Source organism: Sabethes cyaneus, chromosome 3 (genome assembly GCF_943734655.1).
Source record: "Sabethes cyaneus chromosome 3, idSabCyanKW18_F2, whole genome shotgun sequence".
In the NCBI taxonomy this organism is placed as follows: Eukaryota; Metazoa; Arthropoda; class Insecta; order Diptera; family Culicidae; genus Sabethes; species Sabethes cyaneus.
In genome coordinates this window covers 209,695,461-209,839,639 of record NC_071355.1, presented here as the reverse complement: position 1 = coordinate 209,839,639, position 144,179 = coordinate 209,695,461, and the positions used below count along the sequence as shown (strand labels likewise).

The following is a 144,179-nucleotide window of genomic DNA, read 5'->3' as shown; positions in this document are numbered from 1 at the left end:
CTATCTTTGCTTGTTTAGGAACTATAAAGCATTTACCACTGACGAACTGACATGAGACATAGAAGAAAATCCTTCAAAAACCATCGTCCTACATATTTTGCTTGCACACTAGCACCCTCTATTATACATGTTGCGATGTAGCTTGCATTTGCAGGGTTTTATACAGTAGGTTTTTTTACATTTGCAGGGTTTTATACTGTAGGTTTTTCACATTTGTATGGTTTTATACTGAAAACTCGAAGCAACACTCGAGCGCCGTGGTGTGACCATGTTGCGAAACATGCTTTTTTAAAAAATAAGTGGTTTTTGAATGGACGATGGAATTAACGCGAGTGTCTCGTCTGTTGGTCTGTGTTTTTACTATAAAAATACTCTAATTATGACCACGAATTACTCGCAAGAAGGCATCATTTTATTCTCCTCAGAGAATCAGAATAGTATTAAGCAGGCTGAAAAGCTTTATAAATCATGTTTAAAAGCACAAAAGTTAAGCAAAATTTATAGGCTGACAAAATCGGGATAAAAAGCTGATAAAATCTGGGGTAGACAAAATCGGTAGCTTACAAAATCGGAACATTACTGTATTTGTGGGAAAATATGAAATCGAAAAAAAAGGAACGGAAATGTAAAATAATAAAAATCACGGGAAGAGTATTAGAGAGATTGCAATGCATTAAATGTAATAAGATAGTAAACAGGTAATAGAAAATAAATGACAAACATTAAAATACATGAAATAGTGAAATACTTAATAAATAAGCAATAACATGCAAACAGAAACAGTAAATTGAAAACGGACATATGAAAGAAGACATGAAACGAAGAAATCAAGAGAGAAAAAATTGTTAAAAAAATAAAATAAATTGCAGAAGAACAAATCAGTCATAAAAATGTGAGTTGAGAAAGAAAAATGAAAATATAAAATGTTAGATTGTAATGAATGATAAAAGCTTATTTAATAGTTTTTTCCATTATATAATAGTGCTGCTTATTCCAGCTTAATCTAAAATTCAATTATTATTTTTAAAACCTATTGCACAACATCAACCATCCTGAACGACTTTTGCGATTTACAGTCACAATAATGTGCAAAGGATAATGAGTCGTTTCAAATCTTACCAGCGCTAATGTACCCGTTTTCGATTTACCTAATGTTTGTTCACATGCTTTGTTATCTTAAGTTGTACTTTTTAATCCAAACGACTGCCGCTCAACCGCTGTTGAGCCGAATGCTAATGAGGAAAGCATTAATTTCGGCGGATTTTTATTGCATCTTCATCACGCTAATAAAGCCCTGAAACGTTTTGGATTTTCAGCATCGGATTAAACATTTGAATGCACCTTCGTATTTACATACCGAGTCTACCGAGTGTACGATTTTTTTTATCGTTTTGTTTTCATTCTGCGGTTAAACCCATTTATTAAGTCGTAAACCAGCTGCTCTAGCAAAACGCTAACATGCTAATCAAACGTAATCGAAATCCTAAATCAGCCCATCAAGTCTGATCTTGCCGCCGACGTCGCAGCCGCACCCTCCGTCGTACCGCCGCGTAATAAGACGCGAGAGCCTGTCCAGTTTTAATCCAATTACATTTCAGAAACATTTGGGACTACCTGACGTGTGACTGTTATTACGACTTCATTCAGACTTCAGTTCAGTCGGTCCTAAAACGATGGAAGTTCCCGCGATTTACGGCCCAAGTGGAAACTCAGCTCCCAATTAGGCAAATTGGATCCGTTTTACGATTGGAAAACTTGCTCGTTAGGAAAAGGTGGCCGTTGATTAGCACTAGCCGTGCTTTTTATCTTGGGTAAATCAATAATTATAAATGAAAAGCATATAAGAAGGGAGACTTGTGAGAAATGTTAGGTTATTGAAAGCCACCCCTGGTTTGACATGCCACACAGGTTAGAAACTAAAATTATGACACTTTAGCATCCTCATAAGTGCAACACCTAAAAAATACTTGGAATAAAATGATCCTACAGTTGGATGCAACGAGCACAAAGCTAACCGTTGCGGTCCAGATCATTTAGCAGCTCGCGGGAAAAGTTACTTCGAAAAACATCACGATTCCAGCTGCCCGAGGTGCGTTCAACTTGCTGGCAGCAAAACAATACAAGAGAAAAGCACAACATTCAAACACATCGAGATCGTAAACCAACGCGCAGGATCCTCGCGCGGGCTGTGGCAACTTGCAAGGTGGCTAAGCCGGCGTGACGCAGGAAAAAGAAAAACGAAGGGCGGTCTGCGATTGATCTGCTTTCTCGTTCTGGCATGCGCGCGTGTTGCACCGTCTTTCACAGTCGCGGGGGGATAAATAATGAAAAGCTCCGGAATTCATCTTGATAATGAGAGTAATCAACGGGTTGGCCTGTAATTAGGACTGACCTTTCAAGCCGTGCCGATTTGCCGACCGGGATCATCGGTTGATGCAAGCAAGCTTGCAAATTCGGGGAAAACGAGGGCATCTTCGCGCCGCTGCGTTGTGATACCGGCGTAGTTGATCCTAGGACAGGAGTTAGACTATGTTCGTACATTTTGTACGTAGCATAAGAATAAAATTTGAGGACCCGTGAAAAATGAATAAATTTAGTATCATCTTGGTACTAATCTGGGACTGGAGCGTAATTTAGATTGGAAGTACTGAAAATATTTTGTTCGTTTAGAGAGCAGATCAAATAATGTTTTTTGAAGATATTACTTTATTCAAGTTGAAATCAATTCCTTAGTGTCAAAAAAAATCGACAAAAATTTGAAATACATGCAAACTGCTGCCAGCAGCATATAGAGCAAGTTGTTTCAACTGCGAAAAGAATTTACATGAGCCATATTAAATTTAATTATTTTAATGACATTATTAAATTTCAGCTTTTTTCCATAATTTTCATAAAATCAACCTTTGACGAAATTAGTCGCAAAGTTGTTTTTCAAAATTGGATAGCCTTTTAATAATTGACATGCTCTCTCCTTACGAAATATCCTGTAGACTGCATAAGCTAATTGTCTTGAGAATAATACTAGCCTGCAAATTAAAGTTTACACGTGAAAATATAAACATACCGGACAAAATGCTACCGAAAAAGGATACGATGACGAACTGTTGGCGGCCTGAAGCTTCGCTTCGACCGAAACATGCACTCAAAAAAAAAAAACAGGAAAAAAAATAAACGAACCCTGCGAGCCAACCGAACACGACCGACCGACTGCGCTCTGAACCGAAGCGTAACATTTATCAATTTGCATAAATTGCCAATTATTCAACGCTAATTACTCTTTCGTAAACACCATCAATGAATCTGACTGCCTTTTAAGCGATTTCTCGTAGTTTCTTTTTTCCTCCGGCTGACGGTCGTAGTTCGCTGCTGATGGCTTTTCCATTGCGTTGAAAGCGTAGCCAGGGAAAGAGTTGCCGCCCCATCGGAGGCTGCCCCTACCTGGAATCACCACCGGATTCTGGCCGGGCAGCTGGCTTGGGTTGGTCAGAAAAACCGAACCCCAAAAAGGCTGGCAGCTTCCGAGATGAAAATCAAGGAGAAAAAAAGGCACGATTGGAGAAAAATCAACGTTGGAGAAAATGGAATGGTCAGAACGATAGCCACATTTTCAAATTGAGTTTTGCTCCCGCGCGCGCCTTCGCCACGGTTCGGAAAGCATTCGGCGCTGTGCTGATCAAGGTTTTCCAAGGGGGTTGCCGAGAAATACGGGGAAAAATTAACAATAAAACTTAATTAGAAAATTACGAAAAAAAATCCCATTTAATGGTGGCATGTTTGAGGTTTCATCATACTACGAAGAAAACACACCAGCGAAGCAGAGAAAAAAAACTGTTTTTCTCTGTTTCTGAACCGAAAACGCAAATCGGCCGGTTCCTGCAAATGGCTACGGGACAATAAATAGTAGGTAAGCCTGAGCGACACAATTGCTCCCGCCGCCACCGGTTTGAGGGATCGTAATTTGCAGCTCAGGCGGGAATAATTATTCGGTGGAGAGGAAGAAAAAATACACATGAAAATTCTTATTTTCCTAAAATTGCTACCGGCTCTTCGGTGATAGTTAACAATTAATGCGGCAGAAAATTAGGATGCCATTAGGAATGGCTCTAATTTTGTGGGAGCTTTCAGAAACCGAATTAGACAAAACAAATAGCCTTATAATTAAAAAGATTGAAACGCTGATTGGATACGCTGTATTACTGTGTGCCAGGCAAATTTGTATGAAGTACAAAATAAAATTTTGAATCTAGGCACAATAAGTTACATCCACATGCAAAATACTAATATATCTTTTTGCGTGTGTTATCAACTAAATCGGCCAATAAAGGGGGAGGCCTAAATTTTTCATCGCACAAAGAAGTAAAATCAATGATGCGTCGGTTTCTTACTACGCGGGCTGATAATTGTGGTTCCTGGGTGTAGTTGCCTTCCCAGGTATCGGTAATTGTTGCTATATTTGAGGGGCGGACTTCTGGTTCTGAAGTCTTCTGGAAGCTAATCTTCCTGAACGTGTACGGTTTATGGGATCGTAAGAATTAAAGACGGTATGATTTGGTCATTATTACTACCTATAACTTATTTCACATTTGTCATACAGCACTGTCCGCCGTGCCGACTTCAACGAATCCAAAGGCGGTATAAATCGCGAGAACTGGTGATAGGTCTGTTTTTGAAAACATTTTGGCCGTGTGATATTCTAAAGAAGCTGAACCATTCGGAACAAAGAACATGTACAAGGAACTGGGAATTTCGCAGTCATCTAAGAATATTTTGAAAGATGATCTTCGATTGATTTCTTACAAAAACAACGCACTATGGGGGATTTCCACGGCCGACAAAAATATTTCCGATTTTTTGAAGGATACTTGATGTTTTCATAGTTGATATGATTGAAGTATGTTGTTGGAGTATATTTTCAAACATTTCACGAACATATTTTGAAAAGGGTTTAACTTTTTGCCTTTATCATATATGAAAAACCAATCTATGACTTTGTAAAATCACCAATTTAGGATCAATTCTTAACCGATTTTCGATCTGTTTTTTGCATTAAGTTTATAAATCCTGTCTTCAAATGTGCAAATGCTTTTTTTTATATTGGTCAAGATGGCGGTCATCAAATGTTGAAAGTCCTTATTCCTTATTCCTTAAAATTTCAAAATTGGCCTTTCAGTTCAATTTTTTTTACCCAGTGACCAAGCTTAAAAAATTTTGATTTTTAAGTTGAAACTCATCTCTTCGAAAAATCATAATAGGAAGCCAGAACAGAAGAAAACTTAAAAAACTGCCACACGCTAGAAAACCTGACTTTTTAGCAAAGCCCAAAGGGTCGAGTGTCAATCATTGCTTAACTTAGGTCGATGAGATCGACAAATGTCTGATTGTATGTATGAATTTATATATACACGTATGAGTTTCTATATATGTGTTTGAGTAATACATTTTCTACCAATGTTTTCTCGGAGATGGCGCAAACAAATTTCACACAATATGTTTCATTTGCAAGATACTAACCTCCCATATAAGCTTTGTAAAATTTACCACAATTGGTAACCGGCACCGGCAGATCTAGAACATATCTTCAAATAGGCCATAGATCTAAGAATTCAGCCCGATCAATATGGATTGCAACATTAAATAACGTTCCAATAACGTCGTAAGGAGGGAATCTCGATGGTGACTCCCTAACCCTATGAATTGTTTCATATTGAAATCTGCTTAACCCAGTTTCTAAATATGATTTCACTAAAGGCTTCTTCTGTAGACATAATTTCACGTTGATAAATTAGCTGAGCGCACGCGTTTGTGTGTGTGTGTGTGTGTGTGTGTGTGTGTGTGTGTGTGTGTGTGTGTGTGTGTGTGTGTGTGTGTGTGTGTGTGTGTGTGTGTGTGTGTGTTTGTGTGTGTGTTTGTGTGTTTGTGTGTGTTTGTGTGTTTGTGTGTGTTTGTGTGTGTTTGTGTGTGTTTGTGTGTGTGTCTGTGTGTGTGTCTGTGTGTGTGTGTATGTTGTTTTTTTTTACGTGAGAAAACGCTCAATGCCAGGCACACTAATAATATATTGCTGGGGAGCCCTGTAGCCGCAAGGTTACCGAGTCTGCCTTGATAAGCGAGTCGTCATGGGTTCGAATCTTAGTAGAATCAGGCCATTCGCTGTTAAAGTGACTTTAGCGTGGGTTTATTCCCAGGCCCCTCCTCATGCTTCCTTCTGCATTCTGCATTTACTAACAATGAAAGCCTCTTGCCAGGACAAGTTGTAAGAGGAGTACTTGCTTTAGGTGCGAATGAAGCCTCTTGTTCAAGGGCAAATTATAGCTTGTTCCGCTTCCTGGTTCTAGGAACGAGATTGGTGATGCATAAGCAGTAAGGAACACATACATACACAGATACACACCCTCACTCTGTGCTGAACTCTGCTTTACCGACCATGAAGCCTTTAACCGGGGCTGGTTATAAGAATGATACTTGCTCGAGGTGCGAATGAAGCCTCTTGTCCAAGGACAGATTATAACTAGTCTCCGCACTACCTGGCTCTAGAGCTAGATTGGTTGAAAAGTAGTAAGAAGCGTAGAGGGAAATAAGGTAAAAACACACCGACACTTTAAGCACGGATAATAAGCAGTTCGCTCACTCTATATCGCTATAGATGCAATAATGCAATAATAGATCAAAATGCTGGTCGTAGTGATAATATCCACACAAAGAAATAAAAAATTGCTAAATCACGTAGCACAGTGTGGGACTCTAACCCACTAAAAACCTCACGGATGTCTGACCTTAACTCCCCCGGAGCTGCCGTTAAGTATTACTTCGGGGGAGGCTGTGTCTGTACACCGCGATCCGGAGATGACCGTCATAACGTCCACTCCTTCACATTCACCCTCGCAGGGTTCTGCCATCCGTGATACTACTACATGCTCTTTCACCGTCCACTTTCCTTGCACCTGTCGAGACGTGTACCGGTCCAGAGATGGCGACCGTTATGACTTCCATCTCCTCACGATCACACTCGCAGGGTTTCTTGTTGGGCTCACCACTGCTCCGTCGAGTTCGCCACCACAATACCACTTCACCTATCAAGACGCGAACCAACCCAGGGATAGCGACCAACATAACATCTATCCTCTCACGGCCGCCCTCGTAGTGTTTCTGTCCAAGCTTGGTTTGCTCCGTCACGCTCGTCACTCCACCGATGCGTCTGTCGAGATTGTCTGCTAATCAGGATTGGTAGTCGTTTCTCCACTGTCGTTGCAGTTGCAACATAATCTGTGCTACAACGTCGGTGACGGCATTCCACACGCTCTCCTCCCGACACATTTCGTCTACTATGTTCTCCACCGTCAGGGGCGGCATTTCCCTTCGTATCGCGGCAAATCGAGGACGTTCAAAAACCACATGCTGTGGTGTTTCTACCGTCTCTCTGCATTCCGGGCAGAATGGTGTCGCAGCGTGCCCGAACCGGTGCAGGTATTGCCTGAAGCAACCGTGACCCGAGAGAAACTGCGTCAGGTGGAACCCGACTTCTCCATGTTTCCTGTTCAACCAGGTTGACAGAACCGGTATGAATCGGTGCGTCCATCTACCATTCTCGGCCCTATCCCACTCTTGCTGCCATTTGCTCAGCGACTCTTCTCTCGCTAGCTTCCGGGCTCCTCTGATGTTTCTTCGTCTATAGCAGTCGTTACAACTTTTACAGCCATGAGTCGGAAGGTACTATTCAGCTTCACGCGATTCCGCTTCGATCGTAGTGCTGCGATCCAGGCTGGACCTCCATACCGCAGTATCGATGATGGCACTCTAGCCAGCAGTCTCCGCTTACTACTACTCGGCCCGTAACAATTCGACATGATTCTGACTATCGCATTGATAGTTTTCGCCGCCTTCTCGCTAGCGTAGTCGACGTGGCAGTTGAAGTTCAACCGGTCATCTCTCATTACTCCCAGATGCTTGACCGCGCAGGTTGAAGTAATAATGTGCTCTCCGACTTTTACGACTGCATGTTGTACGGCTTTACAGTTGCTAACCAGCAGAACCTCCGTTTTATGGTGGGTGATTTATAGCTTTGCACCATGCATCCAGTTCTCGATAGTTCTAATCGCCTTTGTTACCAGCATTTCTACCTCCTCCAGTGACTCGCCTGTCACCGATAGCACGATGTCATCTGCAAAGCCGACGATCACCGCGCCTCTAGGCAGTTTCAGAGACAGTACACCGTTGTACATCCCGTTCCAGAGCGTTGGGCCAAGGGTTGAGCCTTGTGGGACTCCAGACTTAATGTTCATCGTCTTGCGCCCCTCGGCGGTCTCGTAAACAAGCGTCCGATTCCTGAAGTAACTCCTCAGTATACTGCATAGATATCCCGGGACATGCATTCTATGCAGTCGGCAGTGTCCTCCCAACTAGCGCTGTTAAAGGCGTTTTTACGTCGATCGTTACAACGGCGCAAAAACGATCTCCTCTTCGCCTCTGTTTGGACGACTTCTCGGCTCGCTCGATCACTGTCCGAATTGCATCCACCGTGGACTTCCCTTTCCGGAACTCAAACTGCATGTTTGACAGACCGTGTTCACCTTCTGTATACCTCGTAAGCCTATTCAGGATTATCCTCTCCAGGAGTTTTCCGCATGTATCAAGTAGGCATATCGGCCTGTATGATGCTGGATCCCCCGTAGGCTTCCCTGGTTTCGGCAACAGCACTAGCTTCTAGATCTTCCATCGGGCCGGGAAGCTACCATCTTCTAAGCATTTCTGCAGCACGGTCCTGAACAAATCCGGGAACGCTTGTATTGCTGCCTTAAGAGCCACGTTAGGAATCCCATCAGGGCCAGGGGCCTTTTTCATTTTTAGCTGTCTTGTCACTGCAACTATTTCCACGATGGTTACTAATTGCTGCATTCCACCAATAAGCCGTTCGCCGCTCTTTTCTCGGTTCCTGTTTTCTGGGCATGGTAGCATCACTTGTCCTGACCAATATATCTGTCATCTCGTTCTCATTCAAGATCGATTTTCCACCGTCCACCCGGAGTGCCTCGACGAAAAGATCCCTTTCAAAGGCCGTCGTCGTAGGTTCTAGCTGTCTGTCTAATCGCCGGATTTCGCCGGCCGATACTATGTTTAATTGCCTGGTGATCGGGATATGGGTATACCCTTCGCAGACCCTCCAATTTATGTTCGGCATCAGGGATGGACTGCCAAAAAGTGATATCAATGATGGATTTGCGACCGTCTCCAAGCTCCATGGTCCATTTTGGGGGTGCGTAACAGCTGCATACGTGGATCCCGTTGATTTTGACAATCACGAAACCTTCGTATGAACTGGAAACCACCTCCTCAATTGGGAACTTGCCCATTGCGTGTATTGCAGTCATTGCTGCTTTATCAGCTGCCCAGTTACCGTTACCGGGAGGAATTCGGTACGGCTCTGCAATTATCGCGACGTCGCACAATGACTCCGTTGTCGACTGCCACAACAGTTGTTGTGCTAGGTCGCAATGATTGAGATTAATCTGGGTCACCTCCATCACTGCTGACCCGCCTTCGCCTTTTTATACGCTGGGCTTTGGAAGCCTCCCGTGGTGTTGTCATTTCTCTCTGAATTCTTGCAGAGCATACAGCTCGGTGGCTTTGCGCAGTCGCTTGCAAAATGGCCATTCTCGTCGCGAGCGAAACCTCCAGGCTTTGGCGTGAGCATCTAAATCAGCGTCATGTGCCCTTCTTTCTGCTCTGCTGGAGGCACACTACTACTTCTATTCGTCAGTGTGCCCTTGTTCGGCACTGGTGATCGTTGTACTGTTTTTTGTTTTTGTTTTGGGGTTTTGGGGACCCATACTCTTGGGTTCCTCCTTCGTGCCGCTATCTCGTTCTTCATTGTCTTGGTTGGTTGTATTCATTATTTTTGTTGAGGCCCAACTCTAGGCCGCTATCTCCGCTCGTATTTGTGTAGTCACCTTTACGATCCCATGGTGATCTACACAAACAGGCCATGGCTTGGGACATGTATGTCTATGTGTGTGTGTGTGTGTGTGTGTGTGTGTGTGTGTGTGTGTGTGTGTGTGTGTGTGTGTGTGTGTGTGTGTGTGTGTGTGTGTGTGTGTGTGTGTGTGTGTGTGTGTGTGTGTGTGTGTGTGTGTGTGTGTGTGTGTGTGTGTGTGTGTGTGTGTGTGTGTGTGTGTGTGTGTGTGTGTGTGTGTGTGTGTGTGTGTGTGTGTGTGTGTGTGTGTGTGTGTGTGTGTGTGTGTGTGTGTGTGTGTGTGTGTGTGTGTGTGTGTGTGTGTGTGTGTGTGTGTGTGTGTGTGTGTGTGTGTGTGTGTGTGTGTGTGTGTGTGTGTGTGTGTGTGTGTGTGTGTGTGTGTGTGTGTGTGTGTGTGTGTGTGTGTGTGTGTGTGTGTGTGTGTGTGTGTGTGTGTGTGTGTGTGTGTGTGTGTGTGTGTGTGTGTGTGTGTGTGTGTGTGTGTGTGTGTGTGTGTGTGTGTGTGTGTGTGTGTGTGTGTGTGTGTGTGTGTGTGTGTGTGTGTGTGTGTGTGTGTGTGTGTGTGTGTGTGTGTGTGTGTGTGTGTGTGTGTGTGTGTGTGTGTGTGTGTGTGTGTGTGTGTGTGTGTGTGTGTGTGTGTGTGTGTGTGTGAGAGAGAGAGTTGTGTAAGATTTTCAAGCAACGTTTGGCAACGCACTAATTTTGTGATGACTCCACCACGGGAAGTGAATGGAAAATGATCGTACACAAAGTATTTCTGTGCCGCGCGAAACAAACGGCTCGTAATAAAACACCGATCCTGTACAAATTAGATTTTCAAATTTTATGTAGGATACGTGTGGATATTTTCGGCCTATTCAGCGGTAGCCTGATCAATATTCCGGAATACGTTGAAACTATATTTATTCGAGACAAGATTATCTCATATCAATTGGTTGTATTACATTTACTGAATAAAGGGTGTCCCACATCAAATTGCACCATGAAAGAACCACTGTAGAAGGGGGGCTCTAAAGCCACAAGGTTACCGAGTCTGCTTTAACAAGCGAATGGTCGTGGGTTCGAATCTTAGTAAAATCAGACCATTCGATGTCAAAGTAACTTCATGCTGAATTCAATATTATCCCGATATGGTCTATTGACAGTGCAAAAAATGAACCTTATAGTTAAACGTACTGGTTTAGCTGGTAGTATCTTCATCATTTAATATGCATTTCCAAAAAGTGTTACTCAGTCTTTTAGAGACATATATCATAATGTTCTCTATATCCCATCGCCCTGTTAGTAGCAAGGTACTATGCTAATCTAACAAGCCAGTCATCGTATGTACTAGTCTCGGCTGTGCGGTACTGCTAGAAATTAATAGGATCCTTACACTAGCCCTATAATTGTCCTGTACTCTAATAACCTGCTGCAGAACCTGTCAATAAACCCTTCTTTATTTATCTTAATGTCTTAAAAACGGTTATACACAAAGCTTTGCTCTACTTGCATCGCAAGAGACTAGTAAGAAAAGCAAACTAACATTAGGTAATTAGAAGTCATTACTTTGAGCGTCTTAGCAGAATATTGAATACGGGAATGTTGTGATAGATTTTTCTGTATAACAAAAATCTATCACAGTAGTCTCGTATTCGAGGTTCGAGATTCGGACTCGATTATCCGGGGATTCGATTATCCGGGTGAAAACAAAAAATTTAAAATAATTTATTTTACCCACAAAAGTCATAGTTTCAACGTTAGATAATTATTCTAGCATGACAAATACTGATTCACCTCCCTAAAGGTATAAAATTCCTTGTCTACATATTTTTATCAGCGAGTAATGCAGATAATAGTATCAATTTTTAATTTTAAAATTGTTGCGTGGTATGATTCATAATTCATTATCATCATCATTATCATCAACATCGTCATCATCATCAACATCATCATCATTATCAAATTAATCATCATCCTCAACAAAATCATCATCATCATCAAAACCATCATCATCATGATCTTCATCTTAATCATCATCAACATAATCATCATCTTCATCATCATCAGTGATAAAAATAAATAAAGGAATTTTCTCACTTTAGGGTAAATTTTTCAATAATAGAAAACATTTATGATATCTAAAAGAAAAAATATGGCGTACAAAAAAAAATTTGTACCAAAAATAAAATTCGTCAGTGAAAAAAATCGTAAAAAAGGAATTTTATAACTTTAGGGGAGATTAATCAATACTAGAAATAGATTTATGACACCTGACACTCAAAAAGTTGATTACCCGGATAATCGCGTCCGGGCTGTATAACAGAATTAAACGGAGAACTTTTTCTTCAACTCGTACTGTTAGGGGTTTTTAATTTTAGGTAAATGACAACATAATTGTTATTAAATCTATAAAAAATAAATTCTTGTAAGGTCTAATCCCTGAATTTTGTAGGCGTGTTTTGAATATACGATTGAATCTCACAATATTGGAAAAAGTTAGCTGTCACAGTAAAAAGTTTTTCAATTTAAAATGCATCTCGGTTAAACTGACAGCGCAACATTACGGTTTACGGGTCGAACTGTCAAACTGCGCATATCGTCCATAACTTTCGGGTTCGAGTTAGCCCAAACCAAGGTTAATTTATGAATTCGCTTTAAGTTTCATTGAATTCTGAATAGTTATTTCCAGTACCATAAACGAGTTGACGCGAAATCCGTTTATTATGACGTTAAAAATGTTTTCTTTTAACCCATCAGGCCCACACTTTTCATAGCAGGGATAGAAAGTTGAAACTCTCAGGAAAATTCTCTTTTAGGTCAACTAAGAAAAAGCCGCTGACATGTATTTTTAATTTGGACCCTGTGTCCCGCAACGCTACGTTACGAAAACGCCACGCTGGGTGTTAAGGGTATACCGTTTTTGCATACCTTCATTATTATGCATTCATACTTTTTTACCGTTAAATCAAACTTGGAATTTTTTTGGGATTTTGAGTATTAATAAAGATTAAATGAACGACATAGAGTACTACATGTTATGTTTTATGATAGACTAACTGACCCGACAAACTTCGTATTGCCACAAATTAACCTGTGTTGTACATAAATCGTGAATCTCGGATGACCTTTGTCACAATCTTGAGTTTTGCAAGTTTATGAGGAGTTCATGGGTGTTTTGATATACAAATTTTCCTCACAGTAAAGTAGGGAATTGTTTCCCGTCGCTCAGCCTGATAAAATAAAGTGGATAGCATTTAAATATTCGCCATCATAACGAACCATTTCGCCGAATACCATTTTGCCGAACACCAATTCTCGGTTGACCATAACGCGGAATATAGAGTTTCGCAGAATACCATTTCGCGAAATACCTTACGCGGGATGTACCATTTCACGGAAAATCTTTTCGTAGAAAGTACCATTTCGCAGAGGTGACCCAACTGAAGGAAAGTAATAGAGGGCAGTAGATCTAGGGAAATAAATAAACCTAGATAGAGATGATCTCTACGGGGGGCTGCCCCCCGCAGTGGCCGGCGCTTTCGACGGCAGGTCGCCGGCAACACTCACGGCCGTCTCGCCCTGACTCATTTAATGTTGTTGATAGTTTTTGGTGGTCTTGTTATTGATTAATGTTTTATGAGTCTAAAATTTCTCAAGTTTGATTAGTTTTTGAGCTACGCAAAAATTTCTGCTTTATTTGTGTGAGAGTCCTTATCCTCCTACCACAAGGTTGAGGGGTCTCAAACCATCATTATTAAAATTCCTGCATCCAAAACCCCCCACATGTCAAATTTGGTTCCATTTGCTTGATTAGTTCACGCGTTATGCAGAAATTTGTGTTTCATTTGTATGGGAGCCCGCCCTCTTAGTGGGGGGAGGGATCTCTAACCATCATGAGAACCTTCCCTGGCACTAAAAATCCCTACATGCAAATTTTCACTCCGATCGGGTAAGTAGTTTTCGATTTTATAAGGAACATAGCGCAGACAGAAATCCATTTTTATAGGCATAAATTTGTATGGAAGCCCCCCCCCCCTCTTGGTGGGGAGAGGGGTCTTTTGCCATCGAGAGAACCTTCCCTAGCCCCAAAAACCTCTACATGCAAATTTTCACGCCGATCGCTTCATTAATTTTCGATTTTATAAGGAACATAGGGACAGACAGACAGAAATCCTTTTTTATAGGTATAGATATCGAAACATTTGGGTTGGAGACCATCTTGCACTAGACGCATAGTTTGCAGTTTGAATGCTAAATGCATGTCATCGCAGATGATTAAATGTCTACCAACACGTTCCAATTTGTAACATTAAATTTGGGTCCATGAAACTGTCGTTGCCATCACTCAATTCCTCCAGATATTCCGGAGGCAAAGGTACTTTAACAATTTTATTACGCTCTTATCACAACGGCTTCTCCATCTGCCATCAGTGTTTGAAGCTGCGAATACTATGTTATGTAGACTTTTATAATGTGTCCGGGATATTTTAAATAAGCGAAAGATAAGATTTACATTCATTTGTTTACTAAAAAGCAACGACATCAAATGAAACACCGCAGCGAACGAACGAAAACAAACGTTCCCGTTGCAAATTTTGAATATCGTTTCTTCCTAGCGTTGCGTTTTCGCAACGCAAAGCTTAAAACCTATCTTAAAATTACAAAAATAATCAAAATTATGAACCAAACTTTTTTTAACAAGGAACCGATTCTTACTAACACTGATTAATAGGTTAGGCGTTAATAGAGGTAAAATCGAGTTTTATGAGCATTTTTCCTTAACTGTCTAAAAAATAGCAAAACCTGTTGTTTTGTCACAGCTGCAATTATGTAACATGTAACATCTGACCTTTGAGCAAAAACAGGTCGATTAGTTTTTTTTCCAATCTTTCTTTGTTTCTCAGGGTCCAAGTTAATATCTTAAACCGGGCCTTCTCTAGAATCGAATGAAAGTGCGTTGCGTTTTCGCAACGCTGGGAGGAAACGGATTAAACCGTGACTCATTTCACGAAACTTTTAAATAAAATTTGGCTCGAGCCAAAGATGCTGATATTTCCCGTCTGGACTAAACTACCCTGATCTGACGCAAGGTTATTTTTGACAGTTCGATGATTGTAACTTTGGATAATGAGATATATGCAGGTAAGAACAAAAGCTTCGTTTTGAGCAACTAATTTTACTTACCAATGCATGGATACTTAGCTTATAGTGAATTTATTTTTTCCTTTTTCGCTGTTTCTCGCAGACTTTTTTGTCAATTTCAGCCGTGAATCTTTTTATTCAAGCCGGGTTGAAATTGAATGAATGTTATGTATCAAATAGGAAAAAATGAAAACCAAAAATTCATTCAGTTTCAGCCTGGGTTGAATAAACAAATTCGCTATTACAGAAACACAGCTCAATCCCCATATTACTTACTCTCATTGACCAAAACAACTACCCATCTGTTAAAGTATGACATGGTTCGCAATCCAAATCGCATTTTAACAATTTAAGGGAAAACAACTACTGATATACCAAATTGTAACTAAAAGTAAAAATTTCGCGAAACGGCCACAACCTTAACAGTAATAAGCAAGACTTACGGAGAAGCTGTAGGTAGATAGGTAGGTAGGTAGATCGAGTAAAATATTCGATGCAAATGCACACCATAAAATGTGAATGCAAAAATGTGGCAAATTGGCTTCGTGTTACGCTTTAAAGCTGTTTAATGCAACAATTTCGTACATTAAAGCATCTAATTTGAGTGGCTCACAATGAACAGCGGCATGCTAACCACACACTTCTGTTAATTGTGGTCGTATTCTAATTTTTCTCTAATGGTCCTGCGATCTTTGACCGCTATTGTGCGCCGATCGGCTTTGCGGCACATCTAGCTAGCAGCGGCAGCAAATGAACGTAGCAGCCAGCATCCGGCTTCCAGCCAGGAGATGCGATGCGGTCCTGCGCAAGGTGTTAAGGAAAGAACACGACACCGGTCTGTAATCATCCGCTGCTAATAGGTTGTACTTTTCCGTTCGGTAAACCGTCAATTATGTTTTGATTCCAATTCCTCAAAGAAAAAACCTTTCTTGCTTTTCGACTGAACCGGTTCGGATGGATCCTTTTCGGAGTTGTGTTGTGACTGTTCCGAGGAAAATTGCCGGTAAAGGATACACATATAGGTAATTCGCCTGGTCGAGCGCGACCATCGATCGCCGTGTTGCGTTGCATAAAAAAAAGTAAAACGCTGCCCACAATGTGTGAAGTTGTGAGATCGTGAGAATTAACCTGATGTGCTGCTGCTGCCGCTCGGGCCTTCAGCGCTGGCCGGCCGAGAGCAGGGGAAATTACCGGGATGGTGGAGTGTTTTTTTTTCCTTTACGTGCAGTCCACGCGGGTCCTGGGAACATGGTGAACGGGAGGTACCGTAGGTTTTTTTTCGTTAATGCTGACCACAACTCACGGTGTTCAATACGGAGCATAAATAATGATCTTCTGATATCATTAACCAATCATTGGTTCGTTTCGATGCCTTTGTAGGATGCCGCTTCGCCGAATGGGTGCTGCTTTTCACGCGAACATATCGTTATTCAATGAAAACTGCAAGCCAGCATGGCAATGAAAGAACAAAAAAGAGTACACTTACCGATCAGAAGGGTGGAAGCGACACGAAGGGTCCGCGCCCGGACAGTGGGCTGTGTACAGCAACTGTAATGGGAAACTTTATTATCTAAACTTTATCGTTTAGATGAGTAAACTTTATTGCAGAAAAATATTCGTATCTATAAGCCTAAGCGTAGGACAAGTGCGGTCATCCGTCAATACGATTTTAGAAATTAAATTTTAATTTAGCAAAAAAGGTCATGATTTCAGTTACTCAATGAATGTATAGTTCAGGTTTGGTGTGCAGCCCACTGTTGCTAGTTGCATGTCGGATGGCAAATAAATCGCTTTAACCACATTTTGATCGATCTTTGCGCGTGTAGCTCTCGAACGCGAACGAACCGTCGATGCGACCCACCGAGACCTATAAAAACCGTACTGCGCGAACTGGATCCGTGTCCCGGAGGTACCAACATCGGGCCTCGTAAACCACCAATCGGGTTCGCTCGTTGGATGTGCTGGGAAGGGAAAGCCGAGAAGGTCCTGCACTGGGCAATAAACGCGTCGAGTTGCGGTGGAGGCGTGGCAGTTTAGATGCCGACAAAGGCTTAAGTATAGACCGCGGCTGCCAGACTTTTCATGAGTTGCTGCTCCGGATGACCGTTTATGTTGAGACCGCTGCTGCTGCCGCCGCCGCCGACGACGACGACGACGACGACTACGACGGCGACGACCGCGGATGGCCCGTTGCACCTGGAATCAGCTAGGGTCATCGCTGGGAAGTGCCAGTCTCGTGAGCGCCGACCCTTCCGAATTTGATCTGAACCGAGCGACGGACTAAATCCATCGATCCTTCCAGCACTGGATGTGATTTTCCGGAACGATAGGAATAAATTTTACCTAGTCTCACGACAATTGCTGATGTTTAATATCGGGCTGGTAAATTGTTCGTGTTCGTGTTGGCTGCACAAACCACGAATGCGTTCACCCCCTAGAAGGGTGGGCGTCAGTATATTTTTCACTAAGCTGCCCGTATGATATAATTTTTCTGGAAATATGCATTTGATCTGCCACTATTTTTGCCGATAGTCAATTAATTACGTAAAAACAGTCTAAGTTTCAGGTCCAATTTCTAGTCCAGTTATAAATTAATCTTCAGGTTTAATTTCAAACCCAATTCGAGTTTCCAAACTCAATTCTAATTTCATGTTCAATTTCCACACTGATTTCAATTCAACCAATTTTAAGTCTAGTTTCGAATCCAATTCCACATACAATTTCAAGTAGGGTGCTGGGTGGGTTCGTCTACGGTGGGTCTTCGTCTACTTTCCAGACATATCGACAAGAAAACAGCATTATAACCAATTTCGATATGAATTACAGTCAAACCAACCTGGTATTGATATCTATGAATTGTCTCTTCGCTATTGAGGAAAAGATTATGTAAGAAAATTACTATTTCTCACTATTTGTTCAAGAAATAAAAGTCCTCTTGATTTTTCTACCAGTTTTCAGTATGACGAAGAGAATTTTGAGTATGACGAAGAGTAACTACTTGAAATTTTGAGCTGTGATTCTAACTATTTCCACTTTTTTATAGTAGTTGGGTAGCCCGAGCAGGAGAAAATTACTGAAGAATACCTGATCCAGATATTTTTTGGGTGAATAACTGCATATCTGAATTAGGTATTGACGAGGTTGATATAAGAGGTAAAATAGCTAAAATAATAGCTAAAAAATGTTCTATAAACACTTAAATAATAACTGATTTTGCTATTGCAAAACCTAAATAATATCAAATGTTTTTGCACACGGGACGTCAATCGAATATCTCAGTTTGGTATTACTATGCTATTCAATACTAAATCTATATCTCATTTTGACATTTTAAGAAAAAAACGGAAAATCTCGTTAAGTTATTCAGATGATTTTTAATACTAATTGAATATCTCCTTTTAGTATTATAAGAAAAAATAATTAATATTTCATTTTGTTATTGCTATGGTATTCAATACTAACAGAATTGCTCATTTTAGTATTTTTACCTAGAATTAATATACACTGAAATCGCTTTTTACGCAAATTTAAGAATTTACGGGGTTTTTTCGTGATTTTGAAATTTGCGCGGTACTTAACGCGAATTTCGGAATTTACGCTGTTTCGATTTACGTGGAACGCATCATTCGCGTGAAAAGTGACTTGAGTGTACCTCATTTAGCCGATACTTAGAAAAACAAATAATACCACAGTTAGCTTTGTAAATTTACATATTCTTCCAGCAGTTTTCTGAGTTTCATGTTTATTTAAAAACATCAATCATAGGCATAGAGGCCTGTCCGGCCATACAGGACTTCGCTCTATATGATTAACAGTATTGATAAAAATTTTAATTAACCTTAGACGTTCATATGATAATTTTAGAACATTTTAAATGCAAAAAATAGATTTAGGTACACAAAATTACCACTAAGTGGCATTTTAGTATCTTCGGACAACTTGTTTATTTTTGTCCAGCTTTTGTATGGAGAGGATCCATAGTGCGTCGAAGCAGCGCTAGCATCAAACATTAGGCCGTATGAATAAAACAGTTTGCTTTGCTTTTCCCGTGTAAATCTTATGGGAGAGTATGCTCTAACTCTTTTATTCATACGGCCTATTGTTTGTGCGAACGAGAAAAATCGCACTTTGAAATATGCTTACATACTTATATCTTAAATAACACTAACATAGTTTTCCTAATACACCATTGTGTGTAAAACCCGTACCTGACATGACGTCACTACAGCTGAGTATTCAAAACTATCGAATAAAAACGCACTCTCTCTCATTGAATATTTTGCTTAGTCTGCTCGCCTTCGCTCTAGTGCGCTGTTTTAAGCATTAAATTCACGTAAATTACGAATTGTGTAAAAATAAATCGCATAAGCGGCTTCAACACTTGCCAAACCACAAGATTGGTTGCCGAAAGTAAAACACCGTGTGATATGATACAACAATCCCATCGACTAAACTAACGTCCCGAAAGTAAAGTGAACAGATCTCTGCTCACGCCACAGCACCAATTATTTTCGCACAGATCTTCGGTTTGGTGCAGTGCCTTAGAATTGTACGACATTTGACGTACGGGCATAGTTTATGGGCTTATTGAAAAAAAAAACTATTGAAAAAATCTCCAGTTTTCCATGAAAGCTCTAAGGGAAATTTTCCGATTTTCTCGAACATCGCTTATTTGAAAAATTCATAACTCTTGAATCAAGCATCGTAGAACAAAGATTTTTTTGTAAAGATACAAGAAAATTTTCTCAGCAATCTAGGAAAAATACCAGTTTTCAGAAAATTTTCCACGGCAGTGGTAAAGAAAAGTCGACAAAACCATGTTCTTATTCAAATAATTTTTTTTTAAATATTGTTTTCTTATTTGCAAATTCATTATGTTTTAGTGAAAAACTTTACGATAGTGTTTTTTGTTATTCTAAAGCCGGAAAAGGTAATTTTTATGAACATTTATTTATCTCAAACAATCATTTCTCAGGAACTAAGCATCGCTGAGAAAATCCTATTTTATGAAAATATTAGTTATATTTCTTAGTTATTTTTTCGCAATTTTTAATTTTTTATGGAATAGAAGAGAAAATAACATCATACAGATGCAAATTTACTTTGCATGTACTGTCTACTATAATAATTATTTATTGTACAATTGCTGTAAGTCGTGCTATATTGGAAGTCACAATAGGAATTCATCATTTCTTCTCCATGTTCAAAACATAAACAAAAACTACAAGGTATTCAGCCCTAAAGGTTGTACGAAAGGGTGACGTAGGACTATGTCAGATCATTAGATCAAAGACTAATGTAAACTGCATTTCTGGTATATGTATGTTTATAAGAATATGTGACTGTCATTGTTTAAGTGGATGTTTAAAAGAGAAGAGCGAAATATTCAGATTCAATTTTTCATTCAATGCAATGGTGGCTTTGAAAATACGTGGACGGGGGTTCATAAGTACAACGCCTGCAACCATTGAGACAGAGATTTTTTTTAAAATCACTTGTGTGCACATTAAGGTTGAAATAGTAATAAATGACCAGCCCAGAGATTATTGCATTAAATATGAATCTGCGTAGCTTGACATGTTTCAATAATCTTACTTACTCTCGCTTGTGGCCTTTAAAAGGGTCATTGGTTACAAATAACTTTAAAGCCAAAGCACGTTCATCGCAAATATGATGAGCCATTCGAATTTCCTTCTCTTTTGACATGGCAACAGGCACGTAAGTTAGCGACGTCGATTCACCGTCTCTTGCTCCGAGATAGTGATGTCCGTTAATCGTTCGATTAATTCAACTAATCGAATAACTATAAAAATATTCGAATAATTTTTAATCGAATACTGCCAGCACGAGTAGTTGAATTAATCGAATAGTTCAAAGGAAATAATATGAATGCGAATAATCCTCGAATAATGCCCGCTAATCGTTCATAATCGTTCGATTAATCGAATAAATGAAAAGAATATTCGAATATTTGTAATCGAATACCACTAGCACGAATAGTTGAATTAATCGATTAGTGCAGACAACGCTCGCCGATTAATCGGTAATCGAATAATTGAAAATTTCGGACATCACTACTCCGAGAAGGTTTCACTACTTTACTTTCACAGCTTACCACCTGTTACATAGCGGAAAATATGGCAAATACGCAAAAATTTCTATTTTATTTGAAAGAGAGTCCTTATCCTCCTACCACAGGGGTGAGGGGTCTCAAACCATCATAAATTAAATTCATGCCTCCAAAAACCCCATTTGCCAAGTTTGGTTTGCTTGATTAGTTCTCGAGTAACGTGGAAATATGTGTATATGGGAACCCCCCTCTTACGTTCTTTATAAAATTGCTCTCTATCCCCCTTCATAAAATTGCTGGTCATTTTTTCTATCCAACGACATATAAATTGTTCTGTTTCGTTCAGTCGTTTAGTAGTATTTAAAATCTTTCATGCAAACGTTACACTTTTATTTTCGTTTTCAGAAAGTGCTACCCAATCTCAGTATAGTAAACAAAGACGTAGTCCTACGTCAAAAAGTTGCTATTTGTTAGCCTATATGATGCACTAATTTTTTAAAACGGCATTCACTGCAAATGGTTATATAAATAAACAAATGCGTTGTTTGTAAAAGGAAACCACACTAATAGATGGTGTGGTTAACTGTCTTCCATGCTTGTGAAGCAAGGTAATCACGAAGAAAATGTATTTGAAGTTGAAGTTGAAATTGAAAATTTTCGTTAATTTTAACTGTATTTAGTGATATAATTATAATAACCATATAATTATTACATCTATTCTGCATCGTTTGGTATTCAAACCATCAAAATCCATTCATAATTGGAAGAGCTATTCGCGTTCTAAATCTTTCATTTTTACGCGACGCTCACATTTTTTTATTTTTTGGAATTACCCCCAGTGCCAGCTACCTTCCTGGGAGACGTAGTGCTACGTCAAAAAAGAAAAGTTAACTTGCTTAGTGAGTTATTCATTTGATATAACATAAAACAGCACAATAATTAATTAATAACAAATTGAGGTATTATACCTCAATGAGGCATTTGTAAGTCATTCTTTGTAACTTCATAGCTGATTCAGTAATTCATTTGGTATAGTACAAAAATGTAAAATAACTTATTAATAGTATATTTAGGTATCATATCTCATCGAGATATTTATGAGTTATTTTTTATTAAAATACGATTACTAATGAATATCAAATTTAGATATGATAGCTGAGTTTGATATTCATTAGGTGTGGATGAGGTATTGTCTCCTGCTCGGGAGCTCTTGCACACGGCTCAAAGAATACGTGCATAGATTTTTGTAAATAATGGCTGTTTGTCCAGGATAAACTAAACAAATCTTGCTTATGACGAAGTGAATTTTCGTATGACAAACTCCCGCTGGAGCATGAAAAATTGTTCCATTAAGAAATGTAAGTTCCGAAATATTTTTTTCAGGCTAAATGGGTATACATGTGCAGGCAAGATGTGTCAGATTTATCTGGAGCAAAAAACTTGAGTACTTGTGGATTAATTCTTATAAAAGCTCGCAATAAAGTCTGGATCGTGTTTACGTTTGACGAAGAGGGTCCGTACCCCTGCAGTTCCAATTCCTACTTTTAGTTTCAAGTCTTTCAAGTTTCAAGTCTAAATTCAAGTCCATTCCTTAAGCAAATTTGCTGTCTCAAGTGCGTAACGGACTACTGGTCTGATTAGCGTTTAGTACATCGTTAGCTTTGTGCGCCGGCGAATGTTGCTTGACCGAAGTGTCTTGCGGAGGGAAAAGTAGGCTCGATTTCCAGCTTGAATGCGTCGTTGAATAGCCTTACTCGTATAATTGTCGTCGGAGACCGGAGATCCCAAATAAATGAACTCTTTAGCCACTTCCAGTTCATCGCCGATAATAGTCATTATCTGTGGGAGGCAAACATTGCTTTCTTTGGAGCCTTTTCCTACCATATATTTGATTATCAACGCAATGATTTGTTACCATATCCTCCTAGTTTCCGTTTTTAGTCTGGCGTAGATTGTCTCCGCCGTCCCAAGGTTTCTAGTAATTATGTCGAGGTCGTCAGCAAAAGCTAGGAGTTGGCTACTCTTGCTCAAGATCGTTCCTCTCGTTTCGATGCCCGCTCGCCGGATCACACTTTCAATGCGATAATAACATACAGAATAGTCCTTCCCCTTGCCGCAACCCTCTACACGATTCAAAAGGATTCGAGAGTGTATCGAAACGCGCTCGTAGCACATCACTCGCTCCAGGATAACTATGATCAGCCGCGTCAGTTTAACCGGAAAACCCTACTCGTGCGTCACCTCCCATAGCTGTTAGCGTTCAACTGTATCGTATGCTGCTCTAAAAACCACGAAAATAAGATGCGTGGGCACGTTGTACTCCCGATATTTGAGGAAGATTTGTCGAAGAGCAAAATTTGATCCGTAATAGCACGGGCGCCCATAAAGCCCGCCTGATACTGCCCTACGAATTCTCTTGCTATTGGGGATGAACGAAGCAACAAAATCTGAAATAGCACGTTGTAGGCGACGTTGACCGACGTAATGCCGCGGCAGTTAAAGCAATCAATCTCCTTTTTGTAGAGGGGATTCATCCACTCCTTCGGCAGTCTCTTCTCTTCCCAAATCCTTGAAATTATCCAATGAAGAGCCATTGCCTGCGGTTCTTGGACATTTTTGTAGAATTCTGCCGGAAGTCGGTCCTTTCCGGCGACTCTATTATTCTTCAGCTAACCGATTTCTCGCCAGGTCTCTTGAAGACAGTGCTTAAAATTATCAGTTGATCATTATTCCATCTCTAAAACTGAATATCAAATATCAGTATCAACGAATTCGAAAAGAAAAATGATACTCACAAGGAAACATCGCTATCGGTCACAGGCTTAGAGCTTAACCATATACACCATAGTGTAGTCCTGTTGGTCTAGAACTTCTCTGCACTGCTCGTATAGGTGTAGCCTATGGAACTTTTTTGAGAAAACTTAACTTGAAATTTGTATGGGCATTTGACTTAATGGAGGCGCATGGTACATTGTGAATATCCGGAACGTTTAAGTAACAGATCAAAAAGAAAATGATATGGTTTGGAAAAGAATGATTTGATTTGTCAGTAACAAAAATGTCAATTACATCTCGAGGTATTGATATTTTCACTAAGCGTTGTTTTCACCATAAACGTTTTATTTCAACGCAAACCGCACAGTTATCTCAACTTTAAAGTAAATTGTCATCACAAAGCCTACTGCAACCTGTTGCGTCCCAATCCACAATAGTCGGAAAATTGCGATTTTTGGCCAAAATTATTTTTTAGTTTCAAATTGATTCTAGATTATATTTGTAACAAAAGAAATGATTTAAACATATAAGAACTCATATTTAGGGTGATTTGGGGAAAAATGATCAAATGTTACCGATATAAATATTTGCTTGACAAAAAAAAATTTTCTTTCTCGAAGGGATTCTCCCATTTTGTCATTGAAACTCTCTTCAGGTACTAAATAAATTTAGTAACAAAGATAATCAAATTTGTTGAAAGAGTACTTAAAATTTCAAAGACTTGCTAAAAATATGACAATTTTAAAATTATTTTTTTTCGGAAAACGTCAAATTATAGCAAACTTTCAATTCATGTTTTGATACAACATACTTCGATCTTTCAGACGCACTGTTAGAAACTGCGGCGACAAGAGGCGACAAGAGTTGTTTTTTTGATTAAAGTTTGTGAAAATTTCATTTTTATTATAAGTAGCGTATGGCGCACCACATTGAGTTTAAATTTGTTTTCATTTCATTTTTTAATAGGCTAAAATATCAGTTTTAAAATAATATATAACAATAATATTTACATCCGCGATAACTATTTAATTTTTTGACTTTTTCAAAATGACTCATTTTTCAAACTTTTGAAATGGGCAACTTTGACGGCTTATTTCTACATGACATTTTTTTTCTTTCAAAATTTTATTCACGAATCATAAAAATATAGACAATTTACTACAAAACCGCGTTTAAGCATGTGCTAAAATGTGAAATTTTACATTCGGCAATTTTGGCCGCTACTTTATATGGAGCCCTTCTTATGTGCAATCCACTAGAATATAAACATTCAGTGCAAGGCGCTAAAACATCGAAACTCAGCGGCTTGGTTTATCAATGAATTTTTATAGCAATGCTATTCATATTCCTTCTGGAAAAAAAGAGTTTTGATATTGTATTGACTCAAAATCAATCATTTTAAGTTTCGATAAAGTGATTTTTTCCAGCACTGCTTCGAGATCGAGAGCCGGCACTCATCGAAGAACTGCTTCTAACTTTTCCTCCTCAGGATCGTGGACAACTCATTCCGCGCTCGTCGATGCTTGGCCAAATTCTCTCTAGTGGATGCTTGGATAGTTTTTCCAAGCTTATTTTTCCCTCTCTTTCGTTCGTTGGCATTCCCCATCAAACCAATCGTTTCTTGCGCTCTAGTTTTCTTCACCCAGCACCACAGTTGCGGCCTCATTGATGAAAAAAGAGAAACTAGCCTGAAAAAAAAGAAGAATTTTTCCTATTTAAGAGAAACCGAGACGAGAAATGAGATTTGAGAGAAAAAAGAGAAAAAGTGGAAAAGTAGAAAATAAGCATAAGCATAAGCATAGGATACCGCCCGTGTGCTGCTACTCCGTTATTGACCAGGACTGATGAAAATTGCAAAATGATGGCTGGAAAAAGCATACTTGGGACAGCATGCTATTTCTCATTGTGCAACCTTATCAGGTCCCTGCATGCTGATCAATACCGACGCCGGCCACGTCCGAATGCGGGTCCTGGTGGGATGGGAAGGAATGTTAGTCCAATACTTGTTGCTACTAAAGACCAGGGAATCCTCTGCATCTTCACAAGTATTTCAGGAAAGGAATTGTTGTTAGTAGATGGGGGGAGCTAGAAGGATAAGGTAAGTATGTGAGCACCAGTTATATGAGACTAACCTGGATATTCGAAAATTTTCTTGCAAAGCCAGTAATTACGAAAATTAAGATATAAACAATACCTTTTCAACAAATTTAATATAATGCCAATGGTGCTCATATACAACCATAATTTATTTTATAACGAAAAATACTATGTACATGCGACATTTACGGCTCGAAAACTACGTGACAACTCATTACCCTATACCTGTAAATAAAAATCAGGGATAACGAAACGAGTCAATATAGTCCCTAAGTTGATAAGCATTTCCTCCTATCAACGCTAATATGCAGAGATATAGCGCCCTACACGCTTTAGAAAAAGTGGAAAAGTAGAAAATAGGAGAAAAAGGAAAACGAGGCAATAAAGAGGAAACTATACTAAAAAGGGGGAAGGAAGAGAAAAGAAAAATGAGAGAAAAGAAGGAAAAACGATAAAGAAATAAGGAATGCCAAAAAGAAAATGACAACAAACTGGACAGAAAAAAAACGGGATAGAAAAGGAGCAAGAGAAGATAAGAAGATAGTGGAGATGCAAGAAAATTCAGAAAATTCGAAAATTATAGGGAAAACATGAAAACGGAAGACAAACGGAATGAAACGGTAAAGAAAAATGGAACGTGACAGAAAAGGAGAAAAACCAGGGCAAAATAACGGGAAGAACGGAACAGACGAAAAAGAAAATATAAAAAAGGTGTTAACGGGAAAAGAAGAACTACGGACCTGAAAACGAGGAAAAATAGATGAAAAAGACGAAAATCGGAACAGAAAGGAGAAAAATAAGAGGAGATGAAAAAAAGTGAGATAGAAAAAGAAGAGAAAGGGGATACAGCCGGCACAAAAAGGGAAAACGGAAGGAAAAAGGAAGGAAAACGAGACAAATAGAGAAAAAACAAAACAGAAAAAAGAAAAAACGCGTCAATGCGATAAGGCAGGAAAACGGGAAAAAGAAAGAAAATAGAACAGAAAACAAGAGAAATCAATGAACCCAATCAATCATTAAAGAGAACTGATACAAAAAACGAGAAAAAGGGGAAAAGGAAGTAAACTAGGATATAAAAAAAGAAAAAAGATGGGCAGTGCCGTAGCGTGCGGTTGGCCTGACTGGCTTCCTCAAGGTCGCTAGCTCTTGAGTGTGTCAAATGCATTTCAGTAAAGCAATAGCAATAAAAATGCTTTAAAAAACTAAACTGATTTTAGCTATTTTGCATGCAGATAACTGATAACGTGCAGTTGATTTGCAGGCAGCAGCCGTGGCGAAAACAGTCAAACAATTACACTCGATACGTTGTTCGTACTGCCAGTTCCACCCCGTAGCGAAGAAGTTGAACATAATGAAGCTCTTCGTATCTACTGAGTAGACCCAATCTAGCATTTACAATATTCCCTCCCGTAACCGTAACGTGCAGCAGACGCTGAAGTTGAAGACCGAGAGCCGACGTGGTCTCATCGTTCCGCGCCTTGGGCCGGGAGGTCGGAGACACCGGCTAAACGGAGAAGAAGTATTTGGTTAAAATGGATATGTTTATGCGGAAGCGTCAGTCAAGGCTGACTGTCTCTGAGTAGCAGGAAATCACTAAGAGAAAGGCTGGACCTGGCCTTGGCCTATCATGCCAAGATGAAGATGAACCGGCTGAAGTTAAACGTTGTACTGACGGTCACCGACCGTTTCAACATCCCTCAACTGCGACCAACAGAAAGTTTTTAGGCGAAGTTCAAACGGAGCAATTACTCCAATATATTTGTAGCCACAACGGAGAAGAGTTGAATAATATGCCGACGTTTATCTCTTGATCGGCCATAGGGATGGTTCCGATGAACCGCTGTAGCTACTTGGCTTAAACACGTTGGATTTAAGAAAAATTTGTTTCATTGCATTTTTGTATTTTTGTCATCGCCATCCGAAATTGGTCTACTTTTCCAACACATAGGGTTTATTTTTAATTCCCGTCGTAGTAAGGAAAGCCACCCTAATTTTCGTCATTTCTTAGGCGGATTTAATGAATACTCCAAAAGTTCTGCTGCTGATTTGACTCAAACACACTTACCTTCCGATCCGTGTCCTTTGAATTCAGTAAAAAACGATTTTTAAAGCATTTTATTCAAATTACGCAACTGACATTATATCTTAAATTCGTCGTACCGTTTTAAAATCCGTCCATCAAAATTTTTCATCGTCCGAACTAACAATCACAATAATTAATATTTTTTGAAACGATGGTTCTACAATTGATGAAGGGACGGTAGGGAAAGAAATGAAAATTTTTTGGTGAAGGTGGGGAAGAGCGGAAAGGAAGGGGGGGGGGGGGGTATTGGTAGCTATGCTTGACAAGTAGTCATTTTGACTCCTACCTTTTGTCCAATACTGGAAGGTGCATGAGTCGAACCAAGCTGTAATCTGAGATTACAACCGGATTCGAATCCACAACACCCGCCAGGGCATGTGGTTCGCTGGTACTTGTACCTTTGAGACCATAGAGGCGCTGGACCAAGGCTGGCATTTCAAGGTCAAGACTAAAAACTTGAGATTAGTCAATCACAATAATGTTTACGAAGCAAGCGCGCATGTATTTGTGCAGGACGGCATGACAAATGTTATTCTGCAAAATTTCTGCAGGTCATGCAAGTTTTCCCGGCTGCAGAATAACGACAATGCGTTGCGTGAGTTATTTTCATTTTGTGAATGACGGAAATTGAAACGATTAGTCGACATTTTCTTCTTCGTCGCACGAGAAAACGTAGGAAATTTGGCTGCCAGGAATTGTTGAAGGTGAAATTAGTCGTCATCGATTCTGCCAATTTTAAAAGCAGTTTTTTTGTTTGAAACAAAAATTCTGCTCATGAAAATATATTCGCTGTGTTCAGATTGGCAAGAAGAATGCAGTATTTACATTTTTATAAACAGAATCCCGCATTTGGGCCCAAAAACAGCTTCCGAAATTGAACTCTTCGACGAAAAGTTAATGGCTGCTAATTTCCCGTTAATGAAAAATGGCATTTAAATAAATCTCAGCTCACTTTAATTGATCGCGTATGATAGTCAACAAACTAAAATATTAGGGAATAACTAATTTTGCATTGTGTATCATAAAAATCGCTGATATTTTTAAAAATTTGTGTTGGATAGGACGGGAATAGACAATTACGACGAAACAGCAACATACCCTATATTAAGTGCAGCGAAATATTGGATAAGGAGCGAATACGGGAAAATGATAAACCTAGAAAGAACACTGATTTAGGGAACGAGGGGCGCCAAATTGGGCTTCCACCAAGAGCGCCACAATGTTACGCTACGGCTCTGAAGATGGGGCAAAGGGATGGGAAAAACGGTCAGAAAAAAAAACAAGAAAACCAGATCGAAGAAAACGGTAAAACGGGAGAGAAATAGACGGGAAAACGAGCGCCAAAAATAGAATAAACGTAACAGAAAAGAAAACACAGGGCATCTACAAGAGAGAGAAATCCAAACAGGTGAAAACGAATATCGAGAAAGAAAGAAAATAAAAAGAGGGAAGAAAAACGACGAGAAGCGGGAAATAAAATCACAGAAAATGAGTGAAAAATAAAAGGAAGCAGAAGAGGAAAAACAGGACTGAAAATAAAAAGAGAGACAGTAAACGAAGAAAAACGGAACAATCAAATAGAAAACACAAGACAGTGAAAAATGAAAACTGGAGAACAAGAAGAAAACGGAAGGAGAAAGAAGTAGGATGAGAACAAATACTAAAGAAACGATGCGGAAAAGAAGAAAAAAGTGGAAAAACGGAACTGGAAAAGAGAAAAAGTGGAAATTCAAGTCTAATTTAATGTGTCTACTCCCTTTGTCAGTTCCCCTCATGTTGTCCCCCAGCTTTTTCATGTCAAGTTCAATTTCAACTCCAAGTCATTTTAAGCCCAATTTCAAGTCTAATCTATCTATGTTGCACCATAACTCCAGAACGCCTAAACCGGTCTCCACCAAACTTGGCACACATGCGCCTTGATATAAGGGAATCAGCACTGGAGGGTTGATAAGAAGGGGGGTCACTAATAAGAGGTAGGCCATAACTCCGACACGCCTAGACTGTTTTTACATATTCATATTCTTTGATAGAAGGGAATCAGAAATGAAGGTGTTGACAAAAAAGGGGGGTTCATAACAGGGGCGAGAAGCCCTAACTCTGAAACGCCTGAACAGTTCTTCATCAAACTTGGCACATTTGTTCCTCTAGACATAAGAGAATCAGCACTGGGAGGTTGATAAAAGGGGAAATCCTTAACAAGTGGAGAGGTCTAAATAAGTAAAAGGGGTTGCGTTTCTTTTGCATTTAAACCTATTGTAGTTATGCATGTGTCTGAGAAAAGAGAAAGAACTGTCTAAAGAGAAAGACTGAAAAAAGAAAAGAATCTGCGCAGCGAATCTGCGGTTGACAAAAGAGGGGGCAGACTCATACAAGGGGGGAGGAAGGTTCAAATGAGTACTGGCGTGCGTTGCTCTTGCATTTGGAATGATAGCAGTTGTACAAGGAGAGGCTTTGTGTCGATTTATAGAGATTGCCGAGAAGAAGACAGATTTACAAGTGGCTGGGGGACAACATGAGGGGAACTGACAAAAGGAAGTAGACACATTCAAAAGAAAAAAAAGGGTTCTGTTTCTTGCATTATGAAAATTTTCGTTACAATAACAGATGTACAAGTGACTGAGAGGCAAAGGAGTCCCTAGTATGATCGGGCAATCATGTAGTTTAACATAAAATTAATTGTGAGTCAAATATAAACTGTGTTTCCAAGTTCAGTTTCCAGTTTGATTTCAAATGTCAAATTAAATTCCAATTTCAAGTAAAATTTCGAGTCTAATTTTCAATAGAAATTTTAGATACTCTTTCAAGTTCGATATCCTGTCCAATTGCAAGTAAAACGTCAACTTTGAGGTTTTGAATCAGAGCAGCCGGTATTCTTGTGGTGTGTAATAATAGATTCGCCAGTCTGTGGCTACTCCATTTTCCTGGCCAAGACATTCTTCTGAAAGTTCGGGTACCCCACCTTCTGTTTGTGTCTGAGCACGCTAGTATAAACACGTAGCAGACAAAATAATCAATTAGCTACTTTTGTGTTGAGCGCCTTTCCTTCGGGAGACCTTGATTGTTATAAACAATTTCTTACCCCTTTTAAACTAAGTTTTTGAAATTCCAATATATAATGTGTTGAATTGCTTCCGCCTCGATTCTACATTTCGATAGGGCTCGTTCCGACCAGAAACGTCCCGATTGACGTGTGTTATAGCATGCGTTGTATCCCGATCGAAGCGCAATTTCTGATCGAATCCGGCTCTGATCGGTATGTAGAATAGAGGTGTAATCAGATCAAGCACATAGAGTAAAATATTTAGCCAAACCCGGAATGACAAAATTTTTTCATTCATCCATTCATTCCATTCATTCATTCATTTCAACAGCGAGCTGCTCATATGATTTAACGAGGAACTCACATGCTTTCGTGTTTCCCACATCACACTGCACGGGCACTGATGAGCACATCTTGCCCACGAAACTTCGAGGCTGTTTTATGAACCAATTTTCTCGAGAATTAAAAGACTTGTGGATATAATTCGTTTCTCGGCAGCTAAGCACCGGGGGTGCACCGAGCCGGGTTTTGTAGGTGTAACATCCACCGGGGGGATTACTGTGCATATTGTAGCAAGACCGGCGAGCGAGTGAGACCCAAATCCGGCGAAGAGTTTATCATTTCTTTCGCATTTCTTCATCTGACGGATAATAAGGAGCTTAGCGAAAGTTTTTTCTTCGAATTATTTCCTTTTTTTTTGCTCCTCGTTCAGGTTCCGCTTCCACCAAAGTGGAAGCGAGAAGATTTATTGCTCCCAGAATGAGCCAACCAGTCGGGAGGTTAAACTTGCACGCCGTGTAGTTAGATCTCTAGGGAGTCCTTGCTGGATGTCACTGTGGACACAACTTTTGCAGATCTGCTCAACTGCCAAACCGAGAACGGTTCGGCGTCATTGCTGCTTGACGGGCTACAGGGTTGGTCTAATAATAGCGTGATGGTTCAAGAAAAACTGTTAAGTGCTTTAAAATAAAAACTCATTTGAAAAATATGTCTTGTAATTTATTGCAACTCTTCCCTTCACCGTCGGAGTTGAATTAATATTACAAACTCGAACCTAATTGAAACGGTGAGAAAAAGAGTTTTTAATTGACGGTGCATGTGCACCGATTAATAAGTGATATGGCAGAACAATAGATTCAGAGTCACCCTCGGTCACTGTCAGTACTGCGCTGGCAGGGAGGCTGGTGGTTTGTGAAATTAGCTGGATGAGTGGGGTGGCAGCGGCAGCGGCGTAGCTTGCGAGAAAAGAAAATGGCACCTAAAAAGCAATTATTTTCCCGGTGTCATCTTCTTGTCTCGTTGCTGGCCAACCTGTGCCGTGCTGAATGCGATGGCAGGTTTTGCGGTTCCAGCTGCAGCAGCCCGGCCACCATGGCCACGGCCACGGTCGGTCGGTGGCAACAGGAAAAAAAGTAGCTTATTGCTAACGAGAAAATTGCAGTCTCAGGTGGTTTTTATTTACAATGACACTTTAGTTGAGAACGTATCGCGCCAGGTCGTTGTTTCCTAAGACATCTGTTCAGGCAGCGGAATTGGATGCGAGGATAATTGAGTTTTCAGGGGCTTAAGCTAGCGGCCGGACCGAAGCCTGGTGCATTGGTTGAGATATGGTTGAGGATTAGGGACTTGATGCACCAGTTGCTGTTTCCTTATCGGGATTAATAAGTAAGTTTGTCGGTACGATAACTGGTGTTTGGATTGTTAATGAGCAATTTTAGAGCTATAAGCTTTACCACCTTTTATTTATTACATTTTAAGAAATGTTATTATAAATGTGAACGCAAAATAATTATTAATTTGCACTACAAAGATGAACGTTTGTTGTAGCAGTTTTCGAAACAGATTCGTCTAAAAAACTTGGAGCCATTATGAGAGCTGTGTTATAATTACGAACTACTTAGTATATCCGGAGTGATTCGCGATTGGGGCTCAACTGGAAAATTGTCAACAAATCGTTTTATTACACCATCAGCCTTAAAAAGATTGATAATATCCTTAGCAAGAACCCTTTCTTCAGTTTTAATCATTAGAATTATTTAAAACAAGTTTTTAGTGATGGGCGATAGAAGTGTTTAATCAAAACAAAAGACAATTTGCAGTTTAGCCCCTTGCATTGTTAGGGTAACCAACGTATTTTGGACCCCCCCAACAGCTGTACATAATTTGGACACTTACAGCAAAATCAAATGGAAGCACAGAGAACAGACATCCAAGCTAGAACAAATTTTTCGTAATTTTCTGTGTAAAAATTCAAACGAAGAACCGTTAAAATTACAACAGTTATCAAACGCCGCCTAGCCTATGAATCGCCAAACTAAATTGACTGTCAATCACCGTCAAGTATTTCCGTTAATTAACGATGAGAGATAACACTTGAAATAACTATCGAGTCTATCGATATTACGGGGCTATTTATCGATGATTTGACGGATACTATTTCGAACAAAACTAGTCAAACATTAACAGTAATAATAATGATAATTAGTATAACAACACGATAACATCAAAAGAAGACCGAATTTTGCCACGTCTGTGTCACAAATCGCAAATCATTTCTAACAATTAAGTTTGACGACTATCGATACCACACTAGTTTCGATAGTATCAACAAACCTTTGTACCATTCGCATCGTTCGGTTTGTTTGCTGATGAGCTTTTGATGTTTTTTTGGTTTTTGCATAAGTAAAAAAGGAAAAGAAATATATTGGATTTCAGTTTTGACAGATGGTTGCGGGTGGCGCCGCCATCAAACGAATCGCCAAAATAACAAATGCGAGGGGTAACTTCGGGTAACTTTAACGTGAACGAGGGGTTATTTCGAAATGGCCGTTACAAAAATTTACACAGGTTGGATATGCCAGCCTGGATGTCTGTTCTCTGTGTCCTTAGTATACAAAAATAACTGGAGAGCCACGAATTGCAAACATTTGATTTGTACAATCAAGAGATGCATTCGCAAATTTGATATGACGGTCGTACAACGCTACTGTTCCAACATTAAAAGGAAGCTTCGCCGAACAGCTGATTACGGACCGTTTTCAAATGTTCAGAAATTTTTTTCGACAATGGAAAATGTATCTTTAATTTCATAGACTAATCTCAAGTTTTTTAGTCTTGACCTTGAAATGCAGTCATAGGTACATATATATTAATAATTTTTTTTTTTTGAAACGATGGTTCTGCAATGGATGAAGGGACGGTAGGGGAAAGAAATGAAAATTTTTTTTGGAGAAGGAGGGGAAGAGCGGAAAGGAAGGGGGGAGATATTGGTAGCTATGCTTGACAAGTAGTCATTTTGACTCCTACCTTTTGTCCAATACTGGAAGGTGCATGAGTCGAACCAAGCTTTAATTTCAGTAAATCAGATTCTTCAAACATCTCTGTCGTTTTTTGACAGCTTGAGAAATTGAAAACTGCGGTCTATATCGCATGCGTTTATAAACAAAAAGTAATACCGCAGAGAAGTGAACTGTCAAATAGCAGAATTGCGCGTGGTAGAAAAACAGGGTTAGGACAAGAAACACAGGCGTGCAATAAAATTGAAAGGGGTGCCATCCGCTGTTCCAATTATAGAACTTACGAATTTATCGATAATTTGTGTTATAAAGACACCATTTTATTCACCCATTGAATATAGTAAGTTTCTATCAATGCTTCGAAACTGATACTTCCCATGGTTTCATAGTTGATTTACAGGAAAAAATCGTAACATTCGATGGATAATGAAATTGTGTAGCCTATGTTGTTGTCAAACTACATTTAACATAATAAACCGTCGAGAGAAGGTGCAAACGCTAGAAGTGTGCAATAATTGGTAAACTACCCTATGCCCAGGGATGATTCCTCCTCAGAATAAAAAAAGAGAAGAGAAAAATTCACACTTTACTCAGTCGCGATTTATGTTGCTCCGTTTTGTTTGAACTTTTCTCTTTTTTACTGATTGCGATTGCTCAGCAACCTGCTCATTGTTCTTCTGATTGAGGAATAAACTGAGCAACAAAGTGTTAATACACTTTTTGGCTGCCCATGACATGGCACAAAAAAAACTGTTTAGACTTCTCGCAGCGGCAACAGGGCAAAAAATGTTGCATGTGACGATGGTGGATGATAGATATGGCAACAATGTAATTTCCGTGCCGTTGTTTGCTGCAGTACGAGCCATTTCGAAAGTTTCTCATTGTGCACAATGAGAATCTAAAGTTTATTTATATTTCTCTTTATTTTTGGTCTGTTTCTCATTACGTGGATGTATTTCTCATTTGTGGCAGTAGTTCTGCTCAATGTGTTGAATGAAAAAAGTTGCACTTTTTGCACAATGAGTGAGGAAATGACAAGCCTGCCTATGTCAATAAATGTGGAGGCTAACCCTAAATTTATGAAAAACATTGTTGTTGCTGTTGTTGTTTTTCATACGTGTCAGACTCTGTTCGTCGCATTTAGTAATCTAGTGTGCTCTGCGTGATGTATGAATTCGTGCAGTTGCAACGAAGCTAAAAGAGATAGGTGTTTTACGTCAAAGAACGAATTATAGAACGGTACAAGACATTCAAATTGGTAAATAAAAGCAGTCAGTTTCATCACACCTGTTTAGGAGAAATTTGATAAAAACGCCTTGAGAAACACTTGTTTCAACGCGTTTTCCATCTAAAAAGTTACTAAATTTCTTATAGTACATTTTTCTTCGGCTGTTGCAAAAAAGCAAAGCCTGGCTGCTACAGTCCGTTATCGAAACTTGACCTTCTGTGTTTTATACAACAGACTTCTCTGTCAGCTGTTAGATGACAGGATAATTGCGGAGCTAGTGCTACGATCCCATTGACTCTAACAGCCTATCCCAGCCGAGATTCGAACATACATACACGATGACCGACTTGTTAGACCAGCGTCGTATGTGGAGTCATACATATTGTTCAAAAAACATTATTTTTGCAGGAGTTTAGAGGAAAAATAGCGCAAAACTTTATGTTATCACAGCAATAAATGAAAAATAGAAGATTTTTCTTAATGTTTCGGCATTGTATGTTGAAATGCGAATATTTCTTGGAATTCACATAGTTTGCCAATCAAATACGATGATTTGTTACTGTAAACCACAAAGATTTTGTATCAAAGTTCTTGCAGTATCTATAAAATACCCTTGACTTAAGTGGTTTGCCGTCCTAAGACAAAGCCTGTTGAACAAGGTTTCTCCATATAACTCGGTTGTGGGCTACCGCTTTCCACTTTTTGGACACCTCCACCTGGTCTAACCATCTTGCCTGTTGCGCTTTTGGTCGTCTTGTTCCTATCGGATTCGAGGCGAACACCATCTTTGCAGGGTAGTTATCCGGCATTCTTGTAACATCTAACATGCCCTATCCATCATGTTTTGGATACTGGGTTTGCCATACAGCTGTGCGAGTTAATAGTTCATCCTCCGCCTCTATACTCCGTTCTCCTGAACGCCGCCGAAGATCGTTCTTAAAAAGCAAAGCCATGGGTTTATACTGTCTTTAGACCTTACCCTTCTTTATCGACAGACTTCGCAGCCGGCTGTTAGAGTACAGGAAAATTACGGGGCCAGTGCAACAATCCTACTGACTCTAACTACTGTTTTACCTGACTCACTGCGAATATGCGTATTATTGAAATAAAATGTAACCATATGTTTTATTCGTTTATAACGCTTATGCAGTTAATATCGATAACAAACGATTTTTTATAAGTTGTGCTTTTGTTATTGCATTTAATTTGTAAAAAGTTGCACGAATAACAATTCAGTTGTACAACACAATTATTGCGTACTACTGGCACATGAAATATAACGATTAAGCACGTTATTTTTAGTGATCAAAATTAACGATATTTGCGATACAAGGGCGATATTTTTCGAAACCTTTCGAACCAACACGATCCCGCGAACACAACGTATATTCGCAGTGACTCAGGTAACACAGTAGCAAGCACCGCCTAGCCGAGATTAGAACATACGACGACTGGCTTGTTAGACCAGCATCGTACCTCGAAGCTAGCTGGGCGGTCTTAGTCTTAGATCGTTCTTAGCACTCGTCGTTCGAAAACTCCGAGCACTCGCAGGTCCTCCTCGAGCATTATAAAATACCCGAAATGTTTGAGTGACATATCCGGAGTGATTCGCGATAAGGGCGCAACTAACAAAGTGTAAACAATGAGGAATATCACTGTGATAATATTTTTTTTTATTTTATTTTTTATTTAACTACATATTCACGTAACACAAGTAACCTTATAATGGTTTTCAAAGTTTGCGTACAATGTGATTTCTGCTAATAATCAATCAGTTCTAATAATAATCAGTTTTCTGCTGAGAGGAATGTTTTACAAGATATTTTGAAGACGGCGTAGCTTCTAGCACTTTTGCACACGCTCGGCAGACGGTTCCAGAGACAGATACTACGGTGACGAAAGGCTTTCCTGCCAGCATCAGTTACACAACTGGTTAGCAAAAGATTGTTTGTTCTATTTGATTGGGAGAATGAGTAAAAGTCTGAAAGATAAGTTGGCCCATCAAACAATATTTTGTATGTTTGAGTGCATATTCGGAAGTTAAGAAAATTTTCAAATGTACACCCAACCAATGAGTTTTGAAAGCTTGAAATATGATCAAAACGGCGAATGTTATGGACGTAACGAGTGACGGAATTAAAAGCCAACTTGAGTTTTTCGAAATTTTCGTTAGATACATTTGCAAACAGGACACTACCATATTCGAACAAAGGAACAATAAGAGTTCTAGCTAGTTGTAAACGTATAGGTTGTGGAGTGTAATGACGTAGTGCTACTAATGAATGCATAGACCCATAAACTTTCTTACACACGGCTGCTACTTGAGCATCCCACTTCATATAGCTATCCATGAGTATGCCCAAGTTTTTGACAACCGCTGAATAGGGAATAATCTCGTTTCCAACCATAACTTGAGCAACTTCATCAAAAATCATTCTTTTCGTTCTGAAAATGATTGCTTGAGTTTTTCCAGCATTTAATCGAATACCATTTGAGTTACTCCAATCCATAATTTTCTTTATGTCCATATTGATTTTATTTACGAGAATGTCGATTTCATTACTTTTTCCGGGAAGGTATAATTGAAAATCATCAGCATAAAGATGAAATTTGCAGTACAGCAATTGCTCAGGAAGATCGTTAATAAACATCGAGAACAGAAGCGGTCCTAAAATTGATCCTTGCGGGACTCCGCTTGTTACGGTAGCCAAGTCTGATTTTATGCCGTTGAGCTCAACGTATTGTGATCGGCCGGAAAGATATGAATGAAGGAGCTTAATAGCACAGTCTTGTAGTGAGAATATGCGCTTTAACTTTATGCAAAGTAAAGCATGGTTGATTGAGTCAAAAGCTTTGCTAAAATCAAGGAGCACCATAACTGTAGCAAACTTTCGATCCAACGCGCATCGAATATCATTTTCGATTTTGATGAGCGCTGTGGTTGTGCTGCAGTGCTTACGGTATCCTGACTGGAGAGGGCACAGCAGACTATTTTGCACTAAATAGTTATTCAGTTGTTTTGCTATTAGACCTTCAAAGATTTTTGAGAGAGCGGGATAATAGGCGAATTCGAGCAAAACTAAGAGCAACCGTTCGCTACCTGGTTGTGATTATTGGAACTACAAAAAAGTGCAATTCCCAAAATGCTTGCTGGCACCTATAGGCGAATTCGAGCAAAACTAATAGCAACCGTTCGCTACCTGGTTGTGATTATTGGAACTACAAAAAAAGTGCAATACCCAAAATGCTTGCTGGCACCTATATGGAGCTCAACTTTAAAAGTAATATTTTACTGAATTAACAACAGTGGGAATGATGAAAATGGATAATAAAGGTAAGAAAATGTATTTCCTTTCATTTGATATATATTGTTTCTGATTCGGGAGATTATTAGAGCTTCGCAAGTGTATTTATGTTTACGAACTGATAGGTTAGGGTAACCAACCTATTTTGGACCCCATCAGCAGCTGTACATAATTTGGACACTTCCATTTGATTTTGCTGTAAGTGTCCAAATTATGTACAGCTGCTGAAGGGGTCCAAAATACGTTGGTTACCCTATATATTTGGCTCTTGGCGTAGGTGATGCTAATCACGAAAATAAATCCGTTAGCATTTAAAAAACACATTGGAATGCACTGAAGACTGAAAATAATTGGTGATTCTCTATCCAGGATATGTAAACTTTACAGCTGATTCTATGTGCTTTTGTTTCATGCGGTACAAAATCAAACATTAACATTTTTCTGCCATAAAGTTAATTAATTCGAATATTCTCACTTACTTTAACGTAGATAAACAAATTTCTTCCAATATTTTGCTATCTAAAATCCTGACAATTGAAAGGGTTAATCAAAAACTGCATTTTATTTCAGCTTTTTTCAAAAATGTATGGAGTTTGACAGCGATTTTACTTTTTATCACTTTTTTCATGCAGCGCCTCTAAGCGAGCGATAGCTTGTCAAAAACGCCTATATGGAACTCGACTTTAAATGTAATATTTTATTGAATTACCAAAAGTGGGAATGATGAAAATGGATAATAGAGGTAAGAAAAAGCATTACCTTTCATTTGATATATATTGTTCCTGCTTCGGGAGATTATTAGAGCTTCGCAAGTGTATTTATGGTTACGAACTGATAGGTTATATGTTTGGTTCTTGGCGCAGATGATGCTAATCAAGAAAATAAATCCGTTAGCACTTGAAAACACATTGGAAAACGCTGAAGACTAAAAATAATTGGTGATTCTCTATCCAGGATATGTAAACTTTACAGCTGACTCTATGTACTTTTGTTTCATGCGGTTCAAAATCAAACATTAACATTTTTCTGCTATAAAATTAATTAATTCGAGTATTTTCACTAACCTTAACGTAGATAAACAAATTTCTTCCAATATTTCGCTATCTAAAATCCTGACAATTGAAAGGGTTAGTCGAAAACTGCATTTTATTTCAGTTTTTTTCAAAAATGTATGGAGTTTGACAGCGATTTTACTTTTCATCACTTTTTTTATGCAGCGCCTCTAAGCGGGCGATAGCTTGTCAAAAACGCCTATAGGCGAATTCGAGCAAAACTAAGAGCAACCGTTCGCTACCTGGTTGTGATTATTGAAACTACAAAAAAAAGTGCAATTCCCAAAATGCTTGCTGGCACCTATATGGAGCTCAACTTTAAAAGTAATATTTTACTGAATTAACAACAGTGGGAATGATGAAAATGGATAATAAAGGTAAGAAAATGCATTTCCTTTCATTTGATATATATTGTTTCTGATTCGGGAGATTATTAGAGCTTCGCAAGTGTATTTATGTTTACGAACTGATAGGTTATATGTTTGGCTCTTGGCGCAAGTGATGCTAATCACGAAAATAAATCCTTTAGCATTTGAAAACACATTGGAATGCACTGAAGACTGAAAATAATTGGTGATTCTCTATCCAGGATATGTAAACCTTACAGCTGACTCTATGTATTTTTGCTTCATGCGGCACAAAATCAAACATTAACATGTTTCTGCCATAAAGTTAATTAATTCGAATATTTTCACTTACTTTAACGTAGATAAACAAATTTCTTCCAATATTACGCTATCTAAAATCCTGACAATTGAAAGGGTTAACCAAAAACTGCATTTTATTTCAGCTTTTTTTAAAAATGTATGGAGTTTGACAGCGATTTTACTTTTCATCACTTTTTTATGCAGCGCCTCCAAGCGGGTGATAGCTTGTCAAAAACGCCTATTTGCCAGTACATTTTCAAGTCTGAATTTAAATAAAAGTTACAAAAATCAACTTTAAAGACATAAATTGGTGTAGAATAAATCAATCTTATAATTTCATAACAATACTGCATACAATTTGTGTATCCAAGCTCAAAATCTATATTTTATAGTTGAACCCCTTGAAATGAGCCTCAAAGCATTTTGACAATGAGATTCGCCCAGCCCTGTTTCGCCTTATTTTGATTTTTTAAATTTAGTTTCGCCTGTTTACAATGCGTCTGTGTTTTGAAAACAATGCAGTTTCGCTCTTTACTATCGCCTGTTTACAAAACGATTTGCAAATAAGCCTGTCACTTCATACGATACCCAACCTATTTTGGACCCCATCAGCAGCTGTACATAATTTGGACACTTCCATCACAGAGAACAGGCATCCAGGCTGGCATACCCAACCTGTGTAAATTTTTGTAACGGCCATTTCGAAATAACCTCTCGTTCACGTTAAAGTTACCCGAAGTTACCCCTCGCATTTGTTATTTTGGCGATTCGTTTGATGGCGGCGCCACCCGCAACCATCTGTCAAAAATGAAATCCAATATATTTCTTTCCCTTTTTACCTTTGTTATACTATAACAAAGGTTTAAAAATTGGTCGAAAAACACGAAATTGATCCGGGGCCCGGAGGGCCAAGTCACATATACCAATCGATAGGGTTCGACGATTTGGACAATGTCTGTGTGTGTGTGTGTGTGTATGTATGTATGTAATGATTTTTTCTATCGCCTGTTTCTCAGAGATGGCTGAACCGAATGGTTCGCTATTACTTTTGTTTGAAAGGTGTTACTGTCTAGTAGATCACTATTGAGTTGCTTCGTGATACGACGTTTCGTTTAAAAGTTATAAGCAAAAATGTGAAAAATACGTGACACGGGTTTCTTCGAAACTACATGACCGATTTCATCGATCTTAGTATCAAATGAAAGCCCTTATCAAAGGTAAATTGTTCAGTAATTTTTAATTGAAAACAAACAAGTAGTTTAAAAGTTAGCCTTAAAAAACCTGTTTTGACAAGGTAATAATTATCGCCTGTTTCTTAGAGATGGCCAAACCGATTTATGCACTATTAGTCTCATTCGAAAGATAATATATCCTAATAGATCACTATTGAATGGTTTTCTGATTGGACGTTTATTTTGAAAGTTACGAGCAACCGTATGCACCACACCAAAATTAACAAAAATTAATTCAGATTTTAACCAAGATAATTAACCTAATTTCAATTATTTTAATATCAAACGAGAGGTTTTGACACTACGAATATATATGCAAAATTTCATAAGAATTGGTTTTACCGGTTAAAATATATTAACCGTCGAACACTCGCGCCAACTTTTGTAACACAGTTACTCGCGCGCACAACAGCCCCAAACCAAAGAAAACGTGTGCACTAGAGTTTTGACTGGGAAAACTTGGTTTTAGGTTTATCGAACCTTTGGAAGAGTTTCTTGAAATTGAAAGCTCTATCGTTTGGTGGAATTTAAATTTTTATTAATCCCCCTAAAAGTGAAATAAAAAAAATATTTTTCTTCAGTGTCAATATAACACATTAATGTGTTCTGCAAAGTTATAGAGCATATTATTACAAGAAATATTGCTAAAGACAGTAATCTTCTATCTCTGCAGCGAAGATAGAAATATCTTATTTATTGTATATGAATTTGTAAAATCAGTTTTTCCATTTTTGCCCTTTTTGCAATTGTTGTATGACTTTTTCATGTACTACAAAATTGTACAAATAGTAAAAATACACAACTTTGCTGAAAATAGTATACCTGTATGTTTGCTTGTTTAGGAACTGTAGAACTTTGATACCCTAATTTTGACTCCGAATTACTCGACTACCAGCAGACGGATACATTTTAAACATTTTAATTTGCATCAATGCATTGAATAATTATGATATTTTTCTCACAATAAGTTTGTTGAAGAATATACGTTAGTTAAACAACGATTTGTAACTTTATAACAATATGGCGTTGAAAAACCTACACGTGTTGTATAAAATACAAAAGCGTGAGTTAATAAAAATTGATGAAAATTATTCAAGAAAACTCTATTGATGTGATTCAAATAGAATGGCATTACAGGAAACTATGCATAGTTCAAAAACCTATAAACTAGACCTTTACTAGGCAACGTATATGCTAAATGATAAGATTTCCTCTTACAACTTACTTTTATTTGCACTTACTCAGATTAATAACAACTTACTTATCCTTACTCAGCAATTTCTTGAAAAAATGATCCATCAAAATTTAAAAGTGTTCCTATTTTGTTCAAGTTTTGTAAACTTTTTCAATTTTCAAAAATTTTATGTAAACCAACGCACTACGCAACGATAACCAATAGATGAATTATGTTCCGAAGACGTGTCGATTTCTATCTCAAATAGCAGGTAAGACCGTATAACAAAGGTTCCTTTCATCACTAGGGGTTTAATCGGGTTTTTACTTATGCAAAAACCAAAAAAACATCAAAAGCTCATCAGTAAACAAATCGAACGAAGGGAATGGTACAAAGGTTTGTTGATACTATCGAAACTAGTGTGGTATCGATAGTGTCGTCAAACTTCATTGTTAGAAATGATTTGGGATTTGTGACACACACGTGGCAAAATTCGGTCTTCTTGTTATCGTCTTGATGTTATCGTGTTGTTATGCTAATTATCATTATTATTACTGTTGATGTTTGACTAGTTTTGTTCGAAATAGTATCCGTCATATCATCGATAAATAGCCCCGTAATATCGATAGATATTTCACGTGTTATTTCTCATCGTTAATTGACGAAAATACTTGACGGTGATTGACAGTCAATTTAGTTTGGCGATTCGTAGGCTAGGCGGCGTTAGATAACTGTTGTAATTTTAACGGTTTTTCGTTTGAATTTTTACACAGAAAATTACGAAAAATTTGTTCTAGCTCTGATGTCTGTTCTCTGTGCTGATACTTTATATATGGCATATGATAAACATATTGAAAGTCCATATATGGAAATATACTATAAGTTATGTGCAAAATAATTTGAGTGTAGGTCATATACCGTGACCGCTCCTAATCCTGCGCAGCTCCTAATTCTGCGCATTTTTCTTTATATAAGTATTTTTTAACATTGTGCATAACTCTGATCATTGCGTTATTTTTTTATAAATGTCTGTTAAATATTACGTTATTATTCACAAACGGGCCTTAATATTTGAGAGCGAAATAATTTAACGTGAAACTGAAAGCATTTTATATGACAGGAAACATCGTTGTTAGCACCAACGCTAAGATTGTCCTTCTAGAAAATTAACAAAATTATAATGGAAATTCTTTGCAATGATCAAATTACCCAGCATAATTAGAAAGAATAATTAGTTTAAGTTATGTTTTAGACAAAAAGAGTTATTGCATGCATTGCTTTCCTTAGAAAAATGCGATGCCATAATGCGCAGATTTAGGCACAGATTTTTTATTCATGTTCCAAATTCTGCGCAGTAATGTGTCCTACGAAGAAATCGCGAAAAAATACGCAACCTCACCCAAATGGCTGAGGTATAGAGGCATGAAAATTCAAGTAGAATCTTCAACTTGCATTGATTGGCATCCTGTGCTGTGTCTCGGGGTCCGAAACTATGAGCGCCAATTCATGAAACCATGTCTTCTATTTTTTTTAATGTCCAACCTCATGGGGCTGTCAGAGAGTGGGGAAGTGGTTTCTATATGAAAGCACAATTTTTAGTATTAGTTTACAGTGTAACGTTCAGTATGCAGAAAACCCGAATCGATTTGCCCTTCACGTTATCGAGAATAAAATATTTAAAATGAGGCAATAAAAATGATAACAATATTCCTTTGCCACCCGGACAGCACAAGAAGGCCGGATCATGGATTTAATTATGTTAATGGCTAATGTCGGATTTTTTGGTGTGCTTTCAGCGTATAAAGACATAAATAGCATGGCAGGAGTATTTATTTTCACTTTTTGGGTGCGAAGAATTAGGAGCAAACATGCGCAGAATTAGTAACATGGACAAGAAAGTGCGCAGAATTAGGCACCGTGAATAAGTTTACAAAATGAAAAATATACTCAATTGTTGGTCGACTTATAATTCCCATATTTTTACCTGATATTATAGACCGTAGCACTACACGTTGAGGTCCACGTTGTTAATTTAAATCTAGAATACTTAGAATAGCGGAAGAATCATAAAAATGTCTTAACTGCGCAGAATATGGTACGTTTACGGTATTTGACATAAGAATAAGAACAAAACTAGAGAAATTGCAACTGGTACAGTGCACCACTTGCTGCATTATGCGGTGGATCACTGTAGTAGTCAGAAGCATTAAAAATTTTATACACAATTTTGCCTACTTGTAGGAGTATACAATTATCTCCTAACAAGCTTCCCATGTAAGCATTCCACGAGATCATGAACTTAATAAAAAAAAGTTGCGATTAACTTATTCGTTTTAATTTATTAAGCCTGAAATGTTAAAATAGGTAATTTTTCTAAATAATTTTTTAATTGTTTACTGAAGTTTTTTAGCATATACAGAAAAAAGCTCGAATTGCTATTGGGCTAACGAAAGCTTTACAGACTGTAAAGTCGAAAGAAGAATATAAAAGCTTACAAAAAGTTTCAGTGTTCGGGCTTGCCATAATAAAGCTTCAATACATTGCAAGAAGAAAAATGTTTTTCTAGACAACCAAGCTTTTGACGTTTATAGCATATGCTTACCGTTGAGTTACGGGTAACCGTTTCTCAAGCTTTCGGTCATTTATTTTCTAACCACACCGAGCCGTAACAGCCGTGCATTCATTCAAACACTGCCACTAGCCACTGACAAAGCTTACATGACGTGAATTCATGCATGTCTGCTGCATATCTGTACGCACGGCCAAGTCACATGCCATGCCATAATTGATGCCTTTTGTGAGCCACCACCGCGGTCTGGCTCGCTGAACTACTGAACTCTGCAAGGGAACTTAGAAAAGGCCTTATTGGATCTCGACATACGGCACGAAAGCATACCACAGCACAACATGCAAGATGCGATTTTCTACGGTCTCAATAGACGACGGATGCTGTAATAGCTCGCTAGGGTAAACTAGACAGGTAGGCAGCAAGGCCAAGGACAGCCAGCGTTCGGTTCGAGCCAGGTTGGTGCTAATGAAATCGCACAGAAATAATCACCTTCAAGCTTTAAATCAGTCTCAATACGATTGTGAATTGGAAATTTTTGTTTTTGTAGCTAAATAATGAAGTGAAGGTTAATTGTTGCGCGGGAAAATTGTGGTACCTACTGATAAATGGTAGCACAAGCTTGGGTAGTGGTTACCTTGCTCAGGAACTAATTTGCAAATAACTACATTCAAGTTATACAAATACCGGTTAAAATTTATTATCATCGTCCGATTTTACTACAGTTTCTACGTCAAATTAATTTGATCGGTGCTGCACATTTCTATTTCAAATGCGTTAGAAAAATGCAATACTAAATGACCATAGAATTAATAACATTTAATTAAAACAGTATTTTCTTATGGAAAGGGACCAAGAACCAAGAAAGGGTATTAAAACATGTAAGTAAACTATGTGGTAGCTTAATTTCGACACAACAGTGACTGATGTAAATGATATATGGAAGTAAACAAATATAAAGTACGTAATGATAGATTTTGAGACAATCATATCTCACTTGCAAATTCACGAGGATTTATCTGGCGCCATAGTTGCGTGCGTTCATAGCCTTTCAGCTGCATGTTCCATGAGCCAAAAATAGTATCCCAGCCCAGCAGGTATAATTTATTCCAAGTGCAGACCCACAAGCAAAATGCTAAATTTTAAACAGCACATGAAGGGCTTCGTACCTGTTTCAGAGCCGATTGGTTTAAAACATGCACGACCAAACCTGTATCACGCCATAGTCATAATGTTCTGCACTTAAGATTACGCGGTTATTATTTTCCAAGTTGCAGCAGCACCTAGTAAATCAGCTTGACTAAGTCAAGGTCATTACTTAATGAGATATATAAATCACCATCATCTGGTATCGTGGTTGATTGATTTAATCCAACCTGTACAGTAATAGCCGTAATTACCACATATCAGAACAGAATTGTAATTAGGGTGTTTATAATTCCAATAAACTGTTTATAGTTCACTAATTCTAATCGGAAATTGCCAAGCAAAGTTCATCTCCGATAAAATGATTCAGCAATTTCCGAGATCACACGCGAGGTGTGGAACTTCTCCGGTTGAGGTTTGAATTCAGTTTCTTCATTCGCGAACAAAACAAACCTTTACAAATCGACACGCATGATGATGCAAACATATGAAACAAAACAAAACACAGTCGTCCTTGTATCAGTGAATACTGTGCCGGGGCAGCTTTTGTCCGGCTTTTCTTTGCTGTATCCACTGTTGTTTGGAATACAAATTTTGCTTCCGAAACGTCAACGTCATCGGCATAGCGACCGACGACGACGACGACGACAACGACGACGGGGACTGTCGTAAATAAAGAAACATCAAATAGCGCTCATCTCGTACTGCCGGAGCGCCGGTAACGTATACCTACCTCACCTGCACATTTATATTATGAATGGTTGTGAATGCTTGTGATGCCCACTAAGCACTCTGTTGTCCGGTGAATGTACCAGCCGCTAAATAGCTGTCGGCTGGTAGGTTCGCGCAGTGAATCAACGCGGTTCAAGTTCGCGCTTGTTAAATTTATTATTTACACCTGTTTAGCTTGTTTGTGTACGCAAATGTGCAGCAGCTGAATTTTTCGCTTGCAGTAAAGATCCAAGTGCAAAGTAGAACCACAAGTGGTAGGTATCATCCGGCGTCCCGGCGATGCGGATGTTCTATGAATCAATCAATCATAATTGTAACACAATTTTGGATTAGCGTTTCTATACCGGTTTGATATGATTCATCGTTCTGAGTAATCTATTAGAATCGTTAATAGTTAAAGAAAGCCTAAGGTTGTGAGCTGTCATACTTTGCAGCTTCCCGAGGCTTGGTGATCAGAATTACTTTCTTTCCCCGCAAAGATATCCACAAAGCCACATGGAGATCACCTGATCAACCAAATCGACTTATTCTCATCGAGGGCCGGTTTTTCTCGAACATCACGAACTTACGCTCTCTACATGGTGCGGATATCGACTCGGAACTTTACCTAGTACTCTAGTAGCAGTACATGTGCGCTCACCTCAACGGCGATATAGCAGCAGAAGACGCAACGGAAGTTAACCTTGGAGTGCCTACAAACGACAACAGCGTGCCGGCTCCCGATCTCGAAGAGATCCGGCGAGAAATTCGACAGCTAAAGAATAATAGGGCCGCCGGAAAGGGTCGATTCCCGGCGAAGCTCTACAAAAATGACCAAGAACCGCTAGCAACGGCACTTCATTGGATAATTTCTACGATTTGGGCGGAGGAGAAACTACCGGAGGAGTGAATGGAAGGTGTAGTCTGTTCCATCTACAAAAAGGGCAACCGGCCAGATTGCTGTAGTTACCGTGGCATCACGTTGGGCAACGCCGCCTTCAAGGTGCTCTCCCAGATTTTCCGCTTCCGACGGCGGGTCACCGGCGAGCACTCGCCGTTGCCTGCGGCCGGCTCGCCCTGAATCATCTAAGAAACGTTGAATATATAGATTATGGCAAACGTACATTATGGCTCCTGTCCATTATGGCAAACATACATTATGGCATTCGTCTGTATGGCTCCCGTCCATTATGGCAAACATACATTATGGCATTCCTCTATATGGCATTCGTACGTATGGCAACCGTCCGTATGGCTATCGTATTTATGGCTCTCGTCCGGTCACCGACAGTTACAGTGTCGGACAAAACATTAAGACCACACTAATGCAAAAGATTCAAATTAGCTTTTAACTGCCAATACAAATATAGTACAGTGGACCCCCGTTCGTTTGAACGATTCCTCATGCAAACTAACGGGGTTAGTTTTTAATTTGAACAACTGGTAACCCTAAATATGCTGGAACTGGCTGCCGTGCTCTTTGTTATTGTTTTGGTAGTTTGATTCAGTTGGCAGTTGCAAGCAGCGAATATTCATTCTCCGATCGGATTTCTACCATAATCGTTGGGAAAACGCAATGTGAAACAGAATAAACACGCTAGATCAGCACAAACAAATCATGTTTATGTGCATTGTCTGCATAAGCAAATGATGTCATAATGAGTATGACGTTTGAACCATTTTTAATTTGCACGTCGTGCAAACCAACGGGGTTCAAATTAAAAAGTGTTCAGATTAAAAACGGTCAAACGAACGGGGGTCCACGGTATTTGGGACACCTAGCGGCGAGCACTAATACTAGTATGACAACTTTGAAACCCCCAACCCGTTTTAGCAAGACCCACTGATAGTTGTCGAAAGTTGAAAACCGGTGCGACAAAATTTAGCACCAGTTCCTCGTTTCGTCTGTTTCGAGTGTTGTTTCCAGGGGCGTAAAATTGTCAAAATTTTGCTGACTAAACATCCATGGATGGCGACAATTTGGAACCAGCCAGCATATCGAAAATAACAGCTAATAATAGTTAAATCACTGACGAACTGACATGAAACATAGAAGAAAATCCTTTAAAAACCATCGTCCTACACATTCTGCTTGCACACTAGCACCCTCTGTTATGCATGTCGCGGAGTAGCTTGCATTTGCTCGGTTTTATGCTGTAGGGTTTTTACATTTGTATGGTTTTATACTCAAATCGTGAAGCAAAACTCGCGCGCCGCGGTGTGGTCATGTTGCGAAGCATGCTTTTTTGAAAAATGAGTGGTTTTTGATTGGACGATGGAATTTACGCGAGTGTCTCGTCTGTTTGTCTGTGGTTAAATTATAACTAAAAGGCTGTGTTTAACTGCGTTCTAAGGTATCAGAACCAAAAGTACCAAAACCAATGAGTGGGACATAGACAACCCAGATAACACAAAATCGTAATAGAAAGTTGAAAATAAATCGTTTTCATGTCAATTTCACATTGGAATTGTATAATAATTAGAGTATGTCAAATCGAAGTGAACAATAAGTTGTTTTGCAGTCGTGCGTGCCTTCATATACAATTCATGACTGTGAATTATAAAGCAGGATAGACAGTTGCAATATTTGATTATATCTTAATCATATATTCAGGAGTATTTAGTTGCGTGTTATAAAAACTACGCAAAAAAGAATTACAAATAATTGTCAAAGCTTTCGCACGTATATCGCCTCCACTTTGGTACATATATGTTCTTATATGGCGTGAAATATAACTTTTTCGTTCAGATATGATTTCTTATATCTCAGTTGCAATCGAGATATACAAACCAAATGGTTTACTGGGAATGTATGTAGTTTGACAGCCACACCACCCCTCTGGTTGTTTCGACCGATTTTTGAAAAACTACAAGGTAAATAGCCCTAAAAGTTGTACGAAAGGGTAACGTAGGACTATAGCAGATCATTAGATCAAAGACTAATGTAAACTGAATTTCTGGCATATGTATGTTTACAGGAATCTGTGAGTGCCATTGTTCAAGTGAATGTTTAAAAGAGAAGAGCGAAATATTCAGATCAAATTCTTCATGGAATGCAATGGTGGCTTTGAAAATACGTGGACGGGGGTTCATAAATACAACACCTGCAACCATTGAGACATAGAGATTTCTTTTAAAAATCACTTGTGTGCATCATAAAGTTTGAAATAGTAATTGTAGTGTCTGGTCGTTTTTCGACGCTAAATTTCCGAAACACGCACAACGCACCAAAAGACGTCCGTCCAAATCTACGTTCGTCTAAAAACTGACGCGCTCTTTTCGGGAACGATATTAATACTCTCATAACCGTGCGTCTCGTCTCGGACGATCTTCGATCTCCTTCTTTGTCGTACTATTCGCTATGTAAGCACAAATCGATCTCTTGTACTCTCATGGAACGGCCATATGGAAAGTTTGTGAAGATTTGGTGCAAAGTTTTGTCTATCCTTTTCACTCTTTAACAAACCTGTGCACAGACTTCACAAATAGAACAAACTTGGGAAGGTGGCAGCACCGTTTCGCGCACATAGCGAATTCGTTTCACGAAGCCAGTGAGAGATTCGAATTACACAATAGACCTTTCCATTCTTGTGTGTGTTGGTGCTTGAAAATGAGGCAAACAAGCATCAGCCGTTTGCCAAAATGAGGCAAATATCATGTATATACACGCGTTTTTCGTGTTCGCTGTGTGGGTGGTTGAGCTGTCAGAAAGCTCTATTCGCTATGTGCGCGAAACGGTGCTGCCACCTTCCCAAGTTTGTTCTATTTGTGAAGTCTGTGCACAGGTTTGTTAAAGAGTGAAAAGGATAGACAAAACTTTGCACCAAATCTTCACAAACTTTCCATATGGCAGTTCCATGAGAGTACAAGAGATCGATTTGTGCTTACATAGCGAATGTATGTTCGTTCTCTCGTTCTTTCGAACTTTCGGAATGCCGTATGCATGCATGTATTTCAGTTGCACTGAAACAAATGATTCAATCGATCCAGATTCATTAACTCGCTAATTCATTTAGCCTGACATGTTCCCTACAGTAATGAATGAACAGCTCACAGATTATTGTATTAAATATGATTATGCGTAGCTTGACATGTTTCAAAAGTCTTACTGTAACTTGCTTGTGGCCTTTAAAAGGGCCGTTGGTTACAAATAACATTAAAGCCAAGGCACGTTCATCACAAATATGACGTGCTATTCGAATGCCCTTCTCTTTTGACATGAATGGCAACAGGCACGTCAGTCAGTGGCGTCGATTCACTGTGTTTTGCTGCGAGAAGGTTTTACTAGTTTACTTTCACAGCTTACCACTTGTGACATAGCAGAAAATATGGCACATACGCAAAAATTTCTGTTTTGTGTGTGTGAAAGTCCCTATCTTCCCACCACAAGGGTGAGGGGTGTCAAACCATCATAAAATAAATTCATGCCTCCAAAAACTCCCACATGCCAAATTTGGTTCCATTTGTTTGATTAGATCTCGAGTTATGAGGAAGTTTGGTTGCCAAATTTGGTTCCATTTGCTTGATTTGTTCTAGAGTTATAAGGAAATTTGAATTTCATTTGTGTGGGAACCCCCCCCCCCCCCTTCCCCGCTTAGAAGAGGAAGGGGTTTCAGTACACAATAAGAAAAAATCCTGCCCTCTAAAACCTCCACATGCCAGCTTTGGTTCCATTTGCTTGATTACTTTTCAAGTTTTGAGGAAACTTGTGTTTCATTTTTATAGGAGCTCTCCCTCTTACACCCTCCAATTGCTGATTATTTTATCTATCCAACGACATATAAATTGTTCAATTTCGTTCAGTAGTTTAGTAGATATAACCATTTGAAATCTTTCATTCAAACGTTACAGTTCTATTTTCGTTTTCACAAAGTGCTACCCAGTCCCTGCATAGTAAACAAAGACGTAGTCCTACGTCAAAAAATTGATTGTTGATTGGTGGTATTTTGTGTTTTTCGGATCCTGGTAAGTATTTATCATCTAAATAAGAAGTATGCAAGGTTTTAAAATGGGTCGCGCGTCGCGCCCATAATTGCATGGAAACACAGCGGATAGTTATCTGCAAAATGTCCAAGGAAGGCAGTAGACAACGCGAAATCGCAGAGTACTCGGGACGATCCAAAATCTTCGTGTTTAATGCCCTCCACGACCGCAAAAAACCCAAAACGACTGGACGCCCAAGGAAAACGACCGCGAAGGATGACTTTGTCATAAAGAAAATTCCTTCAAGGCCTTGGAATAGATCCGGGATGAACTGAACTTGCCCGTGACTTCCCAGACAGTTCAGCGGCTGCTGATGTAGCAGGAGCTAGGCGGTAAAAGCCCCCGGAAGGTCACGATGCTGACACCGAAACATCTGAAGGTGCGGCTGAAGTTCGCGAAAGAACACTTCAATTGGATCGTTCCGGAGAAGGAAAAGCAGAGGCGAAATATACTGTGGTCGGATGAGACGAAGGTAAACCTCGTCGACTCGGACGGAAAAACCTGGGTCCATCGCCCAATAGGCTGCGCTTACATGCCGCAGTATACCACGAACATTCAAGCATAGAGGAGGGAATATAATGGTGTGGGGGTGTTTCTCTTTGTACGGGGTTGGCCCCGGGATTGGGTGGATAATATCATGGATCAGTACCTCTACGCCCAAATCCTAAGGGATGTTATGCTGCCACACGGCAAGTGGGAGATGCCCCTGAAATGGTAGTTCATACGGGAAATGATCCGAAGCACACCGCCAAGGCCGCTAAAAAGTGGCTCCAGGATAACAAAGTCAACGTCATGGAGTGGCCAGCGCAGTCACCAGATCTGAACCAATGGGAGATCGTGAAAAGTTCGGTGTACACGGAGAAATCGAAGAATAAGCAGCAACTGTGGGATAGGATCCAAGCTTGCTGGTACGCCATTCCGGTCACCAAGTGCCAGAAGCTGGTGGAATCCATACTAAACCGGGCGCGTGAAGTGATGCGTAACAAAGGTTACACGACCAAATACTAAACCTAGAACTTTTTTTTCGGTATAAATTTCCTTGTTTTTATATTTTTTGCCATGAGCTTTAAAACCAGTCTCGAGGCCGTCTGTAGACCTGTTAGAGTGTTAATTTCTATTTTTCTATATACATATTTATTCAAGTCTGCAAAAATTATCTTTTGTGTTTTCATATATGTGTATCTTTTGTGTTTTCATATATGTGTCTATAAATCACGTAAATATTATAAAACTTCAGGTCATAATGCTGTTCATAATGTAAATTAAATGACGCTTACAAGTATTTACGCACCCTAGGAAAGAAAGTATAATTATTGTACGCAGAACGTTGCTAATTTTATTGGTAAATAAGGATTTTGTGGAATAAGTAACTGATATTTGAAAATATCATTATAGATATTCCTGAGAAATTAAAAAATAATTATTATGACAATAGAAAGGCTAGGTCACACCTCTAGGTGGATTAATTCGGGTTTTTTACAAAGTTTTGTCACTTTCTTTTTTTGCTTGAGCAGTGGTCTTAATGTTTTGTCCGACACTGTATAGCTACTCACCCTGTATTTTGATATTATTTTATTTTATTTATAATAAAACTGTCAAAAGTTAGTTATTGCTTACTATTACGAAAATAAAAATAAATAACTTTTTTGTGTTTAGAAATATAGACATAGCTTCTTCGACAAAGTTGTAAATAATGTAAAAACAAGCAACTTTGCTGAAGAAATAAAATTTCTGTCGTTATCGAGTGCTGAACTATAGGGCATATTCTTTGAAATTTCTTTAAAAATTAGTTTTTCATTGTTAGCATTTGTTAGTTGCATTTTACACGAACACAATGTTCTAGAAAATTATCATAGCACTTAAAATACACGTTTTTGCAGAAGACCGCAAAACTCTTGGGCTTTTACTTTCTAAGTTATCATATATTTAAGCTTTAAGTTTCCATAGCTTCATGAGCCTATGGGGTAAAATGGGGCAAGTGGATTTATAAAACCAGTACTTCATCTTGAAGCTTAAGACAAGTATTATAAACTTGTATGGGTTCCGCTTGTCGCCAACCACTCAAATGAGAGTACGGTAAGCATACGTTTTATGTGTTTCGCGTTCGCTATAGGCACGATACACGTCCATTCTTTTGTGTTAGTAGATAGACTAGACACATGGTTTCTTCGGCAGAGTTATAGAAAATATAAAGGCAAACAACTTTGCTAAAGAAATGACATTTCTATCTCTATCGAGTGCAGACCTATAGACCATTTTCCTTGGAAATTCTTTAAAAATTATTTTTTTATACTTAGCTCATGTTGGTTGCATTTTACAAGAATATACGGTTCTAGGCGATTATTGAAAGACTCCAAATACACGTTTTTGCAGAAGATTGTATATCTCTAGGACCTTTCCTTACAAAGTTACACTTTTCGCCCTTTCGGACTACTGTGCAGCTGTGTCCTCCTAGTTGGCTTCGAGGTATGACGCTGGCCTAACAACATCGCAGCAACTGGCCCTGCAATTGTCCTGCACTCTAATAGCTGGCTGCGAAGTCTGCCGTATAAAAAAAGAAGATCAAGTTTCGATAACGATATGTAGCACCTAGTGTTTGCTTTTACCAGCTATGTAGACCAAAACAAGATCAAATTTGCGAATGCGAAATCATTTAATTTTCAGCTATAGCTATAGCCCATGTCGAGAATTGGGTTAGCTACCATACGTGACTCAGCAAGTTTCGTTTTTTCCTGGCCACACTTCCACGCTGATAAGCAACCGCATAAAACGAGGGGATCATCACAGGTATCTTTCACCGCTAGAATCGAACCGAGTAAATTCTGTATCTTGCAACAGTCACTAAAAAGACATAAAGCACAACACAAAAATTAGACATGCAAAATTATTGTATCACTTTGCAACGTTCAGCAGCGCCCCTAGTCAAAGTTCAATAAACACGTGTTTCTGCGCATGCTCACAGCTGAACGTCAAAGTTTACACAACAGTTTCGACATTATTTACTGACAGTACGTCAAACGTTCAAATTAGGTGAAGAAGTGGCATTTACGAGACAATCGCAGCTACTGCAACTGCAATTCCTGCTTCTTCGAGAAAAGTATTTGTCTTTTTTCACTTTCACTTTCACGTAAAGATCGCGGAAAACAGTGGCTCAAAGCGAAATACCAGAAAAAAAATACCGACAACGCATTACATCACGCCGAGATTAGTGTGTCACTGGAGCGCAAACAGCGGCCTTCCTCGCCGAGCGTGTTTTCATCTGCTCGCTTGCCGTGTTGTTTCTGCAAACATCAATTCCAACCAGTTTCGCTTTTATTTTTCCGACGCCTGCCGCCGACAGACTGTGCGTCGCGACGACAGCGACGACGACGACGAGTGAATTCGTGATTTGTTACACAAGGGGAACAAACATTCAGCTGCGAGGAAGCTGCGAGCTACTGGGCCTCCTAGCAGCGATCGTGGCAACAACAACAAATAGGCTCGTATAGGGTTACTAGCGGCAATTTGCATCATCGAGCGTCGAGCCTCAACCAGCTGATGCGAGCTAAGCCAGTTTCAGTACCGTGCCGTGCTCTGCCTCGCGAACATCGTTCCGATCGATGTGGGGGTTGTGTTAGTTTTAAAACTGCATCTATAGTTTAGTCGCGTGTTCCAAGTGCACCATCCGGCGTCGACGACGTCTGTTTTGGGGAAGTTTGTAGTGACTCGCGACGGGGGTTGCAGTGAAACTGACAAGCGGCTGACATTGACCAGGCTGTGAATTGCGAAGTGCACGTGAAGTGTGTTCAACTTCCAGTGTTAGCTACTTTGTTGTTTGATGCTGGTGTGATTTTACAGTTTCTACATCTGAGGTCGGCTGTATTTTACCAAAAAGTTCAAATATGTTGTTCTCGGCGAGCGTCATCGCCCTCGCCATCCTAGGCTTCCTGGGATTGATTTCGTGGCTATACGACAACTTAAAATCACTTGCTCAGATAGTATTGTCCGTGCTAGCTCCGTACTTTGTGCCAGCGGAGAATAAAAGCCTGGCGGAACGCTTCGGTAAATGGGCCGGTAAGCGATGATCCTTCAGCCGACCGAAACGATCGGCCTTTGTTTCCTAGTTGTTTATAATGATACCTATCGTATGTGTGTTTGTTTCATTACCCTTTGCGGCTGCCAACGGATGATCACATCAGTCATTACCGGCTGCACCGATGGAATCGGCAAAGAGTACGCATTTCAGCTGGCCGCCCGTGGCTTGGATATCGTGTTGATCTCACGGACCACCGAGAAGCTAATTGCCGTAGCTTCCGAGATCGAACAGCGTTACCACGTCAAGACGAAGTGGATCGCCGCGGACTTCAGCCAGGGACGACCCGTCTTCGATAAGCTCAAGCAAGAGCTGGCAGGAATTCCGGTCGGAATATTGGGTGAGTGTTGCAATTCAAGTCACATAAATTAAATTTTATGGTGTTCTTATGGGTGCACAATTGTTAGAATAATGATGAGTTGCAAAAACTTTAATCACAAAACCGATAAGGAAACAAACTAAACTAACTGATAAGCGTTCTTTGATAAATACCTGACCTCTGCACCTTTGGTAGAAATGACTGGATTAATTATTTAATATATGAAATTGAGAGATACTTATAAAAAGCGTTTCAACCATTTTTAGGAAAGGAAATTTAAAATTGGTATTAATAGTCAATCTACAGTTGAACACCGAGGTGAGAAAATATCATTATGAAAGAGAATATTTATGAAATTTATCTTCATGACACACAAAAAATAATCGAAAATAAACGTTAAATAACTTTTTGCTAAGTTTAATTCCGGTTTACCTCGACATTCCAAAATAAAAACTGAAAGAACAAAGATCACCATTTTAAAGGCAGAAAAAGGATTGTATAAATTTTATGTTAAAGGTAAACTTCGTATTCTACTGTTGATCAAATGACGATGATGAAATAATAAAAAAACGGTAATAAAAACCAATTCAACAAAACAAGTCCGGTGGGCTTAATATCCAACCAACCGGTGCCTTGATGTTCCTATGGAACTAAAGTTAGACTGCGAAAATGGAAAACTGGTTTTGGCCATTTGCACTAACCTTGATACTAGATGAAATTCAAAGTTGTGCTTCAAATAAAATTTTAAATGTCGCAGTTTTCAATGCTCGAGATATAAAATTGATTGGGCTAGAAGCTGATTGCCTATTAAGGTTCTAGCCATAAAATTTCAACTTCCAAAGAAAAAAGTCAGTCGATCTAGCGATGGCAGGAACACTAAATATATCATCATGCTACTACAATTAAAATACTGATAGTGTATTAAGAAAATTCATCAAAGAATGAAAAAAAAGAACAAAAATAAACCATTAACTAGCGCAAAGGGTGTGTACGTTTGCACTCTAACGCAACCCATCCTTGCTTCGCTGTGACAAAACAATCAATGTTTATCACCGACACGATCAACTGAACTGAACTGAACTAATTGTCGGCATACCTAGTTTCATGGTGTGCATATTAGCAACACGCAAATTGCTTCAACATAGTTTCTGTTGATCATTGCAATACAAAAATAAAAGTTGCATGTCAATTAAATATTTATTTTTGCAATCGTTTGTTGAGTTGACAATTTGACTGAATCAATATTGAAAAAAGCATTACAGATCAGAGATCAGACTTCGGAACGCGACGATAAAATAATGATTCTTTTTTAAACTCAACTGAAGAAAATCCGTCTCATCACGAAACTGGCTTTCATCAACGTCCGTGAATCGATTCGTTTTAATGATCTTTCTTTTTATCGCTGTACTATAAATTTTATCGCTGCCATTATTTTTCGCTATGGAAATGGTATTAGGTTATGGATAAACAGCTTTGATTGAAAATGAACTACAAACTAATATACGGCTTATTCATGTTGAACAAATCACCAGCTTCTTTTCAAATTGATTCCAAAAGCTGTTTACGGAAAAATGGACAAGTCTAGTCCAAATAACTATAAATTATTAAGCTATTATTAGCACAAAGCACTTTAATTCATGCATGAATTCAAGTTGTTTATTGGGTCTGGAGATAATACTTTTGTAGTGTAAATGAAAAGCTAGTGCGTTATCCTTCTATACACCGAGATCATAAATATGATAGTCATGATGTAATACGAAACCCGCAATATTGCAGTTGAAAGAGATGGGTTTGTTTTTAGCCGGAGTTTATCAGGCGTTAGAGTTCCGGACAGTCAGAGTCGATTCTAATTATTTAGAAAATTCTCACGTTATCGGCATAAAATGACCTAATGTTATATGGAAGGAGAGTTAACAGTTCATTTATTAGCAACGATAAAATCAATGGTCCTAGGCTGCTTCCTTGCGGTACGCTAGAGACGTTTTACTATGGGTGTCAATACCTGGATACAATCCTCACGCTCAATCTACAATATGTTGAAATTGAGTCAATCGCAATTGAAATTGAGTCAATTACAAAACGGTAAGCAAACTTCCGGTTCCTCTTTGCAAGCAGGATACCGTGATAAACGCGATCGAAAACGGCTTGCAGGACCGTATGCACCCCGGTTTTCAGATCCGAATTTGCACGTCTTCACTCATTCTATGTTGACAGAGTGAAACGAAAGCAACCACTTTCGACAATTTCATCAGTTTCACAAAATAAAAAATCGGTGAAGGGCAAAGTAGGCCCGATTTCCCGCTTGGATGCGCCGCTGGATCTCCTTACTAGTGTTGTTGTCCGCGGTCACCAGCGATCCCAAATACACGAACTCCTCTATCACTTCTAGTTCGTCGCCGTCAACGGTTACCGTCCGTGGGAGGCGCGCGTTTGATTCCTTTGAGCCTTTTCCTTCCATGTCGAAGACCAAATTTCGACGCATTAATTTTTAGCCCACTTCTCCTAGACTCCGCTCTCAGTCTGGCGTAGATTGCCTCCGCCGTCGCAAAGTTCCTGGCAATAATATCGAAGTCATCTGCAAAGCCTGAAAGTTGGCTACTCTTGGTAAAAATCGTGCCTCTCGTTTCGATGCCCGCTCGACGGATCACCCCCTCCAGAGCGATGTTGAACAGCATGCAGAATAAACCGACACCTTGTCTCAACCCTCGCCGCGTCTCGAAGGGACTCGAGAGTGTCCCAGAGATGCGTACGAAACACATCACTCGATCCATTGTAGCTCTGATCAGTCGCGTCAGTTTGTCTGGAAAACCGTATTCGTGCATTATCTGCCATAGCTTGTCTCGATCGACTGTATCGTATGCTGCTTTGAAATCAATAAAGATGTGATGCGTGGGCACGAAGTACTCCCGACATTTCTGCAAGATGTGTCCGATAGTAAAAATTTGGTCCGTAGTTGTGCGAGCCCCCATGAAACCCGCCTGATAATTCCCTACGAAACCTTGTGCTATCAGTGACAGCCGGCGTAACAGGATCTGGGGGAGTACCTTGTAGCTGCAGCAGTCTAGCCGATCATCCTTTTTGTAGATGGGACAAACCACTCCTTCCATCCATTCCTCCGGTAGCTTTTCCTCCTCCCAAATCCTCGAAATAACCCAGTGTAGAGCCTTTGATAGCGTTTCTCCGCCATGTTTATAAAGCTCTGCCAGTAGGCGGTCCTTCCCAGCGACTTTATTGGTCTTCAGCAGCCCGATTTCTCGTTTGACTTCTTGGAGATCAGGTGCTAGGACTTTACTATCTTCCATCGGCGCTCCTAAGTTAATTTCCGTTCCACCTCCTTCTGCGACTTCGCCATTGAGGTGTTCATCGAAGAACTGCTTCCACCTGTCGACCACCTCGCATTCGTTTGTAATTAGATTCCCTCCCTCGTCCCTACACATGTCAGGTTTCGGTGTGTAGCCCTTCTGAGTTTGGTTCACCTTCTCATAAAACTTGCGCGTGTCATTAGCTCGGAATAGTTGCTCTAATTCTTCACGATCTCTGTGCTTAACATTCACCCAGAAACAAATCCAAAGATAAGCCATTTTCCTTAAGCTTGGAGCGTCAAGCGGATCCCTGTAAAGATTTCATTGTATTCGTAGAATATATTGTTTACATAGACAGACAGTTGTAGGCTTGAAACCCGAGACCAGTTACAGACAGTTAAAGCGTTGCTTGGTGGTTTGGCAGCGAGGTGTTTCAAAGACCACAGAGCAAAACTTCCTGGACGTTTCGAACGACTTCAAACGAAGAGTTGCTACTGTAAATCCCCGATGACTTTGACCCGTGGTTTCTCCAGAATCTTTCAAACCTTTTGATTTCAGAAATTAAAATATTATTGATAAGCTGAATTGCTTGTTTGATACGGCATTTTCTGCTGTTCTGCCGATTACGATCGCATCTAGATATGGAAATGGCACTTCCTCCGAACAACTTTAACTAGTGAATCTTCTCTTCAAGTCAAGTTTCCCTTAATATGATTATATCGAAGTCCACAACAATAAGAAAATTGTCGATTTTGGTTAGGAGTCCACTAACGTTCTGGTGGTAAATAGATAAGTAGCTTGAAGTAGGTTGAAAGAATTCTATCGTGTATCAGGGATACGGAGCGTCAACGAAGAATCTATTATTTTTTATTTATTTATTTATCCCTTTCCATCAGCCTTCTGACTTTAATAAACTTAATTACAGAAACAAAACATCGCTTTAGTCTAGTGATAAAAATGCTTACTGGTTCATCGTACCGAAGAGCACTACGCTCAAGGTTCGGACCATAGATGTTATCGACTCTTTAAGACTTTAACTAGGTGCGATGAAGAGCAAGCTGTAGTAACGACGCTATGCTCGAAAACACAATGACGATAGCAGTCATGGGGCACCAAGTTCCCCGTTAAGTAATTTTGCTACGAGGGTTACTTGCTGGATCGATTGGTATACGGTGGTAAATTTGAGGGATCATTCCATGGCAGCCTCCTGAGAGCAAGATGCACACGTACTCTATCTACGTAGAGACCAAGATGCTAATAAGAAAATCACTTCAATGGGGCATTTTCAAGGGTTGTCCCAACTTGTGCGCAATACTTACTTTACTTTTATGGCGACAATCCGCTTATCGAATCCGTGCCGAATTCAGAAGACGTCTGTACGTTTCTCGGGCTTGAGCTACCGCTGTCCAGTCGCCCCTAACACCCGCTGCTCTAGCATACACGTCAATAGTGTGGCATCCTGGTATTTATAGCATATTATAGGATTTGCCTTGAATGCGTAATGTGTGTTAATGACCCATTATTTGGGTAATTGCCGGTAACGTGTAACTGACACAAAGCGAGCGTCGGTTGACAGCTTCCCGCGTAAAAGAGAATAGTGAGTCAGTTGGTGTTAGGGTATGAACCGCAGGACATCACAAATAGCACTCATCCACTGAGTACATAGTCTGCCTCGAAGTCGTCGGCCTATGTCGGGTTCTCTGCTAAATATTGTTTTAGCTGGTCTCTCAACCGGCAGCCTTGCTACGTGGCCAGCCCATAGCAGCCTGCCGTGTTTTAGCAGCTTCACGATATTCGAATCTTCGTATACTTGGTATATCTCACGGTACAAGCGCATGCGTCACACTCCTGCATCTAATATATCGCCAAAAATTGATCGCAGGATCTTACGCTCGAAAACTCCAAGAGCTCGTCGGTCGCTCTCTTTTGCTTCGTAGCCGTAAAGTACCACCGGAAGAATTAGCGTTTTATATAGTATGAGTTTTGAACGGATTTGCCGGCCATGGGACTTCAGCTGCCTACGTAATCCATAGCAAATCTATATCCTAATCGTAAGTAAATTTCATCTGCTCAATTCTACGAAGCTATCCAGAAGTCCGTACAATTAAATGAATCATCAGATGAACTGGCGTCACAGAACATCTTCAGAATGAATAGTAATAAATCCAGGTTACTACCTTGTGGTACACCGGATGCATTAACGAATGATTCCTCTGTGTGTGTGTGTGTGTGTGTGTGTGTGTGTGTGTGTGTGTGTGTGTGTGTGTGTGTGTGTGTGTGTGTGTGTGTGTGTGTGTGTGTGTGTGTGTGTGTGTGTGTGTGTGTGTGTGTGTGTGTGTGTGTGTGTGTGTGTGTGTGTGTGTGTGTGTGTGTGTGTGTGTGTGTGTGTGTGTGTGTGTGTGTGTGTGTGTGTGTGTGTGTGTGTGTGTGTGTGTGCGTGTGTGTGTGTGCGTGTGTGTGCGTGTGTGTGTGTGTGCGTGTGTGTGTGTGTGCGTGTGTGTGTGTGCGTGTGTGTGTGTGCGTGTGTGTGCGTGTGTGTGTGCGTGTGTGTGCGTGTGTGTGCGTGTGTGTGTGTGCGTGTGTGTGCGTGTGTGTGTGCGTGTGTGTGCGTGCGTGTGTGCGCGTGTGCGTGTGCGTGTGTGTAGTGTGTGTATGTGAGAGAGAATCCTAGAGCAATCTTTCCTAAATGGGAGTTCGCGAACTCATTGAGGAATACCACATAATAGGTTACACTCTCCGACGTATTTAAGAGCCGCAAATTTTACTTCGTAGCGCTGCAGTAGGTGTTTTAGAAGGGCTCAACGGTACGTACGTACAAAGATGAACATACCATCTTCCAGATCGATCACACACGATCTGGGTACAGCTTTCATAGTGATAGGCGAGATGCGACAACGGCCAAGATGAGTGATGGCCAATCAATCCTCGAATGTGCAAGTTGAGAACTAAATATCATCAACGTGCACTGTGTTTGCCTCAGAACTGTTTACCGATGTCGACAAGGATGAGTTCTACACGCACATGACATTAACATCGTCATCGGGAATTTTAGTGCACAGGTCGGCCAGGAGGAGGAACATTAACCGGTGATCGGAGGGTGCAGCACACACCAGTCGACCAACGAAATAAGCCTAAGACTTATCGACTTTGCCGCCTTCAAGAACATGGTCATACGTAGTACCTTCTTCCAGCACAGATTCCTACTCAAGTACATCGCAAGAGGTCACCAAATCAGACAGAATCACAGATTGACCACGTTTAGATCGACTGTCGGTAGTTCTCAGACATCATTGATGTCAGATCCTATCCAAGTGACTTGGACCACTACCTAGGGGCCGTGCACTAATTACGTAAGGCATTATGGGGGGAGGGGGGGTTCCGCGAAATCTTACAAAATCTTATTTGGGGGGGAGGGGGGCCTAATCATTTCTTACGTAAGATTTTCACACACGAAAAAATTATGGAAAAGTCACATTTTTAATAGCAACTTATGTTATTTGTTACAAAAATTTTTAAATTGATGAGGTAAGTTGTGAAGTGTCGAAATCTTTCATGCTGCAAGGAAATGCATAGCAACCTGCTGAGTATTTTAGCCTTGTCCACTCAAGGAAACAGCAGTTGGCCTAGTTGTTCCAGAGTCTCTGATGTCATCGGTTTATGCTATTATTTATAATTTATAATTTATTCGTATAATTCATAGGACAATTTGGGTCTAAATGAATACTTAAAAGTTACTTAATTATTAGTATTTCTTTGTCAAGTGCACGAATTCGTTAGCGGTAAATGCGTGATGGTTCGTCAAAAATAAAAAGGTTGAATTGCAAAGCAGTTGAATTGTCTTATCATGGAAGCGATGGGAGAGTTGGCAGCATATTGCGTTGAATAGGATTCTTCCTGTAGAATCATTCTGGGTCGTAAGACTCTTGAAGGTGCGTAGAGTCCGATTTGCGAAAGGATGTCCGGTGCATCATATTCGCCAGTTAAAAGCTTGCAGCCAAACAACGATTGCGAAACCTCTCTACGTCGACTTAGCGTGCTTAAACCCAACAGACGACAGCGGTCTTCGTACGGTGTTAAGTTTTGCTGATCCCTCCACGGAAGGTGACGAAGTGCATGTCAAACAAATTTTCGCTGTACGTTTTCCAGTCTGGCGGACCAGATATACTCGTGCGGGTTCCAAACGATGCTCGCAAATTCCAGCGTTGACCGTACAATAGAGCAATAGAGAGCTTTGAAGCAGATCGGGTCATTGAATTCACCAGCAATCTTAAATATGAACCCAAGACTACGATTGGACTTGATGGCACAAATGTGGGACTTCATGGTGAGTTTCTCGTCAAGTAATACTCCAAGGTCCTTCACCTGTTCTACCCTATTCAATTTTGATCCGGAAATTTCGTAATCGATTCTTCTGACTTCAAGATAGATTTTCAGATCATCAGCGAAGAAAAACCTCCCATCTTCATTGAGTAGTAACGCTGCATCATTTATGTAGATACAGAATAGCAATGGTCCCAAATTGCTACCCTGTGGCACACCAGAACCATTTGTAAACGCGGTAGACCGGCAGTTGCCAAGCTGTACGAAGAGTTGCCTATCCGTAAGATAAGTTTCCAACCATCTGCACAATCTTGTGGTACACCCAAGTTTCTCCAACTTGCTTAAAAGAATAGTATGATTAACGGTATCAAAAGCGGCCTTCAAATCAGTATAAACTGTATCCACTTGCGCTTTGGCGCTCATACTATTTATGCAGAACGAAGTGAAATTCACCAAATTCGTTTCTACAGATTGCCCGGAAACATTCCAACATATTTCGTTGCAATTTCCTATCTCAATCCCGCAAGGCAGCCGTAATCCCTTATGATATCACGAGAAATATTTTTGTTTAAAAGTAGCTTACACAATTAATGTATAGCTGTACCAATGGAACAAGTACTTGATAACCTACTATACAACAAAAATGTTTCTTGGGATATCTTGTTCTTCTGTTCCCAAATATCTTGCCTGCCGTATGTGGCCAGAGTGGGGTCAGTATTTTGCTTCAAAGGAAACCGCGGTCATTACAGATCTGTACATTAGACGCAACGCAGTGCCAATTCCAACATGAGACCATGTCGCGTGTCATCTAGAAGAGGCAAAGAAGTCGCCTCAGACGATTTAGATTGGATCAATGCGAATTAAGTGCACGCTAGTGAGTTTCTGAGCATACACCAACATTTATTGACAACCTCAATGCTGAAATACGTTCTGTTCGTGAGGGGATTAAGGGATTTACAATAGATAATTGATATTATTTGATTTTTTATGAATTTGTTTGAACTTTGGTTTTTATGAACTTGTTTGAACTTTGTTGACTGTTTCAATATTCTTTCAATGTCTATCTTTTTAAATAAAACTTGAATTTTGATGTTTCAAAAAATCTTACTAAGAATTTGTACGGGGGGGAGGGGGGATTGGCCAAAATCTTACAAAATCTTATATAGGGGGGAGGGGGGGTTCAAAAATGAGGAAAAAGGCCTTACGTAATTATTGCACGGTCCCCTAGTGATGATTAAAATACACCCAAAACTCTCCGTTGTGAACGATATACGGTACCGTCACCAGCATCGGTTAAATCTCATGTGGCTAAAGCAGCGATGTCCGTAAACTACGCGCACTCACTCAAATCTGCGCTGTTGAAACGATCTGGTTGAAGTACATCTCGAGGACCATGGTTGGAGTACCATCAAAACAGTCATTAGTAGTATAGTGGTGAGGATGGATGGATAGTAGGAGGATGTTGGATGTGGAGAACCCTGCGCTGGCGGCAAAGATAACAGTACCACTTGTCAGGACGGAAAAGGCACGGACAGAAGTGAATGCAACATAACCAAATCTTCAGGACAAACATGCGCTGCCTGGAAGAGCAGGAGCAGCTATATCGTTCTCAGGAAACGGAAAAGTTCTATTAGAAACTTAGCGCAGAAAGGCATTGTGCGGCGAGCCGAATTGTTTTGGAATAAGAATGGCAGTATTTTAACAAACGCTCATGAGGTGGCCGCATGGTGCAAGTAGCGCTTCGACGAACACCCGAATGGCGCCCAGACGGGGAATCATAGCAGCGGTAAAAGAAATTTCGACGATGCGACAAACGTCACCTCTTACACCAAGGGCCCCAACGATAGCCGAAGTTAAGGGCCTAAAGAACAATAAATTGACTGGGAAAGATAGAATCGCTGCTAAGCTCATTAAAATGGGACTAGAAAAGATGGACACTTGTCGTCGCTGGCTAGTGGTTGGACTTTGGAATACAAGAAAGGTACCGGAGGAGCGGAATGATGGGAATGAGAGGCTTCATTGTTAGTAAATGCAGAATGCAGTAGTATAGAATAAACCCATGCTAAAATCACTTAACATCGAATGACCTGATTCCACTAAAATTCGAATCCACGACCACTCTGGACACAGGCCCCCCGAAAGAGTCAAATTTATTTTCAATTCCATGAAAATCAGTTGACTGTTTGAGAAAATCTCTCCTTTCGAATTTCTTGTTTTGCAGACTGAAAGGGGTTTGTATACCATAACGAACGAAACTTTATTAATTACCGTTCTCATTAGATTTTTTAGATTTTTCTAGGTATTTGAGATTATCAAATTGCATCTTTTGTATGTAATTGTATTGCTTTCATACGGATAGGTATCTACAATCAGAATACAATATCCGTGTTTGAAATACGTTCGGAACCAAATAATTGTTGTATACGATGTAATATTGTTATATAATGACTAAAAATATAAATTAATTGTCCGCATCGTATTACCTACGACGAGAAGAAATGGGGAAGCAACAGACAAAGGCGAAATTGCTCTTTATTTAAAGTTGAACATAGTAATTATTGAAGATGAACTGTTTTACTATTCATTTAAACTACACAATACACTCATCAAATGAAAGCCATCATCACGGAGCTGCTCAGCCGAGCAGCTCTCAACCTTAATAGCAATTTCGTAAGGCTGATTGTTTGCAGTTTGTTTTCATTTTCTTACTTCATTTTTTTCATTGTTGTATTGTTCCGGCTAAACATGGCAGTTAACAACGTCGGTACGAATGTGGACTTTCCGGATGATCTGGAGAATGCACCCGAGGACAAACTGTGGGACATCATCAACATCAACATCGCCACCGCAACGATAATGACGAGGATAGTGCTGCCGGAGATGAAGCAACGCCGTCAGGGTGCAATCGTGAATATCTCCTCCGGTAGTGAGCTGCAACCGCTGCCATACATGACGGTCTATGCAGCTTCCAAGGTTAGTTACCACGGTGTTGCGCAAATAGAATGTTTCCAACCAACCGCATCAATATTCAAGCTTTTATTAGTCAAAATAAATCACAAGAAATCGCATAAACGATTCATAACTACGGCGATTACTTCTCTTATATATTGAGCAAAGATCCTCATCGGACACTCCATGGTCATTCATAAAAAAAAGATTGTAAAAACAGTTAACTGGATTCTGAATGGTATACCATTCAAGATTGTAATATAAGCATCATCTTCGTTTGCCGGTAAACCTGTAGTACCACTTCGACGCATAATAATGTTAACGGATAGGCAAAAAACCAGTTTTCTTACCGCAAATTTTCAATGTTAAAATACCTTTAAACTGCAACTAACAAGCGCACTCTGTGCGTTTATCTCTTCTTCTTTTTCTTTCACGTACCGGCACTCCTACCGTTCCACATAAAGGCTTACATGCATAACTTCACCCTAGCGATGCAGCACGAGCTGGAACCGTTCGGCATAACGTGTCAACTGGTCAGTCCGCTGTTTGTGACCACCAAGGTAAGTAGCAACCTTTCCGAACCTGTTCGGGGTCAAGTAACACCTCTCTAGTACAAGGTACCTACCAGAATATTGTATACTTAGCTGGGTGTCGGTGTTGAATTAAATGCCGTACGAAAATTGATCCGTCTCACGCCTTGGCCGGCAAACTCGTTTAACGGTTTAAAAGTGATTGTGATCTCTAGAATGCAGATCTGCAGTTGCGCTTTGGGAATGCAACAACTGCCCCCACTGAAAAGCTAGCGCGTTCTGAGTAGGAGGTCTGCTTCGAGTGGGATTTTAGTGAAGCAGCTGCTGCATTATTGAGCCTTTTACGTTTTCAAATTGAAATTACTGTGAACCGCTAGCCAATTAAGCCTCATTCAGTCACGTTTTGTCCTTTGGCACTCTTCTGTGACGCTTGTTGCCATTTCAAGTTATTTAAGCCCGTAATTGGTTGTAATTGATTCATCTTCGAGAAAATTCTTTACCAAAAGATATATTCAGCTGTCTGACCTCTAACCGTCACGTCCCGTCACCATAACCTATCCTTCATATATCTGGCTGGTTTGGCATTCCACAATATCTGACTATATTATGTATTGAAGCCATTATACCAATTACTAACACTTCTTCTTCTTCTTCTTCAACAGCAGCATAGAGCCGGGGTGGCTCGTGCTGCTTCAAGCACTCGTCTCCATTCAACTCGGTCTTGGGTCACTCGTCGCCAATTTCCTAGTCATCTCAGAAGTCGCAAATCGCTTTCGACCTGGTCGAGCCATCGTGCACGTTGGGCCCCCCTGTTCCTGGTGCCGGTAGGGTTGTTGAAGAGGACTATTTTCGTTGCACTGTCGTCCGGCATCCTTACGACGTGTCCGGCTCACCGTACCCTGCTAACTTTCGCTAGATGTTCGATGGGAGTCTCCCCAAGCAGTGCCTGTAGCTCGTGATTCATACGCCTCCGCCACTCTCCGCTTGCAGTTTGTACTCCGCCAAATATCGTCCGCAGCACTTTCCGCTCAAACACGGAAAGGGCACGTATGTCCTCCGTGAGCAGCGTCACGGCTTCAAGTCCATGAAGAACTACCGGTCTAATAAGAGTTTTGTACATTATTAGCTTCGTCCGGCGAAGGGAAAAGTAGGCCCGATTTCCCGCTTGGATGCGCCGCTGGATCTCCTTACTATTGTTGTTGTCCGCGGTCACCAGCGATCCCAAATACACGAACTCCTCTACCACTTCTAGTTCGTCGCCGTCAACGGTTACCGTCCGAGGCAGGCGCGCGTTTGTTTCCTTTGAGCCTCTTCCTTTCATGGTCTTTGACGCATTTATTTTTAGCCCAATTCTCCTAGACCCCGCTTTCAGTTTGGCGTAAATTGCCTCCGCCGTCGCAAAGTTCCTGGCGATGATATCAAAGTCATCTGCAAAGCCTAGAAGTTGGCTTCCCTTGGTAAAAATCGTGCCTCTCGTTTCGATGCCCGCTCGTCGGATCACCCCCTCAAGTGCGATGTTGAACAGCATGCAGGATAAACCGTCACCTTGTCTCAACCCTCGCCGCGTCTCAAAGGGACTCGAGAGTGTCCCAGAGAAGCGTACGAAACACATCACCCGATCCAATGTAGCTCTGATCAGTCGCGTCAGTTTGTCCGGAAAATCGTGTTCGTGCATTATCTGCCATAGCCTGTCTCGATCGACTATATCGTATGCTGCTTTGAAATCAATAAAGTAGCGATGCGTGGGCACGTTGTACTCCCGACATTTCTGCAAGATCTGTCGGATAGTAAAAATGTGGTCCGTAGTTGCGCGAGCCCCCATGAAACCCGCCTGATAATTCCCTACGAAACCTTATGCTATCGATGACAACCGGCGTAACAGGATCTGGGAGAGTACCTTGTAGGCGGCATTAACCAGCGTAATACCACGATAGTTGCAGCAGTCTAGCCGATCACCCTTTTTGTAGATGGGACAAACCACACCTTCCATCCATTCATCCGATAGTTTTTCCTCCTCCCAAATCCTCGAAATAACCCAGTGTAGAGCTTTTGCTAGCGCTTCTCCGTCATGCCTGTAAAGCTCTGCCGGTAGGTGGTCCTTCCCAGCGGCTTTATTGGTCTTCAGCAGTCCGATTTCTCGTTTGACTACTAGGAGATCAGGTGCTAGGACATTACTACCCAGCTAGCATTTTCATATGTATAAAAAAGGTAAAAATCAGCATTACGTACAGATATACATGATAAATAAATCGTATTTCATGCGCAAAATTGGCATATCCGTACTATTTTGGAGGCGATATACGTGATTACGAATAATTTTGAGCGTTACGACTATATAAGTATTTATATACGATAATATCCGATTAAGCGCGAGTCGCTCCGTACTACTCTACGATTTTGTGCTGAAAATCGTATGTATGTCAGTCATTATCATTATATACGACGAAAAATCAACTTGATCCCACTTTATCCAGCTTTAGTTACGATTTCGAGTTTGTTAGGAGATATTTACGATAGTTTTCATATATTGATATACGAGTTGGTGCTAGCTGGGTATCTTCCCTGGGCGCTCCTAGGTTAATTTCCGTTACGCCTCCTTCTGCGGCTTCGCCATTGAGGTATTCATAAAAGAACTGCTTCCATCTGTCGACCACCTCGCGCTCGTTTGTAACTAGATTCCCTCCCACGTCCCTACACATGTCTGGTTTTGGTATGTAGCCCTTCCGAGTTTGGTTCACCTTCTCATAAAACTTGCGCATGTCATTAGCTCGGAATAGTTGCTCTAATTCTTCACGATATCTGTACTCCTTTTGGCGCTTTTTCCTCCTCAGGATAGTGGTCAACTGGTTCCTAGCTCGTCGGTATTTGGCCAGGTTCTCTCTAAGGGCAATACTTGGATAATTTTTCCAAGCACCGCTTGGAAGCCTCCACCGCTTGTTAGCCTTACCGTTTTGAAATCCGTCCATCAAAATTTTTCATCGTCCGAATTAAAAATCACAACAATATTTGTGTAGGACGGCATGACAAATGTTATTCTGCAAAATTTCTGCAGGTCAGGATTTCCTCAGATCAGGTCAGGCTGGCTGTAGAATAATGACAATGCCTTGCATGAGTTATTTTCATTTATGAATGACGGAAATTAAAACGATTAGTCGACATTTTCTCCTTCGTCGCACGAAAATACATAGGAACATTGGCTGGTAGGACTTCTTTAATGATAAAAAGCATTTAAATAGATCTCAGCTCATTTTGATTGATCGCGAATGATAGACAACACACTAAAATATTAGGGAATAACTAGTTTTGCATTGTGTGTCATAAAAATGCTGATATTTTTAATAATTTGTCTTGGATAGGACGGGAATATGCAATTACGACGAAGCAGTAACATACCCTATACGGTTCAATCATTCTGTTGGCGAGAAGCACTTCCCAACTAATCTGCTGTTTTAATCATACCAATTTATAAATCTGGTTCGTTCAATAAAGTAGAGATCTACCGTGAGATCTTTATTCTTAGCTGTCTGGCATAGGTCCTTGAAAGTCTGCATTAGTCCGCTCCAATCTTGTCCATACTATTAAAAAGTCCATACTATCAAAATGGAGTTAGCCGAATCGAGTCAGTGCAGCGGAGATTCATTCGTTTTGCTCTTCGGAGACTTCCGTGGAATAATCCTTTCCAGCTGCCAAGCTACGAACAACGCTGTAGGCTCATCGACCTAGACCCCCTTCATGTTCGTCGCGATGTAAATAGAGCAACAATTGTCTCCGATTTATTGACCTCACGGGTGGGTTGTCCGTATATATTTGAAAACCTTGATATTCACGTCCGGAGTCGTACATTACGCAATAGCCACTTTTTACACGTGCCGAATCGACGGACTAACTACAGCAACTTCAGCACGATTACCGGTCTCCAACGCCACTTTAACCGCTTTTACTCCAGCTTCGAATTTGACGTCAGCCGTAACGTGCTGAAAAATCGCTTTTTTTCAATAGCGCGTAGTTTTTAGGTTAAACTATCATTTGGACCATAAGGCCTGTTGATGTACAAATAAATAAACAAATAAAATAAATAAATAAATAAAGTATGGTGCAGGATTCGTTCTATCAATGAAAAACGTTCGACCACTAGAAACTTGCTGAGCTCTGTATCGACTATGGTGGACAATATCGAAAAACGTTTTTGACAAGGCTCTGAACACTTCAGCGGTTAAAAGGTTTAGAAAAGTCTACCTGAATGGTTGACAGAATAGATCCTGTCGTATCTGACGGGACTCTAGACCGTTCCAGATTCAGTCCGCTGTTCCTCAAGGCAGAGTCTTGGGACCGTTGTTGTTCGTTCTTTTCATCAACGATCTTTGCAATAAATCGAAACCTCCGAAACTATTATACGCTGACGGTCTCAAATTTTATCGTCTGGGCACAGTGGCAGTGGTAGGCAATGACGCTATTATGGAATGTAGAAATTTCAACGATGTGTACCAGGGGCGTAGCCAGAAAAATTTCTTGGGGGGTGGGGGTTTACAAAAAAAATCGAATATCGAACTTATGCAGTTTATTCAAGAAATGGAGAATTATTTTCAGTTAAAAGCTATTTAGGTTGAAATTGAGTCTTCTTCATTTGACAAAAAAAATAGAATTGAAATAATATAAGTGAAATAAGAGAAATTTTACCTCTAAGTTGGCATCGAGGCATGTGTGTTCGAATCTCGGCTGGGAGAGGCTGTAAGAGTCCATTGGATCGAGTCTCTTCGAGACGCGGCCAGGGTCAAAACAATCTGACAACTTATCCTGCATGCTTTTCAAGGTCGCTCTTGAGGGGGTAACTCGACAAGCAGATATCCAACCAAGAAGTTTGATTTTCAATAATTGTAGCAAACTACGCAAGCTATGCGCTTTGATATTAAAGCCAGAAGTATTATCATGGCGCAGGCCCTTTGCGCTAGACTGATAGCAGAGGCCAGGAGGATTGAGCTTAAAATTAAGGATTAGGGAGTTTTTAGGGATTAAACAATGCGCACTGACGACATACACGCTCTTGCGGACGATATTTGGCGGAGTACAAGCTGGAAGTGAAGAGTGACGCAGGTGCATGAATCAAAAGACACTACTTGAGGAGACTACTAACGGATTTGGCGATAGTCGGTAAGGTACGGTGAACAGGATACGTCGTAAGGAAAACGACCGGCACTAGGAACAGAGGGACTCAACGTGCGATATGGCTTGACCGAGTCTAACCGACAATTTTTATTTTTTTAATAGAAAAAACTACAACTTCAGAAACGCCTGCGAAATGGGCGACGAGTAACCCAAAATCAAGTTGAATGAAGCTTAAAACAGCACGACCCATCCCGACTCTAAGCTGCTGACGATGGCAAGGATCGTACAACCAGCCCTGTAAATTTTCTTGTGCTCTAAACCAGGATCCGGCAGTGTCGAAACAAATAAATGAAGCTGACTTTCTTTCATCTTCGCGTCATACATGAAGCGACTGGTTTCATTTATTGAACAAGTTGGTGACTGTTCCAAGTGACGACAACTGAAAGTCAGGCACGAAAATGAAATATTACATGCGTGGACATACGTAGGAAATGTTACTCAAATTCAATTCATTTGCCTTAAAAGTTATTATACTTCTACTAAATATTTGATAGAAAACTGAAAATGAAACTTTAAAACCTATAGTCATGCTGAAGTGAAACCCGTTTTACTGACACTGATTGAAGCCAGGTTTGAAGCGAAGCGGTGTTGCTTCTGCTGCAACCGAAACTTGATTGCTTCATTGTCGAGTGACGATTTGCAGTTGAAAGTGACGTTGTCGGGTCCTGCTGATTGCTGTGAAATTTCAAGCTTGAAAGTGTGGAACAAATTTTCTTCTGGGGTTTGAACCCCCAAACTCCCCCCCCCTCGTCGCTACGCCCATGATGTGTATGCTGTTGACTGTTGCCAGTCAAAAGCAAATTTAAGTCAGAATTTAACCAATTTAAGGGGGCATAGTACTTTTTACACCATATTTTTTGCCTTATTTCAAATATTTTTTTCTCGATAACGCGAAAAGCGAATCGATTCGGGTTTTTTGCATTCAAAACATTGTGCTTTATACTAATATTTACAATTTTGTTTGCAAATGTGAACCTCTTCCCCTCTCCCCTACGGCTCCTTGAACATGATCATTCGAAAAAAACATGATTTACGGTACCATGGATTGGCGCTGGGGGGCTTATCCGATTTGAAAAATTCCAAAACGACATGCAACTATATTAAATTATCTCGTGTTTGACCCATCCTTTTTTTAAAATTCGAACGCATAACAAAATGACGGACATTCAAACATAAAAGTAACGTTTTTAGTCGAAAAAATTGACTTTAAACATTTCTAAAAAATACAAAAATTGTAATATCAAAAAAAGGATGGGTCAAACACTAGATAATTTTGTTGGCTTTAAAACAAAAAAAGAATCATGAGAATTGCTTGAGCCGTTCTTGAGATATTTATGGTACCGACTTTCAAAACCTGGTTTCGAGATAAACGACGTTGAAGTTTTTATTCGCTGTGTAATCGCTCCAGACATGCGCGGTACAAATAGCTGTAACTATGTCAATTTTTGGAATTCATCGAAATGACTTGAAGCACGTATGGTCAAAATGTTAATCTTTCGAAATAATCAATAAAAAAAATTTCGATTTTTTTAAACTGAAAAAGTACTATGCCCCCTTAATTGGCGATAAAACTAGGACTTTGACGTATGATATACTAGGGCTAGGGCTTAAGCTTGGGCTTGGGTTTGTGGGCTTGGGCTTGGGCTTGGGCTTGGAAGCGTGTAGGGCGCTATATCTCTGCATATTAGCGTTGATAGGAGGAAATGCTTATCAACTTAGGAACTATATTGGCTTGTTTCATTATGCCTGATTTTTGTTTTCAGGTATAATAAATTCAAATTTGTCACGAGGTTTTCGAGTCATTTTAAATCTCGCATGTGCATAATATTTTTAGATATAAATTATCAAATTATGGTTGTATATGAGCACCAATGGCATTATATTAAATTTATTAAAAGGTATTTTTTAAAGGTATCTCAATTTTCGTAATTACTGGCTTTACCAGAAAATTTTTGAATAGTCAGGTTAGTCTTATATAACTCCCCCCATCTACTAACAACAATTCCTTTCCCGAAATACTTGTGAAGATGCAGAGGATTCCCTGGTCTTTAGTAGCAACAAGTATTGGACTAACATTCCTTCCCATCCCACCAGGACCCGCATTCGGACGTGGCCGGCGTCGGTATTGATCAGCATGCAGGGACCTGATAAGGTTGCACAATGAGGAATAGCGTGCTGTCCCAAGTATGCTCTTTCCAGCCATCATTTTGCAATTTTCATCGGTCCTGGTCAATAACGGAGTAGCAGCACACGGGCGGTATCCTATGCTTATGCTTATGCTTGGGCTTGGGCTTGGGCTTGGGCTTGGGCTTGGGTTCATAAGTGTGCATGCTATGACTTAGAAGGTGTGGGTCAACGGTCTGCTTTTAATCAAGTTCATTACTTCACACAAAATTGTACGCAAAATATTGAATGACTTTCCGATAACATAGCTCAATGTACAGTTTTTACTGAGCGCAGCAAACGCTCCCAAAGTCCACCAAAATGTGATCTTTTCTGCACGAAAGAAGTGAACTGGCTGTCAGTTCCGCCTTTATTAGAAGAGCGACTTGCAAGAGAATGTCAACACCATTTATGCAACAGGCACCGACGACTGATTGGTTCTCAGTCACGTTCACATCGAATTCCAGGACTAGGACATTGAAAAAATAGTGTGAGCAGATGAATCTTTCCCCTCCGTAAGTTTATTGTTAACTGGAGTACGACACATGCTGTTTAATTATTTTGCGCAATTAAGCTTAATAATTTTAAATCATATCAGAATCGCTCGACTCCCGTTGGGACATTCTTACCACTAGTATTAGTAATGTGGGCAACAGAGTGATTACCACAGTAAATTATGTAAAAACATCAAATCTTAAATAATTTTCCCAGTTCCAGTTAGAAACAAAAGTTGTAGGCAAAATTAGCAAGGCTATATTTTGAACTGCACTGAAAATAAGTCACAATATAAATGAAGTCAGCGTGCTATAAGCACTTTGCATGGCGGCTTGCGCAAAAATGTCAACCTAAACCGACCGCACGCAGCATGAGGGATTCACGTGAAGCAAACCAATAGGCTGAAAAGGTCTCAATAAGATTTCAATGCAACTTAACGGAGTGGAACCAGATGTTAATCAGCGGAATAACCATGTGCGTCTGCGTGTGCAGTTCGGCACTGCACTTTTGCACTGGCCGGCCGGCAGAAATACATAAAATGTTGAGCTTGGGCGACCGCGGGACGTGGCGGACGGATAGCGTGACTCGTCGAAACGATAATGCACACCGTCCGCCAACCGGTAATAAGATACCGGCCCAAACAGACACCTGATGACATCTAATGGCAACAAGAAACGGAAAGTAATATGCACTTACTTAGAAGGTTTGCTGACATATTAAATTAATACCTTTGTTTATCACCCCTGCTGAGCGAAACAATCTCTGAGCTGTAGGTACTGAAAGCTACTTCTTCCAGCTCTCACACAAAGCCTAGCTGCTAATTTTTATGTTCTTATGTTGTCACGGCCGGTTCGCCGGTTTTGAATGATTTAGAGCTTTTTTTTAATTAACTGTATCCTAAGGTCAACTGGTCTCTGTTGACTTGTTCAAGGATATTGATTTTAGTTATCTGTAAGCTTAAAAAATATAGTGTTAACAGTTTGCACTTTTGCAAATTTTGAAATTATGTAGAACGAATCTTCAAAAATGAATAGTTCGCCATTAAGATCACTGTCGATTTGTGAACTCTAGAAAAATGGGAATCATTTTTTAAATAAATGGAAACTAAAACAATATTATGAAAGAATTTTTAAATACGTTACTGATAAAAACATTACTTACTTACCTTCTTACAGATGAACAGCTTCTCTGACACCGTGATGGCCGGCGGAATCTTCATCCCGAGTGCGAAATCGTACGCAAAGTGTGCCGTCTTTACGTTGGGCAAGACAAAACAAACCACCGGCTACTGGTCCCATGGTATCCAGTATTGTGTAATGGGTCTAGCACCAGAATGGATTCGGACAACTGTTGGCGGTATTATGAACAAACGATTCCGGGAGGAGTACTTTCAGCAACAGCAGCAATCCCCGGCTAAAGTGAAATGAAGCTGCGCAGTCAACAAGGGGCGAGCTAACATTCTATAATTGCATTTCCGTAAAGCTAAGCGTAGATACCGATATGCTGGTTACATAGAGCATACAGCATAGTCATTCCACGGCTTGTTATCGTACAGTTTTTGTGGAAATTAGCATAAGACTTATTTGCTTTTAGTTACCTTTCGTTACCAGTTCTGCTAGTAAAATAATTCGAAATAAGCGACATCTTTGTTTAACTAGAGAAATCCTTTCACGCTCTCTTCGTTGGAATCAGTTGTTATGGTTACACAACGAACTCAACAAACAAACTAGTTTGTTATTGCAGTGCATTATTTTCAGCAGAAAATATGAAACTATTCAATCTTCATCGAAAATCGGTTTACATCCTGTACCGTAGTAACATTTGTTCTCTTTCCACACTGATAATCACAGCATTAGTTCTACTTGCGCTGGTTCTTCCGTGTTACGTCATACTGATAGCTAACCCCGGAGGCCTCTGGGAAAGTTATCGCTTAGTGTACGAACAGCCGACGGTAAGGTTTACCTATCGCTATTTATTTCTAGCGGAAGTCGACCAACCGGAGGTTGGCAATGAAATCATCACATGCAGTTCGTTCGATGCATACAACACGCTAGCCACCGAACGGCAGGAATGTACCACGCTAAAGGTAAGCGCCATTCATTGGCGAAGGATGAGTTCAAAGTAAAAAAAAAATGATTCATGCGTTTACCGGACACGTGCTTGGTCGATTCATAGGTGGTAACCCATGATAGCACCGCGAATGGAAAACTTGACAGCCTGCGCGTGTCGGTGAGCCTCAACTTGCCGGATGAGTCATTAGGATTGGTATTTTATTCGTTTTACTTTTTCTTGGATGCTGAATTGAAGGTGAATATACCTACTCATTTGAATTTCATTTTGATGAACTTTCTTTCACTTCCATAAATATTTCAGAGTAACTGCGACTTTCGAGTACCGGCGTTTATTTGCCTAGACAAAAAGACTCCCCAGAAGCAGTCTTTCAAGTCCGGAACAATCACCCATCGAGGACAACTGAAATCAAGTCAATCGGCTTCCCTGCAGTGTCCGTTCCCGATGCGAAACATCAAAACGCATTTCAATCACAACTACTTCGCCAATGAAAATTTCACTCGGCTGGAAGAATTTCTACCGGAAACGATTCAATCTCGAATTGAAGCATCCAATGCTGCGTTTCTGTACTTTGAACCACTGCGAACCGACTGGGAGCGGGATGGATCCGATGTAGTGACAATCCAGTTGGATTTGCTGGTTGGAGGAGAAGATAGCCGTCATACGGCGCTTCTATATCGGGCTTCCATATGGCAAAAGCTTCTTCAATTTTGGATTCAATACTTTTCAGTTCTAGTTGTGTTCTTGTGGATCGCAGATCGGGCAAAAGACTGGCTGTTTGAAAAATTTGTCATTCGTGCAATGGAAATAGTGCCGTGGAAAGTTAAGAACGAGTAATCAAGCAATAATATTGTGTCCAACAATAACAAATTGATAACAATTTATAAAATAATTTGCGTTCGATCAGTTGAAATACGTAGAATACATGTACATGTTTTGTCTTACTTGACAAAATGTAGCAATTGCTTTGTTGGAATCTATCGTGATATCATTTTGATGTCACGGCCATAAAGCGTTCAACGTTTCCAATGAGAAAACACAGGCAATCCCTGCTTTTGTTTATACTGAAAATGAAAACGGTGTAATAGGTAGTTTTTAACACTTTTTAATTCTTATGCCAGAGTAAATTTCATTCACACGAGTGACAGACACATAACTAAAAAAATTTACGTTTACTATTTACAAATTATCACACTCCCTGGCAGTGTACTAGAATCATTTTAATTCGCTGATTGGTTGGAAGCTTCCGCCCAGTTTTGTACCATCCTGTTGCAGTCTGTTATCCTCTAGGATGATTGTGGTGTGTGGATAGTAATCAAGCTGCACGAATAAATATCGGTATTCGTAATCTCCTTTCTCATTCTAAAATTTAGAGTAAATAATAGTCATAAGAATATGCTTTCTAAATTCATCAGTGTCTGCTAACCATTCGCTTTTCCAAATGCACTGTCGCCTTATTTCTAATGCCCTGAATGTAGAACTGCATCCGCAAATACTGAACACCCTCCCGGAGGTAGGTCGTGTGAGCTACATGCCTCCGCCGTCCTCGGCTGTTTTCCTCTCCATAACCTTTGATGGGAGCCCCAAGAGCGTCTTTCACCCGAGCTTCATCTTTCACCCGGTCCAGTGCATCCGCATAAATACTATTCGAACTATTAGATGAAAACAACTCGCGAAAAATGGCGAAAAACAGTATCCCTGTTACGCCAACGCCAAGCAGAATCACGCCCATATAGCTTGCCGTTTTGGTGTTTTCCTTCACCCGTTCGCCCAGCGGTTTCACATCCGTTGAAACATCGGTCCGGCCAGAGCCGGCCGTTAGGGAAGTGGCCTCGGCAGATGAGCGCTTTGGTTGGGCAGCATAGAAACGTGACTGCTTTGGCACCACCCCCGAAGAAACGGTGACGACGCGCAACAAGGGCATACTGTGGAACCGGCTGCGAACCAGTAAAGGACGAAGGGCCAGCAGGGACATTCTGAAAATCTGCAAATTTTAAATTAGAACAGATGTATTAAGTCAGAAAGGTCCAATAACCTCTTTTCGAAAAAAAAATTCATTACGACTTTTCTTGAATAGTTCATAACTGTTCGGGATTTAATTTTTCTGAATAGGATTTCCAAGGTCTCTGCTGAGACGAAGAGCTGTTAAAACAAATATATTTTGCTAAAAAATACAACATTAAATTGCTTTTGAATAAGCTTGAGAAACTACAGCACCAGCATTTGCCATCCATTTGGTGCATTAATCTAGCAATAATCTGGTCACTTTACGTATTTACGTAAAAAACAAAGCCTAGGTCCTACATTCCGTTATCGAAAGTTGACCTTCTGTTTTTGTACGACAGACTTCGCAGCCAGCTGATGGAGTACAGGACAATTGCCAGGGCCAGTTGCTACGATCCTATTGACTCCAACAGCCTCTCCAAGCCGAGATTCTAACTTGCGACGACTGGCTTATTAGGCCAGCATCATACCTCGAGGCCAACTAGGCGTCTTTACGTAAAGTGACCAAATTATTTCTAGATGGATGCGGAAAAAAGGATGATCGGTCTTGTTGTTCATGACAAATTTCTTTATAGGAAACAAAATTCAAAATTACATGTAATTTGGAGCTGAAAGCACTAATTTCAACAAATCTTCGTTAAAAACTCTTCGTAATTTTCCGTGAAATACTGTCTTATCTGTAGCCTTTCTTTGAGCGTTTCAACGTTCAATTGGTATGATAATAAAATCAATCAATGCGAGATACTTGGTCAACCAGGACAAGTTATTGAAATCCTGGGCTGCCCCGCAAAATCCGGGACTACCTACTAGTCAGTTTACTTTTACATGTTTAGTCAGGCGCTGACAAATGAGCTAGTTGTAACTTCTATTATATATATTCCTCAAATATATCTTCATCAAAGTATCTTCTAAACTAAATTAAAACTAATATTGACTATAACATCAATAGATTACAACTTGGATGAAAACAATTACGTTTTATGTTTAATTCTTTTAATATTCAAACTACCTGTTAGAAAAAACTAATATAAAAAATCAAATAAATAAAACTCAAGCACAACTTGCGAATAATGTCTCCACAATAAATTCTACAATCTTAAACTTGAATGGTTATTCAATCATCTATGTAATCAGGACAGCACGAATCAGAAAATGAAAATGTTTGCATCAGACTCACATTATATTTTATATTAAAACTCTAAGCAAAGAAAATTGGAGTACAAAATATTTTTTTTTTTTGTTTTGGAGAGACCGGTATCAACGATTGTCATATTTTGACGCAATCTAGTACGATAAAATCTAGTCTACAAGGTGCTGATTTCCATTTGTTGCTTTCAAGTTTGCAAGCAATATGCTACTTGTATGGAACCTGTTACAACCCGAGCAGGAGCGAAGAGCAAAATAATATAAAAACAATATCAAACTGTGTTACAATGGTATATTTTGTTATTGAATAGATATGGAGATACATTGATAACACATTTTGTTATAGAGTAGATTTTTAAAACAGTGGTTGTAAGATGAGTTTAATAACTGATTTTGTTATCATATCTTATTTTGGCCTTAGAAATGACATTCGATATATTTCATACAATTTTTTTATTGATTAAAGAGATTTTAGATTATAAATATTTTATAAAATGATTTTTTAATATCTCATATACTACTGCATTTGCTATTCAATACCTTAATAATACTAAAATATGTTATTCTAAACTCTGAATACAGTCATATTATTGCTTTGTTATTCAAATAACACAAGTAGTTATTCTTTTGGCCTTAAAGGAGTAAAATTTTGATATTATTTTTTGTTATTTTACCAACTATGTCAGCCAAACCAAGACCAAATTTTGATATGAGTTATTCGATTTCGAATAACACATTTTGATATTATTTTGCTCTTCGCTGCTGCTCGGGAATAAGGGTTGCACGAACCTAAGGCCAAAAATCGACGCGCAAGAAACCAGTTGACCACGATTTTGAGCAGTAAAAAGTGTCAGAAGAAGGATAGAGAAGTTAACCGCGGCATGTCCATGAAAGATAGTAATATCCCAGCAGCCGTTCTCGAAATCTTTAAACGAGAAAACGGATTGCTGAAGATTGACAAAGCCACCGGTAAGGACCATCTACCAGCAGAGCACTACACTGGATTGTTGCTAAGATTTAAGAGGAGGAGATGCTGCTGGATAATGGGATAAAGAGTAGTCTACCAAAAGGGTAATCGACTTGACAGATTTTACAGAATGCACCATGTTACCATGCATCACAACTTTATTGACTTAAAAGCACCATACGATACAGTTGATCGAAACCAGCTATGGCCGATAATGCACGAACACGGTTTTCCAGACAAGTTGACGCGACGGATGAGAGCTACATTAAAACGAGTGATATGTTTCATGCGCATTCCAGAGACACTCTCGAATCCCTTCGAGACATTGCGAGGGCTGAGACAAGGTGACGGCTTATTCTGCATGCTGTTCAACATCGTTTTTGAGGGGGTGATACGACGAGCTAGTATCGAGACGAGCGGCACGATTTTCACCAATGGTGACGAACTCCTAGACTTCGCAGATCACTTGGAGTACAGGTAGGCAGTACAAACTGAAACGTACAATGGCGGAGGTGCACAACCCGTAAAAAAATTTACATTAAATTTTGTAGTAGAAACACTGGGTCCACGACAGTTTTATTGTAGACATTGAAACTTATGGCAAACTTATTGTAAAAGAGTCTGAATTTCAAATTATATTCATATTTTTGTTTCTTGTTTCAAGCAATAGATTTGGCCATGTTTCATCACAAATTTACTGTCTTTTTTATTTATATTTCGTTTTATCGCAATAAAAAAATTACCATAAAAGGAAGATAACTTTTACTGTAAATGAAAATTTTTTTATGGTTGGTATGGTTATGGTGAACTACAATAAGTTTGATGGTTTGGTTATCTTTTCTAACAATAAATTTTATTGTTTCAACTGTATTTTGTATCCTACTGTAACAATAATTTTTATTTTCGTATTATGCTTATTTTTTCACGAGCTACAGGCGCTGCTTGGAGAAATTCTCATTGTACATCTAACGACAGTCGGAAGGCTACGGTAGCACGGACACTTTATAAGGATGCCGGACGACAGTGCAACGAAAACAGTTCCCACCAGCAATCCTGCTAGCAACCGGCCAAACAGTGAAAAAGTTCCTGGCGAACATGGACATACATGTCAGGAAGCGGCAGTCCCGTCCACTGGTCTCAGAGCTGCAGGCAATGACGCAGCGGCAGCGGCTGAATTAGATGGTCACGATAGTTTTCCCGACGAATCGCGATGTGGCGGTGGTGATGAACGACGAGACTTACCTCACCCTGGATGGCAACGACTGGCAGGTCACTTTGTATTTTACTTCCTCTTCGAAGGAAGTGAGCTCCGAGGTGAAGTTCATTTCACACGCCAAGTTCCCCAAGAAGGTGCTGCTGTAGCTGACAATCAGCGAGTTGGGGATGACAAAGCCGCTTTCTTTTCGATCCGGACTGGCCGTGAACTACCGTAAGGGCGAAGACGTGGTGTTCTGGCCGGATCTGGCGTCGACCCACTACTCGAAGCGATAGTTGCAGGAGATGGAGCGGCTGAATATAGGCGGCGAACCCGCCTAACGTCCCCCAGCTGCGTCCCATCGAGAATTTCTGGGCAAACCTGAAGCGGAGTTAGTTGGAGTTAGTTTCATCAAACCCAACTTTTGTGGCTCGAACGTCACGTTCCTTACGATCGTGGATGTGATTTCTGCAGGGGGGCTGCCCCCCACGCAGTGGCCGGCGCTTCCGACGGGTGGTCACCGGCGAACACTCACCGTTGCCTGCGGCCGGCTCGCCCTGAATCATCTAGGAAACGTTGAATGTATAGATTATGGCAAACGAACATTATGGCTCCCATCCATTATGGCATCCGTCTGTATGGCTCTCGTCCATTATGGCAAACATACGTTATGGCATTCGTCTATATGGCATTCGTTCGTATGGCAACCGTCCGTATGGCTATCGTATTTATGGCTCTCGTCCCGCCACCATTTGGAAAGAATACCCATATGGCAGCATATCAGCCAACAAATAGCGGTGTGATGCTGCTTCATTTACATAACTGCTTGGATGTTGGCTTAGAAAACATTCTTTGATCAAATCTCAACTGAACTTACCCCACATACCCACAAACAAACTAGTTCAGTTAGATTAGCATAATTCCGTCTAGTACCACAAACTAGGCTGTCAAAATAGCACAACGTTAGAAAAATCTTGCCGGAGTAGAATGCTGACACGCCGACAGCAACCAACGACGGCTGCCCAAGAGAGAAGATCAACATGTCGCGTCGTATCGTACTCGTAGCCGCCGAGCCGCACAGCTGCGCCCGCAGTCAAAGACGATGTACACAAAACAATTCAATAATGATGAGAGCAGAGAGCAGGCGGAACCGGAGAGTATCGCCGAGTGGCTCACGGAAGCGATTCTACAGCAAACGGTCAAAGTCTTGGTGCGGCAACTGACAGTCGAGTAAGAAAGCAAGCTCCGTGATGTGTGTGCAGTAGTAGTGCAAGAGCACCAGCAGGAACCAGACTATAGGAAGAAAAGTGTCCGGTCTAGAATCGGGGAAATTTTTTTTGCACAAAATCATAACAGAGAAGACAAATATGATGGCTTCCTCAGTCAAAATAGCTATAATTTTGTGATGGTAGTGATTGTTGTTTTGGGGGCAGACGAATTTTCCACCCGAAGCTTGCATCAGACACCATCGATGGATCGACCAGTCAGCGTCGGCGATGCAGGGAAATTGGTTTTGTGCTGATGCAGGATCGATTCACAGTGAGATTGCACTATTTTTCTCTTTGTTTTGATTGGCGTACAGTGCAGAAGTAAAAATGGTATTCGAATTTTGAGAATCTGTTCACTGGCGAGGCAAGTTTTTCTTTGTGGAAATCGTGAAATTAAAGTGTAGAGGAGTGTCGGCGATTATGCCAGACTAGCGGAGGTTTGTGACGTGAACTGAGTGCGAGTCGAAAAAAAAGTTTACCGAGTGAAGACCGTGTGTAAATGAGGATTTGTGCAAGATTTACACCAATCCAAGTGTTGTTCGAGTTTTGAAAATACGGGCCTAGATGAGGCGAAGAAGACGCTCCAGCTCGTGTTTGTGTGCCGTCGTCTACAATTTGCTTTTATTGGTGTAATTTATTCCTTATCTTGTTTTTGAGTTAAGCCTGTTGCCTGCTGTTTTTGTTCAGACTGATCGCCCGGAGATCACAAAGAGCTGTACAATTCCAAATTGAGTGCATGTGTTGCTACTCTACTAGTGGAGACTACTATAAAAGACGGATGCTGCGTGCAATCCCAATGTCGCACCTCCTCATCCAAGGCAGAGCGTATAAAGTTGCTTCCGACTGTGTTTCCTCGTTTGGTCTTGTCGAGGTTAGCAGCCAGCTGTGAGATAGCACCGAATCATAAGCTTACTTACTAGTAGAATAGTCACAGTTGTCATCCGCATCGTTATCATCTCAGTCAGATGGGATAGAGCGAGGCATCGGTCGTTATTAGCGTAGTACAGTATACCATAAATATCAAGATCCAGTGCCAGCCATGGATTGGATCATCAACGACGAATTAGGGCTGACCGTTGGCCACGTCGTGGGTTACGTGTCGGCCTCGTTCATGGTCGTCGGCGGAGTGCTGCCATATATTCCGCAGTACAAGCAAATCAAGCAGACCCAGGATGCCGAGGGCTTTTCGTTGCACGTGTGCCTGGCACTGCTCATTGCCAACAGTTTGCGGATTCTATTTTGGTAAGTGTAATTAATTAGAAAAAAAAAAGTTAAAAGTTAAAGAAAGTTTCCGAACAATCGACGTACGCAAACATACTTAATTGTTTGCAGCGTGTGGCAATGGAAACGGGAAAGAGAGGCGAGTGATGATAATTGGCCGATAACATTGTTATCAGCACGACCGACAAATAGCCTGAGGATTAGAAATTCCGCAAGCGTGAATCGATGGCGTGGCGATGAACTTTACCAACTATTGTAGTTCAAATTTTCTGGATTTTCTACTAAATTTCTTTTACGTTTCTAAAAACTCCTAAGATTAATTTGTAGTAGTTGAAAATAATTATAAAATCATATTTTACGCGCATCATATATTGATTTTAATTTACCTCAATAAAATCTTTGGTGTTTAACTTGAGTTAAATCGATAAAAAATTATTTCATGGAAAACCAATCGTAAATCATTTCCACTTGAAATAGTTATTGAGTTGAGACTTGAAGTGAGTATGGTTTGCGTGAAGTAAAACCAGCAGTGGATAAATAAATATTTTACCGGTGATCCACGGTTTCTCACGCCAACCTTGCTTGGTGCAAATTCCCTCAACATGCTTCAATTGCTCTTAAAGAATCCTAGTCATGATGAGAATATGCAACTTTTGCCATACTCAATATATCAACAGCATGACACAGATCTTTCTCTATACATTTTTTCCTATATGCTTGTTACACAGTCCAAATTTGGTTATCTTGGTTATTTAATTTTTATTTAAATTTTTGTTGCATTTAAACTTATTGTTCAAAGGGACGAAGCAGAATATCGATGAGCCAGGCTAACTTTTTTCACCATATACAAACATTGACGCACAACTTTGCACGATATCAGCAATTAACACGTACAGTCAGTCTACAATCATGGGTCACACACAATTATGGGTCATTTTAGCTTTGTCTGCTGATTAATGCATGAATATTATACGAAGTGATTGATAAAATTGTTACTCATAAGTAGCTCTAATAATTTTATCAATCATTACCTGATATTTAAACGCTAATCAGCAGCTAGAGCTAAAATGACCCACAATGGTGTGTGACCCATGATTGTGGACTGACTGTACGTAAAACTCAAATAAAGAAATATAGTCGCTACGACTACTCCAATTCTTGAAAACTTCGATCGCTGGTTAATGTTCCTCAAGTGATGTATAATCTTGGTAAAGCAAATCTAGAAAAAATAAAGCACCAATGATTCACAAATTTGATGTAAAAATCCCGTCAATGACTATATTTGTTCATATAACAAATAAAATAATGAAGCAACATTACATTTCCCGGGGCTTGAATTTGATCATAAATTGTTGTTTTAATTATCATATTCCACTGTTGAAAGTAATACAGAATCATTACATTTCTTTTATTTTGAATGCATTTCATTCTTTCTGCTGGTTGACGCGTTTACTACTTATTAAAAACCCACAAATCTTCAACCGATCGACAATAGAAGGGTTCGTATGTCTTGTAAAACTAGTTTCTTTACTCATTCTTGCGTTTAATTTTCCTGCTTTGCATTTTTCTGCAACGTTATAAGTTATCTTGAAATTACACTTGTTGTTTTTCATAGAAGTTTAAACAATGTACCATGTCCGTTACCAATTGCAGACAATTTGACAAATAAACCACTGCAAATGGCTCACTTTTATCCAAAAAAAATATGGTCACTTTAACGTAATCATATTTGTTGGAAACCCATTATGCGTAATCCACAACTATTCATTTCGCTTAATTGAACATTACGTCGCCTTGAAAGCTATGGACAGACAGCTAGTCTGCAAGTTGAACTCCCGTAATTTATCGAGCGTCTGTGGCAAACTGAAAATTTTGCAATTTAAACTCCGTATTGGTAGGTATTCGACAGCAAAGGTTATCTGAAAGGATCACACTGAATTTAATATGCAAAATTGTCGAAAATTATGCCCCTAAAATTGCGGCATTTGAGTTGATAGCCCCTTTTTGCAATAGTGGGTATGAGGTCTTCGGTTCGGTGGAGATGTCGCCCTTTCCAACGGCGTTTTTCTGATAAACTAGAAAGTTTGGAGCAATGTCCATCTGTTTGTGTTGCTACTTAAATTGTATTTCGGCTACGGCCCTCTTCAGTGTGGCAAGTTATGGATTGTTTTATGCATAGTAAGACACTTGTAAATAATTTATAATTATTTTGATAATCGCTTTTTGTACCTGGTTCAAGTTTGATAAATCCATAGTTCGTCCATCATCATTAATTGTTTCTGTGTCTGTCGATGACTTCTTCTTGGTCATCACTCAACAGCACGATCTGGTTCCTGATTCCAATAATTGTTTTAGTTGAGCTTCTCGTGGGTTAACCTCCTAATTTTAAGCATAAGAAAGCTCCCGCTGCTCAGCTGTCTTGCCTTAAGTTCTTAGGGTCGTAGCGTGTTCGGAGGACTCAGCACTTTCGATCATCTACCTTTACGATCAAACCTGTGCCTGTTGAAGCAGCTCTCCATCTCCACACGAACGGTCCCATTGCAGGCTTTTCTTATAACGATAAAGACCCTTTTAGCTTAACGATATCTCTTCCTGCCCTGGCGCGTCACAGCCGTAACCAACAGCTGAGTTTTGGCTCAGTTCTTCTTGCCTGTCACTCGCTGTCACTTTGCGTCGAATCCTTTACTGGAAGAAGCTGCTCGCGCTGTATTCCAGATCATATCTTCATATGCTTACAAGTTCTCCAGAACTTGTCCTTCTATCCGAGCAGCAGCAGGCAATTTTTCGTTAACCCTCGGATATTCGTCCGTATCTTCCTCGTTGATTTCGATTTTAATACTGTGAGAACAACTGGAAGCATACCTTTCATACAGCGAGATAGTCGTCTGAGCCGACGTTGGGTTTCTGGTAGGCCTGCACGTTTATACCACCTGAAAAGTACCTACCATCAACCGGATGCTGATCAATCTTGGCCAAGGGCTCTCCGTTATTCCTAGGTATGCTTCCAAATGTTTCGATGTGTAAAGCAAGTATTACAGGGGCCATTCCTCTGGTTACGGTGTAATAAATTAAGCTCAGCTCATAGAACTCGAGTCTTCACGTCCTAGGGTGTGTCGTTCGGTCATTAATGGGACTCTATCTTATGAAACGTTTCATAATGTAATTCGAAACCGACGCCTCGCTCTGCTTTATAGATGCCACGACCTATTTTATCGCCGTCCCTGTAGTAGATTGGATACTTGAATGTCATTCCCGTAACAGGATCTGTTACCCAGAACTCTCAGTCTCCGGTAGCACTTTTTACAGATCTACAACATCGATCTTTGGTCGGTATTCTCGCACATACCAGTTCAAGTGTTCAAGTTCTGACTTTCCAAAACCGAGTCCCCGAAAAATGGTAGTTCGTTTGCCTTGATTCCGTGCCGATTATTCGGTTCCTGATCAGTCGCTGTTGTGCGCTGCCCCTAACCTGTGATGATACACAAGCGCGTCTGGTAAAGAAACGATGATCCACCACTTTTCAGTTTTCTTTGAGCAAATTGTTGCACTCCTATACTAGTTACTCAACCTGCCTGTACTTCTAACGCTAGATGCAAGTCTTGACTGCAATCTGTTCATCATTCTGTCAGGAATGTTTTTATTCATAAAACCAACTACTTATACGGACCCATAGCAAATTCTGCCTCGGATAAGGGAGTGTTCGTGAGGTATGTTCGCAACTCGCAACAGCTGTAGTTTAAGTGACACATTTATTAATTTCAGCTTTGTGCAAGGCGTGTACGAAGCAAGGTGCGATTCTTATCACGAAAATATGACGTCCTGTCAGGGGCCTTAGACAAGGCTCAAATATATTAAACCAGCTGTAACCAACGCGCGTCGTCTTACGTCTCGGTGGCTCGCTATATAACACTAACGCTATGTAACTCAATGAGATGCAACGACGTTACTTTTGCTTATCTTGAATGCTATCTGGTATAATTGGTTTGAGTCTTTGCTTAATGTGAGCGATTCTTACCATGAAAATATGGCACCTTATCGGGGGCCTGGTTTTGGTTGCAGACATGGCGCTTATACAGTGTGTTAGGTAGCTTAATGCAGCTATTTCAAAGGGTGATAGAGGATCACATCTGACAAAAAATCCTTCTACGCATATGGTCAAATCTCAATCATTACAGAGTTATTAGACATTTCTAGTTTTCGGTTCCGTTTACCTCAAATTAGTACTAGAGCTAACTATGCTGGATTAGTACTAGAGCTAACTATGCTGGATTAGTACTAGAGCTAACTATGCTGGATAGCTAAATTCTGTTACTTTTTTCCAAAACCACCACCGTTTTCCAATTCGTTCTTTAACGTAAAGCGCCATCTCTTCTAGTTTTGTTGCCATTTAAATTTAAACGTATAGTGTTAAGTGTTGAATTAGTATCTGAAAACTGCAAGAATGCAAACATCACGCATAGCTCACTAGATTACCACGTGCGACGAACACAGCCTGACACGTTTGAAAAACAACAACAGCAACAACAATGTTTTTCATAAATTGATGGTTCGCCAATCGCCTCCACTTTTGCTTGCCCTACTCAAGCCGCTTAGGTTTATTCGCCGGCAGCTCTTTAACCTGTCGCGTGGAAAGGATGCATTTTAACCCGATTCAGCACGTTCCACACCTCCAGGGTGATACGGAACCATGCCACAATTTGCCTTGTGCTTGTCTTGATATCATTTTCCACGATCCGCAAAATCTTATGGACAATCATTGACGCCACTTGCTAATGATGCTCCCCTCAAGGCTTCACTGAAAACAACGCTCCTTCTCGGAAGTAACGGTGCGTTGTCCTAGACGGTCCCGAGTTAAAATTATTGTGTAACGAAACGAACACTTCTGGATTTGTATTCACTTCCTTGCATTAGGTAGCCGACAATCCGAAAATCTACAACTATACTCCTGCTGAGCTGTACATAGGGTAAGGAACGAGTTAAGCAGTGTTACCTATTTTAATCAGTTGAACATAAATGATCCGAAAATGCACTTTTTTATTCATATTTTCAAAATCTTTTGATAGGATCATCTTCACAAATCACTTAACCATACATTTGATTCACACAAACACAATTTACTGGGTTTCCGACAAGAAATATGATGAATTAAAAATTGTTGTCCAAAAACGTACATTTTTCAGCTGCTCTTCAGCAATCGCCACCTCGCTACTAACGAATTCATCAAATTTTCAGCACTGATTACAACCACTCTGAAAGTCAAGCACTCAATTGTCACATACCATATTATTCACCCTCTTTTTTTCTATTATCTAAGGCTTTGTCACTACTCACTAGCCAAAAGTTTTATTATTTTCTAACAAAACTGAAAACAAATTCTGAATTGACGGAACGTGTTCACCACTAGCAGCAGCTGCAGCACAACTGATGAACTATCGTGTTGCCAAGACACTGTTTCGGTTCTGGAAATAAGAATTTTAAGTTTGAAATTAACCTCCTATGGTGAAAACGTGGTTCAATACTTTCAAGTGAAATGTATGTTCATAATTAATGTTTCTTTATTAAAAACAACACAAAAGACAGCTTTTTCAATAATTTTCGAAGATTTTCTCAGTGATTTAATAAAGCAACGATGTGTTTCAATGTTATTTGCTTCGACAACACTGTTCTGAGGCGTATCGTTCGTACTGCTATATGTTTACCTCTTTTGTTCTCCCACCATCCTTATGAACAGCGAGTGAGACGTCAAACTTGCAGTTTCCCATAAGAACACCAGAGAATAAAAGAGACGACGAATACCGTTTGCCGAACGGTGCGGTGAGTGTATGCCCCGATAAACAATTTAGACAGATGGCATTTTACGCATCTATACCGATACGCTATGCCGATTACGCATCAGATGCCGATTAGTAGGTCGCGGATAGCAACGCGAACTTACTGAATAGGAGGAAAAGTTCGAGGGATTTTTTAAGGGACGTAAAAAAATTCAGATTTCAGGATTGCTTAAAAAAGCACCTTGCGGGTGAAAATGGGTTCGGTCTGTTCAAAATTAGTTCCGCCACTCCAACTTTTAAAGCGAAAAATCAAAAGTTTAGCTCAACAATAGTGTCTTCCAATGGTAACAGCTTGAAGAACTAAAGATAGCAAGAAGATTGGTATGCTGATATCCCCCACTTAGTCAACCCATCGCTTGTAATAAGGTAAAACAATCAGTGACCCGCTTAGACTGCTTAAAACTAGTTCTTTACCCTAACTAGCGAAGCCATAACAAAGGTGAATGTCCGCGAGTCCTTTCGGAGAATACATTTTAATACTGCGACCGTTTTCAGAAACGTCTCAGAGAGACCCGAGAAGTCAGTTTCATTATTGTTTTCCATATGCAACTAACTGTGTCCGTTGCACGCGATGATCTAGTGTATTATACGTGATGCATGGGTTCGTGCAGTTTTCAGATACTAATTCAACACCCAAACCCGTACGTTTAAAATGAAATTGCAGCGAAACTAAAAGAAATAGGCAGTTCACGTTAAAGAACGAATTGTAGAACGGAACTAGAGCTTTAAATTGGTAAGTCGTCAGTTTTATCACACCTTTTTAGGAGAAATTGGATAAAAACGCCTTAAAAACACTTATTTCAAGGCTATTTGCTTCCAAAAAGTTACTAAATTTTATGAATTTAGAGATTTAACAGTAATTTTCAATACAAAATTTGCTTAGCTGAGCTCGAATGAAAGTAACAGAATTGAGCTAGCTAGCATAGTTTTTGTACTAGAGCTAATACAAGGCAAACAGAACTGAAAACTAAAAATGTTCAATAATATTGTAATGATTGAGATTTGACAATACGTGTAGAAAGATTTTTTTCGTCAAATTTGATCCCCTATCACCCCCTAAAATATCTGCACTAACCTAACTAACTAACCAAGCAAAGCCATGGGTATCAAACGTCCTTCAGAACTTGACCCTTCTTTATCGCCAGACTTCGCAGCCGGTTATTAGACTACAGGAAAATTACGGGGCTAGTGCAAAGATCCTATTAACTCTATAGCGGCATCGCCAAGTCGAGATTCGAACATACAACGACTGGTATATCACTTCAAGACCTTTAATTCGTAATAGCCGAGTGCCAAATCCGGCCAAAATAGCACAGAACTATATTGTTGCTTTAGCAAAGGGAATTTTTCCAGACACTTGTTGATGTACACTGCCTGGTTGACGGTTGACTGGTTGATGTTTTGTAAACCACAGGTACAAATAGTGTAAAAGAGGCACACACTTGAAAAAAAGCCGAAGTTAGCATAATTTTGCCGAGTTTTGGACAGCCGAGCGTTCGGTAACATTTTTTATGATACCAAACGTTAGTAAAGATCCGTAAAAGTCGATTTGCAAAACTGAAATTTTTATCGAACGCTCGGCTGTCCAAATCTCGGCAAATTTGGCTGAGTTTTTTAAGTGTGCAGATATTTCTAAATGAACTTCGACAGTTTCATATGCTTGAAAATATTTACCAGCTGTACCTTTCCAGTTGTCGTATAAAACTCCTGTTCAGAATGATTGCAGTTTGCATTTCGTCGTCCATCTTCACACAACAACGTAGCATGCGATCGTCTAGCTCTTAGAGGCAGCAAAAAGAGCAACAAGTGTAGGGGCGTTATATGAATCTTGAAATGATGATAAATTTGGAAAGAACACTGAATTAGGAAACGGCAGAGCGCCAAATTGGGTTTTCATCCGCATCGTCGTGTATAGCTTCCGGGATCATGTTTTGGTCTGATATTTTTTATCGTCGCCAATTGCAGTTAGTATTTTGTTATTGGTCAACGTTCTAACTCATTTTCAACTGCAATTCACAGTTGTTGGCGCCACTCCCAGACTGTTTGCGACATCTCGGAAGGAGAGGTTGAGGTTCCACTCCAAAGCGCTGGCCACTCTTTTTGTCACCACTGCTATTTCCAGCTTGGTCCCCAACCCAGGTTTCGTAGCTGTCGATAAACGTTGCCCAAATGCTTTTATTATTATGCTGGTGACGGTTTATTCGGTCACTTTGAACGTTTACGCAAGTTACTCAAAAGTTCTTCAAACGTGTCTACCCATAAGTAAAGATTTAACAGCTGCTGGCACTAAATTCGATTATCTATCATCACTGGGAGATATTATATGAGAAAAGATTAACCTCTTTGCAGTTGCAAGAAACGAAATGATATTTCGTTATTGAAAACCGATTTCTGTTAGTCTAAATCCGAATTAAATGAAAAGTATGGAGTTTATGTTCGTTTCAATGAACGATTTTTATAAAGAGCTGAACTATGTACTTTTCAAATGCTACAAATAAACATCAACCTCATATGTTTACGCAAAAAGAAGGCATTTCGTCGATTCATTTTGATAAACGACAAATCCAATAACTAAAATTTGAAAGATAACAACTGCGAAACAAATTGAATAACCAGGTGGAAATAAATCCAAAATTTTCCATCTCCAAAATTCATGAAACACATTTGATTTATAGGTCGGATTAGATCTACCACTCTTTCTGAGCGAATAGCATAGTCTGATCGCCCAAAGCCTTTGCGTGACTTGTTTTCATGGACACATATAGCATGTCACGATAAATGATGACGTATTCTCTCTCAAACAGCATTGAATTTCTACACCATCCTGAACTGACCGCATCATTACCTTGTTGTGACTCTTTGGTGAGATTTTTCCTTCTCTTTGCTTCGATTTTAAAATATATTTTTGCGTTGTTAATGTGTTATTTCCACAGTTTTAAATAGTATGTTTTCCTCGGCTTTCCAGACGATGCCATTCACCGTCACTGTCACGATAGCCATCACAAGGGAACTGTCCGTTGCACTTTACACATTCAGCTGTCGGTCATCCTATTCTATTTACACGTCGAAACGAGCGTTGCCTTGTCCGGCTGCAAGTTTCATCAGTGCTTGCGTTTCTAATTGTTTTTATGGTATGGTAATTTCAACCAGCATGGGCTCTTTGCTAGCATTTTCACCATTAGGACTACGTAAATCTGCCCTTAATTGATTTCTCAATTAAGCTGTCCTACATAATGATTGACGCTGGAACAGTTTTTCCGTTAGGTTACATGGTAAAATACATACATCTCTTACCATCATCATTTTCCCTCATCGGATCATGCATGTTCTCATCAGAAAGGTGTTGATTCTGTTTTAAAAAATTTGCTAACTGCTTCCGTTTTTGCTCTGGCCTCGGGTCTGGCCTCTTCTCGGGCACAATCTTTTCTCACTCATCGCAATCGCCAGTGACCGTCGTTTCAAAATTAATTGACTACACTTCCATGGTGGGCGGCACACTACTGCAATGCAACTACCTACTACTAACCATGCCCCATTTCACCCACCGTTTCGCATCTTTCTCGAGCTGACTGTGAGGCAAGCAACGTAAGTACTTCGCACATCCAGTGATCTGAACTATACTGAGACGTGTGTGCCAATATAGAACGGAACAGGTGGTCGGCGGCATCGTTGCTTGCCGCAGGACATCGCATGCAATCTAGTTCATAAACTGCAATAAACGTAGGGGCACTAAAATAAATCACTCCCTCTTTGACGGCCATAAACAATTACATATCGTTTATTTCTGCTGAAATAAATTGCGGAATGATTCAATCAGTCCTTAATCGAACACAGACTCTCTCCGTTCCAGTTAACCTCCGCCTTTCAACGATTGGGTCAATCACTTTGTTCATGAGGCGACCGTCCAGCCACAGAACCAGTTCTGTCCGCTTTGGTACTGTTGCCGTCTGAGGTCCAGACGAACAATCAGCTTAGAGGCGAATGACTCAAGTTACTATTTTTATACCGCCAGTTGCAATGCTGACGTCACCAAGAAAAGCAAATCGAACTGTTGATGTTAGAGAGAGGTTCGGTTAAACGCAAATATGCCCACTGCCAGTTGCGGAAGTTTGACAACCAAACCTGTTAGCTTTTGCTCAGGCCTACAGGAAACATAAGACATATCGTCATTAATTTTATTTATCTTAATGAGTGTTTGAAAACAAAATCAAATAGATTTGTTAATCCATTCGGTTATCTTTATTGGCAGTTTGTCCGTGAGCCCAAAACTTTTACTTACCGAAGATAAGCGTGAATCAAAACAAATCGATCGACGACGACGGGGCTAATCCTGCAGTGTCATTTAGACGTCTGCGGTGCGGGCACATCGCGTTGTGAATCTTATCTAATCTGAAGTGTTGCCACAATCACCTTCCGAATAACCGACATTACCTGTGCATGAGTTGGCACTTTCCGCGAAATGGCCAACCAATCATTGCATTGCCATTGTGGTTGTTGAGGTTGAGTTTGGGGGGAATCGGCTTGTTCATTCCCAGCGAACTGGTTATTGTGTTTTGCGTGAAAAACTCTGTTGTTTCCATCGTTGGATGAATAACAGCTAAGTGTAAAAATAAAATGTTGAATAAATACTTATTGTACAAGCATTAAAAAATTGCAGTTTGGTTAAAATTAAAATAAAATTCATAATCGACCATCGAATAATTGTCTGATAAATGAGCGATAAACATGTATACAATAGAAGCAGCAATCAAGTGAAAGAAAGCGATTCACTTTCAATAGGAAACAATCCAAACTAAAAATAATAAGACCACTTTATGTGATCCCTGGTATCACGATAACATTCAATGACTGATAACAATAAACCATTTACGGCCTTCTTCGCCTGCCTGCAGTGACCAAATCGCTCTTGACAGCAAATGCCAATTATGGTCCAAAGTAGACTGTTTATCGGAAATTTCTTTTAAAGCTGATTATGTCAACTAATGTTATACAGTCTGTGATCATACGGTTGACTAATTTTGAAGTTTTTTTTTATTCTTATTTAACCAAGTTTTAATCACTTGTGTTAAGAATGTTAGCAAAACTCTTTCAATTCTGCAATTCTACTTATTACTAATTTTCTCACCTATTCCGCAGCAAAAATGTTTTCAAAATGTCAATCGACATTTAATTGATTATATCCAGCATGCATAAATAGACATTTGACATTTTGCTTGGAATGAACATTGCCCGAAATGCCAACGGTATTTACTAGTAATCAGTGGAATTTTGTATGCGCTCAGTTCGGAGCTAGCCGGATTGCTGTAAAATTGGATCAAATTAAAGGTATGCACAGAAAACAGTGGTTACTTTTAAATTAATCCAATTTTTGGTTTGGAAATTGTTAAGCTTTTAAAATCTATTTGCTAATCAACAGATCAGACTTTAGGTGTCATTTAGTATGAATCATTTAAAAATTTAAGGTTGGATATCGTTTTACAAGAAATATGGGTAAAACGGTTTGGAGCTTGAAGTAAAGCCTTTGACACCGGTTCTTTGATGATGGTTGATGTTTGATGCCTACTGGGGAATAGATAACGGTCCCGGAGTGATGTCCTCCTTGGTAATTAGTACAAAATGAGCAAACGGAAAATAAAATACCTAAATAGGAAAAATTGGCGAAAAATTTCAAAGTCAAGTTTTCCGGATCGCCTGATTTCGCAGGCACTTGGGACGTGTAATTACACGTCTGTACGAATATATTCGGCAGCAGTTTTATCATGCTGTAAATATTTAGAACTGTCAAATTCCTCTGCTTGTGAGGCTCAAAAGTAGCGACTTATCATTGGACTCTAGCAGCTGCATCGGCAACTACGACGAAACAGAGCTGTACAATTGATCTGTATTCGGCTTAAATAACAAATGGCATAATTAATCTAATGGCCGAATCACAAATGGCCCAATTACAAACGGCCGAATGTCATATGCTGTCGAAATTATTCACGACCTTTAACCTGCACAAATGTTGGTTATATACTGTCCTTACATGCTGCCGTGCGTTCGGACTCAACTAAAGAATAATCCCTATTAGTCAGTAAACTTAGGAAAACGCATACTCCTAAAAAGAAGTGGTTCCTGAGAGGGGGAGAAGAATATCTGCTCGACCACAGTAGCTGACGCTTCCGACGGCGGGTCACCGGTGAACACTCGCAGACTGCGGTCATCTCATCCGGAATCATCTGGGAAACATTTGCCACTGACCTGGTAAATTTGTAACTGGTACCTTGGTGTGTCTTTACTGTGTGTACCGGGAAAGCTCAGTAGCAAGAGACCCTGTGACTATGGTCCCAGGATCGGCTTACTACTGGGTAATCAGAGGGGCTTCGCGAACAAACGTGCAGTCGACTTTCACTTTCCTTAATGTCTGAATGAATTGGGCTATTGTGATAATTTGGTTTGGAGGATTTGAAAGAAAGGAACTATTGAACTATTTTTTTTATTCTTTTTTTTATTGTGGGTGTGTATGTGTGTGTGGGTGTGGGTGAGGTTGAAAACCGGTACGTACCGCTGTCGCTGCCGCTGCTGGTCGAGTTTTCCGCTGCTGACTGAGGCTGGGGAAGGCTGGGGGACGCTCTGCACGACTCGCTGCTGCCTTCGCAGATACTGCTGACGACGCCGCTTGGCTTAAGGCGACGCTGGCCGGTGCTAGTCCGTTCGTTCTGGTCTTCCCTCTTTGACGAGGATCGACAGGCCCAGGACGATACCGGAATGACCGTGCCGAGAGGGGAATGTCCTCCTTAATAATTATGGTCCAAGGCCAGAGGACTGCCGCTGGTCCTTTACGGGTTAGACGTAGCGAGCATCCAGGGCTCGCTAGGCCGATCGTGTGCTGACCTTCAATGGCAAACCGTCCCACGGTTGCACAAACAATTTGTGGTGTAATAAAAGGTCCTGAATAAACTTAATTCCACCACTCACTACTAGCACTTGTTCTTACTTAAAATGTAAGTCTTTTGCACACGACAACCAGATACTATCTGAAAAATGGTGGTTATTTTTGCCACGAAGAAGCTTTTTCGCGGTATTTTTCCGTGCATATGGCCGCATATTCGCGTAGTTTTATGTGTCATGTCGCGTATAACAGTTTTCCTCCCCCCGTCAGCTTTTCTGTTATACTAGTCTGGTGGTGACTGTCGTTGCACCACCCACTTGTACCCACTGTGTCACGTGTTTATTGTTTTAGTGTGTTGACAAAATTTTAATTATTTATTTATTTATTTTACTAACCTAACTAACCTATTTTAACAATTTTTAGCATTTAACTAACCCTACTAACAATAACCCTAGAAACGTGAAAGTAAACAAACATTTAAGCACATATTAAAAAAACAGAAGATCCTGTAACGCACGGTTACAAATTGATCTCGCTCCTTATAACTCATTCGCACTTTGGAGAAGGAAGAAGTATTATCAATTTCCCACCCTTTCGTACGCGATGAATTATAACCGTCGCGGGCGAAACCATCGCCGGAATCGTCGCGGGGGCAACTATCGTTTATTTTGTTAAGTAAATCAATAGCTTACGTGCTAGACAAGCATAATATATGCTTATAACTTACATACAGCCAAGCAGATTCTTTTTGCGACGATTTCAAGCTATCAGAAAAGTGAGCAGCGCGTTTTGTTACCAAAGAAACGGGCAATATCAATCGTCTACACTCTACCGTTTCTACTACAAATAATTAAAAAACCAAAGCCTAGGTGCTATACATTCCGTTTTCGAAACTTGACTTCGGTTTTTAGTCAACAGACTTCGCAGCCGGCCGTTAGAGTACAGGACAATTGCGGAACTAGTGCTACGATACTCTTGACTCTTACAGCCTCTTTTAGCTGAATTTCGAACATACAACGACTGGCTTGTTACCCCAGAGTCGTACCTCGATACCATCTGGGAGGCAGAATTTTGTTTTTTTTTTTCAATTGAAGTTATTTGTTAACTGCTTTCCAATTCATATTTAATTTTTTTGAATAGTTATTTGGGCATACCGAGAAAATTCGTCTTTTCATGTGGAGCTTTTCAAGACACAGCCAATTAGGGGTTCAATCTTCGTAATTCGGCCTTTGGGGGGTGATTCGGACAAACCCAGGCTCGGCCTTTTTTAACACTTGTTGGAATTCGGCCTTTTAGATTTTGGCTATTTGATATTCGGCCATTTGTGTTTCGGCTATTTGTGTTTCGGCCAGTCGGTACCAGCCAAAGCATAGATGACAACTAACGGGTGACAACTAAAATTTGGAATTTTTTTCTCAAGCTATCAAAAAAAGACAAAGATATATGAAGAAGATCTGATTTACTGAAATGAAAGATACATTATCCATTGTTGAAAAAAAACTTAGTGTACATTTGAAAACGGTCCGTAATAGGCTGTTCGGCGAAGCATTCGGTTGACGTCGAAACAGGAGCGTTGTACGACCGTCAGGTCAACTTTGCGAATGCATCTCTTGATTCTACCAAACAATTGATTGCAATTCGTGGCTCTCCAGTTATTTTTGTACAACAAGGAATTCAAAATCCCGAAGAAATCCTCGATCCACGATCCTCGGGTCATGGTCTTCGGGTAAAAATGGGATCGAATGGGTATTCAGGAACGATTGTATTTTTGGTATAATGCGGTGATGCTCTATCCGGCCAAAACACGATTTGTCCATCTGCATGATGTTTTTGTAGAAACCGGACCAAATTTTCTTCAAACATTCGTCTGGTGCATCTTAATTGTTAGCCAAACCAGAGGGCTTGTTGATGAAGAAACGAAAAAGAGAACGATGTCCTTCTGCGTCCATAATTTTGGCTGGTCTTCCACTACCTTGCTTGCGAATAGTTGTTGGGCATCTTAGGATATGGTAAACACTCGAAGCCGCAACATATTCGCTTTTTATCGTAAACTTTTTCCCGAGATTTCTGTGGAAGTTCGTAGAAGTGTACAACGCGCTCGCGGAATGCTTCTTGTTTTGACGCCATTTTTAGTAAAACTTGGCAAGCATAAACAAAACAAAAAATACTGACAAAAAGAGGAGAGAAACAGCTAACACATACACACACTCATTTCTCCCTGAGCTCGTTTGTTGTTGAGTGTAAGGGCCTCGAAAAAATTCCAAAATTTTAGTTGTCACCCGTTAGATTTGTGCAGGTTAAAGGCCGTGAATATTTTCGGCCGAATGTGACATTCGACCATTTGTGTTTCGGCCATTAGAACTATTATACCATTTGTTATTTAGGCCATATGTGTTTCGGCCGTTAGTGTTTCGGCCATTTGTGTTTCGTAGGTAATCCCTATTAATCGTGTCAGCAGCAAATTTTTCTAAAATGATTCAGGAAGGAAAACAAGAAAGAAAACAAAAACAAGCTGAACAGAACAGGAGAAAAAACGGAGCAAAAGAGGAAAATAGACGTGATAGAAAAGGAGAAAAAGAAAAGGATAAAATACCAGAACAGAAAATAAGGAAAATGGAGAGAAAAAATTTAAAAGGTAGACAAACGGGATAAAATGAAAACAGACTTGATCGACAGACGAAAAAAATAGCAAAACAAAAGATAAAAGAAAAAACGAGAAAGAAAGGGAGAGAAAACGAGACAAATAATGAGAAGACGACCAGAAAAAGAAAAATACGGGTCTGAAAGGGTTGAAAAAGGAGAAAGAAAAAGAGGTAAAACCAGACTAGAAAGGGAAAACGTTACAGAAAAGAAGTGAAACCAATAAGAAAAAAGAAGAATTCCGAAAGAGAAAAACGACAACCGATAGAGAAAACAAGGAAAACGGGATAAAGAGGTTAAACGAAATATGAAAGAGGAAAGATGGGACCAAAATGGGAATGGGACCGAAAAAGTCGAAAAGGAAAGCAAGAAAAACAGACTAAAGTAAAAGGTTCAACTGTAGAGAAAAAGACGAAAAACGGGAGATAAGAAAAGAAAACCGCTGAGCCAAGAAATAAAGGTAGCCAAAAACAGAATAGATGTGACAGAAAAAAAAGAAAACAAAATAAGAAAGACATTTGAAGACGAAAAACGAGAAGAAGCAGAGTTAGAAAAAGACGAAAACTGAAAAAACGACGAAAAAATTGAAAACGGAAAAGTAAATTTACAAAAATGGGCGAAAACCAAAAAAATAAAATATAAATAAAGATATAAAACAAAATAAGAAAAAGTGACACAAGAAACGAAGAAAAACGGAAAAATAAAGCAGAAAAACGAGAGAAAAGAGCAAAAACGGAAGGAAAGAGCAGAAAAGGGAGAGCAAAAACCAAGAAAACGGTACAAGAAAAAAGAAAAAACGGAACTAAAAGTGGCAAAACGGGACTGGAAATAAAAAAAAAGAAACAGAAAAGAAGTAAAACAGAAAAGGAACAGTAACATGTGTAAGAAAATAAAACGAAATTTGTCAACCCTACTATCAAGTAAAACTTTGGGTCTAATTTCGTGTACATGCCCAAATGCAAGTTTGACTTACTGCTTTACCAACCGAGAGCCGGGGTGGCTATTGCCGTATCAAGAATTCCTCTCCATTGTACTCGGTCCTAGGCTACTCGTCGCCAAATCGTTGCGCGTCTCGACACACACGAGTCGGCTTCAACCTGGTCGAGCCATCTAGCACGTTGAGCCCCTCTGTTCCTGGTGCCGGTTGTGTTCTTGAAGAGAACGGATTTCACTGCACAGTCATCCGGCATTCGTGCAACGTGGTCGGCCCACCATAGGCTCCCAACTTTCGCCAGGTGTACGATGGTAATCTTTCCTAGCAGTGCCTGTAGCTCGTGATTCATATACACCTCCGCCACTCTGCGCTTTCCGTTTGCACTCCGTTTTACTTCATGTCTAGTTAGACAATTTAGATCAAGCTCAATTTCAAGCCTAATCGCATGTCCGATGTTAATTCCAATTTGAAGTCCAATTTGGTTCCAATTTTAACATTAATTTCAAGCTTTTTGTCGACTAAAAAATATATAAATTAACAGAAATAATAGCTGAATTTCATGATTAAATCATGTCTATTGGTAAAATTAGTCGGTGTAAAAATAGTAAGCATTTCAAATGTGTAAGCATCCGGCAACGAAATACCAGTTGAATACGAAAAAACCCGGACAAATGAAAAATCCTACCATTTATTTAATGCATCCAGATTTTTTTTTCGAAATTTTACTGAGATACGTTAAAAGCGTATAGAATCAGCATTTTTTCGACACCCTGGCTTAATGGTAGATCGAAAACAATTCAACAGTATTGAATAACATGGCAAAACCGGCGTGTATTACTTGCTCTCATATGTGGAGTAATTGAAAAAAAGCATATATAGTCAGTTCACAATCATGGGTCACACACAAATGTGGGTCATTTAAGCACTTAAAGCGTTTTAAGCATTTTTAAACGTTTTCAGTAAAGTTTAATCGTGAAAACCAAATCTATTCTTGCTTATTATGTATACGTTGTTATTTTTCATGCAAAAACCTACAAATAAAAAGACAAAATCGAAAGAATTTTTTGCCGATTTTCGGAAATTCTATCGTTTGAATTTCCACTTCTTTTTCGTCCTAGAAGCGTTAACACTCCGTACACATATTTTTCGAGTCCGTTAGGTTATACAGCCCAAAGACGATTGATTTTAAATAATTTTTTTTACTTATATCCCACAATTTTTTTGACGTAGGACTACCTCTTACCATAAGGTTTGGCTAGATAGGGTGTCATCCCAAAAAATCCTTCTCGAAAAGTGGTCAGGTTTAGAACGCTAATAGCTTAGCGGTTTCTTGATCGATTTTCAATGTTTTTGCACCAGTCGATCGGAAAATCTTTTACGTGTTAGCCCAAATAAAGAACCCCCCGATGTTTCCAACCGATTTTCAAATACCAATTAATCAATTTTAAATAAGTTTTGAATTAAATTTACACCTGTCTTTGCATTTTATTGTGCAACAATATCTCAAGAAAATAGCCAGTCATGGTTTTTATACTTCCGCAAGTGTTCTTGATATACATACTTTACGTCTGGGAAATTTCATCGCAATTCAAAAGAATCACATCGAAACGATACGGCACGTGGCATTCAACTGCTCTTTTACAACTTCACAGTAAAGGTTATTGCGGCTTTCAACTTCAAACATCAACAGACAATAAATTCACACCTCCCGAAAGCCAAGCCAATGCGGAATATTTGCTTTTTATCTGTCAATCATTCCCTCAATCGAAGCGATAATGATAGATCAAACGGACAGAATTCCACGATGTGTAGCGTAGAAAACACCTGAGCAATTTTGTTTCACACCTTCGGCAATGAATACGTCTACATCACACCTCCAGCTTCTTCCAATAATCATTCGCTAAAGATACCTATTCTTCGTGCAAAACTTGCGTGTAGAGTATGTGGGCATGAAACGATATGTGTTGTTTCCCTTCGTTAATTTGCTCTAATTTGCACCTCCCAACACAATAGGTAGCACCCCTGGGTAGTGGTCGAAAACGGTTCACTTTTGTTTATCTCAATTATTAAAACAAAGCAGCAATTGTTGAGACTGCTTAACGAAATTTAGCGCACATATTTTTGCGCTCTCCGAAAAGCATCGTCTGTTGCTATTCAATAAGAAAATCCGTTCATTTTTCCTCTGATTTTTCGCTCCGCAACCGCAATGGTCAAAACGCAAACAGGGAAAAACAATAAATATAAATAAGAAACCCAGCGCAAACGGGGTCGAAAATCGATTTTCGCTGGCGTACACACGGAACGAATTTGCGTGCCAACCACCCAACCAACGAACGGCCCGGTCCAGTCAGTGCTTTCCCGTGGGCCGTGGCATGCCTGTCACAAGTTCAGTGTCGACTTCTTCTAGCAACGAACACCAACGACCACCGACGAACGCTTTGAAGAACGTAAATCTTTCAGCACACTTACGAAACGTTTGCGTGCTGGCAGGGAATTTGCACGCGCGGCAAAAGTCGATCTCTATTGGATATTATTTGATTGATTTCTTTTCCGTAGCCGGAAGAAACATGCGGCTGAGGCTGTAGCGGCGATCGAGAAATATGTGTGTGCAAATTTGGACGCGCAAATCAGCACGTGGCTTAGGTAATTGAGCAACGTTGTACGCTGACGGCGAATGACAAATCGCGACCCAGGCGGAAATTTTATCACGTTTCATTATTAAATTAATATTTCATTTCTGTCGCTGCTGGCTGAGGATTTAATGGATGAAAAACGTTATGAGATGGGATATAAACAATTGCCAAGATTGAATGTGCTTCAGGAGGCCAAAAATGCATTTGCACCCACAGCAAATAATTAAATTGAAAAGATTTCAAAAATACTGGTAAACAATATTTTTTTACCTTGCATTCCGTGCTTGTAGTAAAATGACTATTAATTTTATGTCATACTACGCTGGCCAAAAATGAGATCTTGAGACTGTACAGTGAAATATTCCTTCGAATGAATATATGGCATACATATGTATTGTTTTTTTTATTGCGAAGAGTTGAAAAGACATTTGACCTCAAAGCTATAGGACATCGTATCTAGCTAGACAGTCATTGGTCTCAAGAGAATCCCACATTGTACAAGAAAAAATTGTCTACGGCCTCGGTGCAACCTTGCACTTGCCCAGCCAGTTTCCAACTCATTTATCCTTCGTCAAAACAATTCTGATATTGATTTCCTCCATAAAAGCTGGAAATGAAATAGCTGTAGCCCGTCTGAAAATGCATACAGTCTGGTACCGTTTGTATATACGCTCGGAAGTTCGCCTGGCTGCAAGTATCGACCGAACGAAGCGACGGCGTCGCGGAAATCGTGCCAAAATTGCAGTCCCACTTGAACAGAGCGCAACCGGCAAACGTTCCCCACGGCTTTGGGTTGCCCGTAGCCGTCGAACCTCTCTCGGGCTCTACGAGTCTCACTGAAACGAGCATGGATACTGTTGCACTAGAAACATCTAGGATATACTCTATCCTGCACATATACATAATGTGTTGCACTGCGATTCCGAAAGCCATTCCGCTGAATCTTTATAACGTGGGCATGGTCAAACACATGACACTTATATTCAAATGAGCATAAATTTCTACCACCACCCATAACCAATAATATACCGTTGCCAGAATAATATATGATAACGCCAACTGAGAAGCCAATTTTCATAAAAAAATGTAAATGGATGCCAACAAAAAATAGACGTCTCATAACCTCATTTCGAAATTGAACATCTTCGTCCTTCAACAATCGCATGTTGATTTGGAATGCATGATTGTACGAATACTCGAGTAGGCGCCTTGCTAACCTGCCTCTAAAGCACCCACCTGTTGCATCAGGGAATCGTTCATCAATCACGTAATTCAATTAGCTAGTGTGGTGCATCAATTGCACTCCACTAACGAAGGGAGAGAGTTTACTAAAAGTTCCAATTTTTTGTTACGTAATTTTTCAATCGACCGCTACCTGTTTTGGCAATCGTTCTACATTGTGATTGTGATGCTAGTAGGCCTACGTCATCCCTCGGTCAGGCCTCTGTCTTTTCGCTTTGGATACGGTTTGTTTAATATGGCAGCCGACCGTCGCGATGGTTGACAATAATTACGATGATAATGACGTGTCGGTGATGGAAGTCAATCACTGAATCGTGATGGTGGTTTGTTGAACTGAAACTGACAGTTTCAAGCCCAAATCGTTGTCACTACGAGCAGGAATGATATATTTGCATTATGTGCTCGCAAACGAGTCGTGTTATTCAAGGTACTCATATAGTAAACAGTAATAATTTACTCGAAAGTGTTATCTGACAGTGACAGAACCGTAAACAAAACGGTTTTAATAATTTCTAAGAGGTTCTATCTATTATCTTCGCTCATTTGCACAGTAAGTAAGTGTAAATGGATTGTTACTATCTAGTGTTATCTTTTATTTGTTCTTATGAGAACAAGAGAATTGTCAACAAACTACTTGAATACCCATTTAATTGCTATTACCTTGGTTTACTAAGACGACTCTAAGTTGAACGTATCAACTAGCATAAAACAACAGGAAACGTTGTTGGCTTATCTCGTGAATGGCGATTTATTAGGCATCATGTAAATTTTACAACACAGGAGGCAGAACATGGCGAATAAGAACTAGGGTGATTTGTCAATTATTACACACCAGCCAGTTATTGCACACTGGTAGTATTTGCAAATTTTCTCAACAGTTTAGTGTTTTAAATGTAATTTGTCAATAACATCGGAAATACAATTTCAGTATCTATCAAATATTACGATTTTTTCCTGTAAATCAACGTGATTTTTAAGCGTGGTCATACATTTTCTTACATGTGTCCGAATTTCGCCATCACTAAACGATTTTTTCGTCAAAATTATCAAGAAAGTTAATTTACAAAAAAAGTTTTCACAGAACTTTGAAGCAAATAGACATGTTTCACAGGGTTCCACAGGGCAGCATTCTGAGACCCCTACTGTTTTCGTTATTTATCAATGGTATCACAAAGCTGTTACCTCGCGGAACACGATTATTTTATGCGGACGACACTAAACTCTGTCAGGTTATTCAAACTCGTGATGATTGCTCCAGACTTCAAGCTTTAACTAATCTGTTCGCTGACTGATGCCGACGTAACTACATGACATTAAGCATTTCAAAATGCACTGCGATGAGCTTTCACCGCAAAAAACAGCCTTTGTTAAATGACTACCGTATTGATGGGATATCTCTTCAACGCAAGGAAGTCGTAACTGATCTTGGAGTAATTTTGGACGCTCAACTGACATTTAGGCAGCATTCCTCCATGATCATTAGCAAGGCAAATCGTCAGCTAGGTTTAATTGTCAGAATCGGCAAGGAGTTTGACGATCCTGGGACCTTGCGGGCCCTCTATTGCTCGCTGGTACGCTCCATTCTAGAGTCTACAACACTGCCTGTGTTGTATGGGACCCGTACTATGACATTTGGGCGCAGTGTATTGAGCGTGTACAAAAACCATCAGTTTGCCATCATATGAAGACCTCTGCTTGCTAATTGGAATCAAACCCCTCGAACAGCGACGAAAGCATATCATGTCTCAAATGGCCCACAAAATTCTAACCGGTAGCTACGACTGTCCTAATATCCTCGCTATGTTACAAATGCATTGTCCTTTGCCCCCTTAACGTCATCAACATATTCTACGCTTAAACGTTTATCGTACGAACTACGGCCAACATGAACCCATCCATCGTCTGGCGGTGGCTTACAATCAAAGTAATATTAATTTTAACTTCTAATGTTTTTATACTGCTGTTTTTTGTTCATTTTAAATTATTGTAATTGTTACTCTTAACCATTTAAATTATTGTAAAGTTGTGATCAGTTGACAAGTTTTATTACTTTATAACCTTTTGTGAAAAGATGCAAGGTTTTTGTGCCGGCTTGAAACTGTCATTTGCGCATTTCAAGGTGACTTTTCCCTGCCATATTTGAATATTCATTAAGACAACCTATGTCGGATGAAATAATCAATAAATAACAAATAATAACAAATGTTCTATGGGTTTCGTAGCATTGAGAGAAACTTACAATACTCAATAAGTGAATAAAGTTGGGTCTTTATAACACAAATTGCCGATAAATTTGTAAGTTCAATGATTGGAACAGCATACGACACCCCTTCCTATTTTATTATCTCCTGTTTTTTTTTGCCTTAACTCCTTTTTTGCAACGTGCATTTGACAGCTCGCTTCTATGCGGTGTTGCGTTTTGTTTTTCAACGCTAGCGGTGGGAGCCGTAGTTTTCCGTAACACGGTTTTCCCCGTTTTCACCGTTTATTGCGAGGTTTCCGGGTCCATAATGGTTGCTGAGATAACCCTAAAGTATGTATATGTAAGTGGCTTTGTCCACAAATAAAACAACTTGGCAATAATGTCAATGCAATAATGAGCAAAAGTCAAAACAAAAGCTGTGCAACAATTGGGTGTGAGGTGTGCAATAATAAGACTTGAAGGTTATTTTGATGTTCAATAATTGGGTGCAGAGTTTTGCTATGCAAAAAACTTGTTTTACATGATTTTTGTAAGGAATTTCGCGCAGATGGCTATGGGAACCTATTTTATACTAGTCTGTCGGCATAGTAACAGCGTAGCGGAGAACGTCCCAGGCCGTGTGGCACCGAATCGACGTAACGAATGATTTTACGAGGAATGCTAGCAGATACTGACGGAGAAGAACGCAGTAAAAGAAATAAACGAGGCATACCACAATAGTTCAAGATAGTGGACGCAGTGGTAAGAGTACCCAACAAAAGAGGAGAAGAACGCAGCGCGGGTACAAATGCTGCGTAGAGCCACCCGTCAGAATGTGATACAAACAGAAGAGGAGACAGCAAACCCGACTCTTCAAAGAGAAGAAGTGCCACCAAGAAGAGAAGAAGTGCGAAGAACTCGAGCAGCTGTACCGCTTTTACGACACACGGAAGTTCTATCAGAGACTCAGTGAATCTCGCAAAGGCTTTATGCTGCGGTCCGAAATGTGCAGAGATAAAGATGAAGGTATCTTGACTGACGACCGTGCGGTGGTCAAAAGGTGGAAGCAGCACTACGATGAACACCTGAATGGCGTGTAGGAGGAAGACTATAATAGCGGAGGAAGTGACCACATTGGTGTAGCAAGCAACGAAGATTTGCCACCCCTATCGAAGCCATCTAGCGGCTGAAGAACAACAAAGCAGCGGGAAAGGATGACATTGGAGCGGAACTTGTTAAAATGGACCCGGACAAGTTGGCTGGCTGTCTGCATCAACTGATTGTCAAGATTTGGGATACGGAACGACTGCCGGAGGAGTGGAAAGACGGGGTTATCTGCCCTGGCTATCTACAAGAAAGGCGATAAGCTGGATTGTGAGAACTACCGAGCGTTCACTTTCCTGAATTCCGCCTACAACGTGCTTCCATCGACTATCGCCAATAGCCAATAGATTTGTGGGAAGTTACCAGGCCGGATTCATGGAGGGACGGTCTACAACGGACCAAATCTTCACCCAGCGGCAGATCCTCCAGAAGTGCCGCGAATTCCGAGTCCCCACCCATCACCTGTTCATCGATTTCAAAGTCGCATATGATAGCGTAAACCGACAAGAGCTATCTAAAATTTTGGACGAAAACAGCTTTTCGGGGAAGCTTACTAGACTTATCATGGCTACGATGGATGGGATCCAGTGCTGTGTGAGAACCTCGGGTGGATTGTCGGATCCATGCGAAGTATATGGTATATGGCGGGCGGTTCCGAACGCGACAGGGCCCGCTTGGGCAGTACCGTGGTAATCGACGGGAATGAGTTCGAGGTAGTCGAAGAATTCGTATACCTTGGCTCACTGGCAACAGAGGACAACAATACCGGCCGTGAAATTAAAAGGCGTATTATCAGTGGAAGTCAGGCCTACTACGGACTCCACAAACACTTGCGGACGAACAATCTGAGCCCCCGTACAAAGTGCACACTTTACAAAACGCAAAATAGACTAGTTGTCCTCTACGGGCACGAAACATGGACACTGCTAGAAGAGGACCTACGAGCACTCGGAGTTTTCAAATGGCAATTGCTAAGAATCATCTTTGGTGGAGTGCAAGAGAACGGTGTATGGAGGCGAAGAATGAACCACGTGTCTCTACGGCGAACCAAGTATTCAGAAAGTGGTTTAAGCTGGACGGATACGACATGTTGTTAGAATGTCGGACAACTATCCTGCAAAAATAGCTTTCACATCAAATCCGGTAGGAACAAGACGAAGAGGGGCACAGCGAGCGAGATGACAAGACCAGGTGGAGCAAGATCTGTCGAGCACTAGGTGCCCGCAAAACTGGAGACCAGCTGCCATGGACCGAAATAGATGGAGAGACTATACTGTGCAGGCCTTGTCGTAAGACGTTAGGCCAATTAAAAAAATCCGGCACATGTCAAATTTGGTTTCATTTGCTTGATTAGTTTTTGAGTTATGTAGAAATTTCAATTTCATACCAATTTTCACGCCGATCGGTTCAGTAGTTTCGGAGTCTACAAGGGTCAGACAGACAGAAATTCATTTTCATAGGTATCGGCTATTATAGATATTTGACCACATAATGTTGATACAAATTTAGTTCCAATTTATAGTAAAATTTCAAGTCCGAATTTCAAGGATGATTTCAATTCCATTTTAAGAGCTATTTCATTATGGACTAATTTTAAGTCGAATTTCATGTTCAACAGAAGTCCAGTTTTAAATCCAATTTCATGTCCAATAAATTGGCCCATTTTAAGTCCAATTTAATTTCCAATTTATGTCTTACTTCAACTCAGACTTCAAGTCTGATTCCTAGTGTAAATTCAAATTGAACTTGGACAAATTACGTCCAATTTCATGTCCAATTTGATGCAGAGCTGGCGCTTGCGATAAGCAAAATAATCAACCGCTTGGGGATCCACTTTTAGGGGATGCAGTTAAAAAAGTGAAGCATGAAATAAATCAGTTGCTTAGCAACCAACCTAAGTTGCTTAATACAGATATTTCAGGGAGTTATTGAAGACCATATTTGTCAATGTCAATCGTAACGGAGTTATTAAACTTTTTTTAGTTTTTGGGTCTGTTTGCCTTAAAGTAGCTCTAGTACCAGAAGGTAAACTGAACCGAACAATAAAAAAGTTTTATAACTCTGTAACCTCTATCACCCCTCAAATATATGCATTATGCTACCTAACACCGTGTATAATACGTTCTTCCTCCCCATTTAGTACAATAGAGTCGGTGGCTCGTGCTGTATCAAGAATTTCACTTTTCTGTGTTCGGTTCTGGGCTACTCGTTGCCAATTCCTTGAGCGTCTCGACACAAGCAAGTCAGCTTCATTCTGGTCGAGTTGATTTAACACGATTAATTGAAACACCAATAAAATCGATTCATTAGTTTAACTGATATGAATTTAAAAAATAGAACCTAAGAGCAAAACAAAATCTGCCCTTGTTACAACGAGACTTTTGGCAGAGCTATGGGTAAACCGCTCGCACTAACAATAGCTGAGCTTGTCAGCGAGATTTTGCTATAATTTTGCATTCTAAAACAACCGAAAGTAAAACTACCGTTCATCAGAAACCGAGCATATTCAATCTCCGTATTAATTGAATCTTCAGTTTGTAGGATTTCTTGATTTCTTGTAATTGCAATTGAAAACCAAAAATCTTGTCGCTATCCAACATCCAACCAAACATTGATTAAATTATTATAAATTTTATCCCCAACGGAGAAGGCTAGTGTAGGTGGGAGAGTTCTAAAAATACACATCGGCATGCACTGATAGATTAATTAATTACGTCACCATAATGCCAGCGGCCCAGCCAGTGGTGACTCAAGTGCATGTAAATTGTTAACAGTGCATCCAGCATACGGCGTGGTGCGCAGATAAATAAATGGAATGATTGTTAATATTGAATTGTTCGTACGAAAAATGCTGATGCTGATGCACTTTTCGAGTAGGAAAAAAGTTATGGGTTTGAAATGTGGGAATGGAATTTGGGTTTTATGCGTTGGGAACCAAATCGAAATTCCAGACGCGATCAGCGTCTATAGAATAATGAAACGCATTCATGCCTTCAGAAAATTGTGACTTCAGCTAAGTACTTTATCCGCTGAGAGGTCATGTTTTTAAAATTTTATAGTTTTATAATTATCGTAAGAAATGATTTGTGGGCGATCATTAGTTTTAATTATTGTCCATACTACAGAAAGTGTGTACAGGATCACAGTGTATATAAGAACTTCAATAGTAATGTCATGTCGACGGGTTTAAGTGAACGCTTTAGCGAAGTAGTAGATAAACATCGGGCCTCTTTAGACGAAAAATGTTCTTATCGAAAAGGTGATTCGATATCCTACAAGAGTTCGTTAAACTAATTTTTCAATTTAAAAAAATTAATTCGTAAATAAAGTTTTGCGGAAAACTTAGCGCAGTGATCCTAGCCTGACCGACATTGGTCGATTCAGGAGTTTTAATTTCCCGTCGGTCAAGATACTGGATGACAACAAAATTACAAAAAAAAAATATCGCTTAATACTAGTACTAAAGTTAACACCCCATCAGATTCACTTCGGGTGGCTTTTGTCGGATCTGCTTTACCTGGTCATGTTTGCGCAAGCAAACTACCTTAACAAGCAGCAGTTAGATCAAACGGCCCTAACTACTGCCAAGCCAGCACAAACACGTATATCAATGTATAAAAACTATGGTAAATATCTCTTAACAAATTCGGATTCGTAAATAAAGTCTAATAAAGCGCGCTCAAGTTGATATTCTATCATTTATAATGCTAGTAACTGACAAACATACGGTTTTCAGCACAAATTCGTATAGCTGCATGCAGCTGGTCGCGCTTAATCGGATCTTATCGTATTGAAATACCTATATAAGTGTATCGCTCAAAATTACTCCTCAGTGGATAAGCGGCTTTTGCGCGTCGAATACGATTTTCTTGAATACATATCAATACGTAACTCTAAAAGCGTTCTATTAAAGCCAAAGCAAACCCGTTCAGCACCTGCTAATTTAAATTCATCTGAAAAGTTCCTAGCGCTTCTGGGAATAACATAAACCTCCATTTTTCGTTCTTTTTTGTCTTTCAGATTTTTCAGATACAGTAATGTTCCGATTTTGTCAGCCCCATGTTGAATTTTGGGCTGACAAAATGGGGAAATTGACAAAATCGGTAAATTTTTTCGAAATTTTTTTCAAAATTCAAGACTTAAGACCTTGCAATATCGAAGACTTCTACTAAAAATTAAATTTTAACCCTCAATTGGTCAACCGAAAGCTGAACGAACCGGGCACAGCACACTGGTTCAGAACCTTTTTTGGTGCGCATTAGCTTTGAGCGAGAAAACTTGGTTTTAGGTTTATTGAACCTTTGAAAGAGTTTCTTAAAATTAAAAGTTCTATCGTCCAGCGGAATTCAAATTTTGGTTAATTCCCCTAAAAGTGAAATAAAAATTTTATTTTTTTTCAGTTTCAATATGACACATTGATGTGTTCTGTAAAGTTTTACAGCATATTATTATAAGAAATTTTGCTGAAGACATTAACCTTCTATCTCTTAGCAAAGATAGAAAAATCCTATTTCCCATAAATGAAAAATCGTTAAAATCGGTTTTTCTATTTTAGCCGTTTTTGTAGTTGTTGTATGACTTTTTCCTGTTTTACAAAGTTGTACAAATAGTAAAAATGCGCAACATTGCTGAATATAGTATACCTCTATCTTTGCTTGTTTAGGAACTATAGAACTTTTACTATAAAAATACCCTAATTTTGACCCCGAATTACTCGCAAGAAGGCATCATTTTATTCAAAATCTCTCCACGGAGAATCAGAATAGTTTCAAGCAGGCTGAAAAATTTTATGAATCATGTTGAAAAGCACAAAAGTTAAATAAAATCTATAGGCTGTGTGTTTATAGGGAGAAAAAGCTGATAAAATCGGGGGTAGACAAAATCGGGAGCTGATAAAATCGGAACATTACTGTATTGTGAACTGGATTTTTAAAACTTTCAGAATCACTGATCATTTTGCAACTTTTTTACTGGCATTTTTACCAGCAGTTGAGACGTTATTGAAGCGATTCAGTACAAAATGGCCTCTAATTATAGCCATCGTTTGATAGTTATTTCTACCGTCGAGATGTGGGTAGCAATCAATGGCGTTGCAGTGGAATTGCAGAAATATATTTTTCAAATTCGATTCTTTAAAAATATTAACCATTATGCCAACAAATGCCATTTGAATGCGATGCATTCACTGTTTGCTGGCTTCCTTCTAGTATTGATAGGTATCAGTTTTTATGATTCAATTTAAATTATACTGCACTCTTATTATGCTTTTTACGACCGATTTGGTCATGAAAACCGTTATAATTGTGCAATAAAAGCTACATTCATACTCGTGACGCCTTGTAGGGGAGCGATTTTAGCATGCTAAAAATCGTAATTCTTTCTTTCGAATTAACTCCCACCGAGCGACCGCTTGAGCTACATTCTCAAGATATGATCAAACATTATATAACATGTTCGTTATATAACAAGTTAGTTCACCATCTCACTTTTGGTCTTCATAAAATACTTTTAAGTATTGCAGTTTGTAGGGTTTCGTTCTATATTCTATAGAATTTGCTTTCGGCAGGCAATTAAGCGACAGTACGAAGCGAATGCTGGATTATGATTTGATGGTTTTATAGTCTTTCCAATATTTTCAGAATAACATTAGTTTAGTATGAATTTTAACTCAATATGTTCACTACACCGAAAATATTCTATTTATTTTATAATAAATAAATATTATGACGACACCATTGATACATTTACATGATACGATTTGTTTGTACTAACCTAGCGTGTTTAATAGGTTTCACATTTCGTTTTCCTAACGATTACGATAGAAATCGGATCGGAAAATGCAATATTCGTACTTGCAACTGCCAACTAAAACAAACCACCAAAACAATAACAAAGAGCAAGGCAGCCAGTTCACACAGGTTTCAGCATATTTCGGGTTACCAGTTGTTCAAATTAAAAAGTAACCCCGTCAGTTTGCATGAGGAATCGTTCAAACGAACGGGGTCCACTGTACTTCGTATAATATTCACGCATTAATCAGCCGGAAAAGCTAAAATGGCCCATAACTGTGTGTGACCCATGATTGCGGACTGACTGTAAAAGATATAAATAAAATACAACTAAAATTGATCTCTACAATACACGTTTATCCGAATTTCGAAAATTCCTCGCAAGGCTAGATATAATAAGGTGGTTCTCATCAAAAATCAGCACACAGCGTCCACCGCCTCTGCTGGCCGCCGATCATAGAAAACGTGACATGTCGGAGCGTCTTCGGTCATAAACAAGGCCAGATATATATAGATAAACACAGAAGTGGACACAAATCTATTCCACTGCAAGTGCGTTGCCATCGCCGCCCGTAAAGAATGTTTTCCTTCGATTGTGACGAATAAACACTTCGCTTCGGTTCTATTTTCATTCGTCGTCGTGACCGCCAATTACGTTCTTTTGTTCGATAAATAGGCATTGTCCCGAAGCGAGCAATATTGTCGCCCGTAGAATTTTCTATAGCGAGCAGAAAAAGAAAAATATCCTATTAGAAGCATTATGGTATGCTTCCATACGAGCATATGTATGAGCAACCGCCCCGTTTACCGTAATGATCATTATCATCCTCCTTGTAGTCGTCATATTTTCACATCAGTTGAACTAATATCCCTTTATCTTTCTCTCTCGCTCTCTTTTGCGGTGTCCCGCGCACTATTTACAGGTTTTCCAGCCGCTTTGAAATTCCTCTGCTGGTGCAGAGTGTCGTAATGAACATAACCATGTTCATAATGATCCACCTGTGTGTGACGGTGCGGCGTAACAATGCTATCATGCGAACCAGGGAACGGGTGTTTTCAGGTGAGTTCTCTAGGTTTTTTTCCTCCTGTTCAGCTACTCGTTCCGCATTTTAGATTCAGTTGAATGCAAAAGGCCAAGGTTGCTCCGGTGAAAAGAACCTCGACTTTGCTTTACAACCACCGCGGAGACAGCTAAGACATGACGACCTTGGTCCGCGGTTTGCTGTTATATCTGTACTAAACTTTGTACTTTTAGAATTGAAATCATCTACCAGTAGCAGTAAAATACGTGATTCTTCTGTTAGTTGCTATTTGCATTAGTTATACAGTTTGGTTTTTGATTCACGTTACGCTCTATAGAAATTGTACGATTTTTTCAGACATGTTTATTAACTAGCTACAATTCTCACTGTAAATTCAATTAAATATTTTTTGGCGTACAATTCAAGTACGCCAAAAAACATTTGAAGGGTTTAAATTTAATTTTGTATTTGATAATTGTAGAGAAAAATGAATCTGATTGGCTCAATAACTAATAAAAATGAATTTTTACAACTCTGAACGTTGCAAAAAGTCAAAATCAATTATTTCATTACAGAACAAGTACGTTTGGTCACAGTTTCAATGCTTGTTTATTGTCTTTTTTGGTTAAAAACTTTTTCTTCAAAAGAAAACGTAATTTTGCCTGATATTGTATTATATCAGTAGAAACAAACATTTACTGTTAAAGAATTGCTTTTCCCTGTTATCTTAATATACGATCCAAACTAATTCAAGACGGAGGTACTTTTTCCAAGTCTTCTCTGTTTGTCTAATGGAAACTGCCATTATAGTCTGCCTTTTTTCCTAATACTGACAATATTTCACAGCAAGCTTCATCTCAAGTGCTCAATTTAGCAAACAATGGCAAAAAAGAGCATCAGAAGCAAAAAACAAAAACTAACACAATACATAAAAAAAAAGATTGATCATCAGAAAACCAAACCACACTCTGAACCCGCCCTGATTTCCATGTTATCTCGCAGGCGATGAAACGCTGCTGGAGGCCCGAGAGTCTATTAATAGAGCCATCGATGAGCACGCTGCCACCGCCAAGAGCGACGGCGTAATTAGCAATCGAACAGCAGCGGCCACCGTAGGAAGCTCATCGCACTCGACGGCACCCGGCTGCCTGGGAACGGCACAACTCGAAGCAGCAGTAGGCAAATTGGCCAATAGCACCACTATCGGTATCGGATCCGGTCTGCCAGCAGCAGCGGCGGCGGCTGGTGGTGCGGCGGCGGGACTAAAGAAGTCGCGGTCCCGGCACTACATTGTCGGTACGTTTTACAATCGAGCAACAACACTAGTCCATCCCACACCAAACCACCACCACCACCACCACCATAGCTGTAAATGAGTGTTTTTGCGCTCATCTAATTTATTAGCTACTGCCTTCATTATTAGCTCACTCGCCTACCCAACCTGTCAAGCGCAATTCATATAAACCATCCTCACAATCAGCGGCAGCTGCTACGGTGCATACAACGAGAGTCCTTGTTTATTGTGCTGTGTTTTGTTGCTCTAGTGTCCAGTAGTAGATTGTGCTTGTGCTGCGATTTTTCCTCCTGGAAAATAGCTCATCGTTCCGTTCCGTTCGTGCAAGCTGTGCTCTCCCGGAGCACTCATACCATGCACAACCAGCCGTGTGATCTTCATCATTGCTTCTTAGTGCACTCGAGTCGGGTTATCAGTAGTATCATCATCGCTCAAGTACTAACGTTCATTGTTTGTCGGCTGACAAGTTCCCTTTTGTAGGCCATAGGTACTTGCATGCGGGTTTTACAACAACAGAAAGAAGAAAAAACAACATCATCGCAAAAATTTTCATATGCCTACGACAGATTTACCAGAATAGGATTTTATCTAGGGTTGAAGAAAGTTAATCCCAAATTAATTCGTCCTGTAGTGTAATCTCACCGTTTCTTATCCAACAATTTATTCGTCAAAAGCTTATGTCATGAGTAACAATAAATTTGAAAATTTTAAAATTGATTTCGTAAACGAAAGATAGTTACGCTCACTTAAGTTCTTTGGACTCTATTGCCTCATAGAAGTAAAATCAGTAAAAGTAGTGTATGTAACTTGTGTAGAGATGAAGGTAGTCTACAATCTTTCTGAATAAAGTACTGCATATTTCTATATTTACGCTATAGACAGACAAACAGATATAACACTCACTTTCCCATTCGTCACACTTTCCCATTTCGTCCGTATTCGTCAAAATAACACTTTCTAACGAAAACAGGGAAATGCCCCATGAAAATACTTGCTTTTTCGAGTGATACTCCTGCTCTAAGTTAATATTTAGGAACGTTGAACATTTTTTTTTTGTCGGAAGATTTGACCACTGCGACCATTATTTTGATCTATTGTGGTATACTTCTTCTTTTGTCTAGGTATTAGTTACCGACATAACACTATTGATGGAAGTGTTTGTCATTGTCAATTCATACCTCTTCTCCCAGTCCGGCATTGAACTTCTTATGAAGTTTATTACCTGTTTGGGATTTGCAGACCAGACTTCGAAAGGCTCCATTGTTCCTTTACCGAAGATTCTTAGTCTGCGAAGAGTTAGTGCACTGCACTGGTAGAGCAGATGTTCTGCGATTTCGCTTTCGAATTCGCAGAGTTGGCAAGTATCATTTTCCAGCCTACCAATCGTTTTGAGATGGCGTTTGCTCGGACAATGACCGATAAATAGTCCTATTATTATGCATAGTTCGGTTTTCTTCAAATTAAGCAATGATAGGCTTTTTTACGGTCTGGCTGTATAAAGCGCTTAGACTGGCTTAGTCCTGTAGAGGATTTCCAATTTTCCTCTATTGTGTTGTGTTCCCATGTCCGAAGTTCGGATTTAAGCGCGCTTGGTGACACACCACAGAACGATTCTGGGCCGATAAAGTCCGTAGATGAACCATGCCTCGCAAAAGTATCGGCTTTTTCATTTCCTTCCACTCCGCAATGGCCGGGAACCCAGTAAAGGTTTACTTGATTCCTTTCCGTCAGTTGCGTCAGTGAGAGGATACACTCCCATACTAGCTTTGAATTACAAGTAGAAGCTTTAAGTGCTTTAAGCGCTGCTTGACTGTCAGAAAAAATACATATGTTAGCATATCTATAGTTTCTAACTAGGCAGACACGTGTACATTCGTAGATTGCATAGATTTCAACCTGGAATACTGTGGGCCAGTGCCCCATTGGTATTGAAATATTTATTCCTGGGCCTGTGTGATGCCAGCTCCAGTAAAGCTATTCATTTTTAATATTTTTTGAAACGATGGTTCTACAATTGATGAAGGGACGGTAGGGAAATGAAAATTTTTTGGTGAAGGTGGGGAAGAGCGGAAAGGAAGGGGGGGGGGTATTGGTAGCTATGCTTGACAAGTAGTCATTTTGACTCCTACCTTTTGTCCAATACTGGAAGGTGCATGAGTCGAACCAAGCTGTAATCTGAGATTACAACCGGATTCGAACCCACAACACCCGTCAGGGCATGTGGTTCGCTGGTACTTGTACCTTTGAACCATAGAGGCGCTGGACAAAAGGAGACCGCAAAATCCACTTCTCAAGGATAGCGACGCGTTAGGTTGGGTTATCGACACATATTGTGCCGCTTCCTACATCAATTGCAGATTACCACCGAGCGAGAAGTTTTAATCTAACTACTGTTTACTTTCAGAACGACGACACTATGCCGGCCCTTACGACTTGCAAGGTACTGCACGTGACGTTGTTCGTCTGTCAGCTTGTGTTAGCCGCGTTTCTCGGCGCGGGTTTTCGAGGGAAGGCCCCGTTCCTATGTAATAGACTAATCTCATGTTTTTAGTCTTGACCTTGAAATGCTGCTGTTGAAAAAAAATGTTTCAAAAAATATTAATATATATGTATGACCGCATTTCAAGGTCAAGACTAAAAACTTGAGATTAGTCTATTACATAGGAACGGGGCCTTCCCTCGAAAACCCGCGCCGAGAAACGCGGCTAACACAAGCTGACAGACGAACAACGTCACGTGCAGTACCTTGCAAGTCGTAAGGGCCGGCATAGTGTCGTCGTCCTGAAAGTAAACAGTAGTTAGATTAAAACTTCTCGCTCGGTGGTAATCTGCAATTGATGTAGGAAGCGGCACAATATGTGTCGATAACCCAACCTAACGCGTCGCTATCCTTGAGAAGTGGATTTTGCGGTCTCCTTTTGTCCAGCGCCTCTATGGTTCAAAGGTACAAGTACCAGCGAACCACATGCCCTGACGGGTGTTGTGGGTTCGAATCCGGTTATAATCTCAGATTACATGGTTCGACTCATGCACCTTCCAGCATTGGACAAAAGGTAGGAGTCAAAATGACTACTTGTCAAGCATAGCTACCAATACCACCCCCCCCCCCCCCCCTTCCTTTCCGCTCTTCCCCACCTTCACCAAAAAAATTTTCATTTCCCTACCGTCCCTTCATCAATTGTAGAACCATCGTTTCAAAAAATATTAATATATATGTATGACCGCATTTCAAGGTCAAGACTAAAAACTTGAGATTAGTCTATTCATTTTTGACCCATCTGTATAGAAAACAACAGAGCCCTGGCGGATACTCGGGCCTCCTTGTTCCCAAGTATCCCGTCCGGTTTCTATTATTTTGAAAGGCTTTACGAAGTTTGTCTTTGTTTCCATCCAGTCTTCGTTGTTAATTATAAGCTTGCTCAGCTGAAAGTTTTTGAGGATTGACAGCTGGCCACTTATATCTCCATCACTAACTTGTTTGTGACGTGTTATTTTTAGTGCATGTTTCTCCGCCTCCAACTGTATTACCTGATGGAGGGGTAAAAGGTGCAAGATTGCGTCTAAGGCTTTTGATGGTGAGCTTTTGACTGCACCGGTAATTAAATTACACGCTAGCCTTTGTAGTTTGCCTAATTTTAATTGAGTAGTCCTTTCTTAACGTCGAACATAGATGATGTTAGTGTTAAGGTAAAATGTTCGTGACGATAATTTTTGTTGGTTTTTCTTCCTAGACTTATGTCTGTTTGTCTGTGGCTAAAGTTCGGCTGTAACTTTTTTACGTTACGTTAATTTATTATTAACAAAGTATACAGACTGTGCTAATGTTTCATCATGTGCCATGCGTGAGAGTATGCTTGAACCTATCAATGTATCCCTGTTGAATACAACAGATGTCGTTACTTTGTAACGCATATTGTACATATTGCAAACAGCCCAATTTTGCGCGACAATAAATTTACTCAGCGCAACAACAGTACACTCTCATGCATTTCAGTTTCTTTTGTGTTCATCGCTAATCGCAATATAACGTTTGACACCTGAACCAATAAACAGTTGGTTAATATTGTTTTTATTTATTGCGTTCATGTTGCGAAATTTAATTTCTTCGAATTGAAATGTCGTAAACATATTCAGCTCCCGGCTCTCGTACGGCATCAAAATTACTTTACCGGTCTCACGAAAGAATGGTAGTAAGATGCTATGGAGAAGTATAGGAAAAGTTTTTTTTTTTTTTCAAAATTAGGCAGAATTCATGAAAATAAGCGTAACAGAATAACTGTATCATAATTAAAAATTAGTGATTAGTAGTGTATTAGTGTATAGTAGTGATTAGTGACTGTCTTTTAGGTAGGTAAACATAGATAAGTAAAAAATTTTGCTTTTACTACCACTAGAAAAGCACCATCTCTTGAAAAACAACGGTTCGTGGGGTGTCCTATACTTATCAAAAAATCGGCAAAAGAAAGTGCTGCATTGGGCCGACTGGTCACAGAATTTCATGAAATTTGGCTTACGGTAATATGGTAGATGTACCAGCAATAGTAGAACACACGCTACGCCTGGAGGCACCTATTATTGATTAATATTTTTTTGAAACGATGGTTCTACAATTTATGGAGGGACGGTAGGGAAAAGTAATGAAATTTTTTTGGGAAAAGAGGGGAAAGAGTGGAAACCTATTATTGAGCTTTCATTTACATCAGATTGCTCTTCACAGGATGTTAGCATTGGTCAAAACAATGAATTTAACGAAGGACTTAAAATGTACAATATTGGGGTTTTTACGAAATCTTATTTTAAAGGTTATATAGCCGTCATCCCCTCTCAAGTAATTATACCCGTTGTAATCGACCATCTCCGATTTCAACTAAATTCAGGGCATAATTCATCGTTTTGACCCCACATTGAATTTCCCAAGGTTTTGTAAAAAAGCCGTGGGCGTAAACCGTCATTAGACATTACCCTTCTTTATCGACAGACTTCGCAGCCGGCTGTTTAGAGTACATGAAAATTACGGGGCTAGTGTAACGATCCTACTGACTTCTTCTAGCAAGCACCGCCTAACCGAGATTCGAACATACGACGACTGGCTTTTTAGACCAACATCGTACCTCGAAGCTAACTGGGCGGATTTGTGCGAATTGATCAATTCTCCTTGACTGCCGCTTCTGCACTTTTCTCAGATTTTCAAATAATCTTTTTTTACGATCCGAAACGTTCATTTTACGTTCCTAAAGCAATTTGCAATTTAGTTATACCCATATTATTTTTTAAAGATTTTTAAACGCGTAATGGAATAATAAGTTTTTATTTAATCTTTGAACGATGAAATCGTGAAGATTGACTTTTTTGAAAGTCTGAAAAAATGACGAAGCGTCACTGTAAGAGGGATTGATTAATCCGACCAAACTTTTGGAAATTGAACCAGAAAATTAGGTGTTAGACTACCTAACATAAACGTGCAGTAGTAGTTTAGTAAGTAAAACATTCGGGTCTGAACGATAAAATTAGTTTTAACGACCCAATCTACTTTCGGCTACTTACTTATATCGAAATTTTCCAGTTCATCCAATTTATCGTTATTCGCACCAGACACTTCCTCACACCCAAAAAAGGATTTCTTGTTCGTCAATTAGTTTATACCTTTAAATGATAAAACAACAGCGCCATTTCTTATGATCGGAAAATTAATGTTTAACAAGGGCACCAATCATAGTCCAAGAAAGAGAACATAGCTTCTCCAATGTTTTTGGAACTTTCCACTGTGAAATTGAGAAAGATGCCGAAAAAGAGAGAAATAGCAAGCAAATGAGAAGAGAGAGAGAGGGGGGGGGGGGGAATAGAGAACCCCGAGAGCTATTCTCAAGTAACAATTGTATGCTTTATTACGTTCCTTAATGAGCTGCCTGCCGTGACCCACTCTTCAGAAGGTTTTAGAATTAGGTTATAAGCTCAAGTTGTCGAATCACGCTCTGCTGAAAGCAGCTATAAAACCGATTAAGCTTTCGCTGCTTATCAGCCACCGCCAAAATTAATTGAAACTTTTCGCTTTTTGCTTTGGAAAAAACTAAATCGGTCCGCCAGCTTTGTTAACTTGAAAATACAACCATGAGCAAATAAGTTAAAATTTTACTGTCAGTTCATCCACATTGATTTCGTTTATTAATACCTAAATAAATATCCCATAGAATAATTAATACATTTCCAGCAGCCTCCGTTGGTTTGCAGCACATGCGCATTTAATTTTATCGTGCATGTTTAATTTTAATATATTTATTACATCTTCAACACAAACAAAACACAAACAATTTACTAACTTTATGATTGGATTCTACGTCTATAGACAGTTATAACATCACTGTTGGCGCGGACGGTTTATTGAAGTATACTTTAGCCTTTGGACTTTGAGCAATAGCCCGTGGTAGATCAACTGATCTCGGGGTTGCTTGCGGGACTAAGTTCTTTTGTTAGCGATAGCCCGATTGGGGTCGCATTAAACGCACAAAGTCTGAAGTCGAAATGGCTTGCTTTATTATCCGAAAGGTTTGCTTTTATAGCTAAATTTTGGTGGAAAATATCGGTAATGCATATCGATATTTTCCTTATTCTAAATGCATTCTTAAAGTTAAAAAGAGATAGACTACTGGGACAGAAAGATTCTTTGTTCGATACATTCGGTTCTGGAATTGTAATTCGAGTCCTTACACCGAGTCACATAGGCCACCGACAGGTCGGAGAGCTAGCTCAGCAAAATGCGTGCACTTGTGAAGTGTATGCATATGGCGCTGGTGCTTGCGTTCGGTGCCCGCCGTGTGTCTCAATACGATCGGAGTTGTCTGTTTTGTCTTGCTTGTTGCATAATATTTATTTACATGATGTTGTGCATGGTTAGGGTAGAGTACGGATGGTACATTCAGGAAAAAATATAGCTGTCCCAGATGCCTTTACAAATTTGTGATTTTTGAAATGTTTTTTGTTCTTGATTTTTTTTTGTTCTTATAATATGTTTTGCTTGTCCCTATGAGATAATTATAATTGATAAAAAAATATTATAAGGTATTTCTAAAAAAAATTTACAAAAAAAAAACAATTTGATTAAGTATGATGTCACTATATAAAAGTAGTTGTTATTATTCACATTTTAATTAATCTATTTTGTGTACAGTATTCGCAATTTTGGATTTTTACTACTTCTTAGAATTAATTACTAACATTGTTTTGACCAACGATTGTAATCTATTGAAAAAAATTAATGTATGATAAAATATAAATTTTTATTTAATAGAATTTATTTCTTGACGAATAATAATGAAAACCTTATATCATCGTACCCAGTAGCTTTTTGAATTAAAACAATTTACTATTTCGGCAAATTAGTTTTGGCTTCATTTTAGAGGTCTACAGAGATAGCAATCTTTCTTTGCGATTTCTTCAGAAGAGCAACCTTGATTGACTTCCATTATATTTTAATACATCTGGTCACCTGTGTGCCAGGCATCCGGGGAGAAAAAAATCCATTATAGGTCACGAGCGCTAGAGCCTGTGCCTTAACTAGTATTTAACAATATTTTCCAACGGACACTAATGTCATCGTTGATTGTTATATCCCGGGCATCTGGGGCTAAAATTTTATCATTCACTTCTTAGTTATGCTTCGATACCGTAGTATGAGCCAATATTTTTCTCATCATATATGCTCCCAGGTATAAATTTTTTATTTTTCGTTTTCTTATAATCTATGCCTTTGTCATGGATTTTTAGCCTTTTCGCATGACAAGGCAGGCTTGGCTTATTTGCGTAGCTCTTTAAAATAAAAAGTTGTGGGGTAAAAATAATAAAAAAAAGGTTTAAAAAGTGGTTAGGGGAATGCTGAGGATTTTTAGCCTGTTCGCTCAGCTATTAGTAAGTGTCTTGGCACTGGTAATGGTACTGTGACGATTTCCTTTTTATGTGCATCAAGTACGGGAAAGGGAATTGTTTGTTGGGTAGGATAAATAAATCGACCTTTGCACTGGAAATGGTAATTTTACGATTTCCTTATAGCGTGCAGTAAGGTGGATTGGTTAAATAATTAGGACTGTCTCCGCACTGGGATCAGAAATTTTTGCAATTTCCTTATTAATGTGCAAGGAGAGTTTTAGGGAAATCCACGTTAGTGGTTATACATATGTATAATAACTTAATATTTCGGGAAATCCTTCTGGCTAACTTGATTGCAAATTGATTCGAATTGCATTCTGGCTTACTGAGACTTTCCTTCCTGTCAATGGTTCTATTGTTATCCATTATAGAAATTGTAAATGGTTCTAGTGTTAACCATTTATAAATTAAATTGTATGTTATGCTTTCAATTAAAAATAATGTAAGCTGAGAAAAAAAAATTTATAGTAAAATTTATGCATTCGCTGAGCTGTTCTGGGTCACTCATGATTTAGGCCTCTTCATTTAATATTTTTCATATATTCATAATGTAATTTTATTTTATTTAATCAATCATATTGCAAAAATATAAGTCTCGTTTTTTCAAGGCAGTTGTGTGCTACAAATTTAATTATTTATTATTTTAACTTTTTAATTTATTTTAATTCATTTGATAAAAATTCAAAATTCAAACTTTAATAAAAAAAATTTCTTTATAAAAATTAAATATCTATACTCTTAAAAAAATTACTTTAATTTTAGTTCACTTTAATCCATTTAATTAAAAAAGTTTAGATATAAAAAAAAATTTATACAATAATAAGAAGAATTTCACTCACGCATAGTTCATATTCACTCGTGTGCTTTGTCGTGTGCCGGTTCTGTGTTGGTCCATGATTGCTGCTTTGGATTCTCTTTTCCAAGCTCCTTTAGTATGTCTTCGAGGAGTTTTCCTAGCTCCGCGTAGACTTCTTCTTCTTCCGGGTTCATGCTGTTGTCTTATAGTTAATTCGTGGTTGTAACCATAATGATGAATCTGCCTATATGTGTATCAGCTGATGATTTGGCTGAATCGACTAACGTGTTTGTTGTTGTTGTACAGGGTCCAGTTACTCCATGTCACGAAAGTTGTTTCTGTATGAGCCAGTGTCGTATTATATTTCATTGCAGCCAAGGAAGGTTATTTCTGATGTTGTAATTATCGCGCCTGCAGTTGTTTTGGTGTCGGTCCCGTGGTGTCATTTTTCTGTTGTCGTATCGTGGGTGAGGTCTTGGCTGGTTCCGTTGCATGAATCAGCAGCATCACGCACTTGTATCCGAAGATTGCAAGTTAAGCGTCACGTGTCGCCATATAACATCACTGTTGGCGCGGACGGTTTATTGAAGTATACTTTAGCCTTTGGACTTTGAGCAATAGCCCGTGGTAGATCAACTGATCTCGGGGTTGCTTGCGGGACTAAGTTCTTTTGTTAGCGATAGCCCGATTGGGGTCGCATTAAACGCACAAAGTCTGAAGTCGAAATGGCTTGCTTTATTATCCGAAAGGTTTGCTTTTATAGCTAAATTTTGGTGGAAAATATCGGTAATGCATATCGATATTTTCCTTATTCTAAATGCATTCTTAAAGTTAAAAAGAGATAGACTACTGGGACAGAAAGATTCTTTGTTCGATACATTCGGTTCTGGAATTGTAATTCGAGTCCTTACACCGAGTCACATAGGCCACCGACAGGTCGGAGAGCTAGCTCAGCAAAATGCGTGCACTTGTGAAGTGTATGCATGGCGCTGGTGCTTGCGTTCGGTGCCCGCCGTGTGTCTCAATACGATCGGAGTTGTCTGTTTTGTTTTGCTTGTTGCATAATATTTATTTACATGATGTTGTGCATGGTTAGGGTAGAGTACGGATGGTACACTGTGCTATTTATTTGAAAATCAATGGCTTTACCAACGTCATTGAAAACACGGCAGCACATCGCCCAAGGTTCGATGTACCCGTAGTTCGTGCGATGGGAGGGCTGCCACTGTACGATTTCGGAGCTGACTTCGGGGAACATGAACCTGGCTTAAGAGAGAGCTGCAATCGACATCTCTACTCAGTAATCCGAAGACTACAAACCTTTGCAGCAATTTTTTTGGCAGCTTGCAACGTTCCTCGTAGGCTGGTAGATTTGGTGCATCTTTTCAGGACATAAGACACGGAGAATATCTCAAAAAATTCTTTTGGATGGCCTCTATCCTGTTAAAACGCACTGCATAATACGGTGCCCATACAACAACGACGTACTCCAGAATGCTGCGGACAAGTGCACAATATATCGATTTAAGCGCGTATATCTCCTGAAATGCGTTGGTGTTTCTATTAACGAATACAAGTATTGCGAAGGCCTTAGCAGTGATCATTGATATGTGTTCTATGAATGTGGCTTTGGAAGCAATAGTAACGCCCAAGTTCCTAAAGGATATGACGCAACATTTTGTGACCTTATCTTGCATATCATTTAGAGTACACCATCGTGAAAGAGAATCAATATCACTTCGGAGAATACAGCAGTCAAGTCTGGTTTTAATTTCGCGGAATATCTTTAAGTCATCGGCATACATCAGGCATAGATGAGTTTAAAAGTCTGCCCAGCTCATTAACGAAAAGTATAAATATCAAAGGCCCTATATTGTTACCTTGGGGCACGCCAGATGGTATCTCAAAATAAGATTCATTTATTTATTTATTTACTAGCTGACCCGACAAACTTCGTATTGCCACAAATTAACCTGTGTTGTACATAAGTCATGAAACTCGGATGATCTTTGTCACAATCTCGAGTTTTACAAGCCCCCAGTGGGCGGCGCTTCCGACGGCGGGTCACCGGCAACACTCGCGACCGTCTCGTCCTGAATGATCTAGTGTTACTATAGATAGTTTTTGTGGTCTTGTATTGACTAATGTTTTATGGAAGAGTCTCGAATCTCGTCTCACATTGTCTCGAGTCTCGTCAAGCGCTTAGCGGGGTAAAAGTGCGATTCACGGACGGGGCAAAGGTGCGATTCATGGACGAGCCAAAAATGTATAACTAATTATATGCAGCACTAAGTGCAGGACAACCCTGGTCCTTGGCAAACGATTTATTGGAGTCGCGCTGCTTCAAGCATAGTGTAGTCATATTCGCAGTGAAGAAGAAAAAGTTGACCACTGTGAAATAGGGAAAAATGGCGAGAGAGAAATAGTAAGTAGAAAGAAGAGCGAGGGTGTGTATGTGTGTGCGTGTTTGTGAGAGAGCGAGAGAGAGAGAGAAAGAGAGAGATGAGTGGGTGAATAAGTGAATGAGTGAATGAGTGTGAATGAGTCAGTGAGTCACTGCTTACTTTCTGCGTTCATTTTCCACTCTCCCGGAACTACCGGCAAGTATTACTACTTAGTGCTTTTGCACTTCATCGTTGCCTTTCAAGACGTGAACCGATGCAAAGATGGCGACCGACATGGCATCCAACCAAATATGCAGCCCGGCTTTTGCATGCATAGGTTTTTTTTTATACAATCATAATCATTCGTTCCGCATAAAGTGGAACCAGCTCGTTTGCTACCAGTGCAGTCCCGATATTAAGCCGTGTGGACAGTTTTGCGTGATTGCATCTCTGACATTTTATCAGTTGAGTCGCGTGGACGAGCTCGTAAGGGTTCGTCAATAAACTGTACGTTCTTTGCTGCACGCCCCATCGCCAAGCGCAAAAACAGGCACGGCTTGTTCCCGTGAGCTCAGAGCCCAAAACCCCAGATGACCTCCCAACCAACCGCGAGTGCGGCGCCCTCTTGCTCGTGACTACGTAATTGGATCCTGAAATCAAAACTGCAAGTATTGCAAAAATCGTAACTATGATTAGATCAGTTGCTTTTAGAGGAACAAATCAGTTGCCAACTTACTTAATTGGCTTGCCGTCCTAGAACATATCAGTGATGGTATTCACAGTGGAGTCCCTTTTTACGGTCTAGTAATCAGATAGAAGAGAGAGAGAGAGAGAGAGAGAGAGAGAGAGAGAGAGAGAGAGAGAAGGAGTGAGGAAGGAATAGACTGGTGACTATTGACAATTTATAAAACTAGTTACCTACGCTAATCGGTAGTGCAAACCGCTTCTGGTTAGACTCTAGCGCGTCCTTTTTGGGATACTGCAAGCTGCGTCTTACTTAACCTTCTAAAAGGCAGCATCGTAAAAACGATGCAATCAAGCTAATGCTTGTGTTTGTTCATGGAAGTCCAGTCAAAAGATATATATGCTTTGACGTTGCAAAAATAATTATCTGGACAAGTGCCAGGCAGGCTTGGCATACACTTTTCGCTTTAATTTTGCTCTTTTGATTACTGCTCCTCAGCCAAGCAGAATTTGAAAAAGTGGTGTCTGGGGCATTTGTAGAACTAGTAATTTTCTATAATGTTGCTGAAGAAAGTGAAGTTTTATCTTTAGTATTTACGGCGCTGTAGAGTAGTAATGCCGTTGGTAGCAAAAAGAGCGCTCTTTTTGCTACCAAGAGGGTAGCAGCCTTATAGCGCTTACTTCAGCAATATTGTAGATAATAAGAAATTCTACAAACGCCCCATACATCACTTTTTCAAATTTTGCTTGGCTGAGATGCAGTAATCAAAAGAGCAAAATCGAAGCGAAAAGTGTATGCCAAGCCTGGCGCCAGGTAAGAAATAGTAAACTTTTTTACAAATCCACATGTATATTTTCCAACCGAATGTATTAAAAAGTTGCAATAAAGCTTGCAAACTATTCATAAAAAATGTTGAGGTTAATCATCATGTTCTAGGTGTCCTTTTGATTCAGAAATAAAAGCGGCCAGAATTGGCGGCATAAATTTTTTCTCAAGTTTGAGAAAGACGATTTCGCTTGACGAAAAACGATGACTGGCATATATTGCCTTTGACTTAACAAATAGTTAGTTGCTCATGTCACACTATGAATCCTCGTACTGTGAGAGGTTTCTAAAGTGTAAATCAACAGCTTTAAAGTTTAGTTTTGTTTTTTATTCAATTTTACGTCTTCAATTTGAAACTATTCTCTGTAAAATACATGTAAAATTTTAAGTTTAGGTCCAGGTGACAAAATTGATTACGCTTTCCAGCATCGAGCTGATTGAAAACATTCCAGGGGGCAATTAAAATTCGCACCACTTTTCTTACACGAGTTGCCACAATGTCACTGCGCTCGCTGCTGATAGCATCAGGTTGTCGGCGCACCGGAAGGTACGTCGTTGTCGTCGTCGTCGTCGTCAGAAATTGCAACCCAAGTGAATCGGGAACAGTTTATGGAGCGTAAAATATGGCTAAATGCCACATCGCTCAGGGCGGGCCGCGCCGCTGCTAAGGCTCGTAAATTTTACACCCCCGCCCGTGCGACAGTGTGATGGTCTTTGATGGTGGGAATTTTCTCGCTCCAGCTGGAGCGGACACGGAAGACTGAACCGCGAGCAGATTGGATATTTACGTTTACAATCGACAAGCTTATTTGACCTGTACCTACTCATGTCTTGCGGTGTGTAAGCAGCCTGCCACTGCATTGCTGGCTGGCTAGTAAGTAATCATTGGGTGTGCGAGTGTTGATTTTTCGTATGAAAAACAACATCGCTTTGCAGTCGGAATCGGAATATGTACGGACCGACATGAATGGGAAACAGCGAATAAATTATTTACCAACCGACGTCGATTCATAAACAACCGAGCCTTCGGGCTGGGATTCTTGACTTTCCTTACGGCACGCGAAGTAAGCAAGGACACCCCTAACGTGTACACCCAATCCAACGTCAAAAAGGGGTGGCGGCGTAGGGATTGTGAATAATGTGTCCTTTCACAAACGTGAGGTTTAACGGGCCAACGAAAATAGAAGGCACTATTGACTTTTATTCAAGGCGAATTAGGTTAAAGGTTAAAATTGCTTTGATGTATTTGGGTTTGCGTCAAAATCAACGAAAATTATGTTTGTATTCGATAATTTCAGTATTGTAAATTGCGGATTTAAACCAACCGTGGGAACGCATCTAAATTTTTTTTATGGTGTAACTTAAAACCAGTCATTGTACATAAATTCCGGAATAAACGTTCAGTCAAGAAAACTCCATATTGTTCAACAAGGCTTTCAACGGAACAAAATTATAGCCTTCCCTTAGTGAGTATAACGAAGCATCTTACACTGCCGATTGTTGCCGGTTCCGGCTGAAGCTTTTTGCTTCAAATGCATAAACTAGCTGAAAGCATTTCATTGTATTATTTCCGGTTTTCCTCGGCGATGGAAAGAAGCAAAGCGTTAATCGAAAAAAAAAAGGAAATGCAGCCCCATAACGGGTGCGCTTCCGAAAAAGCTTTTAGCAACCGCTGCTGATACCAGGACCAGGACAACATATCCGACTAGAAACAATATTTTTCCTAGGTCAATAAAAACGGACAGTTTCCGCTACCATCAATCATCCCGGGCTATTAAAGTGTTCCGATTGCAGGAAGTTCGTAGTTCGTATGAAACTATTTTCCCCAACCCATTTTATGGGCTATGAAAAACCAATCATTCGTTACCATCGCATCGATCGGAACCAAGTTATTAAATTCTCGGAGCCAGATCGAACGCCAAATTGATAACGCTTCTGTAAATATACTGTGGTATACCGGATGAAACATTAAATAAGTGAACAGATCAAATTAAGAACTTTTATTTTAATTGTTTTCATCAAAATAAAACAATAAAATTGGGCAAAGTTTTCGCATTCCATGGGCTTGAAAATAAAAATTTGTTTTTAAAGAACGGTTATTGGATTCGATCAGCAAACCGACGGAAAGGTTTTATTAATTCTATTCACCATTATAATTTTAAATAGTTTCAAACTTTTTTATCAATTGGTCTTAAATATACATTGGAAATCAGTGCCAATAAACAACAACTAGGTGAATGAAATATCCGACAAATCGTACTGCAATCAGCCAACAAATCAAACATTGATTGGTCGTTTACTGCTGTTAAACTCCTCGAGGAAATCGGAACCGTAACCAGCCGGATGAAGTCTGGCTGGGTCGGAAAAACGCCGCTCTGTATATCTAATTCATAGTGAATCACGCAATCGGTGCTGATCCTGCGGCATGTAACTGACGGCGCCCACCAAGGGAGAACGGAAGCACCAACATCACCGCCGTACGACCGACGAGTAAACACGACGATGACAGCGTAATATTTGCGTCGGTTATTGCCGCCAGAAGGTTCATATGCGGCAGATCCGGTAGTTAATTCGCTCTGTTTTGTGTTCGTTTCGCGTTACGCTACGTTATACATTGTAATGCTTTTACAACCACTCCCTGCGCTGAGGCGCAAGGCAAGGAGGCAACATAAACACATAGCCATTCCATATAGTATATTGTCGGTCGATCTCACAGAAAACAGCAATACATCAACCCACCTTTCATTTATATAAAACAAAAATGAATTAGCTCTCACCATAGCATAAAGTTGTTCCATCATGTAATGAATTCTTAACCATCACTAGTAGTAAAATGGCAGCCGTTAACAATTCAGGATCCTGTACCGTCCGTCCGTCCGTCCGGCCGGACACACCCACCACATCCACGGTAATCCATCTGCCATTTGTGACGCGCTAGGCCACCCATCCATGGTGCATTATCTCTACTAATTACGGCTTGTTTGTGTCATTTCCGTTCGCGCGCCACCTGTTCAATTTGTCCACCACGTTGTTGTCCAGTTTTTTTATTTACTACTTTTACTAAAGCTTACCTTAGGGTTGCATGACTCACGCTCATTAAACGGCAACGATCTGATCGGTTCACCGCCATTAACATTCTACTTCGCAGATTTCGACTCACGCTACTTCTGGAACTGGACCGATTTCCAATCCTATCTGGACTTCATGTTGGTCGTGTGGGTCGTCGGAGCGGCCGTCACCTATCTGATGCTGTCCGTGACCTGGTTCATGGAGACGATCGGATTCTTTGCCGTCTTCACCGAGGCTATGCTGGGTAGGCGGACGCAATGCTTCAAGGTTTCAGTACTGACGAACGGTGGCACTAATAGAAATTTTCCGTGTCTAATTTTAGGTGCACCCCAGTTTCTTAGGAATTATAAGAATAAGTCAACGCATGGTATGAGTATCTGCATGGTAATCATGTGGACCGCCGGTGATATGTTCAAGACTGGTTACTTTATCTTTAGACACGCGCCCACGCAGTTCTGGATCTGTGGAACGCTGCAGGTGAGTGGGAATATTAGTAATAAGAATGTTTGTCATGGAAAGCCCTTAGTCTATATTGAGTGAATTTCGCGTTAATTCATCTGTGGGATCTGTGGGTTGTACTTTCTAAAAATTCGACGAAAATTTGTGCACACAAAAGCTCGAATCAGAATGGTCTTTTGATACGAATCGGCCTTTTGATATGATTTTTGAGAATAGAATAACTCCATAGTAATCAATTAATTTTTTGTCTAATGTGCATGATATTCTATGCATTTCATAGTTAAATAAGCGTCACTTATTAGTAGGCCTTAACCAATTCGAAAGAAAAAAACGAATGCGTGTATTTTAGTTACCTATTCCTTTCACTCCACGCAATTCGGTATGACGGTGTTACTGATATTAGGCCATATGCATAAAAGAGTTTGCTTTACTGATTTACTAATAGCGAATTCATAAATTAACCTGGGTTCGTGCTAACTCGAACCCGAAATTTATGAACGATACGGGCAGTTTGACAGATCGACCCGTAAACCGTAATGCTAGACAGTTTTAACCTGCGCTTCAAACTGAATGCTGTCAGTTTAACCGAAATGCAATCTCGGTTAATTTATGAACGCTTTGACAGCACTTCGATTAAAACTGAGTGCTAATCGACCTGAGCCAGGTTAATTTATGAATTCGCTATAAGATTTTCTGTACGTGCGAACAGCCTACGAAACCTCTTTTACTGTCATCATCGCTAAAGGCCCAAACAGAATGCTGCGTCAACGCGTCCGCCAGCGTTATAGAGGTTTTCCGTTAAATTTTTTTTCATTAAATGTTCGGTTTTGACTCTTAGAAATGATACCCATATAAAACTTTCTTTAATAAAGCCTCTATTACTACTGTAAAAATAAAAAAATAAAATACGTATATTTCAACCAGTCACTTCTCGGATGTGTTACATGCCTTTTTGTACCAGTGTCCTCTATTTTCACCACTTCGAAACCATTTGTGCCGCTCTTTACTGTTGTGGCAAACAACACACGTTGTGCAATGCTGCCAGAAAATCTGAAAATTTTGACAAACAGTGCAGCCGAAACGAAATGTTTAAAACTCAACATTCGTGATTTGCTGAAAAGAAATTCAACATTCTTGCAATTTGCATTGTTTAGAAAATCGTAGTAAATTCTAGAGTCAACGAAAAAAATATATTTTTGCACCATTGTCACTCGTATTGGGAATACTTACGCGAAAAAATAAGAAAAGGAGGAGTATGATCTGACGGAAAACCTCTATTCTGACAGTTTTCCCATAGGTTTACTGTCAAATTGATGCTGACGGATGCGTTGACACAGCTTTCTGTTTGAGCGTTAATACACATTACGAACGCTAGACTAGTCATCAGACTCTCAAAGTAAAAACAAACACGCTTCGTATTCAGTAGAAATTCACAGTTTGGTTATGGCGTAGGATTATGTCTCTTAGGAAGGTAGCTGGTATACCAGCGGAAAATTCCTAAAAATCGAAAAATGCGAGCGTCACGAAAAAATGAAAGATTTGAAACGCTAATAGCTCTGCCAATTTTTTGAATGGATTTTAATGGTTTTAATATTAATCGATTCATAAGATATAGACCATTTTTGGTCTTAAATACCATCATAAGAGTGTAATAAAACCCAAATTGTTACTTGGGTTACTATCAACATCTCATCAGCATCTCTGAACGCGGCAAAGGAGGAAAACCCAAGGGCAATGCAAAGTCACGCTCGAGTCGTGCAAGTCTGCTGAGTAAAGGAAACTGTGCTGAGTGTATTGGAGCTGGAGCTCCAGGTTATCTGGCTGCTGAAATTGGCAGCAAATGCTACTTGCGACAACAAAAGACCAGAATTATCTCACATCACATGCAGCTGCCCCCCCGGACTGGTATTTCATCGTGCGGCTTCGTCGATATTTTAGATCGCATAAGCCTTTCCGGTTGGCTCGTTGCAACAAGCCGTGCCTAGTTTGCGGTTATCGATACTCCAATTTACCGAAAATAAAATTACGATGAGTGCGTTAGTGCTAGTTTGTTGCAAGCTGGAGTTATGATAATCAAACAATCGGTTCTTTTAAGGGCCATATAACGATCGAAGAGTTTATTAAATTTTCTTGCCCAGTTAATACCATAATAACACATGCAACGAGGGAAAAGTTGATTTTTCGCCGACCAACAAACGGCGGGAATAAGTTTTCTGGTCACGGACGGCATTTTCTGCCACTTCCAAAACGCCTGCAGCTAGTAAATGCTTTATTATCAGTGTTATCAAAGTACTTCTTTTGTAAGCGGCAGAAAAGTTTTGCGTAAAATTTTCAGCTGTTCGACAACTCGTGCGTACCGTCTGCCGATTACCAGAGGAAAAGCACTGTTCAACGTAGAAACAGATCATGAAAATTTATTTACTGTTTGGTTTAGTGTGACTTTGTTATAATAAAATAGATTCAATCAATTCATAGAAGTAACTCCGAAATCTGTTGAGGATTGAACGTACACAATGTTACTACTTTGATAAACATTACGTACAACGTATGTAGCATGTATACACGAAGAATCGTATTATTACATACATGGACACATGTTACTATCGCTACAAAGAGACTTACGTAGTCCTACGTCACCTGTGCGATCGTATGTGGTGCACAACCCTTCTGATTTTTTATTACAAATTTCATTTTAAATTACTAAATAGTAAAAATTAACGAAAAGTTTCAAGGTCAAATTTCCCCACACCGTTTCTTCAATGATTACCTTGCCTTACAGGTAGAAACGACACTCAAACACACCATAAGTTTAGTATGATTTCCTTTTACAAAAAAGTATAAAGGTCTGTGCCTAAGGGCACGAACGCCGCGCTAACGTAGAACTACGAATGTAGATGCAATTCGATAACGCTGGACATTTTTCAAATGTTCCACAGTTTGTTACGCAAATTTATAACTTCGTCAGATGAGGTCGAGATTATACTTTTCAAATGCCTGTATCTTTTGTATCGGTTTCTTCCAATTTGTAGTTCTATAAAGAATTAAACCGTCAAGTCACAATCACACGTCCTTCGGAGATTGGCGGTTGTACGATTCCACATTTTGTAGATTTTTGAGTGGCTTGTAGCACCAGGTAACTTTAGATAACTGACTGGCAACTACACACCAGTTGACAATCAATATACGTTTATTGGCCTAAAAAACGTGTCCAAAACATAAAATATGTGTTATTAAATGCAAAATTTGTGACTAAACAGTAAATTATAATCAATTGATGTGGACTTAAGCTTGCTTCATTTAGAATTAGAACACACTTTTGCTTATATTGTGGCGCTCTTGGTGGACGAATTTGGAAGTTCTTGGCGCCCACGTGCCGAAAATTTTGTTAGCTTCACCTACACTCAAAATAACCCGCACATAACTAATGGAAAATTTCCATATGAAAATCCTTATGATTATTATGTGCCACATATAAACACAATCCGTCCAGACGTACACATGAAAATTATATGCATATGAATAGTATGTGCAAATTTTAAAGATGAATTTTAAAAACACTTAAATGGTAACTGTTTGGCACATAAAGTTCATTTACTGGGCACATGGTAAAAATCTATGTGTGAAATACGTAGAAACTATACGGAAAGTTTTCTCAGTGTATGTATTTTTGACATTCCGCAAAACGACTGTATTTTGTAAACAAACAACATGGAAGCCGAAAGAAGGGAAAAAAATAAAGCATTGCACGCAGACGTCAGTGCGTTTTTATCGTCCCAGGTTTGTCAGTGTTGTGTGGTTTGTTTTGATTATTTATTCGCAAGACCCAGAGGCAAAAAACTGCAAAAATGACAAAATTATCCACCTTTTCGCCGCCATACGCGTGGGTGTGGGTACAACTTTCGGAAAACAATAGCAAGCCTTCGGCAACTTTATTCAAATCAAGTTGACATTTCCACCCTTGACCTTTGTTGTAGAAGTATCAAGCGTAAGTGAGCGGAGTTGCCAAAAGCAAATAAACGTTTTCGAAAAGTGTACCCACTTGCCGCCATTACGCACGCGAAAATGTGGATATGTTGTGCAGGTTGTACAGAACTGCTTTGATTTATCTGCTTCGGAAAAGCCGGGCATTTCCAGTTTCCGCGAACAAGTGGATACGAATAAACTAGTAATAAACCCACTAGCAATAAATTTAAGTTACAAAGGGAATCAAAACAAACCACACGAAAACTTTAAACCAGAGTTGAGGTTAGGTACCGTGCAAAGGTTTATTGTGCACAGTCATTTGAAAAATCCATAGTGAGGCAAGCTAAACAGCTGAAATTACCCAGAAATATGTATGGCCCGTTATCAGATGGTATAAGGAAACATTGACGACGATTCGGAAGCCTCAAGCCAATCATAAAACAGAATAGTGAAGCCAAAATCCGTGCTCGAAAGCTATACGACCGGGTGATAACCAAGTTCGACGGGTGTCTTCTGATGGACGATGAAACCTATATCAAGACTGACTTCGGGCAAATGCCAGGTCAAAAATTTTACTTGGCAACGGCTCGGGGGGATGTTCCAAGCAAATTTAAATTTGTTTTTGCCGACAAAGTAAACAAAAATTTGAGATTTGGCAGGGTTTTTGCAACTGTGGCAGAAAAACGAAAGTTTTCGTAACAAATAAGACAATGACGTCGAAATTGTATCAAAAGGAGTGTCTCCAAATGGTGGGGTCAGTCCCGGCGTAGTGGTTAGCATTCACGCCTCTCACGCCGAGGACCCGGGTTCAAATCCCAACCCCGTAGAAGTCACGAATGACCCAAGCTGGTTAAAGTGACTATAAAAAAAGTATCTCCAGAAACGAATTTTGCCGTTCATTCGATCCCACCACCATCCCGTGTAGTTTTGGCCAGATTTAGCAAACTGTCATTACAGCAAAGGTTCAAGAAAGGTATGCAGAGAAAGGTGTCCAGTTTGTTCCGAAAGACCTTAACCCACCCAATTGCCCCCAGTTCCACCCTATCGAGAAATACTGGGCAATGAAGAGGATACTCAAGGCAGAGGGAAAAGTTGTCAAAGACATCAATCAGATGAAGATCTGGTGGAATAAGATAGCCAAAACGATAAGATCGATCTAATAGTAGGGATAATTGGAAGGATAATTTTACACTTTTACGCACCTGTTTGCTTTCAGGACATGGAATTCAAAGAGCGGGGGTAGTTTCAATTTTTTACAAAAATTTTTTACTTTCAGGACTTCAATTTGGTCCAGGTTTACTGGTAATGAATAATTCCCGTCCTGTTGGAAAGCAAGGGTTCGGTCACTTTTTTTAGAATCGAAGTAAACGAAACCGCAGGTGTATAACATTGTCGTACCGGGCCTGGGAAGCAAAAGAGTGCTTCCATGTGATTGGTTCATTCGTTTGTTTTTGACAATGTCTACTATTTATACTTTTTTCAATAGTGATTTGACAAATTATTTTTATATTTGCTATATTTATTAATTTTTAGAAAAATTTCTGATCATTAGAAGATATGTAATTTTGCCCTGATGGTTTAACTCTTAGTGAAATTGCTCACTTTAAGAAACTGATAGAAATGATATATGGAGTACACACATTTGATTCGATTTCAGTTGTAATGAAAGTCGTCAAACAAAATGGATAAAGTTGCTGTCCGTGAGTAAAACGCTTCAACTGCTGCCTGGTGATAGAAAACGCGGTCGTTTGAGCCTTAGTGACATAGCAAGCAAGTATATTCTATGTGATGCAGAAAAGGCAGTTTGTCAAGTGACAGAGTGTTCATAAGCGCAGAAGAAATTGGATATGAACAATTACAAACGGTACATTCGCTTTAGGCATGCTGCCCTTGACTCAATTGGGCTGTTCAGTCAGCAACCAGGTAAGCCAAAAAGATCACGTATCATTGCGAAGCGGCTGGTTACGATCGATAGACAATTGGTTATCAAATCACTAATTAAATTGGCAGCTTTTCATAATTTCCCACAATCGTGTTTCGAGTGGGAAGGTTTAAAAAAAACTACAAGGTATACAGCCCTAAGGGTTGTACGAAACGGTGACGTAGGACTATATCAGATGATCAGATCAAAGACTAATGTAAACTGCATTTCTGGCATATGTATGTTTATAAGAATCTGTGAGTCATTGTTTAAGTGAATATTTAAAAGAGAAGAGCGAAATATTCAGATTCAATTCTTCATTTAATGCTGGCTGGTGGCTTTGAAAATACGTGGACGGGGGTTCATAAGTACAACGCCTGCAACCTTTGAGACATAGAATTTTTTTTTAAAAATCACTTGTGTGTATCATAAAGGTTGAAATGGGAATGAATTAGCCTCTTATTACAGGGGCGAGGGGTCTCAAAGCATCATAAAATAATAAAATTCATGCCTCCAAACAAACCTACACGTCAAATTTGGTGCCATTTGCTTGATTAGTTCTCGAGTTCTGAAGAATGTTGTATTTCATTTGTATCGGACCTCCCCTTTTTAAAGAAAGCAAAGGTTCTAATCCACCATAGAAAAAATCCCCCCTCCCCCTGTTAAAAGACAGATGGGTCTCATTATACCATAGAAAAAATTCCTGCCTTCTAAAACCCCCACATGCCAAATTTGGTTTCATTTGCTTGATTAGTTCTAGAGTTATAAGGAAATTTGTACTTCATTTGTATGGGAGCCCCCCTTCTTAGAAAAAGAAGGGGTTTCAGTACACCATAGAAAAACATCTTACTTCCAAAAACCCCCACAAGCCAACTTTGGTTCCTTTTGCTCGAATATGCTCGAGTTATGAGGAAATTTGAATATTATTTGTATGCCCCCCTCCTAAAGAAGGGAGGGGTCTCAATTTACCATAGAAAAAATTCTTGCCTTCTGGAACCCCTACATTCGAAATTTGGTTCCATTTGCTTGATTAGTTCTAGAGTTTTGAGGAAATTTGTATTTCATTTGTACGGGAACCCCCCCCCCCCCCTCTTAGAAGGAGAAGAGGCCTCAGTACACCGTAGAAAAATAATCTTGCCTTCTGAAACCCCCACATGCCAAATTTGGTTCCATTTGCTTGATTAGTTCTCGAGTTTTGAGAAAATTTGTGTTTCATTTGTATAGGAGGCCCCCCTTTTACGCCCCCCTTAAAATTGCTCTCTTACCCTCATAAAAATTGCTGGTCATTTTATCTATCCAACGACATATAAATTGTTCAGTTTCGTTCAGTAGTTTAGTAGTTATTGGCATTTGAAATCTTTCATTCAAACGTTACACTTCTATTTTCGTTTTCACAAAGTGCTACCCAGTCCCAGTATAGTAAACAAAGACGTAGTCCTACGTCAAAAATCGCTAAATACAATTTTTGACGCCGTCGGGGAATCAGTGGATGCTAGAAAAATCAAAAACTATGTAAAAGCAAGCTCCGAAAAAGTGAAGAACGTTATCTGTAAAAAAGTGTGAGGAAAGTTAATATCTGCTTTCGGCACTCTGCTAATCTCTGCTTCCTGCACCATCGCCACGTTCTGGACTTATTAGCACAGTATGCGTTCGATGTAGGGATGGGAAAACAATCCTTAACTACTGATAGTTATCAGTAAGAAATAATATCACTAAGTATCAGTAAGGTTTCGCTGTTATTGATGTTTACTGATACAGTTACGTCGTGCCGTTAGAAAAATCTGTTAGATTAAACTTATTGGTCGGTAGTTGCGTACGACAGATGAGGATGACACAATCACCCTTATTCTGCGAGTCGTGTCACCTAGGTAACAAACCCCTGTCACCTAAGTGACAAACCGTGTCACCTAGGTGACACCCAGCCAGCATTTTCATACGTATAAAAAAGGTAAAAATCAGCATTACGTACAGATATACATGCTAAATAAATCGTATTTCATGCGCAAAATTGGTATATCCGTACTATTTTGGAGGCGATATACGTGATTACGAATAATTTTGATCGTTACGACTATATAAGTATTTATATACGATAATATCCGATTAAGCCCGAGTCGCTCCGTACTACTCTACGATTTTGTGCTGAAAATCGTATGTATGTCAGTCATTATCATTATATACGACAGAAAATAAACTTGATCCCACTTTATTCAGCCTTAGTTACGATTTCGAGGCTGTTAGGAGATATCTACGATAGTTTTCGTACATTGATATACGAGTTGGTGCTAGCTGGGCAAGGCGAGTCACCTAGGTGACAATTGTCACCTGATTCGCGGCGACTCCAAAATAGGCACGTCTCTCGCCTCGCAGAATAAGGGTGAATATGTCATAGTCATCGTCAGCAGTCTAGAACCGGGGTGGCAACTCAAGCTTGGGCCACTCGTCGCCAATTTTTCAGTGGTCTCAGAGGATGCAAATCACTTTCGAGTTGGTCGAGCCATATTGCACGTTGAGCCTCCTATTCCCTGTGCTGGTGGGGTGGGGAGAACGGGTTTCGTCGCAATGTCGTCCGGCATCCTTCCGGACGTACCCAAGTACGTAGGACATGACAGAACCGCTGCTGTGCAGGATGCTCTAGCCTAGCACCTAAAGCGGGAGTAGTCAAGTTCGAAACCAATGAGAAAGACATCTCGAGCGAAGTTCCTCATCCGTGGTCATTTTTTTCACTACGTGGTCTCGTCTGATGGATTCAATTTGTCGGTTTCTCGTTAGATAACTCAGACTGAGAGTTTCACCAATTCGAAAGGCGACGAATTTGTTGTACCAGTGAAATTCCAACTGAATCCAAGCAAGAATGGTGCGAATCATTACAAAAATATCGCCGGGAAGTACGGTACCTGGCAATGGATTCTGCCAGCGCGGACACCACGACTTTCAGTGGTTTTACGGGAGCAACTTTTGCTGCAGACATAAGGACTCCCGAAGGGGTTACTACTTACTACTACTTAGAAATTGGCTAGGCAACAGTACGCCACTCGTACGACAACGACACTCGAATCGTTAAATCGTCATCCTAGTTGTTTCCCAAGGCTAAAATTTAATGGATAAGAAGTTTTCTATGAATGAGGACGAGAGGACTTCTCGCTTAGTGAATAGAATAGTCACGTGACTCGCAGAATAACGGTGGATGTCTCCGGCAGTAGATCGTAGCGCATTGCGTAGGCGAATCCATCGTCTTTCGGAGCTCTCATTATTCCGAGAACTTGTTCAGAAGATTCGCTTCTTTAAACTTATGTAGAGTTGGAAAAGAAGTTTCTTAATTCGAAGCCTCCATATGAGCAAACTTTTTGATCTGGTTTACGACAGATAACGCTTCATCGGTAGTCTGGAAACTATCCAGATAGTCGTCTACATAATGGTTTTTCTTAATGGCCGATGCGGTGCAAGGGAACCTACTAGCAGATTCCAAGACATTCCAGTTCTTTGACATAGGCTTTTCGGAGGATCTTAGGCGATACAAGAAGCGTTGAGACTGGTGATTTTGTATCCCGAATTTGATGGAATATTTCCCGTACAACTTTACACACGACGACGGAAAACTGACGAAAAACTTGTTGATCAAACAATAAAATTTAGATCGTAATGTATCGTATAGTAAAACTAACGTTTTCTTCTCGATCCCCTTCCAGGTTAGCCTTGATCTCGCCATACTGCTGCAAGTGTACATCTATCGTAAGAATCCACCCCGCAGCAGCCACCGCGGCGACTAGCAGTTTGCCCCCCAAAATATTCAAAATGGCAACACTATCAACAGCACCAACAATCATTTCAACAGTAGCAACTGCACCATAGTAAAAACCCACAGTTACACCCAAACCGTACCCGTCCCGGCGCATTACGGACAGCCAACGCAGCAACGCTCTACCATTCTAACAAACCCTCGGGTCAAAGTGGCCTATTCGTCTTCCCCGGCAGCATCGTCTTTCTACAGTTCGGTAGTCAGTGCTGGTGGTCCGACCCACACCGAATGTTCGCTTTCTCTGCGTTCGACCGTTACTCCACACCGGCATCATCGCATTGGCTCCCGCTTCCAACACTCCAAATCGCACTCTATTTCTGGATCCAGAGAGGCAACCCCAGTGCGTATCGTCGGAGGTGCCAGCCAACCGCGTGCGAACTCGGAGAAGTTTGACCGACAGAAGACTGCCTCACTGCCGCTGCCAAAGCGGCGTCAGCTAAGCTTGATGAGTGCCAATTCTGCCGATGTTTCCAAAGATGAAAGTGGAGATGAGCTTGAAAATCCCGAAACCAGAAAGGGACGTCCTGTGCGTGGCAATATTCTGAGTGAGGATGTGTTCAATTACAGCGGAGCTGCGGTCACAGACAACTGTTCATTCGTCACCATCTCCGGAAACGCTTTTAACAATCGTCGAGATTCCAACTGTACGTTAAATAGCAATAGCTACAAGGAGCAGTACATTTTAGGTAGTAATTATAACAATAACATTAACCGGCACAGCCGGGAACACTACGACTCCATGCTACTGTCGGCACGGAGCAAGAGCACGGCACAGGCGGACGCTACCGCGGACTACATCATAGCACCCGGTAAGCAACTGGAAGATGCAACGCGCAACGTCGACCCGGAACCGCATCACTTCGAGACTAATAGCAAATCGGTGGAGGATATCTTATGACGACACGCAGCACTGGTCCTTTGGCCAGTGCTGAGGCGGGATGAAATTGTCGAGCTACAGCAAGAATCGAAACGGCAACAACCGTCTGCAACATCCACCATATCAAACAATGAATCTCGAACGATGCGTTCAGTCGAGACACAAACCGAACTGCTCGAATACAGTGGCGACGAAGGCGCCAGCAGTGAGGACGCTGCCAGTGTGAGTGATGATGAGCTGCAAGCTATTTCCGCGGATAAAA

The 144,179-nt window shown here is 39.9% G+C and overlaps 4 protein-coding genes across 5 annotated transcripts; 3 read left to right on the top strand and 1 right to left on the bottom strand.

The window, feature by feature from the left end:
• Window positions 1–55,524: 55,524 nt before the first annotated feature.
• On the top strand, window positions 55,525–77,431 carry LOC128742112 (inactive hydroxysteroid dehydrogenase-like protein 1). Its single transcript, XM_053838330.1, has 5 exons — window positions 55,525–56,546; window positions 56,672–56,905; window positions 67,259–67,479; window positions 67,920–68,015; window positions 76,982–77,431. The coding sequence occupies exons 1-5, from the start codon at window positions 56,375–56,377 to the stop codon at window positions 77,231–77,233; spliced, it is 975 nt and encodes a 324-aa protein (XP_053694305.1). The 5' UTR covers window positions 55,525–56,374; the 3' UTR covers window positions 77,234–77,431.
• A 140-nt stretch (window positions 77,432–77,571) lies between these two features.
• On the top strand, window positions 77,572–78,713 carry LOC128740662 (transmembrane protein 231). The gene is made up of 3 exons (XM_053836224.1): window positions 77,572–77,892; window positions 77,982–78,113; window positions 78,180–78,713. Exons 1-3 carry the CDS (start codon window positions 77,572–77,574, stop codon window positions 78,711–78,713), a joined length of 987 nt encoding a protein of 328 aa, XP_053692199.1.
• Window positions 78,714–78,998: 285 nt separating this feature from the next.
• On the bottom strand, window positions 78,999–81,122 carry LOC128743396 (mitochondrial import inner membrane translocase subunit Tim21). Of its 2 annotated transcripts, none has more exons than XM_053839960.1 (3): window positions 81,058–81,122; window positions 79,303–79,860; window positions 78,999–79,238 (listed from the first exon to the last, which is right to left on the bottom strand). In XM_053839960.1, exons 2-3 carry the CDS (start codon window positions 79,849–79,851, stop codon window positions 79,092–79,094), a joined length of 696 nt encoding a protein of 231 aa, XP_053695935.1. In that variant the 5' UTR covers window positions 79,852–79,860; window positions 81,058–81,122; the 3' UTR covers window positions 78,999–79,091. The 2 variants fall into 2 exon arrangements, with proteins under 2 accessions (XP_053695935.1, XP_053695936.1); XM_053839961.1 differs by lacking the exon at window positions 81,058–81,122 and adding an exon at window positions 80,890–80,991.
• A 3,326-nt stretch (window positions 81,123–84,448) lies between these two features.
• LOC128744338 (solute carrier family 66 member 2) lies at window positions 84,449–143,041 on the top strand. Its single transcript, XM_053841246.1, has 6 exons — window positions 84,449–85,698; window positions 115,827–115,963; window positions 116,928–117,221; window positions 132,978–133,142; window positions 133,221–133,375; window positions 142,931–143,041. The coding sequence occupies exons 1-6, from the start codon at window positions 85,496–85,498 to the stop codon at window positions 143,009–143,011; spliced, it is 1,035 nt and encodes a 344-aa protein (XP_053697221.1). The 5' UTR covers window positions 84,449–85,495; the 3' UTR covers window positions 143,012–143,041.
• The last annotated feature ends 1,138 nt before the right edge of the window (window positions 143,042–144,179 follow it).

Coding starts and splice junctions, on each gene's coding strand:
- LOC128743396 (XM_053839960.1), bottom strand. CDS start 79,851: ATGTCCCTGCTGGCCCTTCGTCCTTTACTGGTTCGCAGCCGGTTCCAC. Junction 79,239..79,302: donor TGCATTTGGAAAAGCGAATG/GTTAGCAGACAC, acceptor TCTAAATTTTAG/AATGAGAAAGGAGATTACGA.
- LOC128740662 (XM_053836224.1), top strand. CDS start 77,572: ATGAAACTATTCAATCTTCATCGAAAATCGGTTTACATCCTGTACCGT. Junction 77,893..77,981: donor AGGAATGTACCACGCTAAAG/GTAAGCGCCATT, acceptor GTCGATTCATAG/GTGGTAACCCATGATAGCAC. Junction 78,114..78,179: donor TCTTGGATGCTGAATTGAAG/GTGAATATACCT, acceptor TAAATATTTCAG/AGTAACTGCGACTTTCGAGT.
- LOC128744338 (XM_053841246.1), top strand. CDS start 85,496: ATGGATTGGATCATCAACGACGAATTAGGGCTGACCGTTGGCCACGTC. Junction 85,699..115,826: donor AGTTTGCGGATTCTATTTTG/GTAAGTGTAATT, acceptor CACTATTTACAG/GTTTTCCAGCCGCTTTGAAA. Junction 115,964..116,927: donor CAGGGAACGGGTGTTTTCAG/GTGAGTTCTCTA, acceptor GTTATCTCGCAG/GCGATGAAACGCTGCTGGAG.
- LOC128742112 (XM_053838330.1), top strand. CDS start 56,375: ATGTTGTTCTCGGCGAGCGTCATCGCCCTCGCCATCCTAGGCTTCCTG. Junction 56,547..56,671: donor ACGCTTCGGTAAATGGGCCG/GTAAGCGATGAT, acceptor TGATCACATCAG/TCATTACCGGCTGCACCGAT. Junction 67,480..67,919: donor CGGTCTATGCAGCTTCCAAG/GTTAGTTACCAC, acceptor TTCCACATAAAG/GCTTACATGCATAACTTCAC.